The sequence below is a fragment of the Ceratosolen solmsi genome, unplaced genomic scaffold, assembly GCF_000503995.2.
Source record: "Ceratosolen solmsi marchali unplaced genomic scaffold, CerSol_1.0 scaffold93, whole genome shotgun sequence".
NCBI lineage: Eukaryota > Metazoa > Arthropoda > Insecta > Hymenoptera > Agaonidae > Ceratosolen > Ceratosolen solmsi.
Genome location: NW_011948453.1, coordinates 49,267 through 174,809, shown reverse-complemented (window position 1 = coordinate 174,809; position 125,543 = coordinate 49,267). Strand labels below are relative to the sequence as shown.

Sequence of the window (125,543 nt, the reverse complement as noted above, 5' to 3'; positions counted from 1 at the left end):
TGTCTTTACCTCTCCCACTTTGTTTACCGCGTAAAATGCTGCAATCCGTAACATTCCGCCCGCCATCATAAATTCATTGATGATTGATATCCGTATCTTCGATGGGAACTGGCAGGGGTGCAAGCATGCGAATTGGTCTTGAGATTATCGAGGAGGTGGTTTTTAGTGTTACTACTCTAGTCAGTTCATCCTTTCTCGGTTTTCCTAGAGATCCGACTTTGATCGTGTTGCTTGAGTGATGTCACTTGGAGGTTGAAAGGAATTGCTGTAGGTAATGTTTTCTCCATTGCTTCCAGAATCGTTGGACTCGTTGTTGGATGAATTGCCACCTTGATATCATTGATGCGTTAGGGTCACTTGTTGATGGGTCTGACAGCGTGTTGTGCCGAATGAGCTTGGGCTTCATCGAACTGAAATCGATCCGTACAGCGTTGGGAGGCCGAATGAGCTCCTTGTCAGTCGAGATGTCGTTACTCTTGAGGAGGGCAATTGTCCCATTTGTTGGCTAGCGAGTGTTTGTCCTTGTTTCGCTCAAGTAACGCATCGTAGAATTTATGATTTTACCGCTGATCTTCCTCCACTGAGTGTATGAAGTGTAATTTGAGTGCTTCCATGAAGTGTGCTGAAATTGTAAGTATCAGCTGGTGTAGTGAGATCGCTCCTGCTCATGAGGTAGCATGAAGGGGTGGTGTTTGAATTAAGTATGTTTGATGTATGAATAACTACACTTGTTGTAGTGTAAGATGCTTAATGGAACTTGTTGAGTAATCATTTATGTTTTAATTGTTTTTGGGGGGCAGTAAGGGACTACTCACCCAAAGGAGTAATTAATGATGAGTCTTCGTGCTCTTGACGGAATTATTGAATGTAATTGTAGTCGATTATTCAAGTATTGTTGTTTGGCCTTTACAATGTGCTTAATGACTTGCGACGCCTGAGTCGACTCTTACGGGGTTGAAGCGTTGGTTCGAGAGAGACCGTAAGTTTGCCCGCTCTGTTGGTGTGGGCCTGTACGGGGTCGAAGCGTTGGTTCGAGGGAGACCGTAAGTTTGCGCGCTCTGTTGATGTGCGTAATGTGACTAGCTTATTTATTAATACAGATATGTACCTTGTGAACTGCAGACAAGGTGTATAGGTTGCTGTGTAATTGATGTGCTTTTTGATTACTGTTCAATTGGCTTCACTGTAAATCACTACTAGATCTGCCGATTTCCCTTTAATAATGCACACGCATATTATTTACTAGGCTGCAGAAGTTATGGCTACGTGTCGTCTTCACGGTATATGCTAAAACACTGAGCGGCAATTATAGTTAAGTGAGTGCGAAGTAGGATTACAATGAGCCTCGTGAGTTGTGGTTGTTTAGGGAGAATGGCTGTGTGTTTTCTATTTTCTGATATTGTTGTACTCGTTAGTCGTCCACCAACTCTTGTGACCCCGTGTGTGTCTATGTAGGCGGTAAGTCGATGGAATGCGTGTAATGAGGTCAGGTCTGTTGTTTGCATCGCTCGTAATTCTTGGGCCAGGTGTACCTCTTGATTTAGCCATATCCACTGTGTTCTGGCCTGATTCATTCGTGGTGATTAATGAGATGCTTGGACGGGCTTCCTGGTCGCATTGGTCCTGGTCGATCAGTTGCGTTGGTCACGAGTCTGAAGTTAGTGTCCATGGAGGGCCAATCCACCATAGAGTAAGTTTTAAGTTATTGGGTGGTGAGTCCTCTGGATGCGCAGTCGGCTGTACTTGAGTTTCTGGGCACATGCCTCCATTAAGCTTCGGCTATGAGTTCTTGCATTTATGTGACTCTATTGCAACCAATTCTTTTCATCGTGCTGGGTGAGCATTGATCCAGGTTCGGGTTACTCGTGCGTCCGTCCATAGATGTGGCCCTTATCTTTAGGTTCAGTTTACGGATTGTTCTGGATTCGGTGGTGCCTTAATAGCAGTGATTGCTTCCTCGTTGGTGAAGTGTCATTTGCAACAGCGAATCCGCCCGCCATGCAAGGGTCCCTTGATTGTTTTGCTGTCTCCACTAATTGACTTGAATTGTGTGTTGATTGCAGACTCACCTTGCTACAGCAGTGGCTAGTAATGTCATTGGTTGCTGGTACTCGATTACACTGGTGTGGTGTATGGTGCTTCATGTAGTAATGAGTGGTGTGCCTTGTCGCATACGCAGCATCCTTTCTTGGCTAAGCATGGCTGTGGCAGATGATTGCCCAGGCAGTTCGGACATCGCTCCTTTTCTTTGATTACGTCCAGTCTCTGTGTGGGGCTGAGCTGCTTGTATTGCATCTCCAGATAGGGTGCCGTTCCTTGCAGTAGAAGCATTGTGATTTTACGTCGTCTGTCCTGCTAGTTGAACCTGGTGGTTCGTGCGTGGTGGATGATTGGCACAATCTTACGTGTTTTTTTTGGGTGTATGATGCTGGGCTTGGTTTATTGACGATTGAATTCCTTGTGTGCTTGCCATTGTAACATTTTCTAGTGCTTCCAGTCTTGTCATTACGAATTGATCGAATTTCTCAAATAGTGGATATGAATTATCTTCTAATGATTGTTCCCAGTCTGTTATTACTTGTTCGTCTAATTGTAATAATGCCACATGTAGCAGTAGTGCGTCCCATGCGTTTGTGACATTATCTTGCATTAGTGATCTTCGTAGACTGCGTATTTTGCTCATTAGGGTCGACATTTCGCGGCCTTCTTTCACTCTTGATAATGAGATAGTGATTGCTTGCGTAATAAGCGCCTTCAGAGCCAGTCGGGGTGAGTTGTATTTTTTCTGTAATAACTGTCAGGCTGGTTCCAACGACTTGTTTTGTAGAGACATACCTGATATTAATTCTGCAGGTGTCCTTGCAGAGAGTTCCGCAAATAGTGTAGTTTTTGAATTTCGCTTAGTTTGGTGCTTTTAAATATTAAAGATTGAAACAAGTCTCTCAAGGCGGGCCATGCAAGATAGTTTCCGTCGAACTTGGAGATAGGGATGTCTGGGAGATATGCAACTCCACGAGCCTCTGCTGGCAGTATCCCGTCATCTGCACTCGTTTACCGCGTAAAATGCTACAATCCGTAACAACTATATTTTTAATTATATGACATAGTTCTTTCAAATTCAAATTTTAAAATGTATTTACTAGTGTTATATATTCAATTATTCTCGATAAACAAAATTGATTATATTCAATTGCACCAGTGTATTGTAAAGGTAAATTATCTTAGCATTTTCCTTTTGATTCTTCCTGATTTTGGCTTAATATAATTTAAGATTTTTTATTATTAATACATATTAACGATACTTGCAGGTTATTTTTTTGTAAATTTTATGAAATTAAATAAATAAAAATTATGGCTATAAATACATTACTTAAATTGTGGAATGTAGAAGAATATTACAACCCATTTATTTTCAATACTGTTGTAGTTTATTAATATTCTTTAAGTAATTTAAATTTTCTTGCGTTCCATGATGCAAAAAGAACATTTTGTATTACCTCAATCTGCTCAGCTCTAAATTTATTTCTAGATTAAATACATGTTTCATTACGTTCATTAAATATATAATATTAAGCCTTTCAAGACTGTTTTTTAAAATCCATTTTAATTGCGGTTTATTAGAGATTTGATATTTATTTATTTATTTTTCATATATTACATGTACATGTTCTTCAAAATTGATATTACTATTTTTTAAAGAAGTATTTTGAAAATATTAAATTATATACAAAATATATCGAATTTTTAAGAAATATAAATTATTGGATAAATTATGTTCTTATGTGTTGGATCATATACATCCAACAAATATAGATTTACATTAAATAGAATTCTTAGATTAATAAAACTCTTTAGTAATTTGTATTACAAAAAAACATTACTGTATAGATAATCTATTAGTAAAAAAAATTATAATATAATAATAGAAAAAAGAAATTTTTTAATTTAATAAATTAAAGATCTGATAACTATTTGTTAGACTATCGTTTCTGCTTTCAAACAACAAACTTTCCGAATATCTAAATGCTGTTTGATAGATATTACATTACTTACGCCTGCTTTAATGAACATTTAACATCATCATATGGTAACTTCTTTTAAATAATGTTGAACACGTGATGTTATATTATTTAAAATTTATATTTTACTAGTAATATCAACTTACTAATTTGTAGAAAAATTTATTAATAAAATTTAAATCATTAAAACTTAAAGAAATATAAAATTAGTCAAGTATGAATCCATTCGGTTTTTTTAAAGGGTTAATCAATTGTTTTAAAAACATTCAGAATAAGTTTATTTAATATTTGAAAAGAAAATTGAATGTCATAAATTATACAGTATGTGTTTAGTCAGATACACAATTAGTTTTGCGTGATATAAAGATGCGCATGCGTTTCCGAACATGACTTTGACAGTTGGGTGCGTACGCTTGTATAGATTTGTTTATGGGAATATTTTTTAATTAATTTTTTTATTAAGAATACGTACTTATAGAATGTAAATTTTATTTTCAAAAAATAAAATAGATTTTTTTATTAATATTGTATACGTGCATATGATATTGTTAAAAAAAATCAATGCGTATGCATCATCCAATTCCTCGTCTACCTATGGAATAGAAATACGTTGTACACCGGTGGTGGCACGTCCGTTTTCATGTGTATGGCTGGCGTCTCATTCAAGCTACACATATAAGTTTTAGAGCCGCGATTAGCTATTTAAGTATAAGCTATAAATCGAGATTTAAAGAAAAGAATTTTTTAAATTCGAATTTAAAATACTATTTTTCGTGCGTGTAACGCTTACTCAATTGGAAAGCTTTGATAATCTTTCGATATTTTATGCTAATAGTTTAGTTAGCTAGTGTATTTCAATTGCGGTTGTGTACGCGCTGAGTACATTGCTCCGCCCGAAACAAAACGAATCACCACCATTATGAACTCTCTGATGAATTATGGAAGTGATGGCGAGAACAGTAACGATTCTAATGACGGGGTATGTAATTTCTTCTCGCTCTCTCTCTCTTCACATTATAAACAATTACCGATAAGAACATTGCTTATTATCGCGTATGTTCCTTTGAGACATAGATTTCAACCCAACAAGTACTTCATTTCTCTTTGTATTTGCTTCGCTAGCTCGGCCATGTTGATTTTGAGCTAAGTAAAAAACGTAATATATTTTTAGGTATATGAATATACAAAATTTTTGTACTTTAATTTTTAAGATATTATATATGATAAATGATTATATATGTAAAAATGTATTTTAGTGCTCAATCAATCTGATTTATTGATATTTTAAATATTTTCTAAAATTAATTATATTAATTTTAGAATCCATGCTTGAATGTTTATTTATTATTAGTTCCATAATTTTTTTTCTTAATAAGTAATTGATTTGTTAAGACTTTCTGTTTATATTTTATCTATATTTATTTATTCATTTAACTTATTTTAAATAATTATCATTATTTTAGTTGACAAATGCAGTTAATAAGTCCAGAGTAAGCGATGCAATTTATGATCCAGTACCAATGGACATGAGTGAGGTATAAATAGTATTTTATATTTATGTAATTTTTAATATTTTAAATAGTCGGGTAGGAGTTCTCATATATTACTCACGAATCTTGTTGACCACTAAAACAAAGTTGACTTTTGTTTATATTTTTTTTTCTCCTAAAAATTTTAGTTAAAGTTTAGTTTTCTCCTAAAAGTTTTAGTTATTATCTATGTTAATAATTGGTTTTATTGATTTTAAATTATTGGATTTAACATTTTAAGTTTAAATTTATAATTTATAATCATGTTAAAAAGAAAGTTTATTTTGTAAACCAAAATTAAGAAGTGAGGTTTTATTTACAATTTATAATAAATATAAATTAATGGGATTAGTACCATTTCGTGAGATAATATTAACACGTAGCTCTGTTCGTAATTCATGATACAATATCTACGCACCTCGGCAAGGTCAATGCTGCGCGAGGGTCTTTCAAGACTACCCCCAAGTTCTATTACGAAGATTTAGGTAAGTAGAAGATGCTGCCAGAAGGTAACTCTTACAAAAAAATTGAAATGATCATCACAGAAACATACATTAAGCAAGGATTCGGTGTTAAAAAATACATAACAATAAAATTTTATTTGGAAAGCAGGCATTCTTGGTATGGTTTATGAATTTTTTAACAATAAATAATGCGTCCACATTGTTTTGTAGTTTTTATAAATTGATATTTTCCTTTTACACTTCAAATATTTAATTTTGTTGTGTTAAAACTTAAGTTATATAATTAGAAAAAATCTAAAATTAACAATTTTTGATACCAAAGAACAATGTTTAAAAATTCTACTAACTAAAGAGCGAATGTATTTCCCTTGTTCTATATATACATTAAACTTTGAAAATTCTAGGGAACATTTGGTTTTGGAATGAATTTATTTAAGATAACCAACTATTTTTATCACTGTTTTGACAATAAAAAAATGTATGATTTCTGTAGGAAAGCAACAACAACAATTCTTCAGATAATTCAGACAGTGAAAGAAGTCCTCTTAGATCACTACTATCAGGTTCCCATCGAATGCTTTCTACAAGAAATACTTCTTCACTTCCAGACCAGAGGTATACTGGTTTGCTATTAAAAAATTTTATAAAATTTTTGTTTCATAGTGATTTATTCAATCTAAATATTCAATTTTTGTAATACACAGCCAATAATTGTTTCTTATTTTAATCATTTTTTGAAGCATTTAATAAATCAGTTTCTATTAATATCGCTAATAATTGTAATAAAAATAGTGTCTTTATTTTTAAAACAGATATTTTAATATTGAAATTTAATGTAAAAGTTTATATAAAATTTTGAAGTAACTTTACCCAGATAGAAATTCAATGTTTTAATTTTTACATTTAATATTTGTATTTACAAATCTATTTCTTAATTGGACAGAAATTTTATACATATGTTGTGTAAGATTTAAATAATATTTTAAATTGTATTGTTTCAAATTTAAGTGGAAAAACGTGAATTCTAAATTTTATTTGTAAATATATTTATAGCAAAATACTAATGCAAATTATTTTAATTCTTTTTGAGTATTGCATTGGTGAGTATCGTATTGTGGTGCTGTACTCAAAAAATATAAATTGTTTAATATTGATTAATTTTTTATTTCAATCTATTATAGGGTTATATATTCAATTATTGTAACTATAACTATCATACATCTTATTATTTATCAAATATAAAGGCATTATAATACTAGAAAAATTGTACTCTGTCTTAATGTATTAAATTAATTAATGATTAAATTCTTTTTTAATTAATTTCTATTTAATTAATAATTAGATAAATTATTTGTGGTAAAAAAGATCTATGTATTATTAAAAATATAAAATTTTTATCAAAGTATGAGTTGCTTAATGCTTAAAACCATTAAATATAATTAAATTTTAGTATAATCATTTTAATTATTTAAAATTACAATAATATTGTTGTAATAATTCAACAAATTTTAAAAGTGGATAAATATATTTTATATAAATTTTTTGTACACTTATATAAAGTTTTTCTTTACTTATAGAATATTTATTAAATTGTGAATTTATTAATATTTTAATAACTTCAAATTTGTTCAACTTCATTGAAATATTTTCAATTTATTTCAATAAGAAGTAACTATTCAATAATACAAACTCTTATTGTACTGTTAAATATATTAAAAATAGAAAAAATAATAACTAACAGTAAAATGGATAATTGTATAATATTAGTGATATTAGGTTTACTTTAAAGTAGTCTTTTCATCAATCGATATACTTGATTAAATATTCATATAATTTTATAAAATGTTCATTAATACTTTATACAAAATTTAAAGCCAGAAATTATCAAATCCTATATTCTTAATAATATTTTATAGATAATAGTATGAGGTTGTATTAAGGATTATGTAAGTTTTCTAGTTCTTTATTTTTATTATTAAATATGAACTTTAAAAAACAAATTTGTTTGTACATGCGGGTGTTTAAACGCCTTCATTAAAAACTATAAATAGTGTTTGCTTTGATTCTGTATAAAATCTAATAAGTTATATAAATGAAATATAGTTCACATTTAATTCCACTTTTAAAATTTAAGTATGCATTATAATGCATTCATCCTATTGCACGATTCGTAATTGAACTACATAATAATTCGAATCTGTGTGGTATACCCCTGCAGAACGTAATCGTTTTACAGGCGAATAGATCAAGAAGAGCGTTCTTCAAGTTCTCACGATGATCATAAAAACAATGATAAATCAGATGAGAGTAAAATAGATAAGCATGAAAAAATTAGTAGACATAGTTCAGATAAAAAAGGTGATGATAAAAGACGTGGAAATGATTATAAAGATAATAAGGAATCAAAAAGGTATAAAGACGATGATAAAAAATCTCGAGATGATAAAAAATCTCGGGACAATGACAGGCGCAAAGATAAATCTAACAAAGAAGATAAAAATGATGATAAAAGTGAAAGAGATCATCATCGTGATGACCGAAAGGAGAGGTGAGATAACTTTATTTTTATCAAACTTTTTTTTTAATGACAATTATTTTAATAAACATTGTGCATCGATATTTCTAATTTAAAAATAAATTTTATTTTTAGAGATAGAAAAGATGATAGAGAGAGGCGGAGAGACCGTGATAGAGATAGAGACAAAGATCGAGACAGAGTCAAGGATAAAAGTCGAGACAAAAGCAGAGATAGAGATAGGGATAGAGATCGACGACATTTGAAGGATGAAAAATCTCGAGACCGCCACAGAGATGACAGAAGATCTCGAGATAAAGAACGTGTTCGATCGAGATCTAGATCCAGATCCAGATCAAGAGATCGAGCATCATCCCACAGACTTTTCAATTATCGTGAGGGGAGAAATAAAACTAAATTGGCACAATTAGAAAAATTAGGTATAGAAATAAAAGCTTCGGAATGCGATACAATACATAATTCTCATGAACAAAATTATTATAATCCATTGGCAACAGCTACACAAGGAAAATATGCTGAACAAATTCAAAAAAGGAAACTGTTGTGGGCAAACAAGGTTAATTGAAAAGTTTGATAACTAAATGTTTTATAATACATGTTACAATGCATACTGTATAATATTACTATAAATATATTGACCATATTTATTTTAATTTTAGAAACAAGATGATAATAAAACTTCAACTGCAGCTGCATCTACAGCAAATACATGGGTTGGCACAACATTTACCCATGATCAAGACGGTAAAGTGACCGCTAAATTTAAAAGGTTAATGGGCATTAAAGAAGATATACCAGCAAATTTAACATCCGGGTCAAAGCCTGATATCCTTAAAAAACAAGAAGAAATGTTTAATAATATGGAGCAACAATATGAAGTTGCCAGAGCAACAACACATACACAAAGAGGTGTAGGTTTTGGTTATGCAAGTGGTAGTTTTTCATTTCCGCGATAAATTCAAATATTTTAAATTATATGAATTGTATAAACTTTTCAAATTTAATTGTACTTGATGCACTTCAAAAATATTTTTTAGACTAATTTTTGCATACTTTCTTGGAAAACTGTTATAAACTGTTCATTTTTAATTACAAACCATGTTATTAATAAATAAAATGTTGATGTTATGTAATCAATTACTGAAAAACAAATCTTTAAATGTATGTATTCTACTTACAAGTATATTATATTGTCATTTATGCACTTTCAAGAAAGTATTTAATAAAATTATATATGCATATATTGTTTATGCATAAATAACGTAATGTTTTGTTGATATTCAATTAAAAATAAGCTTTTTTAATTGTATAAATAAACCAGTGTAATGTAAAAAAATTTTCCAATAAATTGAATAAGAATATTTTTATTGTTTTGAATACACCAGTTAAATGAAAACAATTGAGAGCGAAAAATATAAATGATGTTATTCATAACAATTTCTTAACAAAATAGCTATTCAAATAAAGTTTATTGTTTCTTTTCAATTTTAATTAAAAAAAAATTAAAATTATAAAATGTTTATCCTTACACCAATAATTATAAACATTTGTCATGAATTATTAAATTTTATTTAAAACATACATTTTAAATAATCTGATTAATTTTTAATAATTGTTCATAAGAAAAATATGATTGAATTATTAAGTTTCTTTTAATGTAGATTAATAAAATTTATTTTCTTGTTCTGCATAATTATTTACTGATAGAATACATTTTTATAATCACTATAATTACTTTTATTTAATAAAGACAACTAAGGGAAGATTATTAAGAATGATAAATGATAAAATTATGTAAACATTCAGATATAAATTATAAATAAAATTTATAAAGACATTGAAAGAATATGTGAATTAATTATACAAATTAATAATTAAATGAAATTTATTATATGTATATTGAATTATATTAATTATAATTCACAGTTTTAAAAAATAAATACCTATAGTATTATAATATTATATTGCAAATATTTTCATTTTGAACACTGCTAAAAAAACGAGAGAATTAATAAAAAAAAATATGCTAAATCTATACATTGATGATATTAGATATATCTATATTATAAAATATATAAAACATACTATATTACAAAATATAACATTTTAATTATTTAAGATAAATTAAGATGACTCAAATTTTTATTAAAACATTTATTGTATCTATACCTTAATTTTCATTTCTTACTGAAATTATTACAAAATTATACAAAATTAAATAAAATCTAATATGAATTGCTATTTCTTTATATACAATTTTGTTATTTATATGTAATTTTTAAGCAGGTACATTAATAAACATTTTAATTTTTTTGTTTTATATTTTTATAGTGAATTATAGTTATAAAATTATCATTAAAATAAGAACATTATTTTAAATTTATTCAATTATTAAAAAAAGAAAACTAAATATAAAAACAATAATTAACTAAATCATAGTAATTAAATATGTTTATTAAAGTAGATAGTAAAGTAAATTGTAATATTTTTTTGTGTACTTTATTGTATAATATTTTTTATTTACTTGTAACGTAATATTCATTTAATATCTATAATTTGTAAATTATAAAATATAACTTATTCATATAATGATTTTTAATCTGAATGTAAAAAACGGTAAATAATATATTGATTTGTTTAATATACTAATATATAGTTTGTTTTTTTAGTTACATCATTTCACGTTTTCATAATACAATCTATTTTTTGTAATTTGACTTAACTTGTTTAGGTCTTTTTTCGTCATTTTGGAATTCTATTTACTACCATTTCCAGTGTGGTATTAATCCAAAATGAATGAGAATTATACTATTAAATCAGTTTTACTTTTAACCGTTTTACAAAAATCATAAATCGAATATATTGATACATGTTGGAAAGACTATTATGGATTTTCGAAAATATTAATGAATTTAAAAACAAAAATTTTATCAATTACGAATTTGAGCGGCTATACAATTCATTTTGATTGGTTGTATTTCTTGGTTTTACATTTGGATATTTAAATGAAAAGCGTTCTGTAATAAGGCATCCTCTTAAAATTTTGAATTTAACCGTTGTTAACTGTGTGAGTATCGTAGCATGCTCTCAATTTAAGTTGAAAAGTTAATCTTCCTGCTCTGGTCGATTTTTGTAGGAAAATTAGTAAATAATAAATCAAAAAAGATATTTTTCTCCGTATCTTAAGACATTATTTAATTAATAAATCATTTATAATATTCATAAATTATAATGGACAATTTCATCAGAATCGAAAAGATTGGAGAAGGTATTACTTAATTTTTATTATATTTACCGTTTCAACTTTTATAAAAATTTCTAACCATAAAATTTTTAGATTATTTATTTCAAAACCACATACTTTAAAATAACTTACGGCATTAACAAATGATAAATAATATTATTTTTAAAATGACTAGGTACATATGGAGTTGTATATAAGGGAAAACATAAAAAAACTGGTGAAATTGTTGCGATGAAAAAGATACGATTGGAAAGTGAGGATGAAGGAGTTCCATCAACAGCCATTAGAGAAGTATCATTACTGAAGGAATTGAAGCATCCAAATATTGTAAGTCTTATGGATGTATTAATGGAGGAATCAAAACTATACCTTATATTTGAATATCTCACAATGGATCTTAAAAAATATATGGATAATTTGGGAACTGAAAAACTTATGGATCCAGGGTTAGTTAAATCATATTTATATCAGGTAAAACATGTCTTTAGTTTACAAAATATACTAATTTTACTTAGTGCCTAAGCAATATAATTTCTGTTAATTTTATATTTAAAAATTTATAAAAAAATTGTTTTTAATAAAACAATTAATTGTTAATTATTTTTTAATAAACAAATAATTTAATTAATTCAAATTATATTAATATACAGAATATTAAATTTTTTTATAAAAATAATAGAATCTATAACACTTAAATTTATTTATTTATATTTTTAATCAAATTTGTCTTTTATAAAAAATAATAAATATTTATAATTTTAATATTAAACATATTACAATTTCAGTCTGATATTAATTTTCAAATATTACATTTACTGCATTTTAAATCTTATTTATTGATAGTAAATAATTATTGTTTTGGTTTGTCATATCGTAGATAATGTTAATGGATTATAAAAATATATATTGTAAAATGTATTATGTCTAACAAACAGTCTTATTTAAGTAATGAAATAAATATTTGAATTTTTTGGTAAGATTTTTCTATTAATATAAAGATATATATGGTTAAATAATATATTGTGTTGTAAATGAATTTGTAATATACGTTAAGATTTTTTGTGCTTGATCTATTAAATAGTTTTACTTTATATATATTTTTTAATTGTTATCCCTTATGTTTTATCAAATTTGTTTTTGTTACATATTTAATAATGTAAATATTTAAAAATTTTCATTCTATAAATTCTAAATATTTGCGAATACTTTTTATTAGGAATATTACATTTTCAGAAATAATTTTTGACCACCCAATATGGAAATATTAACATTTTTCATAAATCAATTTTGTGTTTTGGTTTGTCCTTTATAATTATCAGTAGAATTTCTTCTATAAAACAATAGAATAAATTATTTGTAGTATGTTTTAACATGTTATAGGAGCTTGGTCAAAAGTTGCTTCATTTATAAACAATTATTTAATATTATTACATTAGTTTAATATTATAACAATTAGTTATTATATTTGTATTTTATTTACTCATAATTGTTTTCTTCAAGTTGTGAAATATTCTATAATATTCTATAATTGTGAAGGAAATTATTTTTTACCTCAAATTCTCAATATGCAAAGACTGCTGCATATTCTCTATGCTTTTTTTTTTAATTTAAATGAATTTTTATGCAAATTAGTCTTATCAATTATATAAAAATAGTATTATAAAAGTGCACAGCATTTTTAATCTAATAATTATTTCTATTATAAATAATTATTAAAAAATTTTTTCATGTTACAAATCTTTTTAAAAATGCAATATTTTTCTAAATTTTCATTGGAAAATCATTCATTTGAATCTTTCGCTATTTATACTTGCATTTGAGTTTTCTATTTTTTATTTAAAACTAAATGTTAAATGAAAATTTTGACTCTTAATAGGATTAATTTATGTATTAGTAACTGTTCTCTTTAAAAATTTGTATTATATTATATTTATATTGAATACTAGTGTGTAATATTTATTTATTCTTTATGTTTCTATTAAAAATGTCTAATATTTTATTTATTTTATACTGTTTTATACAATATTTTTTTATATTTCTTTTTCAATATTTATATTCTCAATATTCATATAATAATATGAAACTAATAAATTATATACATGAATATAATCATTTGCCCCCCAATTCCTTAATTTTCTTTGCTGCTTCAATAAAATGAAAATTTTTAATTCCATTTAAACAGATAAAATTTTTTTTGCTTTTTTTACTTCACTTGAGCATTATGTTATTTGTAAGTAATTAAAAAATTTATTTGAAAATGGGTCAAGTCAGCAGTTTGTAAACCATGCAACATATACTCACACTATAGAACTTTAGTGCTCTATTAATATATTTTGTAATTATTTAATTTTAATTTATTTTATTTTTAATTGAGGTTGTATTATTGTTTCAATGCAAATTAAAATTCAATATTCTCCATATTAACATTTTTTATTTTGTGATTAACCATATAATATAAATAAAGGTTATGCAAATAATATAGTTTCTATAATGTTTTAAGATTGAGGTGCCTATGTTTATTTACAATTATGAATTTAGAGTAAATAAACTATTTAAATTTAAATTAACACATTTAAATATTTAAATGTATAACTACAATAATTTTTAGAAAATTTGTTTTACACAAGATTAAAAAATATTATTTATGTATAAGTCTATATTTTAGACAAAAAGTATAAAAATTTACTTTATATACAAAATAATATAAAAACTGAAGTAAAATTTAACAGAAAATTAGAATTTGGTAGAAATATTTTTTATTAGCTCTATAATCTAGAAACTATCTATTTTTATTTTAATAATAAATGAAATATATGAATTTATCTTTCAAAAATGTAGTTAAAATACTAATACTTTTATTGAATTATTAATTAAATGTCATTTTTTCAGATAACAAGAGCTATTTTATTTTGTCATCAACGTAGAGTACTTCATCGTGATTTAAAACCACAAAATCTTTTAATAGGTAAAAAGGGAGTTATAAAAGTAGCTGATTTTGGTTTAGGCAGAGCATTTGGCATACCAGTGCGTGTTTATACACACGAGGTTGTAACATTATGGTATAGAGCACCTGAAATTCTTTTAGGAGCAAATAGATATACTTGCAGCATTGATATGTGGAGCATTGGTTGTATTTTTGCAGAAATGGCAACAAGAAAGCCATTATTTCAAGGAGATAGTGAAATAGATCAATTATTTAGAATATTTCGGCAAGTTATAATTTTTTAATTACTACAAGTTTAATTACTAAATGTTTTGTTTCATTATTATTATTCTACATAAATAATTATCTATATAGATGTCAATTTTGTATAAATTATAATTGTAAATCTTCTATGTTATTTCAATTAAGTTTTTAGAGATTATCAAAATTTTGCTAATTTAAGTTTTTATAACATTAAATTTTCATTTAGAAATTTAAATATTTTACTTAAAATATGATTACACTTTTAATAAAATCTAAAGTAAATATCAAGATTTAATTAATATTATATTGATAAAAATATTGTAAAAGTATTGAATATATTTTTGTATAACTTTCAGTGTGCTGAAAACCCCAACGGAAGAAATTTGGCCAGGTGTTACACAGCTAGCTGATTATAAAGCAACTTTCCCCAATTGGATAACAAATAATTTGCAATTACAAGTAAAAAATTTGGATAAAAATGGCCTAGATTTATTAGATGCAATGCTAACATATGATCCAGCAGCAAGAATAACAGCCAGGGATGCATTGTTGCACTCTTATTTTGACGACTTAGATAAAAGGAAATTACCAACTGCATAAAACTTCATTAATTTTAGTTCCATGTACTATTGTTTTTTTTTTAGTTTTACCTTTAACATTTAATATCACCACGAGCAAAATATTAAATTTTAGTATATTTATAGTTTTATAATTTTATAGTTAATATATTCATTATTTTATTTTTAACAGCTTCATTTAGCAATATACTGAATAGTTTATATTATACTTTGTCAGTAGTCATGTTATTAATATAACATGATCATTTGGAATAATTAATTAATAACTTTAATTATTATGTACTCAGAAATATGAATTAAAAATATTATAAATATAGAAATGTCATAGTAATCAGTAAATAATATTTATAGCATTAAAAAATCTTTATAAAGATTTGTAATCATACTTAAGAAAACAAATAAGTGTAAAATATCATTTTAATGTAATCATTATAATTAAATTAATTAAATACACAAGTTTATAAATTATAAAAAATTGAATTTTTGGTATTGCTTGAATTGATCAGCAAAACATAAGTATATGCTTTTATATTTTTATTGTCCAATATTTTTCAATGTTTATTAATGAAGATCCAAAAATAAAGAGTATAAACCAGAATTTTATGACTTGTAAATTATCAAGAACAATACTCATCATTTTTATTAATGTTCAAAGTTCAAATATATTTTTATTTAGAAACAACATTTTCATAAGCATCCATTGAAATAAAAAAAACTGTTAATGAACTTTTAATGAAATTAATAAATTAATAAAAAAAATTTAATTGATTAACAAAAATTCAATTCTTCAATTGAACTTTAAATTTTTAAAATATATTCTTTATTCTTTAAATCCATTCAAATAAAGAAAATGATGTTTTTAACTCATAAACTACATTCTGGTATTTAATGGTAGTTATACTAAATATATTGATTTTATATATTATTATAATACATTAGCTGTTATAATTGAGAATTAAATTTTTTAAATAATTTGAAATTATAAATTCTATTAATATTTATTTAATACCAACTTTTTAAATGATAATAAATTTTTAGAATATTAACCTGGATATTTTAGTTTGCTGTTATTTTTCAAGAGATCATAACAGCAAAAATTATATTAATTTTATATACTAAATATTAAAAATTTGTATGAAAATAGATTCTACAAAATTTTTAATTTATATACATTATTTAATCAAGTATTCTTTAAATTGAAATAAAATAATATGTACAGTTTAAACTCAATATGCTTTTATATTTTTTTAAAGATAAACCTTAAATTTATTTTATATAATTTTAATTTACTTTTTAAAGATATTTTTGGTATAGGTTGTATTTGATATTGTTTTTTATAATATATGAAAAATCTTCGAGTTATTTGTATTAATAACCATAATATTACTTTTTAGATGAATAAAAGTATAATTATAATTGTGTGATAAGATTTAATTATATATATCATATAATTTTTATTACTTTGTATGATTAAGTATAGTTTTATATATTAACTTATATTTACTTTGATTGAAAAGCATTATTGTCATGATATTTATAATAAAAATTCAATATGGTGTTCAATGTATATAATATATACAGAGTAGTTTAAATACTAATTAAAGATATAAAATAGCAAAAAATTAATTTTTTTACCCAGTATTTTGTAAATATATTCTTATCAATTTATTCCCCCTTTATTTTTCATAGTAGTTAAAATGAATTCTAAATGTACAATAAATATTAAAAAACAAATATTATATGATTTATAAACTAAAAAAATATTTTTTATTTAATTATACAATTTCTCACGAAAACTGTTTATTTTGTTATATGCATATTTAATTATTAAATTTAAAATTAAATTTGTTTAAACCATTAATATACGAATTTCTCCAAAACACCTTTTTTTATTTAATGTTATAATATAAAGTTTATAATTAAAAATTTATATAAAATCAGTTTTTTGTATTATTAAATGCAATATGTAAATATAAATTAAATTCTTAAATTAATATAAGAAATTTACTATTTTTCAAACATTCTTTATATAAATCTTATATTATACAAAATTTATATAATTTTCATATAATATAAACATTATTAATTTATATATGAACAGGTTTTTAATTTGATTATATCACTGAATAATCTAAGTAAATTTTGAGAAATTAATAAATTAATTAAAATTAGTAATTTTATTCATTCAAAATTTAATTTAAAAATAAATTGATAAGCAAGATTTTTCTAGTGAAGTTAGTAATGCTTTATCAGAAATAACAAATACACTTTTATATTTCTGCAGAATGTCTGTGTATTTTTTGCTAAACATATGATTATCATAATCGAATTGAAAAATAGTTGATACTATTGGACAGCTGAGAGTCTAGATGTTCGGTTCGAAATTCATGTTTGAAAAGTTAGAATTATGGAAGTTTGGAACGAGTAAATTGATGTAGCCAGTAGGGGTAACCGTATAAAAAGTGAAACGTACCAAGAGAACTATTTAGAGTTCACACAAGTTCCGGAAGATAGTTGTGTACATCAGTGTATATTAGTATAAATATATTTCTTTTATTACACAGTAAGTTTTCTATTCTGTTGGCTTTAATAGCTATACACAAAATTTTCTTAATGAAGTGAAAAAAAAAATGTTTTAATCTTAATACTTTATACATAATGAATTTAAACGATCATTTTATATAAGTAAAATGATATTTTAGTTCTATTAATTTATTTTCATTAAGAAATTAGTATGAAAAAATAACTTATTAAATACATTAATTCACGTTTTCAATGAATCAGCTATATTCCTATAATAAATGTAACAAAATCGTAACATCGTTTCTCTATATAGAGATTAAATACATTTCAAAATTTTTAGAAAAGCATTGCACTTGTTCGTATATTCATTTTCATACTCACTCTTCCTTCCCCTTTATAGTTGCTCTTACTTTTCTATGTATGTCCAATCTTTATCATTTGATAATTTTATCAATTGAAAAACTTTGATAATGAAAATTTATATTTGTATTATATTCTTATAATGGCATTCGAATCTATAATATACAAACAATTTTGAAAAATATATTTCTATTATTTAATAGTATTTATTTAATTGACTCAATCATGGAATTGCTGTCAAGTTTCATTTATAAAAGATAATCTTATAACAAAATTTATAAGAACATTATCCAAATATTTCAGAATAAAAAAGAAAGAAAAATAAAACATTCCTAGTACAATTACGATATTTATGATAATTAAATTCAGGTGAATTCATTAAAAATAATATCATTTTATTATTATTATTCTTTATTATTATTATTATATATTTAATGAATAATATTATTCATTATAAATAATGCATATTAATCGTATATCATAGTATAGTGAAACTATATCTGTATTAATTGAAAAAAAAATTAATAATTAATTATAATTATATATATTTTAGTATATGTATGATAGGATTAAGCATATAAAAGTAATAAAGTTAATATATTCTAGTTATGTTGTTAAAAAAATGTTGATTTTTATTTTATAATGTACGTATTAATTTTATTTATAAAATGTTAATAACAAAAGTTACTATTTAAATATACGAAATAAAAAAATTTGCTTCTTATTGTTGATGCTTATAAATTATTGAATATATTTTACATATTTGATAAACCGCGAAAAATAAACGAAAAATAAAAATTAAAACAATAGAATTTTCGCTTGAATTTTTATTACTTAAATTTTCAAGGCAAATGTGATTGACATCTCTCAGCTGAATGCAAAAATGTCAATTATATATATTTTCACCTTCCTTTTTTTATTATTCATTAACCTTTATCTATACAGACCATTTTATTATATAAACTTTATATTCATTTTATATGAATTTTATATAATTTTTCTATAATTTTTACTTATATGTAATTATTACTTTGATTGATTTTGTTCTTATACAAGACAATAAAGAATGAAAATATTGAAGTCCATAAACGTAGAATATAATATTTAAAATAAAAAATTTAAAAAATGTATCTCAAACTACATTGTTTTAATAAATTGTTTTAATATATATGTATTATACCATTATGTTCTGCATAATATGTGTTCGTATAAAAATAAATAATCTTTATATAAAAACATATAATATATGTACAATTTTTAACATTTAAAATTTTACGACTCATTAGACTTTAATTATAAAAAATCTAATAGTATATATTCCATTATACACTGTTTCATTTTATCTTGAATATTCTTTTTGCTTATCGAAAATTATTATTATTAATACTTACGCAGAATTAAATATTATTGAAGTTAAAAATTATAATTAATTCCATAATTAAATATTTATCGTTATTCATGAACTTCAAAGTAATCCCTTTTAACTTGAAAAATATTTATTTTGTATAAAAATTATTGTTTTATATTTTTGTAATTTCACGTATTTTTTCATATTTAACATTCATAATCTTTTTTCAAAAATTAATATTTGTTTTTATTATTTAATGAAAATTATTAATTATCAAATAAATGAGAGTTTTAGATATTATTTATGCATCTGTACTTTTATTATATTTTTGTTTTCCTAAATGTTTACCTAAACCTAAATTATGAAATATATATATGAATAAATAGATAATAATAAATATATCTATAAATAGTTATCTATTGTTTTTTATTATTTTTTTTTAAATTTTTATATAAACTATTCTTCAAAAAAACAGTAACCCATATTAAAATTACTACATTTTGTGAGAAAATATTTTAATCTACGATTAATCTGTATAATCTATAATTTATTACAAATTTGATACGAAGACAGACTTTAAATTCGTAGACAATAAATTGCATTCAAATTTAAATGCATAAAATTGTTGTCATTTATTTAAATTCTAAAAAAATATTTTATATAATGGTACTGTTTTATGTGCTGAAGATAATAGGTTTTTTATACATTTTATATTAAAATTTTAACGAAAAATATTGAAAATTTCTTGATTTATCTAAAAAACAAAGCTTCAACAAAGCTTATAAATTATGAACGTTATAAAAGTATGTATACTGTCTATTTATTTCGACAAGGTTGATTTCGAATTAATCTATAACAGATTAATTCTGGTGAAGCCAATAATAGTATAGTCGTCGTCCGGATTTGCGTCATCAGTATCTTTAAAAGCATAACAAAGATGATGAATAATACACAAGCAAAAAGAATATTGGTTAATACAAAACTCGTATAGTAATTATGCAATTTATATTGTAAATTTAATAAAAATATTAAGAATTAGTTATTAAATTTATTATTATAACATTTTTAATTTTGTAATATTTAATGTGTAACTTATTGTGTAACATTTTAATCAATAATTTAGGATATAAGTATTTAAACATCATATATAATAAATAAAAGATTATTTAAATAATTTAAATAATGATGTTCTTACTTATTCGTAATCTCGTTCATATAATCTATTGTAACTATTATTATTTTTCTGAATGTTTATTGTATTAATATTAAATAAATAATTTTTAATATATACTTTATATGATGTTAACAAAGCATGATTAATAATATTAAAAAAAATTAATTGGAATTGATATATTTGGCATTTTGCTATATTTCTATATTGGCAGTAAACGATAATCGAGAATGAATAGTAAGAAAAGATTTATTTATTCATTTCGGGTTGCCGTAGTAAAATCACGTCAGTAAAACTCTGGTAGATTAACATTGCCATATTAAATGCTGAGATAAAATATAAAAGATTCATTTTTATATGGTAACTTTTGAATTTTAATCCATTTATTCAGGAAATATTTATGATAGATTTTATACGTAAAATAAATATAAGATCATCATGATGATAATGATTATATATTATAATAATTATATGTATAGTGTACGCGTGGATTTGTATGCATATGTCCCCTCTCTTTCTATTTCTATAATATTTTTTTTTAATTAGCAAAATTGTTAATAAACAGATTTTGTTATTAGATGAGGTCGCTGACATTGTATATCGTGTTAGCAGGATGTATTGCACTTGCAATGACTCATTCTTATCACCTTGGTACTTGTCCAATTGTCGAACCAATGTCCGGCTTTCAAATGAATAAGGTAATTTATGTAACGATCACATTTTATTACTAATTTATCACTTATTGGATTTATATATTAAATCCCCTCCCCATTCGCACATTTGAATATATTATGTATGCATTTTAATTAAAAAAATATATGCCAATAAAAATAATGTAAGACAGACTCAAATATTAAAATATACAATAATATAATTCAATTATATATGTTACGATATAGGAGTCTCAATTAAATATTATTATTTAATAAAGTAATAATCATTTAACACTTTGATAACTAGGTAATGTAAATGATGACTAGCAAAATAAAATCAAATAAAATAAATCAAACGATTTATAAATTAATTATCAAACTTCTATTATCTTAGTTTCTTGGAGAATGGTATGTGATCCAAAAAACTTCAACAGCTAGTAAATGTATTAGTTATAATTATACACGTGGGGAAGAGCCAGGCGAATATATTATCACGCAAGATTCTGATATACCAATTTTAGGTAAGATAACTTTAGTGTGCTCAACTATGCTCAAAAAGCAATAATTATACATTAATGCATAATGTATACGGTAGTGATAATATGTATGGGTGATAAAATTATCGTTTACCAATTATTTATAATTCTATCAGAATAAAATTTATTTTATATTTTAAGAATTATTGCCGTAAACGTTATTCACAACCAGGAGTTTAAAAAATTTTAAAAATGTATGTTAAAACAGCAAGCAAAAATCACAAAAATTGTATGAGTAGAAATAATATTAACGTATGCGGTATGAGTCTTAGCGACATTTCAAGGGAATTAAAAGTTATAGAATAAATTAGAGATAAGCAGACAAGATCGCATATCAAAATATATCTTCCACTAAATAAATCAACCCTATTTGTATAATAATATTACTTGAATTTTATTTTGCATTTTTCAGGTCTTACGTCGCTGAAACATGAATATCATTACACGGGTACGTTGACCGTCCCGTATCCTAGTGTGCCCGCCCATATGTCTGTTCGCTTTCCTCTTAGTAAGCTTAATACTTTTTTCAAAAATTCGTTAGACAATAAATTATTAAATTACGCAAAATTTTGTGTGAACACAAAATAATGTTGTTTATGAGATAAATATTTATAAACAAAAACAGTTTTTATTTGAATTATTTAATAAAAATATATAGTTCATACTCTTTTAATTTCTCATAACTGATTAATACAAATTTGCATATATGGTTTTAAATACTTTAATTTTTAATAGATTAATGTGTTGCTCTCAATGAAAATAAATTGAAGAAAATTATAATTAAAATATAAAATATTTGTTATATAAATTTAGTTTAAATGCACAATTAAAATTGTCTATTTTAGAATAATCGATCGATAGTTCAAACAGATCAAATTTCAAAATAAATAAAAAATGGTATGTAATTCAAATACAGATGTTTGATTATGTAGGGAAATTTTACTTTTTTTTAAAAATAAGAAATATAATTATCATATTTAAACACCGAAGAGTTATGAAAAGAGTTATATCATTTATGATATCGAAAATTATTAATAGTTTTCTTTATTGAACAAAGAAAATAGTTTATGTATAATTGTGAATTAAATTACAGGCGTAGCTGGGACCGCGTTACATGTAATCTTTGGTACAGATTATGATAATTATGCGGGTATCTTTACTTGCCAGAAGCTTGCCTTCGCCCATCGACAATCTGCGACAATTTTGTCACGTAAACGTGATCTCGATAAAGCTTATGTAGACAATATTCGCCAAACCCTCGCTAGTTTCGGTGTTGATCCTTTTGAGCTGAGTATAATCAGCCAAAGTAATTGCCCGCGCGGTAATAATAGTTTTGACTTTAATATCGATCCGCATACCTTTACAGTTGATAATTTTGGTCACGCAATGCGTAAAGCAGGAGAGAAGATCGGTGACGGCGTTGAATGGATCGGTGGTCAAAGTAGTAAAGTATATTATAAAATCACTAGCGGTGAAATCAAGAAGGCCGAGAAACCTGAACTACCTACGAACGTCACACCTCTTTTGAAGACTCCAAAGTTTGAGAACAACGAAATTGAGTCGATATTCTGAAAACGTTCATTTTGCTTTTCATTACTTTATTATAAATAATACTGCAATGTACTAAAAAGGTTTTCATAAAATTATTAGTTGATAAATAATCAATAAATATTTTTAGATAATTGATTATATAAAAAAATTAAATAGATAAAAATCAATTCTAATTTTATAAGATTTGCTACAAATTTACTTTTAAACTTCTAGAATATTTAATTGCTGTATATTCTCATATTTTTCTAATATTAATTTAATTAAATTTCACATTATTATAATTGTAACACAATTATTAATTATAAATATTTTAAATTCAACAGAATATCTTATTTGCACATGCATGGCGCGTGTGCACACATATACTTATTCCTTATCTATTCACAATTAATATTTTAAACAATTCCGTTTCAGTTATAAATTACAGTGTTATTTATTCATATGATTAAAAAAAAAAAAAAAAAAAATATATATATATATATATCATATATGTGCGTGTGTGCGTGCGTGCGTGTTTGTGTGTCTGTGCTTGTGTATGTAGTAAACATTTATCATTAAAGGCAAAAATTTTATAGAGATAAGTTTTATTACGAATTGCTTACGCTATATTTTAAAATATTAAATACTCGTTTGATATATTTGTAATATGAATTATAATAGTGTGACTTTCTGTGTAAGATACGTACATTTTTATACAGTTATAATATATAATAATATTAATATTAAAATATTAATAAAAATAATTAAATATAATAAATTTTTCTGTTTCAAATTAAAATATTTTGTCTACTTAATATTATTCTTATTATAAAAGTATGTATAAAAAAAATCCTTAATTGATACTACTTAATGTACACTCCTTGAAATTATACTTAAAATTATTATATAATATTAAAAGTAATTTTGAGGTAATTTATAAATTCTATAATATTCATTCTATAATAAATATTTTTAATCAATCATATACGTACGCATATTACAATGTTACAATATTTTAACAAATTTAAGTAATTATTGGAATTTATAAATATATCTATTTTGTTATCTGAAATCAAAAACTATTATATTTTTATATATTAGTCTGATCTCATCTTGTATTTCATTAAATAGACACTTGGTTTTTTTCCATATTTAGTTCTAATACTACTGAATTTACATTTACCGATATATAACCATTTCAATTTTGTTTGCTTCTCTGATAATACCATGTTAAATGAATTTAACAAATAAAGAGATTTCATTTGTTTCTATTACTGTTGTTTACATATGATATCTCATACGAATACCAAAAATTGCTTATATTACGGGATAATACATATATGTTTGCTTTTTTTGGAACGCGTTTTTTAATTCCATGTCACTTTTTTATGACTATATATTTTATAATAAAATTTCTTTTTGAAAGTGTCTAAACTAAAATTCATATAGTATCGTTTTTAATTATGTATTTGAATTTATAAATAAAATATACATAATAATTTTTTAGATTAATTAGATTTATATATTATTTACCTTGAAATACATTTTTTTTTCAAAGAAACACATGTTTACAAATAAAATTATTTATATAAAGTGTGAATTTATAATTATATGTATAAATAATAAAACACATGTATTGTATATATGTTACTTATATATATTAAAATTTTTGTATAATAATATAAAAAAGATGAATTTATGTATATGATAATATTTAAAAAATCCCTACAAATAAATATTTAAATCATTTTATTTAAAACCAATTTCTGATTACTATTTAATAAAATTAATAAATTCACTGGATATATACTGATATCATTGCTAAGGATTATATATATTGATCATAATGAATTGTTTAATTAGGACGTTTGTTTCGCATCGAATGAATCGGAAATATTCTTAACGTCAATAATGCTTTGCTTTCCATATGTCAATTATGACACTATATCGAGTTTGAAGTTAGTCATATTATAATATATATATATATATATATATATATATTATTTATATATATGACACATTTCTTGAATTGTTATTCATAGCCTTGAAACGACGTTTAAAATTTGAATTAGCTATTACTTATAAGTTTTATTTCATTTTAATTTAATAGTATTATGAAAATAATTATATAACAATATTAAAAAAAATTAAATATATCTATAATAAACTATAACACATTTAATTATTTATTTATGTTGTATGTAAAATTTATTTATGTTACTAAACGAAAGAAAAATCGTGTAAGTTATTTGATTGAACTATTTTTCAGGTTAGCTAAATTAATTTTAATTTTTAATATTTTAAATTTTAATATTTTCTTAATATGTCAAAATGCATTAATTATGATAAAGTAACTAATTTAAGAATAATTTGACTATCTTTTTATATTCGAAAAAACAACTTGAGATTTCAGTTATATAATAATAGGCTTTGACTTAAAAATGATTAAATTAATAATTAAATAATAAAAGTATTACATTGATTATATTTATTAAAGTTTCTCTCTCTCTCATACTTTTATATGTGTTTGTGTAAAATAGAAAGAAATCATTACTATACACAGAGACAGACAGAGAGAGAGAGAGAGGTAGAGAGAAGGAGAAATAGAAGATAAAAAATATCAATAAACTTTGTTCTGTCAGATGCATTATAATAGAAAAATAAGAAAATAGAAAATCAAAATAAAGTAAATTTTCTAAAAAATTATCGTAAAAACGACTTCTGAAATTTCTGAAATTTTGTAAAATTGAATGAAATTCTTCAAAATTACATCATATTTCACAATTTTTATATAAAACCGGAAAACTTAGCAATAGTTTTAGTAGTGGAGTATCCTATTAATTGCATTATCTATTCAATTATTTTGAAATCCTGTTGAATATAAAACTACATAATATCTATAAATTTGTAATGGATTTTGTATCTATGACTTTGTAATGGATAAATGACATTGTTTATTTGAACACATTATTATTAATTTATTCGTCTTATTACCAATTGATAATAGTTAATATTTTTTATTAAAACAATAGAAAATAATAATTAACTGACATAAAAATTGATAAATTTTGTTTAAAGAAAATTAAGAATAGTAATTTATTAAATAAAAGAATTTAAAGTATATATAATTATGATTCTATTAAAAATAAATTATTGTAATAAAAATAAAATTGAAATACTATTTACATAAAGCCATAGTTCTTATATTTTTTATATTGGCTCTTCAATATTAAAAATATTGAGTAAGACATCTTTTCAAATAACTTTAGTTATGTTTAAAAAATATTATGTACAACATATGGACTTTAAAAAATAATAAATATATACGATAAATAATAAATAAATATTTACTTCATGTTACTACGTATTGTAAATAATTTTAAGTGCAAGACAAAACTTCTACAATTTCTTTATAATAATTTATTTTAAAGGTAAATGATTTTGTATTTATTGTTAAGTAATTCTAGTTTAATTTTATATTGTATCTTATGTGCTATTGAAGTGAAATTCATTTTCATGAAATAACATAGATTCAAATATTTCAATTGTTATACATTTATTTTATATTTAAATTTTATTATAATTGTATTGAATAAAATTTTATAAAATGTTATATAAATAACTAAATTTTCATTGTTCTTTTGGAAAAATCACCTTAGGCACTATGTGAAATGTTAAAGTTACTCTTACCTTCAATTTGCTAATTATAAAATTTTCAAGATTTGTAAAGCTTTGTTATTCAATAAATGCTTTTAATACCACATTATTATTAACATTTTAAATAATTAAAAAGTTATTAATTATAGTGAAATAAATATGAAAAAAGTACTAATTATAATATTAAATGTGTTACAAAATTTTTCAAAGAGGTGAGAATTTTCCAGTTCTGAAAAATATATATTTTAAATTATATATTGTATGTATTATATCGGGATTAAATAAACTAATATACATGATATATTATATTTAAAATTATTCGAGATTTTCATTTGATATTAATTTTGTACTTTTATTCTGTAATTATTATAATATTATAATATAAGAATTATATATATATTTATATATAAATCTATTAAATTTTCTTTAAAAATTAATTTAATTTCAATTATAAATTATAAATTTGAATGTTAAAATCTATCTTATAGAAGAATTATAATAACATTTATATAAATTGATATTTTAAGTAAATGTTATAATTTTGGAGAATGCAAATTATTTATGACTTGCTTTATTTCACAAACTGAAAATCTAGGTATAAATACATAACATGTTCTGAAAATGTCATAAGATTCAAATTTTGAGCAAAGAGATTGTACTTCAAGTATACTTCAAAGAAAAGAAAATGTCAAAAGACTAATTTAAGCCGACTTCATGAACTTATATAAGATAAAACACATAGTATCGGGGAAAACATTAATGATATACCACTACTTCTGCAACATCAAGCAATAAAAATAGAATATTTTCAACTACTTAAAATAAAAACTAACCTTTATATAAGAATAGTATTCTTTATAAAATCTAAGCTACTTTTGTACCCTTAACGTCTTATAAATACTTTTTTTTATAAATGTCTACATTTTTTAAATTCCTATTATAAATAAATATAAACTAAAGTTACATACACTATTCTTCTTTCACGTAAAAATATTAGTTCAAAATAAAAATTTATTATAAAATAGATTTGTCGAAAAAACATCGATTTCACACAAGCAAATTCAAATATTACATCATAATTAAAACATTTAAAAAAATAAAGCATGTATAATGTAACTGAAAATAGACTTGAATCTTTTTTATAGAATTTACTATAATAAGTATTAGACTCCAATCAAATTTTATATTTTATTATATTAATAATATTTTAACATTTTAATAATATTTGCATGTTTTTAATATACAGCTGAAGATGACTTATGGGTACAAGATTATTCTAATAATAATAGAATAAATATATATATATATATATATATATATATATATATATATTTATTCTATTATTATTAGAATAATCTTTTAATCTCCTATATACTACTTTAATATTGAATGAAAATCTTACATCATAAATTTGTATTTGTCATTGAAAATAGTAATATTTGAAAAGTACTAATTAATTAATGATTTAGAATCATTTTGAAATAAAAGTTTCTTTTTCGTTAATTTGATGCACTAAAATACTAGATTGGGACCGTTGGATATCATAATTCCACAAAGAATTTAAGTTATTATAGTATTTGTTTTCTCTCATGTATTAAAAATTTATTTAACCAAAAGAATTGTATATTAAATACATCTAAAGTGGATAACATACTAAGGATCGTCTTGCATTGACAAATATGGATACTTAAAATTTTTAACGCATTTTTATTTCAAATATATTATAACTGCAACATGAATCAAAACTTAAATATATTTGAATTCATTTCAAATTTTGTATATAGTGTTTATCATAAATGAATTTTTTATACATGTATATACAAAGTTTATAATTTTTTAAGAATTTTTGAAATTCGTTTTCTTGGATTTTATCTCTAATAAAAAATAATATTTATCCTTTTCTTTTTTAAATAAATATTTTTGGTATTCACACATCTTTTTATTATCAATATCAAATAAGCAAATAATAAAATAACAATAAGTTACATTCTAAATGACCTAGCTGCTATTTTGAAAGAATTTGAAACTAAATTTGCTTTTATATATTCTTTTTTAAATGTACATAAATTTTAAAAAATCATTTTATTAGCCGAATTTAAAATTTAGTTTTATATATATTCATAAAGATTTTAATAAATTTATAAATATTAGATACACCATGCTTAATTAAATATTGGTCAACTAAGAAATTTAAATGCACAAACTCGGTGCTTACATCAGGAATTTGAAAAGTGATTCGTCAAGTGTACAAAGGCAACAATGATAATTGTACACATAGGTGATGCTGTAGTGACAACTGAACGTGGAGAATGAAAAGTTGCGATGCAAGCTCGTCAAGGCTCGGGCATAAATAGCATACATCGGCGGAAAACAACGTCACATGATAGCGATCCCCTTTAATAAAAGGTCCCGCGACGAGGTCTGATCGACGGATCAACTAACACAAACGTTCATAGTATCGTACGGATAAATCATTTCGTCAGCTAGTTTTAAGCGACCAGTCTGATAGTAAGCGACGAATCATCAAACCATTTACTCATTTCATCCTCGTGCTGTCCTTAGTTTTGCATGCAAAAACACACTTGTAAGCACTGTGATCCTTCTTTTTTTCTCACAAATCCAGGTTTTACTGATCAACCCTAGCCTTAATGCCAATCTTACATTGTGCCAAATGAGTTGATTACCTTACTGTCGTAGCTGTGTTTATTTCCTGCTGGCAATTCACTTATAAACGAAGATTTAATTCACGATCTAAGAAGTCTTTATTATTCACAGTGAGTATTAGAAATTACTGTATCTTTTACATCTGTATGTTATTTAATTTCATTTAATAATATTCCATTCAAAATTTCAGCCTTCCCATTTCTAATAAAAATTACCAAATAATAAAATATTTAATTTTGTGGGAATTATTCATGATTCAAATATTTCTTTAATTTATTTTTAATATAGTTTTATATTTACATTCACATTCAAATTTTAAGTGTATATGATAATTAAGGTAACATTCATTTACCTCATTGTATATGCTAAATATTCGTTTTTAATAAATGCATTAATGTACGTATTATTTTACCTGGTACGCTGAAAACTTATTTCTAAACATTAATATTATTTATCAAGATAAATTATAATTATTAACGTAATTGTACCACAATGATAGACCATTTTTTATACATATTAATAAATATGCTATATTATTTATTGTATTTACAGAAATGTATTATTGTATTTTATTATGATCTAACTAATTTGAACAAGTATCAATGCATTTTACGAATAATTTTTATTATAATAATATAATTATATATATAAATTGTAAGTAAATATATGAACAACAATTATATGTACATAAATAAGTTTTTTAAAGCTTATTAAAATAATGTTTTCTTATGTTTTTTAAAGAATACACTGTATAATTATATAACTTAAAAGAAAACACACATACACACATATATATTCTAAATTTTAAGAAAAGTACTTTGTTATGAAGAATTCATGAATTTAAAATTTATATTAATGCAAATATTTATTCAATTGAAGATAAATATTTAGGTTATTAATTATAAGACACGTTTTCTAATAAATGGAAAAATGAAAGTAATAATTCATTCGTTTATGTAAAAAATAATTATCACTTTAAATTAATAAAGAATTCACTAGTATGAAGAGTTGATGCAATAACGAACAATGGAATGTGTTGAATAAAGAATGTGACTAGAAAAATGCTTTTACACTACTGTTTTAATAAAACAATATGCATTTAACTCTTTAAATTTAATATATGCGTAAAATATATTTTATTAATTGTAATTTCTATTTATGTAATTGTTTACTATAAGATTATATTCAATTGCAGTTCTGATAATAAAGCACATAAAATATAATATAAATGTAGTATATAACTAATAATTTTAATATATCTGCATTCAGCTTTATTTCTAAAATTTTTATTATCTATAATAACATGTTATTAAAATACATTCATACTAGTATTTTATTCGTTAGTTGTGAAAAATAAATTTATAATAATATATAATATGAATTATAATATGAAAATAATTTTTTTATTAAAAAAATTTTGTATTTTATAATATTTATTCAGTTCAATGCTTTTTATATTTCAAGATTTTCATTATAAATAAATAAAGTTTTAATAAATATTTACCTATTTTTAAAATTAAAAACATCTTTAGTAATAGAATAATTAAATATATATTGAAAATTTGTATTTTACTACACTCCTGTAGCATGTCATTTAGAGGTTTATATTATACATACTTTAGTTTTGAATATTCAGTATTTCATGTATTAATTCTAATAGAATAACTTTTATTAATGTTTTGAACTATAAATTATTAATAAAAAATTTAATTATTTACTGTAATTATAAAATTATATAACACAAATGGTAAGTAATTTTCCTAATATATTTAAAAAATCATTTGCTTTTAAATGTTTTTGTTTCTTAATCTTTAAATAAAACAACGTTAACCATATGTGCATATTAATATAAATGAAATTGAAAAATAAAAATTTTATAATTTTTAATTTATCTAAATTTATCTGTTTCATATTAATTAATGTGCAATTAATTAATCGATGACTAATTTTTTATACATATTAAAAATTAAATATAATACTTCTCAAAGTACACTTACTAAAATTAATGAAAGCATTAGTTTTTTTAAAGAAAAAAACATTATATATTATAATCAATTTTTTATATTTAGTATGAATTAGAAATAATTAACAAAATAAAAATATGGATTTATATAAAAATTGTTTTATCACAGTATATTAGCACTATACTATTATTAAGATGCAACATATATATTGTATCATATTTCTTAAATTTTATAAACTTTCTCAAATATTATTCTCATAGATTTTAAATATTCTATATTCAAAAATATATTTAATCTAATTTTGACAGCATATATTATAAAAAAGTTTAGTCAATAAATTGTAAATTTTAAGTTAAATAAGAAATTGAATATAAATTTTGAGAATAATCTTAATGAAAAATATTTATCGTTACTATTTTTTTTTTCAATAGCTTCATTTAATATATCGACATGATTTGACATTATTTTAATTAAAAATTTATGGTCATTATCAAAGAAAATTTTATTTTTTCTATTTAAAATTTTTTGTAATATTTTGCATTGACTTTAATATTAAACTTTATTCAAGTGTATATTAAACTATAATCTTTACATACACCAACAGTGCAAAACTCTTTATAATCAAGATTCTAATAAGTAAATAATGAGATCTTGAGCCCAAATTTATTATACAAAGATAATCTAAAATTTATTGTTCTTGTTCAGATGCTCATATGTATTAAAATTCTTTTTAATTCAATAAATATTCAATTTATAAAATATTTTTAAGCAATTATATAGAGAATTAAAAAAAACAATAAATATCATAAATTTTAAAACAGTTTAAAACTATTTTTAAATTAAGATAGTGTTAGAATTGTAGTAAAAAATTGTTCTATATGGGCATTACGTGAATTTAGCAGAAGATTCAAAGATTAAGAATAAACTCAGTTAATTTTTCATAGTACCTTCACGAGAATATATACATTTACATATCCAAGGAACGTAATAAGACGAAAGGAAGGATGAGACGAAATGTGCAGTGTAATATTTAAATGCGACGCAACTTGCGAGCTTTCAGCGATTGCGCATTCTTGCTCCATGCGGACAATCAGACGTGTGTCTATTTTCATACTTAAATGCTTTTTCTCCGTTTTCATTCTAAAGTAAACCTTTGTGTTTTTTCGGCTAGTATTACTTAGCTTCATGTTATTCCAATACGTACTCTGGTTTATATTATCTTTCACGATGAATTATTTTATAGTTACCATAGGAATTTGCATTAAAATCTATGTATTATTTGCTTATTATTATTTCTCTTATTTGATGCTTAAAATGAGCTTTAAATATATTCTTTTTGATATATGTATATGGTACTTTACTGCACACGATAAAATTTATAAATTTAAATTTAAGTTGACTAAAATTGTAATTAGTAGTATATTATACATGAAAAACTAATAATATTTTTAATTTTTGTTACAAATCAAGTTATTTTTCAAATCAAAGTCAATTTTGCAGCGTAATCGTAATTGTTAATATACTGTAAATATTTGTATTCAATTTTCTTCAATGTTTTATACCTTTGAACCTATAAATTATCGTCTTATGAATTGATAGATTACTTATTTATTGAGAAAAATGTCCAATAATAATAAAATGTATAGTATTATTCCTACATTCAATTAGTATTATAAATACATACTACTCTTTTATATGTTGAAAATTGTTATTTCTCATCTTAAAAAGAATACATTCAATATTGCAATATATTTTAATTTTAAAAATGATTGTATTAATAAACGATATTTATATCAATAAATAATTTTTTTCAGAATTACTTAAAACAGTGTAAATATTATTTTTTCAATAATTATTATTATACATTTCACTAGTATAATAAATTAAAAAAAATTTTTTTTAATAAGCAAAGTTCATAAGCATAAAGTTTTTATATAACCTGATTAAGGTAAGAAAATAGATATATTTAAATATTTCATCATTTTAGTATTTTAATTTATTAAAATTTATAATTAATAAATAAAACCTTATGAACATTAATTCTACAATATTTTAAATATTAGATAATTCAGAAATTCTATAAAGAATTATGAGTAGTACTTTAAAATTTATAGAATTAAAAATTTCAATTTGTTAACAGATTAATTTATCTTACTCATACATAACTCTATTAATAACTTATTTTAAAATCTATTCTTCTTGCTTTTTATTGAATACTATAGGAGTTAGTAAGTGATAATAACTTGTAAGCATTCTTTATTGTACATTATATTTAATGTTATATTAGTCTAGACTTAATAATAAGATTTATCCCTCTAGATATTTCTAATATTAAAATCAAAGTAGACACTATATAATATAAAAAGTTTTCATATTAAAATTTAATACTTAAAAATACACTTAAGTTTCAACAATTATAATGCTCTTCAGTGATAAATTTTCCATAATATTTTATTTAAATTCATATTCTTTTTTAATTTTTATATAACTTTTGCAGTAATTTTTTAATGCGTGGTAGTAGGTTTTAATGAATTATAAGCTTTTATTAAAACTTAGATTTTTTTATTTAATTAATTAATAGCTGTTATCTAATATTTAATAATTATTGCAATATTGTGCAGTCTTTATTATGACAAATAATTATTAATCAATAAAATAAATAAAAATATGAATTATTTTTTTAGAACATGGATATCAAAAAATTATAAGAAATATAACAAATACTTCGTTAAATTCTTTATTCATCAATACTTAATTTAGATTGATGTTCTATAATTAAATATATTTTATAAAATTAAATTAATAATTGCTATTACTACTTTAGTTCTATTATATTAGTAATTTTAAAATCTGAATAATATTAAATTACAAATTAAATATTTGTCTTATAAAGTTCCAATTTATTAATTTTTAGTCTATTTATTAGATTTAGAATTAAAAATTTTATATTATTTATAAACTAAAATCTAACTATTTATATATATTTATTTATACTTGATTTGACTTACATGTAATATATAAATTCCATTTTTATCATTTTTTTATTACCTACACAATTTGTTGATATATTTTATATTTCTTTGTTGCATTTCTCTGTTATTTTCTCTGTTGTAAATGACGGTTTTTATTAGAGGTTGCGGTATTTATCAAATATAAATTTTTTTTTTCATTTATAAATCAAGTTCAAAATTTTTTAATTCAATAGATTGTCATACATTATTTTTATATTTCTTCTTTGGTTTTTCTCTTTTTTTTAAGATTAAAAGTTAAACATCTCTGCAAAATTGTGCATACTTTTTAATTTCGAACTTATTTTTATTATCGCTATTTAACAATGCTTTTCAAGTTTCTTTTCAATCTATAATCAGTTTTTTTTATTTATTTGTTACCAAATTTGAATTTTCTTTAACCAAACTTTTATATATATATATATATATATATATATATATATATAATAATACATTAAACTTCTACTTTTCTTTTTTTTTTCCATTAAATTTTCCTTTTTTTCTCTTTTCGAATTTCTTTTTTTTTTAATATATATTATATAATGAAATATTCATATAAATAATCATTCATATTATTTAATAATAAATACCTTTTTCTAATTTATTACTCATATTATCCAAAGTAGTGTTTAATAATTTACAATTTTTTTTTACTTGCAATTTAAAAATAACTTTTTAATATTCCGTGTGAATAATTAGTATAATATCCATAATATAAAATATAATTAATATAAAATAATATTCAAGATTTTAATCTTATTTTTTATTTAATAATTTTAATATGATATTATAAGAAAATTGATTCACAGTTTAAACTGATTGAAATTAATTTTATTCAATTTACATACTATATTATTTTTAGTAGATATAAATTTAATCTAATTTATATTTTCAAAATTTTTAAATTATAATATATAACTGTATTAATTAGACGGTATTATATATCTATGCATTATATTATAGATACAAATCTTAATGAATATTAAAAATATGAATATATAATTTATTATGAATTAATTTCATGTGTATAGCAAATCTTAATAACAAATTATGTTGAATATAATGTATTTTAGAATTCAGTAAGCTTTTTACTATACATAATGAATGCAATTAAAATTTATGTTCTGAATTCTGCACATCAATTAGATGGATAATAAAATAAGTTTATAAGAAAGAAAATTATGTAAAGGAATTCATTATTGTTAGTTATTTTTATATCGATAGGATTAGGTCATATAGGCGGATGTATGATAAAGATTCGTATTCCTTCCTAAGTTTGATATGTAAGATATTCCTAAATAATTGTTAAGAGGAAGAGAGTTGAAATTAAGGATAGATCATAATGAACGACCATTTATAAATTTTTACACATTGGGTATCATTTGCATACTCTTGATGAAGCGATGAAAATAATTTACAAAATCACAATGATTAAACAAAATAATTACGATATTGCGGTAAAGAAATAAGTACATTTAACAAATGTATTCTTACCGTTTAGCAACAGAGTTTTTTTATTGATTTAGGCAGAAACATCAAAGGAATTTAATTTCCAATTTTTAATTAAATTCATAATTTAATTTGTTTTTTCACATGTAAACTCATTATATTTTGAAAAAATAATACACGTAAGTATTAACATAGTATATATTAAAAGTTATGAATTTAAAGAAATACTCGCTTATATTATTATTGTATTACACTTATTTAATGAAAAATGAAAAATAATAGTTTTAATGCTAATAAAGTAAAACTTTATATTTAATTCATTGCTATTATTAAATATATATATATATATGTATATATATATATATAATACTATGATATAAATATTATATATATTATATACTATAATATAAGATAAATAATATAAAAAATAAAAAATTTTTCTGATAAAAATAAAAACATGTTCATTCGCATATCATTACATCTATTTGAAAACTGCTTTTTTTTATGTCTGCTACTAATAATTATTTAAGTAAGTTAACAGTAACAAATTAGTAATTCTCATAACATCCTTTATTAATATAATTGGTTCAGTTATATTAAATTATATTAAAATATTGAATAAACAATTAAGTTTTGTAAAGAGTTTATCATTTACATTATTGAAAAATTTATTATCTTTTATTTAATTACATTTGATTCATTTTTTTTATGTCTGGACTGTATTAATATTATTTCTTTTTTTTTATAAATATATAATTTATTATTTGTATTTAGTATATTATATTATTATCTAGCATTATGAAATTAAATATTTCTGATTATCACTATTTATATATAACTTAATATATTCATTGAAATTAAAAAAAAGTTATTCAAATATATTGGAAGTTTGTACACATTTTATATTAAAAACAGAAACAGTTTTTCGACATAAAACCTTTAAGAATTTTTTAAAGTATCTTTTAATTTTACAATATATTTTTGAACATAATATAATAATGTTTGTTTATTATCTGCTTTATACAAAAATTAAAATATATTTTATATAATAATAAATAAAAATTGAATGTAATTTTATCAACTATTTTCTTTATTAATATTCATAAATAGTACTTAAAATTATATACATTCATAATACTAGAATTTTACAAATACCATACAAAATGTGTATATTTAAAATATTAGGAATACTTATGATGTAATTTGCTTGTAGAAAATGATGGAAACAAGATGATGTAAAAACAAGATTCCTCTTGTATGATTTTCGTTTTTAAAAATAGATGATACATGAGCTTGATAATGAATTACTAAATGTAATAACAACAAACTAAAATAAGATACTTGATTATCTCACGTAAAAGTATGTGATACTTTTATTAACTATTTGATCAATCTCTATACTTGTTGTATTTTTCATTATTAATTTTAATTAATGTGTGTTTACAGTATTTGTTTTATATCTGACAAAATAATTTGTATTTATAAATAAATATTTTTAAATATTATATAACTTTTCAAATTTCGTTTTTACGTTTATTTGTTTTATTTTTATAATTCTTTATCTTTATTTTTATTTCGTGCTTTTACATTTTGTTCATTAAAAAAAATAAAATATAAATTACAAAGAAAAATAGATAGAGATATTTAATATACAAAAGTGTTGTACCATCTGTACTATTAAGATATATCTTAGATTATTTGTTTTCGTAATTTCATATTAATGTTTCTATAGATTATATCATAAGATTAATGCAATATAACTAACTATTCACGGTTAGATGCAGAATTGAGATATTGTTGACTATAAGAAACATGTATAATATTTGTAATATAAAAATCTTCTATTGCTTTTTATTTCATTGAAAAGAAATTTTGAGTTTTTATTTAATATAGTTTAACTCTTAGCCGAAAAATTCTTATTTAAAGTGGTAGAAAACCACTACAATAATTATTTAAAGCGATCATTATTTTAGATGAATAACATAAGAAAAATAAGGCAACTACGTTAATGACAATGTTCAATATAATTAAAAGTCATCGTATTGATATGCTTTGTTTAAGTAGTATGGCCATAGTATCTGTAAATTCAAAAACATTGATTTAGTAATAGAAATCTTAATAATATTGTTTATGTTCAGTAACTGTTTTATTCTTTGTATAAAATAAAGTATAATTGAAAGATTTTAAATAAATAATTGTTATTCGAAATATATTCTATATCTTGCATTATAATTATTATAACATCATTATGTATGTTATTGATATAATTGATTATATTATAGATTCAGTTTCATTATCATAAAATAGTACATGTATACAGTATAAAGATGTTATAATTGATTTATTTGTATGCTACAACAATTATTTTTTAATATTTAAATTATTATTTATATACAAGGGAAATTAGAATAATAACTTTATTAGCACTTAAATATTCATTTTATATTAAGAATATTAAAGTTTTAAAAGGATGTTTCTTCTAATAAAAAAAATTACTATTAAATATATTTCAATTAAGAAGTTCTAGACATTTGTAAGACATTTTCTTATTTAATATTTGAAATATCATTTTGCGTTATTTTATTAACTGAATATCTCTGTTTTCACTAGATATAAATATATCTATTATCCGACAGCTGCTGTTTTTATATATATAATTTTATTAAATATAAAAAGTATATTTAAAAATTTACCAAAACTGAATAATATGAAAAAGATTTAAAAATATTATAATTTTCATTATAATTATAATATAAATTGAAAATAAAGTATTATAAAATTCTGTTAAAAATCATTAAATCATTAAAAAAATTAAATAAAATATATCTTTCATTTTTAATTTGATGACGTATATAATATAATTAACAAATATTTACGATTATTTAAATGTAAGTACCAATTGTTAGTAAAATGAATATTTTAATTATCTAACAACTCTGATTTATTTGATTTAAAACATTAGATATTAATCAAATATTTAGCAATATTTTTTTATATAGAAGAAAACAATTTGATTAAATTCACTGAATACAATTTTGTTGAAAGTGTATATTATAAAGTAATTAGCAACTCTTTTATAATGAATATTCCTATAAAATAATAAACATAAGAAAAGAATATATTATTCAAAATTAACAAGAAATATATAAAGAATAAGATGAATTCAAAATATAATAAACTATAATACTAAAAATTTATTATTAAAATTTAAATTTATTTTTAATACATTATAATAAAACAAATTCTGAAAAAAATTACAACCAATTGGTATACATAAAAAATATGAAAAATTAAAAGTAATAGATACGTTTCGTATTTATTAATATAAACTAAATTTTCCCTTATGTTTCATAAAAGTGCTAATTCGGTAGAAAAATGATGGATAATAAATAAATTTCAATTATTTACATTAGCATTGAATAATTTCACTAATAGTAGTAAATATTATTAGGCATTTTTGAAAAGGCATTCAATTTAATTTTTAATAAAACAATCAATAGTTGACGCACATATTTGATTAATAAGGAGACTGTGTATATTTTTAAGTTGCACTATTTAATAATTTATTGAAATTACATTCTTTTATTATTGTTAATCTATTAGGTAAACAAATAATTTAAATAAAATCAATTATTGAATTAAAAAAAGGATTATATTTATTTATTTTATTCAATCTATTAAACATTCATAAATACAATAAATATTTATTACATATTTTTACTTTTTCTAAGCAATCTTTGAAAAAATATTCTTGCTAATTTTTATTTTTCTATTACATACTGAATCATCTGTTTAACATACTTTATTTTGTGTTCCTATAACATTTCTATCAATTTTTTTTTTTATTGTTAATAATATTTTTAGTTTTTATTGATACAAATGTTATACAATATAAATCAATTACTTAACACAATGAAATTTAAGGCTATTTTGTAAAATAAATACTTTTGAAATAATCATTCATCAAAATTTTCAACTATTTAAAAGAATATAATTGATGCATAAATTTCCGAATACAACTGCACCAACTCATTTGCTGTCACATGATGTTTAACCTCACCAATAAGAGTGAACGAGAAACAAAGAATTTGTAAACAGTTTTGGAATTATGTTCAATGAATTGTCTTAGTCACGTGGATTGTTTTCCGCAAGCAAAATTTATAATGCATTACAAGTGCGGGAAGAAAAAAAGAAGAGCATAAAAGATAGCCTACCGTTTACTGTCTTTGTAAACATCTTTTTCAACATATATGCGAGAGCTATTGGTAGTGTAGTAGCAACAGTAGCATAGTCTCGTATCCTGAAAAGAAAGTCGCAAAAATTAACAAGGAACAAAATATAGTGGGTGATGTTAAAAAAGAAACTCTGATCGTATTACAAAATTCTTGGCCACAGAAAGAATACTTGCATTTTGTTTCCTTAAATCTTTCTTAAAAACAACTTTAAGTTTGAAAGTTATGAAAAAGATTTATTGTATTGTAATTTTCTTTGAATAATTAAAAGTGTTTGCCTACGTAAAATAAATTATCTTATTACGGTGAGTATTGAGTTTATTTCAACCTCATAACTTAGTAAGTTTCAAATACATAAAATATAATATGTTAAATTTATAATTTTAAATACATAAAGAATGCTATTTAAAATTATTATTATTAGAACCGTATCGTTAACTTGAACATTAGTAGTTAAAGAATACTGCTGCGTCTATTATAGGAGCGAAAAGTAATTGAATATAAAAATAATGTAGCTAATGTCAAGCCTGTGCAGATAATAAATGATTATTAGGCATTTTATTATTAAATTAAATATAACATAATTGTAAGAATTACTTTTATATTTCGGTATAGTTTTATTATTATCTTTCAATATGGAAACACAAAAAGTTATCTTTTATTTCATATTTGGTAAATAAAAAATATTATTCTTTAAAAAACTTGGTTATATATTTTTATCCATGAAAAAAATATGTAATTATTACAACACAAATCTCAATAAATCAGGCATGCATTTCACTAAAAAGAGTTTTTAAATAAATAAAAGATTTTTAAATATTAAGACAAATTTTATTTAATATAATATAATAAGAAAACCAGATTTTTAAATTTAAATGTATGCTTAATGACTTTCCTTTTGCAATTTAAATGTTGATAAGTATTATTTTTTCTATAGGTATAAATTTTAAATAACATACATTTTTAAAATCTGAAAATTCCTATTATTATTATAAACAAAGTGGAACTGTAATTTTAAAGAATCATAAATCTAAATAGTTTATATCAAATTAGTATATAAAAATTGTCATTTTGTATTATTTTATTTGTAATTTTTAATATATAATAAATAAAAAAAAGTTACAATGTATATATAAGAATTTTTAAAGATTTTAATAATGTGCAGATATAAAATTATAGTAAAAAATAATGTACATATCCATGTGAAGTGGAAAATAGATGGGAAGGTTTATATATTTATCAATTTAGAATATGGAATGTATATATACGCATATTTTTTTGAAGATCTATCTACTAAAGAATTTACTAAATGAATGAATTTAATTAATCGATTGTAAATTATTATTAAAATATTCATAATATTACAGTTTTTACCTTGACCACAAAATAAAAATATATTTTAAAGAAAATAATGTAGTTATAAAATTAAGATTAAAATGAATAATGAATTAGTGTAATAACATATTATTGTATACTGAATAATTTATAAAACGCTTAAAATCAAGTCATAAATCGTATAAATTTTAAAATGAATGAAAAGGTAGCATATTTATTAGCAGTTATCAAATCGTATTAAAATATATTACAAAATCATAATCAGCCAAATATGCTAATAACATAGTAAAAAGTTTACTTATATATTTTTCTTCATTTTAAACATTCATCTTAAATGTACGTTAGTATTCATTATCAATTATATAACAGAAATTCTTACGAGATATGGTGTTTTTAATTTTAATTACGAAAATCAAAAAAATTTATATAAATATTTTGTATGTTTAAATTCAATAATGTCAGAATAATTGTTTAGTTTATTTTTGAAATCATATAAAATTGAAAATTTGTTGATACCAACATATTGAAAATATATCATTTGCATATTTTTAAGTTTTATTTTTTAAACTCAAATCTAAAGAGCATTATAAATATATATTTGAAGTATATGAAATATATTTTAAAAAGTTCTTATAATTTAGTAATATACCTTTTCAAAACTAAAATTTATTTAATTTAATCATTTAAATTAAATTTCTAAGGTTTATTTTCTGTTTTGCTTAAAATTTATAGATTTAATTAAATCTTAATTATTCATTGCTAATTTAAACAAAAAGAAAATTACATTTTTTCAATGAAATTTTACTATTTAATGTTATATTTCTCTAAAAACTGATTAATATATTAATCAAAAAGCGTCTGTCGATATAATTAAAATATGTATATACTTATTGTTCAAATGTACGGAAAAATCTTTTCGGAGTATCTTACTTTTGATACCGAAGTAAAGAACTGAATACAATGAATCGCATACAATAAATGTTAATATATTAATGATATATCGTATAAGTTATTTTTAATTATGAATGAATAAATTTATACTTGAAATATTTATTTAAACAGCATGTATGAATGTTTCGAATTGTTTAAATAATAAATATAATTTTTGTCTACAATTACATATAAAATATTTTCTAATTGACATTTTTCACTGAAGATTTTATAAATGTAAATCGATGATTCCATTGCAAATAAATTACAAAGGGTAAAAGAATAAGTAAAAAATATATTGCTGATAATTTTAATAATCTGTGCATTAAAATTATAAGTTATTATATTAAAAACTTGATACTGCACTAAAAAAAAAACTAACCTTATCCCGTGATTAAAATGTTTTGAAGGAGTATAAATGAAGACGAATCATCTTCTAAGTCAAAATGATGGTACAGCATCATTATGTGTCGTAGCGATGTAATTCTCATCAAGCACTCGTGTATAATTTAATTCAACTCGTGTGATGTCAAGCATTCAGTTTAAAAGGTGTACTTACAATCTTCCAATACGTAAAAACGCAAAAATTTCGAAAAGACTTCAATCGCCTTCACAATATACTTTCGAGATTTATTCAATCTAGTTCAGGGTATACATAGATTTTGGTTTAATGCAAGTGGAAAGTTAATAAAACAATTATTAGCATCCTGATATATTCTGGCGATCGGTGTAATATCTATTCGATTGAATTTTTATCTTATGATTGCATTACTTTATTATATTTATCGTTAGATATTATATTACCACAGTGTATCAGTATTTAACGTATTTATTTGGTCGAGATTTTTTATATTCTTTATATCTTTTTCAATACTTATTACTTTTTATCAATAAATTTTCTTTATTCCTACTATTTTTCTATTTTTATGTAATTCTGCAGTTTTTATAACCTAACTAAGACAATTATTATTATTATACACGGGCTAATAATTTTTTATTGAATTTTATTGAATTGATACACTATATATTATATATAATATAATTATTGTCTAAATAATTCTATACAATCATAGAAAGTGATCAAATTATTTTTAGCTATCGAATTTATATTTATTATACAATATTGCATAGTTGTGAACTATCATTACTTATGTCATTATAAAATTGACTATACTAGTGTTCATTGAACATGTAACAAGAGATAATGATTTAATAAGATAATTTAAATTAATATTACTTGAATGGGTAATACTTTTATTTCTATTTTAATCCATCGTAATACATTATTGTCATTATACTTTTTAATATTAATGTAGCAAATCATATTTTGAGTTCTTGAAAACATATTCAAATATTTATAATTAAAAATTAATAATAAATATGATTAATGTATAAGAAATATAAGATTATAAAAATATTTTTATAATATGTAAAATTTTATAAATGTTTCAGTACATTAATCATTTATATTATTCATTAATATATTATGTTTGATATAATTATTTTCATAATCGGTACATAATTTAAATACGAAAAATACATTATAAATGTATGATAGAAGTCATAATTTTTTATTTGTATTATAATTTTTAATATTATTTCAAAAATAAAAAAAATAATTACGCATAAATTGCCTATACTTTTGCTAACCTTTATCATTTTTTAATACAAAGTTGTTTTTTATGTACTAACCTATATTTGTATATTTGATTAGAATTATTAAATAGTGAAAGATTTTTAGATATTACAGTAAGGTAAATGGGTGAAATCTAAAAATGTTTAAACATAAAAATAAATTAGAATAAGTATAATTGAATTAGGATCGAATGTAAATAAAAATAAGTATACACCGAAGTATATTAATATGGTCAGTTTTAAAATTCAAATATAATTGAATATATAAATATATTGACATGATATATTATTTAAATATTACGGTTTGATTGTTATAAAATAACACAGACCTTCGGTATGTTCATGTAAAGTGTACTTAATTTTTTGTTATTTACAAAACTTCTTTGTTGTAACATAAGTTCATCAAATCGAAGATAATTAAATGGAATAAGCATTACGTAAAATTATTACATACCGAATTAATAGTGTTGCTCACCATGTTTCAAGATGCTGACGATTCTATTGATATCAGCGGTACTTTTACCCTCGGGCGTATCCCTCGTTAGCTCGAGCGTTCTCGTCGCAGACCTGGCGATGACTCGCATGGTAGAGCTGAATGCCGGCGCACCCTTCTGTGCACTTTATCACGATCGAGGAGTTATTCAGCGCATGGTCTTGGGCTCAGACCCAAAAAAAGTCCGCCAAATCTCCAATAATCTTGTTGCTGACCTTGAGGAAACGTGCAAGGCCTCCCGCAGCAAAGGAAAGGTAATTGCACATATTTTGGTCATTTGTATTAATCACATTATCCTATTTTACTTTTTCACTCTTTATCGTGAAATATTTTTTGAAACGATTGTAATACTTACAATCCATCACAATCAATTTTTCTATCAAAATAAAAATTTTCTAAGATTATTTATAATATTTATAATAAGTATAATAATAATTAATATAATTATATTATATAATTATATTATATAATTATATAATATATAATATAATTATATTATATATTAATATATTAATATATTATTAGATAATAATTATTATATAATATATAATATAATTATATTATATAATTATATAATAATAATAATAAGTATAATATTTGCAATATTATTACCATTATAATCTAAATTGTTCAATTATGCATGTTATACATTCTGTATATTTTTATATGTTAATAATCTTGATAATATATATGTATAGTATAATATGAATCTTTACTTAGATAATAATTTAGGTTAATAATTTAGGTATTCAAATTTAAATACTGATTTGAAATTTAATTTAGTAATAAATAAAATGTTAATACATAATTTATAAGAAATGCAATGTTATGTAAGCATTTAATTTTTAATTTATATAGAATAATGAAAGTATACATTTCGTTACTATTATTGAATTATTATTATTATTTATTATTATTTATTTATTAAACTAAACAAAAATATTTTTTCATATAAGGTATAAATTATTTTTAAGTTCAAAGCGAAAAATTGTTTTTTTATTTTCATTTAATATATTATTTTATTAGAATATATGCAATCGAGAACAAATAATTAAATATCTATATTATTTGAACTTAAAGCATCCTTAATAACATTAAATTTGTATAAAAAATATAAAGAATTAAAAATCATTATAAATATTATAGAATCAAGCACCAGGTGGCGGTATCATGTATCCAGGAACGAAGTGGTGTGGTCCAGGTAATCGAGCTAAATCTTACGATGACCTTGGTGACCACGCAGCGGAGGATGCCTGTTGTCGGGAGCACGATCACTGTCCGGAGACGATACCGGCTCACAAATGTCTCCATGGGATTTGCAACACCTCACCGTTTACGCGCTCGCATTGTGACTGTGATGCTAAATTTCGCAGATGTCTGCAGACTATTAATACCGAAGTAGCTAATACTTTAGGTGCCTTATTTTTCAATGTCATACAAGTAACCTGCTTCAAGGAGAGACGCCCCTGTTCTCAATGGCAGAGGTGGGTTCTTTTCGTTATTTATTTGACTTCATTGTCACACTAATTTGATGTCTTAATTTTAAAATCAAATTTGCATAGCCTAAAATTAAACTAAAATACATTGACTTCATACAGATTTATACTTATCATTATATTGAATCGAAGTTTAATCAATTTTAGATAAAAAAAATATAGTATACGTCGGTTATTATAAATTTTAGTTAATAATATTAATATCACGAAAAAAATAAGCATATAGCTAATGTTTCCTATGAATCTATGCATTGTAAGATTGTATGAGTGTATACTTAATAATTAGGATGCAACTTCATAATTATATTCTGTATAGAATATTACAGGTAAAATATTAAAATTCAATAATTAAGTAAATTTCTCAAATGTTATGTTCATACACAAAATTAAAAAATATTTGTTAAATATACCACAGATGTCTAGTAAATTAATTTTAGCTTATTATAAACATTACCGTCGCAAATTGAAAAAGTCTGTACGGATTAGTAAAAAAATGCTTAGCTATTAACTTTCATTATTAATTTTAATTTATCTTTATTAATCATTATTAATTCATAATTATAGTTAATTCAAATTTTTATACATAATATTATAAAATAATTTTTTAAATCAAAAACATAAGTTTTAAAGAAAATTAATAACGCATAGTTTTGAAATTAAAAATTTTATTTGAAATTAAAATCTGTATATCAAGTTATGATTTCATTTTTTAAGTGTTTAATGCATTGATACGATAAACAATATAGAAATATGTTTATAAATATTTTAGTGAACTGGAGTGGCGAAGAAATCCTAAATATATTTCTGAAAAAAAAAAGAAAATTATAGCTATGTTGAACAAACCAAAAACGATGATCAAATCATTTTTTCAAACTATTGATAGATGGTGTCAGCAGAAGATAGCAAATTTACGTAAGGAATGTCATGAGCAATATGAATTGGTTTTATAAATTATTACGAAAACATTTGTTGCATATGTTGGTGACGGAGCTGGGAAATTAATTTTTATACTTCTAATTAACAGCTATTTAGCTTTCATTTTTATATACACAGAAAAAATAAAATTTAAGTTATCTATATTGCTAGACTAGGATATTGTTTTGAAAAAAATATTACTTTTTCGAAACTGGCGACATAGACTTTTCTTAAATTGGAAATAATAGTAGAATTAGAAGAAATTTTTTACTTTCATATATGATTATATAATATAACTTACATAATTTATAAGCATTTGCTACACTAATACGTACATAATTATATATATATATACACACACCAAAGGGATTTCTAATTTTCTCAATAATTTAATTATTTATATTAATTAGTAAATTATAAAAAAAGTGAATAGTTTTTGTATTACAAATAAAATATGACAAAAAAATCTTATAAAGTTATACTTTCAATATAATTATGATTTCTACTTTACATAATTAAATATAAGTAGTGTTTATACATTTAATTGATATATTAACATATATACACATAATTGACTTTTGAAGAATATCATTAAAATTCTTATTCATTATTAGTAATTCTATTTTCACAATTCATATTAAAATATTTTTATTTATTTTTAGCAGCATTTAACAAATTATTAATATATTATTTTTAATCTAAATTGCTTAATCGCACTTTATTTTTGAAATCCAATGTAATAAAATGTTTTCAATTGTACCTTAATATAGTTAATGGTGTATTTTTCAATATTACTAATAGACTTTTTATTTTGGAATACACCTAAAGCACGCCTCATTATAAACCTATGCGACTTAATTATCTATGTTTCTAAAAAAATTTGTTCTTTTTTTCAAATTAAATAAAAATTAATTTTATCCATATTAAATTCTCTACATTAATTTTACATTGCATCAATATTATATTATTTTTATTATACATAAAACCTATTTAATTATTCTTAATAACAATATAGATTTGATTGTATGTATATATCATTTGAAATAAAATCAAACATTTTTATGATTAAACTTCAGATAGATTTGTTACTAACATTAGTAAGCTATTGATTTTTCAAAAAATATTATTACTGATTCTTCGGAAAATTGTCTCGTTTCGAAATATTTATGTAATTGGTTATGGACATCAGATTTTTCACATTAAGAAGGTGATGGCTGTCTTAAAAAAAAATAAAAGATGCTATAATTTATTTAAAATGTAATATAAATGAAATTATTTTCAGAAATGGATATGCTGAGGCTGAGTGGGCTCGATTATGTTCCCAGTACAAATTTCAACCGAGCGATAAATATGTGCCATTGATGCCACTCAATTTGTAACTGAGCTCGAAATTGAAGGCAGATTGTAAAAAGAAAATCATGACATTTTCTTTCGATAGTAACGAATTTTAGTTTTTATACTATGATAAAATTAAAATTTTAATAGTAATTATAGTTAATGTTTTTGATAATATAACGCAGTTTAAATTATAACATGACTTTATATGACATGACCTTAAAAAAAAATAATTATAGCATTGGATAGGTTTCAACATTCAATTACATTTAAACAATATTTTTGATATATAAAAACCTTTAATAGAGTTGCGATAGTTTTTTTTATGTTCATTTCACTAAAATACCTTAATTTTTGTATGACATTTTGTAACATTTGGTAACATTTATATTCATTTTAAAGATTACTTATTAAATACATAGATTTTAAAACTATATTTAAAAAAAATTTTGCACACATACATATAGTATCTGTTTGATCTATAGTTGAAAAATTTTAAGAACAAATCAAAATCAAACAGATGACAACTATACAACATTTAAATAAAAAATATATGCTGAAACATGATTGCTTCAGCCTAGCTGATTAATATTGTGTATATTTTAATGCTAATACCTTTTATGTAAGTATTGAAAAAGGAAAAAAAATAAGAAGCGAAAATTATACATACCTAAAAATGATTGTAAGATTGAGTAATTAATCATTTTTTATCTTTTAATATTTATATGAAACTATTATTAATTTTGTATTATAGCATAAGTTCAATTATTAAAAATATCAACAAAAATTTACTTCTAAATAACAATGTACAATTATTATTAATTAATAATTTATGTATATGTATTTTAAAAATGTCAAAATTTAAAAAATAAATAATTGGTCCAAAATATCGTACTTATTTACGATGATACAACATAATTTTGTTGGCTTTTTTTTATTATAATATAATTGTACAATATCAAATAAATTTATATGTATAATTTTTATGTTATTGAATTTAGGATGTTGATTAAATTTAGTAGTAGTAGTGTACAAAGCATATCAATTAGTATCATTGTTTCAACATGTATTTATTTTATTTAGAAAATATTTAATTTATGTATTAAATATCAAATGTATTATTTTATTTTATTCAACTCCTTTTTTTAAATTGTAAATTAATTAAATGTCCAAAATTCAACATATAACGAAATCTAATGCTTACATTTATTTTTACAATTTAGAAAATAAAACACAAACGCGTGTGTCTATATATATATATATGTATCTGTGTATATATATATATATATATATATTTTTTTTTTTATTTTTTTTTTTAATATTATATTAAATAAATTACTTCTATTATTATACATATAGGCACAAAAATTATAGTTTAAATTTTGTACGATAACTATAAAAAACTATTATCATGTGATAGTAACCAAATGCTTACAAATCTACATTTAATAAGTAAAAGTAAAAATATCATAAATTGTATAATAAAATTAATTATAAAATAATATATAATAAAAATATTTTTCCTTATTGATTTATTAGTTCATATTGTAGCATAATGTGTAGTCTTAATAATATTGTCGAAATGTTTTGTGATAACGACAATATTGTTAATACTTGTAAATTGTACATATTTTAATTAAATATAAAGAAGCCGATAATAGTTGTTAATCACATTAAAATAAACAACATTTTGCAATGCTATTACTATATATACTTGTAATAGTTTAAAAGCAATTGAATTTATAGTGATTCTTTTGAATATAAAAATTGTTCTTCATAGTATATGAAAAAATGAGTTTTCGCTGTTAATATAATTATAAAGCAATACAAATTATAAAAAGTTACTAGATACAACACGATTTCATTAGTCTTTTAATTATAAAGAAGTTTTATATATATATAAAATATATATATATATATTTATTCATTTATGCACATAAAATTAACTACATCTTTAAAATGTATAGACTTTTAATATTTTTTGGCATCTAAAAAATACTTTTTTCATTAGAAATACTTCATAAATCTGTAACAATAACTTTATATTGTATTTATACCATCAATTTAAATTTGAATATGTTAGTTTTGTCAATTTCTCCAATGTTTAATATTACTATAGATTATTCTGTAATCTGAGAAAGTTATTAATAAAAATGCAAGACAGAAACGGTATTTCATTTCATATTTTCAGTTATTATATATTCAATATGTTCTGACCCACTGGTTCCAAGATCGTAAAATACCATCACAGTTTTTATGATAATATATTAAAATTATTATGTATATATAACAATATATATTTTTAATATATTTTAAATAATCAAAAATTGTAAAGAAATAATCATGAAATATAACAACTATTTGAGATTAATTCACATTGCTACTTCCTAGTTAATTTCTAAAAAGAATTTCATTTACTTAACATTGCTTGATAATTCAATTTATTAATTTTTTTACATAAAATGCACATCATGATTTGCTTATATCACTTGATAAATAATTTTCAAATAGAGTTTCATTTGCTTAAAATTTTTTGAAAAGTACGTCTATTCAATTTTTTGTCATAATCCGATTAGTCCGTAAGCAACTCTATGTAATTCAGCAATATTTTTACCACTATAAAGATAATCTACATTTTGTGCTATAACGTAAGTTTTTTTAATTATTTTTTTTTTTAATTACATTAATTTTTTCAATTACATTCTTATTTTTATCCATAATATATTATTTATGAGGTTATATTCAAAGTATGAAAATCTGTACTCCTTATATATATTTATAAAATAAAATAATAAATTCTAAATAATGATAAAATGTATTTTTTAAATTTGTTACGAGCACATAATATAATTCGTACCTATTATTTATTCTAAACTTAATAGTTTAAAAAAAATGTTGGTAAGAAACTTGTTTACAGTTCTTATAGCAAATAACATCGTTTGATAGATAATTAAAATACCACTGTCTATATATACTTTACTTCCTGTTATAATAAAATTTTTTGAAAATAAATTATGTACTCCTCAGGTAATTCTAAATCATTATAGCTAGTTCGCTTTTAGTACAAATATACGGTTTGACAGATAATTGTTAAAGACTTCGACTCTAACCTAAACAGTATTATTATAAAATATGTTTTAAAATATTCTATAAGTTTTAATTAGTACTATAAACGTTTCTAATTCTTCAGAATAATTTAATTTTAGATTAGATACAATTTTAGATTTAATATTTCTATATTTTTAAATATAGTAAATATATTTTATATTTCCCACAATGATCTATATCATTATAACATTCACAAATTAATTGAAAAGAATTTTCGACTCCTATTTTGTCTCTATTATTGAATTTTGTATAATAATATAATGATGATATTACATTTCAAAATAAATTGTAATTATAATTATTTGCTTACATTTAATTGTATTCTACATTCATATTCAATCTGGAAGATAGTTTTTATTGAATGCTCTTTCTAATACTATCATTACATCTAGTAATACTATAAAAATGTAAAAATTTTTAAAATACATTAATTAGAATAAAAATAATACATTTATTATTTTAAAATAATAGCCTATAATAGCCTCTCTTCTTCACCCTTGAATTATTTTTTTTTCTTTAATTAATACAGTACCATTGACTTTTCGTGTCAAATAATATAATAGATTTCAGTACATTATATAGTTCTAGAATTATTTGTATAATATAAAAATTGCTTATTAGGAATTATTATTTATATGTGTACTCATTAGGTTTTAAATTTTTTTTTTGGTTTTAAAAGAAAAAACAGGTGTTTTTTATGGTTAGACAAAATTACGCAAATAAAATAGTATCTAACATAAAGAGTAAAATTAATGATATATAAATTATAAAGTTGTTTAATTTAATAAAGAAAACGAAATTTAGTCATTCTTTACTATTGTCATAATTTAATATTAAATAAATAATTAAATTATATATTTTATATCTATTTAATATATATTTTTAAATGTCTTTACATTTTGTATAGTATTGAGAGATTTGCACTATTCACTTACTATATAACCATTATAATCAAAATGTTCAAATGAATGAAAATTAAGCTCGTAGATTTACATTAATAATTTGTTTTTTCTCAAATAATAAACTGAATAAGAACAAATTATTTTGTTATTAAATATTATAAAATAAAAAATATGAAATAAATATGAAAAGCTTAGATAAATAAAAAACTGATATTTTTATGCTTTAGCAATGGACTTTATTTGATTAATTACAACACTTGAATAGGTTTTATACAATAATATGCCTTTTGCTTATAATAAATATAATTAAAATAATTATCAAAATGATTTTAATTGTTTATTATTATAATAAAATTATGAATGATTTATGAACACAATAAATTGGTAAATATTTAGAAATTAAAGTAAGAAATAGTTAGATGCACATTTATAAGTTAAATAGTAGTTAAAGTAAAAATACTAGATAATTAGTGCTAGTTCGTAAAATATGTGATGAAAGGTTGTTCAAAGTCTTAGAGTGATAATGTTTACCGTTAAAAATTGTTTTAAAATAGAACACTGATGTAAATAATTGTTTTGTGTATTATTTTGTTTGATAATTTTATTTCACGCCATCCAAATTTTTTAACTAGTATAGTTGTTACTATTTTCACTGGAATCTTGTATTTACCTTATTCAAGATGGTAAAATTTTTACTATTTTGTATCGTTCTTCATTAATTCTGAATGAGTACAAAAGTAAATAACATATCGATACGTAATTATTCCATAAAATATATATATTTATAATAATCATTATATATAATATCGACATCAAGCACATTATTTTTTATTTCTAATAAAAATAATATATTTTAGGTAAAAGAAATAAAAGATATAACTTTAAAAATATCATTTTAAGTCTATTTTTAATATATACATATTTTTTATTATTATAATCAGTATGTAAAGTATTACAAAGTATTTACATTTTGCTTAAATTTAGATAAAATATGTTACTATCAGAATTTAAAACTTATAATTTCATATTTATTAAAAGATTTACATACGAATATAATAAATTAAAAGTACAACAGTCTTTTTTATGTAATCAAATAAATAAATTAAGTGAAATAGAATAAAAATGTGTGTTTTAAAATAATTTATGTTACCTGTAGATTTTCTTAAAATTAAAGTAAAAGTTTATTATTTAATTTCATTATTATAATATAATTCACATTTTCAAATTGGAAAATATTAATTTTCATACTTGCATTAGTTATAATCATCGAACTCATTATATTATATCTTAGAATAAAAATTTATTTATTTCAGATAAACGGCAAAATAAATAAAACGTAAAATAAAATTATATAAATAACATAATAAATAGTTTTATATCGACAGTTTTGTGTGGCATGTTTCCTAATGGAAGATCGTATATACTTTTGCAGAAATAAAAAATTAGTAATCAAATAAAATATTTAACTATTCGTTATCATTCTTTTTTATGAATTATATATTTATCTTACATTTAATTAAATATGCGCTATATGGATTGAAATACAATATAATTATATAAATATATGGCTTTGTGAATGATATCACTTACATATAGTTTCGTTATTTAATATTATATTTGTCATTCTTAATTAAGAGTTACTTTTAACATAATCCTTATAAAAATCTTAATTAGTATGCACTATCGTCCATCGTTTATTTGTGGTCAAGTCTTTCTTGGCAATAAACTTCTTTATTGTATATATAGTTAGAAAACGTTATATTAATTCATATTTTGGCAATAATAAATTTTAGTGACTCTGAGTTTAATCTGATATGTCCAATTTGTTAAACGTATTTATTACTTTTTCCTACCAGTAGGAACGGAAAGTCAACAGAATTATAATTATAGAGTTAAGTTTCTAAATACTTCTATGAAAAGTAACAGTTAAAATATTTATTTGTATTTAGACTGTCTTCGGCACTTATATTAGAGAATTTGTCCATTTTTTAATTATTGAATTTTTTAAACTACAAATGTCAGGGAATTTTCATGAATATTAATTAATGACATTGATAAAAACTGATGAAAAACGCTTAGGAATTATGCCTTTAAGAGTTTTTCATATTATAACAATATTTTTTAATGCTATATAGCATTGTCAATCATATATTTTGAGAAAAATTCAAATATTATGATTATATTTGTACACTATATATATTAAATTGTAATTTTAAATATTAACAATAGGCGAGTTAAATTTCTTAGTAGAACAATGATTTTAATACTCATAAATTATAATATTAATTGTTAGTGATGTATAAGCGTCTAGAAAAGAGAGGTAGACACGGTATGTTACATGTATTAAAAGCTTTGCTTCTTCAGATATTAATGGTTTCACCAATGAGTTAAATATTTATAAGTATAATTATACATTTGTATATGGCATATTTTAGTTCTTTAAGAAAATTTTTACTTTAGGTAAATCATCCTTCACAATATGAAATTCTTTAATATTAAAAATACCAAATCTACTTTACATTAATGAACATGCTAATTTATTCACGGTAGATGTAGTAAAACTATATTTGCTATTGTTACAATTTATGAATTATTGTTCTGAATATATTTTTTGTGTATTATTAAGTAGAAATTACTGTAATAAAATACAAACACTTTATATGTAATGTTTCACTTTTATTTTTAATATTAATTTTTAAAAATATGAAATTATTAGACTATTAATAGCATCTAAAGTGATATGTAATAATTTAATTATAATAAATATAATTAGCTACATCTATATGTAGTACGTAATTTTATGAAAAGATATAATTTAAATATTTTTACTTCCTAAATTTTTCTAGTAAATATATATTACACAATATTTATTTATCGAATCTAAAAATGTTAATTGTAAGATATGCTAATTTCAGCTTACTCATTAGAATCTTTTTTCAAAGACATAGAATATTTTGAAATTTTACATTATTTATTTAAAGAATTTTTTTCGTTAATGAAAAAAGTTCTGGTTATTTATTATATGAAATCACACACATATATATATATATAAATTATGTAGTAAGACTTCCCGTTTTAATATTTGTTTTTCAATAGTGTTTCAATATACTACTATACTAATAATAATTATTTTCATTGTTAAACAACCGCATGTTCTAATTATATTTTAGTAAAAATTATTGATTGAAATGCAAATAATAAATCGATAAAAAATGTTTAAATATTCTTTATTTATATACGAGTTGATTTGTAATTTGTATTCTTAAATAAAACGTTGTTTTTTACGATAATAAAACGACATTAATATTCTTACGGCTTCAAAAATCTATTTGAAGTAGCATAAACATTTTTTAACAAAATATGATTGATAGTAACTTTATGTTACAGGAATTCGTACTACATATTACACTATAATATTTAAGTAAAATCTTAATTTTATTGAATGAAACTTGAAAAATCCGTTCTTGCTTTAATACGACAAATATTGTAATTAATAATGTCTGATTAATGATATAAAAAGAAGAAAATTTTTATGTAGTTATAAAAAAGACGTGAATCTAGTTATTTGCAGATGATATAGGCAGTATCCAAAAGACTAAATTCTAAAATTTTAGTGCTCCGAAGTAGCAGACAGTAACTGAGGATAGGGTAGGGAAAAACGTATTCGAAGAGCTGAGCTTTCGATCAAGATACAACGCATTTGTCATTATCCTTGCCCGATGTCGGACCAGCGGAAGGCGATCCTGGACCTGTAGCCGCTCGACGTCTGGCGCAGGCCACTGCATCATTTGGCACATATGCAAGTCTTACACCACCATAGGCACGCCGAGGAGGTAGTGAGTAAGCTTCCGCGTCGTCAGAACTGCTTGACGAACTACAGGTAGAGCAACAACTTTCTTCGTCATCAGCTCGCAGTCGAGCATTTATTTCACCTGTAAGTGTAATGATCAAGTTTTGGATTTTTTTTATTTTATAAAGAAAAAGAAAATAAAAAAAAATATTAAGGAACGCTGCACACAAATTGATATTTTGAGCGATCTCAAGACTTTTCCATTTAAATCCGATGAAACTTTATAAAGCAAATTGTGTAAAATAGTTCTACCCAAAATACTTATTTGTCTCATTACACATAAATATAAAAAATAGTTCGTATTATCTTTTACGAAAACATAATATGAAATTATAATAGCTTTTACATGGTTTCTGAAAAACGGTGTTTTTCATATATTTATTTTACATTTAGATTTTGTTATTTGTTTTAATAAATTATGAAGTGAAAAAATGAATTTATTTTAAAATCTTTCAGGTAAAAGCGTAATTTTAATAAAATTAAATCTACTGCAAAATTTGAAAGTATGCGATAAATTTAGTGACCAAAATAAATGAGAATCATATAGTATAAGCAACATGTAGTATCTGTATGTATTGGAGACATTAACAAAGTTTTAAGTTACCGGATGGTAAGAAGCTTTCTTTTACAATATTTTTAGGAAATTAAAATTTTCCATTTCTTTTTTCATTTTCATCTATAAGAACATTTATATTATTTAATTGTAAAAATGTTAAATCTAACTAATTAATTTTACTATATTTCTAATACTATATAATAATTAAAAATACTATATGTATAATAATCGCCGAATATTTGTTTAATTACTATTAAATTAATTTCATGGAGTCTTTGTATATAGCTTAGAAATTTATGTACGGAGTAGATATTTGTAATCAAGTAGTTACTTATCCATTTAGATTTAAAATTAATATTTTTCAAATATTAAATATTAGATTTGCATAAAGTATTGAAGCAACTTACCCCAAGATGAGCAACCAGGTACTTCTTCAAGCTGTAGACTTCTAGATCTAGGTACGGTGTGTCTTCTAGGATGACAGGAAGAAGTCGGTGATCGTCTATCATGATGCCGCGAGCTCGAAACTCCCGTGGATGTAGAAGGTTCGTGCAGTAAGTTTTCTTCTTGGAACCTGACGCGACGCGAGGGTCCCGGCGCTGGAGGTGGCGGTGAAGGTTTATCTTCAGGTGGCGTTGAGGGAGATACCGAGCTGGAGGAGCAGGTTGGAAGGGCCGCAGCTCCGTCTTCTGTTGCTGGTGATTCAGGGACGCAAGTTGAGGGCGAAGTAGTGGCTGTCGTTCCGTCGTTCGGACAAACCAGAATGTTTGGTAGTTCGGGCATGCTAGAAGCATGCGAAGGACTGGCAGAGTTTGGAATGCAGCGAAGTGGTTCACGATCACGCGCTTGCATTAACCTACGACATTTATATTAGACAAATTAGTACATCGATTTGTAGAAATACCTATTAATTGATCGATATATTAAAAACATTAGAAATTGTGGTACTTTTTGAAAATATTACAGTCTTCTTTATTCAATATTTAACAAATAGTTTAACTGTTAGTAATCTTTTTTTTAGTAGTATAAAGTTGTTTTAATAAGATATTTAACTGAAAAATTAACATTCTTATTATTATAAATTTTTATTGTTAAAAAAAGGTTTGTGTTCTATATTAATATAAAAATCAAATGATTAATTTTAATGTATACAATTTATATCAATTATAAAATTGTAATAATACAATGAATTTATATTACATTCATAATAATAATATTGATGAAATAAACAAATTTAATGCTATGATCATTGGTAATAAAACAATACTAACCAATTTAATTCTTAATATTAGTTGAACACAGACTTATTTATTTACTTTTGAATAATAGCATTGACTAAGTAATAATCATTTGAACAATTATAAAATTTAAAAAAATTATATTTATATTACTTTTTATCAGTAGAATTATCTGTGGAATTTGTGGAAGCTAATAAATATTAGGATTAATTTGAAAAATCAATAATATTTATATTATAAACGATAAACAATGAACTGATTCACTAATTAAATGCTCATTATATCATAACAATACCACCAAATTTTTGTTCTGGTACACAACTAAAGCATTGCAATGTATTTGAAAATTTAAAAGGAAAAATTAACGCGTGCAATGAAAATACTAATTAAATAATTTATAGCTATTCTTTAAAGTTAGTATCCGGTGTAATTTCAGAAAAAAATCCCATGCACGGTCAAGATGAATTTTTCCAAAATTCATAAATATCAATTGAGTTACTAACCTGCCGAGTTCTGTGGTCGATTCCTCGGCTTGCGAACCGCGCTCTTGTAATAGCCTTTCGAGGTTTCTTTCAAGAAGAACGCGGTCCAGACCTCCGGAGCGTGATCCTGCATCAGTTCCTGTACCGAATTCGCTAGCTGTTGTTGCTGAGAACGTTGGCGTACCCGCAAGCGATATTGACACCTGCTGTTGATGTTGTTGTTGCTGTTGCTGCTGCTGATGGTGTTTTCTGGACATTCGTGGTGAATTCCTTGGAGAACCAAAGTCATGATGGGGTGACGCGTGAGCGGGAGAGGACGAACACTCGATCGTGTTCTTTGATGTTCCATGCCTTTTAGACATCCTGTTTTAGGAATTTCGACGATTCATGTATTCATTTTTCTCAACTTTTTAACATTTTCTCTTATGATGAATATCAGCTTTATCAGTTAGTCTTATTCGTAAAGCATTCTTAGTAGATAATTTTGTTAGAGCCCACATACTTCTATGTATAGTGACTTTTATTATTAGCAAATACCAATAACTTGAAGGTAATAAAACTTCAATTTATATTGGTACAGCTATGTATGAAATATTAAATGTGATATGTAACTTAAGCTATCTTACGATATCTTATGCTTATTATTTTAATTTTTATGCAAAACTAAAAATAGTATTGGCATTATCAGCAATTACAAATATAACTAATAATTATTGTTACGAATATTTAATGGATTGTTATGTAAAATTTATACAAAATAAATTTATACGATTTGATAGTCTTATATATTTTAAAACCGTTTATTATTGCACCGTAATTATTATTAATAGAAAAATTATAATTTGTGAAATGTTTTTTATAAACAAAATAATTTTTGTTTAGAAAATTGATATTAAAAATCGTTTGATATGGGTTTTGTATAGGTTTAAATCAAACGCATAAATATTAAAAAATTGATAGCTTAATTTGCAGTCCGTTACACTTTAAAAGTATTCAATATTTTAAGTTGATATTAAACGATTTAAAATTACCTATAAATGAAATTAATTATAGATATATGAGTTTATGAATTTCTTTACAATTTCAATGAAATTCAATTTAAAAACACGCATTTTTTATTTTTTTTAAACTGATTACACTTTGAATATATATGGAATATTAGGAGTTAAGGTTTATCGATTTTCTTTTTAAAATGTGATCTGTTACCATGTATTAATATATTAATATTAATATCAACTCTTTGTATAGTTTATCATTTAAGGACTCTTAACAATAATAATCTATGGATTGAAAAAGTGAAGAGCTGTCATTCGTTTTAATATTTTCAGTTCAATTTCTATGAAAAGCCTTACCTATGGAAGGATGGTGGTGCGGGTGTTGGTCCAGTGGAAGAATCGCTAGGCGTTGTAGGCGGTTCACCCTTGCTGCAGGCGATGCTGCAGTAGATGGCACCGCGGCGAGGCAGAAAAGGTCGGCCCAGGAGGGAAGTGTGACAAGTCGCACAGCAGAAGCAACACTCATTAGCATGCCAATGCTGGCCTTCGTGAGACATCTGGCCCTGGTCCACGCCAATTGGTTCGCTACAACTGTCGCAGTATTCAGCAAACGATGCGTCAAAGCAATGCAAGCAGTACGGTCTGCCCTCTCGCATTACGTATCTTTGACCGCCCAACTGCAAATGTCCTGGTACTTAGTTAATGGTATGCTTAGAAGCAATTTTTTTTATATCTAATATTATTGAACTTTTGAACTAAATAAGAAGAGGTTTTATCAAAGTAGAGATATACCGGTGTGTTTTTTAAAATGTATATAATTATTTTTAAAAGACACGTTTAATCGATTTATGCTTATAAACTGATATTATTAATAAAAATATTAAATCATTATAATTTTTAAAAAAATTAATTTTTGTATTTTGCATGAATACAAAAGTAAAATTTACTATAATTCTGAAACTAAAAGAACAGACGATTCTGCGATTGTAATAAAGTGTATGAAATGATCGTTTTTTTAATGCATGCTTGCTGCCATACATCGTAATAGCCATACATTTTTAAATGACTGAATGAAATGATAATCTATAGATCTTAAAGAATTAAAAAGAAAAAGTAAAGTAAGAAAACGAGGGAGAGAGATGGAGAGACAGATGGAGAGAGAGAGAGAGAGAGAGAGAGAGAAGAAGAATAATGAAAATGAATAAAAAAAAATAACCGCAAATTAACCGTACACGATGGTGACATGCATAACACAGACAAATATCATTATGATTATTAGTAAAAACGCAATAGTAATCAACCATCCGTGTTCATAATTATCTTCTTTAATTAAAAAGCATCAGCGATGAACAATTAGTATAAAATAATAAGAAATTACGATGAAATTAAAAATATTGCATAAATATAAGGAATGTTAACTTTTTGTATATTTGTATTTCAGAAATTTTTAGAGTATAAAATTTCCTACGCTCAGTATATTAATAATGTATAATATATTTCATTATACGTGTAAGTCATTACGTAAAAATCATTATTAAGGTATTAATAAAAAAATAATATTTTACCTATTATTTTATTTTATTTTATTGACTTTACTTATGTTTTTGTAGCAAATATAAACTTTTTATACTTTTGTTGGTATCTATTTAAATCATTTGGTGAAATTTATGTTCAGTGTTACTATATAATATTTAGTAAATGGGCCTATAGTTAAATAACACTATTAATATCAAAGATCAATTCCTTATATATTACATTTTCTAAAGCTGTGACTTTACAAATTAAATAAAAAAAATATATCACGTATATTTTAAATAGATAAAATATAAAATACTAGTCTTGATCATACCAGAAAGTAATATTTAATTATTAATCTTAGAGCGTTAATGTCTAAAGCTTATTATAACATTCAAAGAAATTAATAAATAATGTTAATAAGTGTAATTAAAATGACAACTTATAGGTGACACTTATAGTTAATAAGTTTAAAGAAAATTATAATAATTTATGCATTACATTTAGTGTTCACATAATTATAAAATTGTATTTCTTAGACATTGAGTTCCATGGATTTAAGATTTGTCAAAATATACTTCCAATTACAAAATATAAATTTTGGTATCAGAATAAATTATTTAATATGACAAGCATTGTAAATATTATGTACTGTTATAAAATTTGTACTTTTCCTAACACATCTTAACTAATGTATAAAACTTTAAACAAGATTGTCGGAATAAGTTGAGCAAATGATTTATCATATAATTTATTGTATAAATCGAAATATATTATTTTAATAGAATATTACATATTTTATTATATAACCATATTTTACGTGCAATGTTTGAATAATGATGTATTATATATTTTTTAATTTTTTATCTATCAATATGCATATCTACATACATATTTTTTGAATGAACAATATACTAGTTTTTAAAGTAAAAGATAATTTATTGAGATATGCAGTTATTTAGCATAAGTATTCATCGTATTATTAATAAACATTTTTGAAAAATATAATGAAAAATTAGTTTGTAATTAAGGAAATAAAAAGCAAATATAATTTAATTGATCGTTGCCTGGAAACATGGTGTAGTTAAGTCAAATAACATTTAATATTTTCAATCATATTTTATTTTAACTGATTTTAATAAAAATTTCTCATATAATTAATATAATTAACGAAGCTTATATATAAATTTAATTTCAGATATAATTTAAAATAAGTATATTTTCGGCATCATTATAAATTTGATATAAAAAAATAAGTTTTATTTTTTATTTTTTTTTATCATATAAGCATCTTTTTGAACTTATCTGAATGAGAAACTGACCTGTCTGTCGCACTCCAGACAGGCGAAGTGACGCATGTGCCAGGCTCTGCCCTCGGCCTCGGTACATTCGTCCGCTAATATGATCTCGTCGCAAGCGCAACATCTCGGTTTGAGCGTTTCAGCATGATGGCGACCGCAGTAAAGCCGCCCGTCTCTCCAGAAGTAGATGAGGTCAACTAGCAGCTGCCGACAGATGCAACAAACAAAGCAGCCCGGGTGCCAGAGTGCTGCGGGTCCTGCGCGACTTGCTCCCACTGCAATCTCGCCTTGACCGATGGAGCTTCCGCATTCACGACAACCGCTTCCGTGAGCTCTATCCACCTGAACATATGAATAATACGAATATTATTTAAAATTCAGGGGATACTGCACTATGATTTATCCATTAATCTTCTACAAGCCATTGGTACTTTTATGTTTTAAATTAAACAAAAGCCCAAAATGATATACTATGTTGTGGTATACTAATGGTGTAGTATAATAATGTAGGTACACTATGTATAGAATTCTAGATTGTTTTAACGTTTTAGGAGCATGGCTAGGTTACATAACGATGTTTATGTGGTATTTACCATAAAGACAGTTAAAAATATTTGAATTCTCATTACATATGTGTATCTCATGTATTATACAATTTTAATTGCTGAATTCGTTAATTTATTTATTATGTATTATATTTTAACTATAAATTTTGCATTGATAACGTTATAATATTCAAGAATTTATAAATATTTTATAAATTTTTGACATTTTAATTAATACATTGCCTTACTTTTATTCTTACATATTAAATAAATAGCATTACCAATTTTATATTAATTTTTTTATTTAATAATTACAGCACAAACATTAATATATTATAGATAACTTGATTTTGGCACGTAAGTTATTAAATAATGTCAAAGATTTTTTAGTGCATATATGGAATATATAAAATATATTTGAATTATATATATATATATATATATATATATATATATATATATATATATATATATATATATATATATTATACAGTTATATATATGTATATATATGAAATTTATAAATTATATACGTTTTTTATAATTTTTTTGTAATTGCATAAAACAAAACATTTAGGTAGGCATAGGTAAAATAAAAATTTTTGTTAAAAGATCACTAAACTCTTGTTCCTGAAATATAATCCGCAATGTTTATTAAATCGATGGAATAATAAATTCTAATATTCTAGCTTACAAAAAAAAATATTGTTAGTATGACATTGAACTGAATGAAAAGAAAAGGTCAATTAAATATATTAATAAAGTGATTAATACTTATTATGAGCTATTTATGTTTTTTTCATTTTTGTTAAATATTTTAAAAATAAATATTTGTAATTATCTTATTAGAAAAATATAATTCTAATGCAAACAATAGTTTTACATATTTCATTGTAAGATTATAGAATATGTTATACTTATACTAAAAGAATAATAAATAAATCTACAATAATAAAGAATAAAATTTCTTTCTAATTTTTTAAATGAATTAATACATATTTTTATCGTAATAATTATGAGCCTTTTAAAATTCTTAAAATTTCAATTTTTCAAGTGAATTCAAGTGAATTATAGCAATAATGATGAATGATTCTATATTTTTTTTAAATATTAAATCGATTTTGTAATTATTACCGGTATTTATCGTGTTATTTAGCACATAATTGAAAACCAATAATTTAAATATATTTCTGCATGGAGTATAAAATGCAATTTTGAATTTACCAATGAGATTATAAAAAAAACTGAATATTATACATATAAAATTTCTTAATATGAAACTGGACCACCACGTTATTATTTAGCTTTTATTGTTATATACAGTAGGATCTTAAATATACAATAAATGAAAATTAAAAATAATTTAATATTTTTATTAGCTAAGGGTATAATGATGTTATTGAAAAATGTTTAAAAATAAGAATGAACTACAGTATCGAGGATCATTTGACTTTTGAAATCGCCTTTAAAGACGTCTCAAATTATAAAAATGCAAATGTTTTAGAAATGCGGATATGCCAATTGATTATAATGATACTCTGCTAGCGATGCACAATATTTATTTACCTCGCTTAGATAAATTTGCAACCAGCTTGCTTATTTCATGCAATGGCACATGATGTGCATTACATTAAAAAGTAATGGAAATTCTAAATCAACGTTTAATATTATAGAATACCTATGGCAAATCTGCGTTACGGCTTACCTGGCTGGCCTGTCCCCTGCCTAGGGCCTCTCGTTTTCTTTGCCCAGCGAACACACGTAGTTCACGTTTCTCTTCCTCGCTCAGCCCGCTACAGTAACGCGCCTCGTTGTCGTGGGGCGGTAGTTGTTGTAGCAGCTGCCTTACGCGTTCCCGTTCTCCGGCGCTACCCACATACGGGATTTTGTCCTCGGGCAGACCGCTGAAGTACAGGTGAACCTGTGAGTTTGTAAAGACAATCAAACTGTTAGCTATTTCTTTTTTCTCGTTATTCTTTTCCAATATAGCACCAATTTAACTCGCCTAAAGATTCGTTGTTTATGTCGTACTTCCACTGATCCTATCACTATTAATCGCATGAGCATACACTTGAAAAGGTCACTGCGTGTTATTTGAGAGCCGCCGTGTTTTCATAAAATTGCAAAGCATTTGTATTCACGTGCGCGCGCCCATTTCTTATGAAAATTTTTATTCTACTTATATGATAAATATGAAAACGAAAAGGTATCATATTTTAACAATGAAGGCGTAAAAGTGAAAACAGCAATACACTAAAAGATAGATAATGCAAGTGTTACTGACGCCATTTTTATTATTTAATTTTAGCCTTTTTTCACGGTTCTGTAGTTTGTATAATACGCAAAATTGGACGTTGTATTTTATATTTCTCTTAAAAGGTTGCCTCAAAAACATAGGTATTTCAAAAGATGACAATTAAACTACTGATATATAATAATAAATAATCCAACAGTATTTATAATACATTTAAATAGTATTGATGGATTTTCAAAATATTCTTTTTCAAGGCAAAGTGAATGAAATAAATTATTCAAAACTTACTTTCTATTAATACACTAAAATAATATAATAGAATGATGAACAATTTTTATAGTATTATAGTTATTAGTTCAATCAATCCGAAATTATAAATAAATATATCATATATTCTATTGACATTGAAGCAATACTTTTTCATATTCATTTACATATACAAGTATTAGTTATTCAACAACAATAAACTGTAATATAACTGCTTTTAGTAATTCATAAAATTGCTTATATATAATTTAACATACTAATAAGGAAACTTCTCTTATCTGAGCTAATCAATAAAATACTTCTTAAAAAATGTTTAAAAAATTTTTTAAAGTATCACAAAGGATATATATATTAGAATGAAAGTTTAAATAAAATTAATATTTTTAATAAATATTAAATATAAATGTATTATAATTTTTTAAATTTATAATACCTACTGACTTTTAAGATAAATAGGAACTCTATGGCACATGCATATTATAGAAAGATGAATTTTTTAAAACGCATTATATTCATAAATAAAAGTTATAAATAAGTTCAAAATGATTTGCTCTAATATTTTTCATCATTTTATTTCTATATTTTTATTCTATATTTTTATAATTATAGAATTTATGATTTTTCGTAATAAATCCATTACTAATATAATTTATACAGTAATGTCATATAAATATATATATATGTATATAAATATATTATATATTATATAATATTTATTATATAATATTTATAATATAATATATTTTATTATAATATATATTATAAATATATTATATAAATAAAATAATAATATAAATAATATATAACATATAAATATAAATTGTCAGAATATTTATTATTATTATATTTAATGAAAACAGTTTAATCCAGCAACTATTTTGTGTCGTAACTAAGAGCTTATTATATTGTGTTTAATTGAAATACTGAATGTAATATATTCGTATGTAACATTAATAAGTTTTAAATATAATTAGATAAAGTTTTTAATTGAAATTTATTAAAAAAAATAGTGAAATTGTTTTATATATTTTTTAATGGTGGTGATAATAATTTTCATAATAAGAAATTTTTTTATATTTATTAAATAACCTACATTATACAAATATATATATAAAACATATATTATATATTATAAATTATATAATAGTGAATTTTTTATTTTTTATATTACTGTTAAATTAAAACAGATTCATTAATCTTGTATATAATTTATAATGTGTAAAATTGAAAACATTTCTAAGTGGTATTCATGATCATCAACATTCAATATAGATACTGACACGAACATTATAAAAATTGTAATATTTATACACCAAGAGCAGTTCTTCTTTAAGAAAGTTACGAAATTCAATGTAAATATTATTTCGTAAGCTTTCTAATTGTTTCAAACGTATATATGTTCCCATTTAATCAAACAAGATAATTGATAGGGTAAGTTTCTCAGTGCATATGACATTAAAAATCTTAGTTTCAAAATTCATCCCATCACCTCCATTACAATGAATCACGTAATAGGCGATAACTTTACAGTCAATAAAGATTAACGAATCCTAACTGGGTATTTTATATTATTAAATTAGCGTCCGATAAGTAACGGTAAGTTAAGAGGATTGCGGTAATAAGTACCGTAGATAACAAATATTTTTTCCCTTATTGTAAAAACTTTTACTCTGAAAAAGCATGTATCATAAAAATATTCAATTTTTCACGAGCAATGATTATTATTATGGATATATATTTATAATAAAATAAAATGACAATAAAAATCAATACATATTTGAGATCAAGTATTTGTAGACAAATAATATGGTTTTGAGTTTAGATTGATATAATAGTTTGAGAGCACAAAAACAATATTTTATATAGCAATAAGTACATTGTATTATAATAATGATGAATTTTTTAAATGCTTATGTCTACAGTATTATTTGTAATATTTTTAAGTATGTATATTTTTCAAGCCAAATGTTTATAAACAAATATAATGAAATAAGTAAATGTTATTTGCTTTTACGTCTCGAAATTGAGTAAAGAATTAATTTCGAAAAATAACAGTAATTACAAAAAAAGAATTTAATAATTTGTTGAATAAAGGTCACGGAAATATTGAAAACACGAATAGAGATATAATTATATTCGAATATCGAATAGGCTTTCTGAAAATGATACTCGCTGATGTCATCCCTTGATATCCGAAATGATGATCAATTCGTATTCAAGGATGTGTATCCATCTACACGTAAACTAGTTTAAGCTCCTACAACAGGTTGTACAAGCAATGGTGAGAAAAGTCATTAGGCTTCATCCGGTTACTCAGTTTTTCTTTTCTATTTTCTTTATAAATAATTGACCCTCAATCTATAATAATAATTACAATTATTGAATTTTTCTGTGTATTTCCAATAATTCTTATTTTAAGTTTATTTATTTTCAATTAAAATTTTATATAAATAAACAAATATAAAATTCTTCAAAGCATTTTTTTAACTGTAAATAAAAAACATTAAAATTAAAAAATAAATTATTATGAAAATTTATATTGTTATATAAAATTGATAAATATCGCGCTCTATTACAATAAGCTGTTAAAATTTAAAATAAATTAGAAAAAAGCAGAGTGAGTTACTAAAGAAGTTAAATATATTGTAAAATAAAATATGTATGTAAGTATCTAAAGATCATTGCTTAACATAAAATAGGTTTGTACTTTATTAAAAATAATTTGACTATGTAGTTAATATATATTGAAAAGAATATATTTTATGATTTTTATATAATAATTTACACAAATTTCAAATAATTTTTAGATAAAATCAAGTAATTTCAATAATAAAATAATCTACAATTTTATTTTTATTGTTAGAATAAATATAAATATGTTGGAATAAATATTTAATCATAATAAATGAATTGAATTTAATAAATATTTGAATAATACTTCTTAAATTAGGTTAGTATAAAACAGTAACGTTAATAACCAACATTAAATATTACTAAACACATTTAGAACTGATTCTATTTACTATTTATTCCACTTGCAATGCCTTGAGGTTACACTTATTTCACACGTAGACTTCGAAGTAGATATCACAAGTTCCTATTCATTTTCAATTTTTTATTCTGTATTTCACATCAATTATCATTTAATTATAAATTAAAAAATAATTGGAGGCTTAACGATAAACAAAACTGCTTAGTGATTATATAAGAAAATTAATACGAAATTCAAAATACAATATTTTGTATATTGAATCATTTTAATATATTTGACTGAAATAATAAATTATAATATTCATAATTTATGTTTCTGAAAGTATTAAATGTTGACTTCAGTCATCTATCAAGTAAGCTTCGCATCAAATTCCTATGCCTCTTTATTGTTACATCTTAATTTTTTTATGTAAATTAAAATATCTAGTGGAAAGTCGTTATATAGAAAATTAATATTTTCTTTCCAAAGGTTTATATTTTCGGCGCTTACTTCAACATTTTTACTACGAATATTCCAATTTCTATATTAGCTTACTTCGTACCTGATCAGGCCGAAGGCCAGGCGGTACCCAGGTGTATTCTTCGAGGGCGCAGCCACTATCATCGTCGCTTTGAGAATGCCTTTGGTGATGGTGTTGTTGTACCAGGGCGTCCTGTACAACAGGTGGGATGCCTCCCACCGGTAGCGGCTGAACCGAACTTTCGAAACTGTCGCCGCGTTGTTGCTGCTGTTGTTGGCCAGCATTTAAAACACTACTCTGGCTGTTTTGGAAAGCCATTGCTATCGCCATTCGGCCGCCGACGCTTGTTTCCGAGGGGCTGCGCTGGTGCTCCTCTCGAGGACAACGGCAACTCTTGCAAACTTTGCTATGAACATCAATGGCCATGTATTAATTATCTATACATTCAATATCTTTTCATTATAACAATCAAACTTATTCTTGGATTACATTCTTTTCTTTCCGTTGTTCTAACGTTTCTTTTATGTTTCTGTACGAGATATATCTAAACGCAATAAAATATGTACGGTGTGAGTTGTATATAGAGGAATTAGATAATTGATTTTTTTTTTTACAATAAAGAATTAAATATATCAATTTCCTCTTATGCTTTTATTATTTGATAATTATTAAATATTACATAACTTACATATATCGTTATAGAACTTTAAAAAAAATTGAAATGCATTTTAATACAGAGATTGCATCTTGAATTTCATGAATTAAAGACCATGTAATGGAGTTTCATTAAACTAATAAAGTTAATCGGTAAGTTGTGATTATTTAATTTAATATTAAACAATTTAAAAAATTTCTTATTTAAACATTGATTAATAATTATTAATCCTACATCAATTACTTCATATTTAAAAATATGGAACTAAATACAATTTTATATAAATAAATATATAATTAATAACAATAATTATGATAATATATGGAATATAAATTTTAATATAAAATCAATTTAATATTTAAATTTTTTATTATATTTTTAAGATTTACTTATAATGTTGCAAAATTACATTTTTTATTTAATTTTGTTACTTATATATTAAAATTGTAGTTATAGAATCTATTTTTTAAAATTTAATAAAATACATTATTTTTTATATTAAATATTAAATTTATATTAAATTCAGTTTGCAACTTGTTGATGTGTAATTAATGTGAAAAAAATTTCGAAACACAAATAAAATTATTTTACAAAATATTAAAAAATGATTTAAAATGTCTCGATTTTACGTGTACACATTAGCTTTTAAAAATATTAACTGGATTTCAAATTAAGTTAATTTTTCAAAATATTTAGTATAATTATTCAAATATTTAGATTTTATCGAAATTTTTAATGTTACTAATAATATTTCTCTCAAAAAATAAAGAAACTACATAAATATCTACAAAAAATTTTACATAAATAAAATTTACAAATGAAACATCATTACTGAAAGTATGTATATTCATATAAATATATATATATATAAACATTTACAAACAATTAGAAAAAATTAATTTTCAAAACTACTAAAATTTCGAAAGTATATTTATATAATTATTATCAAGTATATATGTATAAATTTATAATATTAATTACGCGATTATGAAAAAACTAACAAGTTATAAATATGAAATTTAACGTAACATCAATGATATTAAATGATTAAAAATATATTTTTAATTAAAAATCTAAATATTATACAAATGTATTAACTATAAAAACATTCTGTTTTGATATACATATATATTATTATTAATGATAAATATTTTGAGCATTCAAATCATTTTAAAAAGAAATGTAATGATTTCAAGATAATTTTTTCAAGTTCTTATTGATGAGGTAAGAACTGCGCATAGACATTATCACATCTTTGTAAATTTCATAAATTTCAATAAATGTATTAAGTAAAATCCCAGCTGAACAATTTTAATATTTCTGATATCAAAAATATTATTAATAAATATAATATTAGTAAAAATAATATTAATAAAATAATAAAATAATATTAATAATTATAATAATTATAATATCACTAATGCAGAAAATATCAAAGTGAATTGGTGCTTTTAATAATTTATAGTTTAGTCAAAAGTAGAAATTTATTAGTAATTTTCACTGATGATATCTAATGTAAATCATTTTTAAATCATTAATATATTATTAAGGGAAAAATTAATGCCTTATACTGGAATTTCTATCATTCAGAACTTCAAAATATAAAAACATAGGTCCTAATGTTATAAAGCAGCGGCGGTTTCTTTTTCTCGCAAGAGTTGTCAAGAGCCGTTGCTGTGTCGCAGTTTACGGTTTTGTCAAATTTTAGTTAGCTATGGATATCATGATAACTTAAAAGATTGAACTGAAGTATTTGACTTGTAAATTATATATCAAAAGTGGAAAATATGAATATTAAGAATTCGGTAATTTGTGCAAGATTACAACAGATTTTTTTGTTTATCAACAAGCCACTACTAGAGTTTCTGTTATCACTCAACGTTGGCATTCAAATTCGAAGGGGTATACTCAAGTACATATGAAAATGGTGGAAAAGTGTAACAATAGATAACAAAAGATATTCTATAAAGTAATATCATTTGCCGAAGTGACCGAGTTTTATTTTTAGATGCAATTAGCTATTTTTAAAATTGTATAGCTTTTGTGTTGTACATAAACAAGGCTATGTTGTTTCATTACAAATATTAACGGTAACTTTTTAAAAAAATATTAATTTGATTTGATATTGTAATTGCATCGACTAACAAATTCTTTATTGTATTATTTGTTATTAGAATATTGACCAAGAATAATATAATACAAAATCAGGGTTTTTATTATAAAGTCAAATTATTATTATATTAAAAATATTAGAAATTATTTATCAATCAATACGATGATGATATAATCAATCGACAATGAATTTATAGTAATTACTCATTTTTTAATATTATAGTAATTCTTTTATTTTATAATATTAAAAACTTTAAAGTACGATATTCACATCTATGATATTGATTGATATGCAATATACTCTAAAAGATGTTTATTTATTTATACACTGTATCGTAGAGAGTAGTGTTAAGAGAAAAATTAATTCTCATTTAAAGTAATTGTCACTTATTCCCATTTCATACATCAAATATCGTCACGAAATTTCTGCTTAAGGAAGAGAAACTTGACTTTGTTTTTCAATATCATTTTTATCTATCCATCCATAAATCTTAATATAAGTATTATTTATTGGTAGTAACACTATTTTTAATAATAAATATACAATAATAATTGTATAAAGCAGATGTACGTGAATTACTTTATTTTTTATTAAATTCACGTACCTTAATTATTATTGTATGATCATTTGTTATTTATATATTGTTTATAGAAAAAATTTGTTCCTTATTCAAAATTTGAAATATTTTTACTTTTATGATTTTTGCAAGAATTAAAAATGTATATAAAATAATTTAATGTAAGTATGACTATATACTTGCATAATATGAAAATATATTTTATTTTATAACAGCTATTGAGTTTCAATTAACTTTTTGTATAAATTATTATTCAATTATCTAATTCTTATGAAAAAAGTAATATAATAAAGCTTATAAAAGAGATCGAATAAATTCATTGGAAATTTTCAAAATATAATGAAATCAAATAATAGTGTTGCAACTAATAATTTAGTTAATAGATATAATATTTCGAATAGTTAATCTAATAGATTTCGAAATATTTAAAAATATTTATACTAAGTAATTTTATACTATTCAAAGGTTTAAATATAATTCACAGTATTATTTTAACTCAATAAAATTAAATTTTAAAATTGTTTGAAGTTTTATTATCTATTGATATAAATGTATATTAATTAAAAAAAATTAAATTCATACCTCTTAAAACTATATATTAAATAAAAAATTATTAATAATAATCTAATATTTTTTAATAAAAATTTTCTAAGTTTTTTATTAGTATAATAAATTTTATGATCTGAAATATCATTTTGAATATTAAGAAGTAAAAAATTTTTTCAATGTCAGCTCCTTGAATAAATGCTCAATGTTGTCATATAATATAATAATTTTAGAAAGTGCATGCATTTTATTTGATGATATAATATAATATTTTTATATCAAAGATATAAAAAAAAATATTAATTTAAAGTAAAAATGTACAATAGTATATAAATAGTTTGTTTTTATTTTAGAAAATTAAATATCAATATAAAATAAATATGGCTTCTAGACGCAATTGCTACTCTTAGTATTCTGGTGACAAAGATTTTAAATCTGGATGTTGAAAATCAAAATAAAAATAACTAAAAGTGTTAATGAAAAAATAATGGCTTTATTTATTTTGGTGCTTATTAAAGATCAATCATAAAATAAATATTTAATAATAATAGTACAAAGGCATATAAATTTGTGGACATGAAATCTAAAACATATCTCACATTTCCCGAAACAGAAACCACTATAGAAGACAACAAAATATCGATACTCCCGCTAAAACATTATTTTATGCAATTGTATGCTATTTTATTCGAATATACACTGGTATTTATAGTCTAAAATCGTATTTTGATTGACGTACTTTTAGCGTTTGTTGACTAAATTTTATGTCAGAGCTGTTTCTGATAGCTACATAATGTTGAAAAGAAAAAATATATTCACTTTATATAAAAATAAAACACACCACTATTACAAATTGTTTTTTGTTTCATTAATTAATTATACAAGGTTTTCCGAACGGTGCTTATTTATGTGGATTCTATAAATCTTAGAAAACTATGTTCAGCTTGGATAATACACGAAACCAATTTACTTCTATTTTATAAATTCTCGATTTTGTACAAAATAAAAAGTCAGCTAAAATTGAAGAGAAACACGGATAAAGAACATTTTTGCTTGCGTTAGCCTTTATCACTGTTGATATTTTTTTACAGATCGCAAGGCCTCGTTATCACCGCTCAGATGAGTTTGGTCTCGTCGAGGATTTTTTAACCCGTGACGACTTAAGATTATACCTTCTTCTCTCTATCAATCCACCGTGTTTACTAGCTATCCCCGAATCTAGAGACTGGCACACTAGCTGTGTCTCTTCGTCATTTGTAGTCTTCTTCTTTTTCTTTTGGAACGACAGCCGCTCCAAATTGCTACATGGAATACGTTCACATGATTGGCATGGTAAAAAAGATTCGAGCAAATTAAGATTCTTCTGGCGATCTTTTCAAATAACATGGAATTCGTCGAGTCAAATAGCAAATGTTTTGCTACAGAATATTCGTGAATGAAACTCAAAAAACATACAGGTATATGGAAAAGATGTAAACAAATTACTAGAGCCATTTAGCTAAAATAATGAAAAGCCGATTTATTACTACAAGCTTCAAAATTTCATTAATTTATTTATATAAAGTTTCTATAAAGTCTATAACGTTTTTAAATTACTCATACTTTATATTAAACATAAATATATACTAATAAAATACAATAAACCGATATATTGTCAATGAGACTGTTTAATTGAGATGCAATTAAATTGTTCAATACGAATATGAATGCAAACTATTGAAAAATAATATAGAATTTTTAATATAAATTCTTATTACACTATTCTAAAAATATTAAAAATATCAAGTTTATTGTAATTATTATTTCAAAGAAAACACTTTTTAATTTGAAATATTGAATAAAAATTGTAAAATTATTGTTTATATAGTTTATATAATTTTTATATATTGTTTATTTCAAAATTACAATTATAACTGCACAATGATCGATTACATTTGTAACATTGTTAATTATAATAATACTATTTGTTCAAAATCGGTACTAATCGTAATAAATTAATTATTATTCGTTAAGATACAACTACAATATGTGAACTATATATATAATGTGAATGTAGAGATATTTTGATATATCTATAAGAAATTGTATATTATACATATGAAGTAAGAATTATGATAAAACAAAGTAATAAAAAAATAATGAATATTAATATTATATTTTTAACGTTTTAAGAAATTACTTTTAAAGTTTTACAAAATTAAATAACTAATATATTTAAAAAATTTAAATAATTTTTATTACAATAATCAAACGTGCGAGTAAAAAAATTTTGCTCAACCAATTATTTAATATAATAGTAGCAAGTATATTATGAGAGATTATTTAGGAAAAAATGAATCCCAAGTTTTGAGAATTATAAGGTCAAAATCAAAGAGAAAATGATATGAATTTTGAAAAACGGAGATAAAAAAATATTCACTCAATAAATGTAACAGTATTTTTACAGTAACCTGAAATATAATCCGATTATGCAAGAAATACTTTACACAGAACAAAAATTTATTCTTAAATAAAATAAAATACGCTGAGTCTCAGGAGTCTGATGTGAATAATATTTGCTTGAAGTTGCTATAAAGTAAAGGCAAAAATTTTAATATTATATAAGCAAACGGTTCTTTATTGGAAATCAGTGAAACTGTAGTGAGAAATGTAGGCTGATGGGGCTATTTTTGGTCTGTACAATCAGATTGAATTTCCGCATACATTTCTGGTGTGGTACGAACATTGAACATTCCATCACAAAGAAAAGAGCGATAGTGCCGCTTGAATGCCAAAGTACTAAGGGGCTTAAAGACCACGGCGACACGAATATTAGATTATGAATACAAAGAAATTGTGAACACTGAAAATATAGAAATCCGATAACGAGATCAGCCATAACGATCCAAATAATTTTCCGTCGAAGGCGAAAAAAAAACATAATAGGTTGAGATATTTCTTCATTTTAATAATTAAATTGATACAATTCTGACATTACTGCAATATTTGATCGAATTTTGATCTTTACAATTAGTTAAACCTTTGAGAACATTTGCACGGGAGATCCGATAGTACCTCTTTGTACATGGATCCTTATTCGCTAACAAGATTATCATTATTTATATCTGCTAAGACAAACTTTTTAATTGATCCAGTTTCGCTTATACAGTTTTTTGCCTTTTTATTTTATATATAAAACAATATTTTACTATCTTTAATCAATATATTGAATTCAATATATTATCCATTTTATTCCGAATTACAGAAACAAATTATTGATTTCACTGCGTTCTATGATATCAAGAGTTTTCGAATTTCATTATAAGTTAAATATCTTGTGTATCCAAGTATATTTTATTATTGCAATATCGAAAATATTTTTATTTGATATATAATTTTTCAAATTCTCTTCCATTTTTTTATTTTAATGATATTCATTACTTCTTCGAACTTGAGTTGGGGCAAGTTTTTAAAGCACCAGTATATAAATAAATACGTTAGCAAGTGAAATCATATTTTATTCGTAAATATAGTATAATATTTAACCGCATTATTATGGTAATATAGGTTTTTCAAGTAACATTATGAAACTTAAAAATTTTATTATAACAAATATTCATCAGGAAGAACTTTTCTTTATATTTTTTTATGTTAATATTTTATTCCACAATAATCAAATATTTCATTTCATTCTTTATTTTTTTCAAACGTATTTCAATTTTAATAAATGTCTAATTTTATGAATCTACTTTTAATGGTATATGATTATATTCCTTTTTAATATATATTCAATATATATTTAATATTATGGAAAACAAAGTTTTAAATAAAAGTTTTTTAAAGACTTCTTAAAGCGTATTAATTTTATCATTATAATTTGCAAGTATAAAAAACTAAAATAATTCTTTCTTAATGTAATTAATTATTTATTTTATTTATTTTTCTGTATAGTTAATTTATAATTCAGTTAATAAAATTAACTAAGGATTATTACTATAAATATTCATTGTTTTTTTACTAATATATAATTAAGAAAAGTTAAATGCATCTAAATTTTATACAAATTTTAATTTATATTTAATTATGAATCAATTTTTAAAAAATTCTATTTATAGCCATCAAATACTAGTCAGTATTTATTTGAATTTAATTAAAAATAGATTTAAAAAAAAAGTTTTTATTTATTTGAATAATTTTTTAAATAAATTTAAAAACAGTCAACACTGTATAATAAGAATATTGGCACAACTTAAAAATAATATTACTATCTCAGTCTAAGTATTTTAATTCAAATTATACTGTTATATGTGGATTGTGAATCTGCAGAATAAATGTAGTAAATTATTTTTAAGTTATTATTACAGCTGAATAATACTAACTATAATTTGAAGATATGTAATAAATGAATTTATAAAGCATTCTATGTGTTTGTATAGTCATTTGAACATTCACTTTCAATGTCGTTAAGAAAGTATTTTAGAAATATTTTTATTTTTTATTTTTTTTATTAATGTATCTTTCAATCAGTCTGTTAAGTAATTACAATAAAATACTTGAATATATTAATATTCTAATACATTTGAAGAAATTGCAGAAGCTTTTCTTTACTACATATAAATTGGTTTCATGAAAGTAATTGAGGTTTGAAAAAAAATTATAGAGTAATATAATTTATTAATATAATATATTCGGTATTATAACGTAAGTGAATTCTAGTCAATGAAAAAGTTATAATTTGATACTCTGTCCGCTTTGGTAATACTAATAAATATATGGAATAGCTTACTAAATAAAATTCTTCCAGTTGCACTACCTTATACGTACCTTACGCATTATTAATTGTAAAATATAACAATTACTAGAAACTGTGAATTAGTAAACCTTCTTAAGGTATTATTTTATCTAGTTCGATAGTCTTATATACGGCTAAAAAATTAATTTATAATAAATGTATTCATGTTACATGTCTGTAATATTAACATAAAATTTTGTATCTTTTAATTGAATGGATTATCTGTGGCATACAACAAAAGTTTAATAAATTTTATAGCCACTTAGGATGTAATATTTTTAATATATTAGTCCAACTATAAGAAAAAATCAATTATCTTTTATTAAATGCACAGTAGAAATTTATTGGCCTCGAGATAAATAAAATTATTGTTTTAATAAAAACTCGATAGTATTATTATAATTTTTAAAATAATATTTTGGACCAAAATTAGTAAAATTAAATAATTTGAGCCATAAATTATTATTTATTATTTAATTGATATTCAGAGTCATTAAAATTTAAAAAAGTTTCATGCTTGTAAATTATATGCTATCCAACTAGTAAATCCAAGGAAAATATTAAAATTATAAATTAATGATGGTTAAGGATACGAATAAAAGTATAATATGTTGTCATAATTTAATATTTCATTAACGTATTAGAAAATAGGAAAACGAAAATAAATGAAAATGTTAAACAAGCTCCAGGTAAATTGCTATAATGTTGGCAACTAAATCATCAATGGTCGTCCAGTCAATTTATAATAACAGTTACCTTTTTTAATATTGTTAGACTAGATTACTCAAGCGTTATTTCAAATTCTATGTTTGAATTTACACTAAAGAACATTAAATTTTATAACAAAATCAATTTGCCTTTATGATATTATACATATATTTAAATATGCATAAGTATACACATATGTGTAAATGTAAGTATACATAATATATAATTAAATTGAAAGAAATTAAGTTTATATATTTAAAATTATTAAAAAGTTTTATTTTTTTAAACAGTTTTAAATTATATTAATACATTAAATATTTGTATTTAAAGTCGACTATGAAATATACACAATGATAAAATTGTATAAAATCATAAATTTTTTGTTATTTAAAATTACAATAGATGTTTATAGCACTCTTTATTTTTAAATGTTACTCGATTAATTTACGTCGACGAACAGTCTTGTATTCAGTATCACCTATTTTTACATGCAAATTTCCAATTAATTAAAAAAATAACTAACTATTCGGCAATAAATAAATTACTTTTTTCGTATTTGGTATTTGGTAATTTGGCAAAAGCTTTTTGTGAAAGTTATTATGTATATATAATATAATATACATAACACATATAACTGCATATATATAATTATTTTTACATTAAAATACGATATTATCTATTTCCAAATCTGATATCAAATTATTAGTTTATTTATCCTAAAGTAGAGTAAACATAAGGATACTTAACATGTGAAAGGTGTATTAAAAATATGAGTGAATATTATTTAAAATTTAAAAAGTTTTAATTTTAACTATGCTAAAGAAATAAGTTATCTATTTTCATCGGCATTACTTATCAATTAGTTTTAGTAATTAAATATTCTAATGAATAGATTGGTTGTTCTCTAGTAAGTAGGCATATGAATTGATGGCGATGATATTAAAGACTTACTCAGCAGTAGCAGAAGTCGTGATAGTCTTGAGCTTCGTATCGAGACTGCGCTCGCCGACTGCGTGTCCTGTTTGATTTTGTAGTTGATATTGTTGTTGCTGTTGTCTTTGCTGCATAAGCTGTTGTTGCTGTGCTTGCTGCTGTTGCTGTTGTTGCTGTTGCTGCTGTTGCTGTTGGGATTCATGATGTTCCTGCTGCTGCTGCTGTTGTTCTTGGATAAGGCACTTGCGAGAGTTTCTATCGTTTCTGCTCAAGTATTCGACGCACTTTTCAGTTGGACTAGCTCTCGGTGTGGATAGAGCTGGGCATTCGGTCTCGGTGCGCGTAGCGAGGAAGGCATCTAGATAGTGCTCGTCAGTCATCGAAAGTTCATACCCAGGCGTTTTCCAGGTGCCATTCTCGGATTTGAGCGAAGGTTGTTCATCATTCGTGCAAGTAGGATTTGCCGTACTAGCGCTATATTTGCGCGAGTAGAGTTTGCGCAGATACGCCTCCTGATGGCCGCGCGAAGCCCAACAGCTCGGTTGCCACCAACGTTTCGAACCGAAGACGCCGACAGTGCGCCGTTTGCGCGCGAGACTCGACATTATCGTGCCCATTGCTTTGCCACTATTCTTCTTTTTCGACTCCAAGCAGCCGTTAGTAGTCTCTTTTGGCTTATTGGAGACTGACCCTACACTTCCACTTTCAAACGTCATTTCGAGACCCTTATCTTGTCTACGCAATTGTCTGCTCTTACACCCTTCAATTTTTTCACACGCCACTTTGCTCAGACCAATCAATTGCACACTTCATTTTTTAAAGCATAAAAATATTTACTTAATTTTATTTTCACTTGGCTGATTTTAAAGCTTTTTTTACTAGCACAATGTCACTGATCTGTTATAAAAATACTTTGGTCATTCGTGTTGTTCATTAAATTAGGGATTAATGATTATTATCATATTTATAATTAACTTTACCTTTTTTCTTTTTCTCTTTTTTATTTAAAAGTTAATCTGCGAATGAAATTAAAAATTCATTAATCCTGCTCAATTAGTATTTGAAATTCTTACATTTCCTAGTCGAACAATAAAGAACTATAAACAATGACCTCATAATTATGTTCTACGTAAGATTTGCTATGTATGTACGTTTTTTTATTTAAACTCTATTGATTCTCCATTAGTAATTAAACAGTAGTTTATTTGTATGGTTTAATTTCATAATTATAATTGATTTTTATTCAAAGTTTATTTTTTGCCTATTTAATTGATTAGATGTTTTAAATGATATTCTTTGAGGTGACAAAATTCATAAAATATCAATATAAGACTACTAAATTTTAATATAATTATAAATAATAATTATGTTAATAAATTCTATCAGTACTTTAATAATATATTTAGAATCTTGAAAAAATATATATTCAACTAAAAATAGATTAAAATTTTTTTATTACGTATTCTTGAAGTTTAATGTTATGAACGGATTGCATTAATTAAACTGTTTTAGTATAATATAATAAACATGATCGTAAGATTTTTTTTGTTAATATATCTTTTTGTCGAATATTTTATAATATACAGACATAAAAATTTAAATTAAGTAAAAGTTGCTTGATACTGAAAAGTTGAGTACATAATGTTCAGAATAGTGGAATTTAAAGAAATTCCTCAAATAACAACAATTGTAAGTTTTTTATCTGCAAAAAAAACTTATAAATACACGTTCATTTTTTAATTATGTACAATCACTTGAATTTTTACAATCGTTACATGATTACCGAGATCATAGTTCCTGTAAATCGTAGATAATTTCTTTCGTGCAGCCGTGTTTTCGACCAAGTTCTTAATGTACTGTTTTGTTCATCTCACAGATTCTTAATTCTAACCTGGCTTCTACTATTGCTTGTAAAGATTTTTAAACTTCCTGAATTCTACGACTATAGTATCAGCTTCTCTTTCTCTTTCTGTCGCTCTTTCGTTGCTTTTACTTTTCTTTTTTCATTTCTTTATCTCTTTCTCTTATTTCTCACTTCCTTACTTCTTTTATTCACAATAACCCTTGTATAGCATCCAAAACACTACCACTCCTTTTATTCTATTAAAATTAAATTCAAATTTTATTTATTGTTTTGTATGTATATATATATATATATATATATCTGCATTTACTATTATTTTCAATATCATTTTTATTGCTGTCTTTCATGTATTAGCATATGAAACAAAGAAATTTTTTCCATTATCATGGCGTGAATTATGATAATAAAGAGTTCCGATTATTAGAAAACCAATTTCAAATCGAAGTTATTCGTAGTTTCTTGGGTTATTCGATTAAGGTGGACATTTTCAAAGTTAAAAATATACTATTTCATATAACTTTGAAATTGTACATTTTAGAAATGTGATTTATGATCTAGTATTAATCTTGAATTAAATACAATGTTAAAGATGAATTATATTACTTATTGTTGTTTTCTATAGTTAGCGTAATTACTTATAGATTTATCTAGTTATTATCAAATTAAAGAATTTGTCTATTATATTACTCATCTATTTTTCTTATACTAAAAAGATAATTTATTGTTATTTCATATATGTAAAGCTTATAAAGCGTATATATCTTATATAGCATTTATGAATCTTTATAAAGTATTTTTATACAAAAGGTTACTAGAATAAAATAGAGCTTAAATTCATAAATTTACTTCGAACACTTACTACCTAAATGTGAAAGAATTCAAAGTTTTTTTTAAATCCAAAAACAATCGCTCGTCTTAATCAAATAGTGTGACAAAACATTATTTAGGCGTTTAATTCTTTACCGATGGTAATTGGAAATGGAAGATGCTCCAACAACACTCTTACTACTAGTAGTTAGTATTTATTTTCTTAGTATATTTTTGCTCTTCTTTATTCAAGTTTGTTTAGCTTTTTTGTATAACTCTGCTGAAACTTTATTAGCACCTTTTATACCAATAAACGAGTTTTAATAGGTTAATTAGTAATATTATAAATGTCAGTTATCGCACTACATCCTTTATCCCAATGACTTTTGAAAATGGAAGTAATTTTATTAATGAGATTAACAATATATTAAAATTTATTCGTAAAATATGACTGATTAATATGTCATATTTTATAGATTGACAACGAAATATGAACTGTTTCAAACAAGGCTTTTATGCTTTATCGAAGAATAAATCCTTTTACCTGTACATATTTATAATAAACTATACTAATTAATTCTGTATAGTTTAGTTATTAGTTGTAGAGTATCACAAATATTAGATTTGACTTTGAATATTAGGTATTCCAAGTACAATTACTATGCTTGGTGCCACCATAATATAATTATATTTTATGATAATAATACCACATTTCACATAGTATACAGACAAAGAAAATAATAAAATTCTGATAAAATAAATTGATCTGATCAATTTATCTAATTACATATAAACTATATATTACATTTAAATAATTGTAAAAAATTTAAACAAATAAATTAAATAAATTGAAATTTATTATATTTTAGATAGATAACTAAAGAATTGATTTATTCACGAAAATTTTAACTTTTCTCAAAGCAATCATGAAATGTTGAGAAATCGTCAGACGCCACGGATTCTCCGTTCGACTCGATCATGCGATCTATATGTAAGTCGAAGTAGCCATACGTGATGGTGGGCAGCGGGGGGCGGGCAAAACGAGAAGTGAGAGGATGAACGGTCAGAAAGACCGCGCGAGCAGTCGACGGGAGAGAAATAGAGAAAGAAGATGGACAGGGAGGAGCCGATCTGAATATATAACCGGTAGTAGAGTGCGGAGATTAACGTTTTAATACGGCCGGCAGAAAGGACTTGAAGATGGCCACTTGCGCATACCACAAGATAACGTTTCGTTCTACTCTACGTTCGGTGTCTCCCGAATAGTGATCGCGAAGCTGTTATTAAGTAGAATCATTTATTCCTTGTCACCGTTCTACGCACAAAAGATTGACATACCATATAGATATAAAGATAAATAATAAAGAAAGCAATCAATACATCAAAAAAATTAAAGAGAGAAAGAGAGAGAAAGAGAGAGAGAAAGAAAAAGAGGAGTAACGAAATGAGATGAAATGAGACAAAATAAAAGGGTATTATAAAGCGAGATAATATTAAAAGGTAAAATATTGAAACCCTTCTAATGTTATTCGATATTCGAATTACTATTTTATAAAGCACAACTTTATTAATTATTATAATATAAAGTCAATTTGCATACATCAATGACAATCATATATAGATACTGTATAGATGCTTGTATACATGCTCTTCAATTAAAATATCAAATTATTACAATAGTGAAACTGAATTGATTTTATTATGCAATAAATGAAAAAAAATGTTTACTATTGTAGCTCCATAATAATTATTGGAATTTTTCAATTTTCCCATTTTGGAATAAATGCAGTAAATTTTATAAATATCTCATTTTTATTCAACTTTTGAATATTGAGACTGTCTTTTTCTTTTTTGAAACAGTTTCTTTGATGATAGTTAAAAAGGACCGTTGCTCTATTATAACATTTTCTACTGATCATGTATTCTATAATGTTCCACGAGGCACGACCTTGTATCCTTTACTCAAGAGTTAGACTCTATCATTACGAAGCGATTATCTTCAAGTCGGTATGCAATTTGCTTTAACACAAAACACGCATATACGCACATAGCAGACATCTCATGAAAATTAAGAAACCAACAGACGAATACGAGGAAATACATAAAAGTCGGCTTTTAATAGCTTTCAAAGAAATTATCATGCTTATACTTTTACTCAACTTGCTGAATTTTTTAATTTAATATTATTTTCATATTGTTACAGTTAAAAAAAATACTTTAATTCAGATCATGAGTTGGTGTAAAACAACTGAAATTGAATATTTCAATATCAATGATGACATTATAAAGTTAATCTATTTAATTTTAAATGAATTATAAATATTTGTATTTATATCATTTGTGACACACGTACTTTTATCATGTTTCGTTGTTCATAAGTTGAATTATTGTAACTAATGTATTTGAATAAAAATATACTGTGTATCAATTTTTGTTATATAACTTTTTATGTGTCATTTGTAAAGCTAAGAAATTGGTTTTTTTTTTAATTATATTCTATCAATTAATTATGTATTATTATATATGCATTATGATTATTATTCATAAAAAGATTTTTTTATAGTTTAAAACTACTTTAATAATAATAATATAATTAATTTTATATTATACATTGAAAAACATATAAATTTATTCTATCAAGCTATCAACGATTATTAATATTTTATTGATAAAAAAATGTTCGTCAAATAAGTATACTCTCACAATTGTATTTAATCATCAGATTCTTTAAAATTATTTGTAGTCACTTAAATTTATACTAACATAAAATACTTATAGTAAATATTCTAAAGTTTGCTATCTTTTTTTAGATATTTTTCATATCTTATTTAATTCTGTGAAAAATTAAAAATTTTGATCATCGAGTTGATTCTGTCATAAATAAATAAATATCAATGTAGCTGATGAAATATGAGTATATTACAATTTTTTTTTAATAATATATTTTATTAATAAGTTAACCAAGTTTCGTTAGCTATCATTAATTACAAAACTTATCACCAATTGTATTCTTATTTAAATCACGAAGAATCATATTGGAATGTTATTTATGCAAATTAAAAATGGAATACTTTTGATTAGAAAATTTGATATCACTTTGCTTATATTTATGGCAATTGACTTTCAACTAGAAGCTAATAAGATATCTGTATAAGATTATCCGTTAAAAGCCATCATGTGTTTGAGATATGACCAAATTGATCGAGTATTAAGGAATGTTATACACCTGTGCCTTTAAGTTTTGGTAGTCGCACGATGTTTTTATGTAAAAGCATCTATATATATTCTTGATTTCTTACAAGCTATTTCAATATTTTTTCTATACTATTCAATGATTTTATTTTTTATAGCTCTAACATATCTGTTTTAAGTAAATTGCTATCAACCAGATTTATATTTTATTATAATTCAAAAAGATTATTTTAAAAATGTAAGCATGAATTTTTTAAATTGAATCTACAATTTTTAACATAGTTTTAAAAATAATTCTTAAGAGTTAATGGCTTATAATAATTAAATATTTCAAAGTTGATTTATTATTCGAAATTATATGTAAGATAAAAATAATTTTATTTATTTATTGCTTATCTAAAGAAGCAATTGTGCTTACTCAATTATTAAAATTAAAGGTTAAGAACAAAATTACTACTTCGTAAAATCACAATTAATCAAAATGATTCATTTGAAAATTTTATTGAAGCAGAATATATGAAAAAATTTTAAAAAAAGAAGATAGACAATCAAAAGATACGTATTCTCTTATTTATATACTATTAATATTGTATATATATAACAGTAGATTACAGCAAGATACCATTCTATGCTTATAACATTCGTCCTTCTGTATTCGTTTCATTTCTTTTTTTCACTTTCATTCTTTCAGTTGTCCTGCTTTAAAAATACTTTTGTAACGAAATACGCGTAAGTCTGGTAGTTAAATTTCTTAAGATATATAATATTGATGAAAATATTTTCGATAGGACTGTCACACATCTACAAGATTAATTTCTGCATTTTTACTTTCTTGTTGTTTTTTTATTTTTATTTGTGTTCAACTATAGATAAAGAAATACCATAACTTAAATCGCTGCGTTCTTATATGCTAAATGATAATCATGAGAACTTCTATTTAACATCCGAAAGTGATAAAAATATAACTGAATTTTATAGCGAATTTAATCTTTCAAGAATTAAAATTTTCGAATAGTAAAATAATGTAACAAGTAATAATAATGAGGATATTTAAGATTGAAAATATCTTTTATCTATAAATTTATTTATCTATTATATTTATTTATTATAAAAATCATTATTACAGAGATTTAATTTTCATCTGAATGAACAAAATATATGAAGTAATAAATAAGTTTCGTGGGCCAATTGATATTATATTTTCTTAGTAGAATAGATTACTATGGTCATATTCTAAAATAAATATTAAGAAATAATGTTTTTTATTATAATAGAACGTTATTATATTGTTAAAAATTTTATAAAATAACAAAAATTTAAATATCAGTCAATATATTATGGTATTTGAATAGTTTCTGATACTTTGTGTTTTAACTTGTATCAGGCAAGTTCGATTATAATTTGTTATGTTGGATTTTTATTGAAACTTATTATTTATTAATTTAATAATTTAATAATAATAAACCTATTATTGAAAGTTATTATTCATTGATGATTGAATAATTTTTGTAGTTATTCTGAACATGTTTTTAAACGAGAAACGGTGACTTTCTATTTTTTTTATATATTAATTGGTTTTAAAGCTATTAAGTTTCATTAGAAAAACTTTAGTAAATGTGACAAATACATTTATAATATCATCTTCAAAATGTATTTAATGTTTGTTGAAAATAAAAATGAATATCTTTAATCCTTGCTTGATTTACTAAGAAATGAGTCTTGCGCATCGTAGTCGTGGCTTTGTGAAAGGTTTATTTTTCTCTTTCTTGCACATTGGGTAAACATTATACTTGTTTAATTTCGATTTCGTCTTTACCTGCACGCAAAATTTTATAATAGAAAAATAAAAAGAAGGAAAAACCGCACAAATATGTAAGACATGTAATTAATTTCACTTCAGTTCCAGCAACTTCTCGTCTTCTTCTTTTGTAACGTTTGTTCGCAAGATTCTTGCACTTTACACGCCAATCGCCCATCCGTGAAGCTTATCCTCTGCTTGCCACTGCCGTTGGTTTTTTTCGTACGCCATTTTCGTTGAAGCTACCCGCAATGGATGCATCTATATTCTGCAAGGTGCCTTCTATATATATATATATATATATATATATATATATATATACATTGAAACACAACAGGGATACGTGGGAAAGACATATTATAAACAATGATAGGTACATTCTATCCGACTGACTAATGCTTGAATTTTGTTTCCAAAATCATATTCACATAAAATTAAATAATAATTTCCTTAATATTCTTATCTTCTTCCATCAGTAGCTTCCTATACAAGGTAAAACTGAAGTTACACCATATCATACTTAATATTCTATTTGTTTAATTTAAATTGAGAGAAAGGCAAAAGAAATTTTACTTATTTTAATAAATGCTTTTTAATTTTTTTGCAATGTAAATTATGTATGAGTTTATATATATATATATCTATATATATACATTAGTTTTCAGATCAGTAGAAAAGTATATCTCAGTACTGATTAAAAAAGAGAAGGAGAAAGGCAAAACGTGGAACAGTTGTCAAGAAGCACGGGATTTATATCCGCATCCAAAGATTTATGCGTACATCAAAGCGGCGCAGATGCTTCACCTGGCGTGCTATTTAAATCCATTGTGTTTTAGTCTAATGATAGACGATAAATCAGTCGATCGATTGATTCTTTTAGAGCCACGATCGCCAATCATATTCAATCTCATCTGCATATATAATCTTGGGAACAACTTGCTTAAATTCTTCTGCATTTTTAATTCATTAAAATAGATATTCGAAGTTAAATAAAAGTAAAATTAGAGCACATATGCGACTGATCTCCGAATGAATAACATTAGGTGTGTGTTACGTGCGTTTTTCTTCTGCCTCTTTCTTCTATGAATCACTGTAAATATTACTCTCGATTTACGAATATACGGAGTCCGTTTAACCAATGTTAGTCGCTCGAAACCTTCATTTGGCTGAAATAAAATTATTTCTAATTTTTCAAGACTTCAAAGCTTGAAGTAATTTATTTTTCTAAATATTTTAAGGCATGATAATATACTATTTAAGGGAAACTACGTCTTAATATATTTTGACCATCTTCCAAAAGATAATATAATTGCTTTATAACTTTTTTATTTGTATTTCACTCAACCCAATTATGATAATAAGCATAGCTTTTTTACGAAATTTCATTATTCACAATAAAATATATGATATATACGCACGTAATTACGCATTTTTTGTTTCATAAAGTAAACTTGTCACTAGGAAATGAAATATATTGAATATTGATTGAGCCATATTTTTATAAAACTTACTTTTGAAAAAATATTGGTATTAATATGCTTAGATTATCAAAAGAATTTCGCTGAAAAAGGGTCGATTTCTAGTGAGATTTAATAAGTACATATTTGGTAATGATAAGAAAAAGGTACTCGGAACAAATTGTCCTCTTGACGGATTAAAAATGCTTCGATGCACTCTCACTATAAAATGAAAGAACAATGTGCTATCCAAAAAGATCACACACATACACACACGTGCACACACATACAACAAAACCATTAATTTTCTCAACGATAATGACGATTCAAACTAAAAAAAATTTTTAATTATTTTTCTCTGTCCCTCCTTACTTCTCTCTTCCTTCGCTGCTATAAATCTTGATCGCGCAGGTGAATTGGAAAGAGAAGGAGAGATAAAGAACTCGCATTCACTAGTTACAAACTTATACCGTTCCGAGGCTAACCGAGCTAAAGTCGGTACTGAAGGCAGCAGTAGTCACGAGTCTCGTAGAAACGAGAAAAGGCTGAATCCCCGCCGTTGCCTCTGTCTCAATTGAGAGAAAAAGACAGAGAGAGATAGATCGAGGGAGAGAGAATATAGCGATAAAGAGGGAGTTAGCAGGTCTACAGGGAAATGGGTGGGGAGTGTAAGGGGCCTTAAGGTCCAACCAGTGAACGTTCAGCGAACGATCAGAGGCCAATACTTATACGCATACGCACTCTTTGAGGATGCGCGCTAAATGTTACTTTAAGTGTCTTACCTGCCGCGATGCTCAAATTATTGTGAATACATTCGAAACTTCTCTGTGAGATGGTCTTTTTTTAGGCAACCTTCTTCTTCATATTCTTTTCTTGATTTCGCGAACTTTCTCTGATGACAAATCAATAAAAATCTAAGGTTTGTTATGTTTATTATACGTCATACTTTATTAACAGACGTTCTTTATTATAATCTTGATCGTAATAATTTAAAGCATATTCGTAAAAAGATAAATTGCAGCGTACAGTTTCAAGCATTATATCTATATAAATTCATTTGTTTCTCTTAATATCATAATATTATATGATATTATTTATTATATTATTATGCACATAATATTAAAGTCATTAAACTGAAAATATAAATGAGATATATTTTTAATAATTTGTTGATTTAAATTTGGAACTTAAAGAATTCAAATCAAACTTATCCAATTTAAAAGATCTGGATATACTCGTTTTTACTTTAATCGATGATATATGGAATTTCTAAGCGTATATCGACTTCCAGATATAGAATCCTTGTAGATTTTTATTCTTTAAGTACATCTCTTATTTTCAAAAGTGTTTTCGGTGATTGAAGAGGAAGGATAAATGCAAGAAAAATAAGAGCTAAAGAAGCTGTACCGGGAAAACGTAGCCTTTGGCGGCGGAAAAGACTCATTGGCTTATAGTTATGGATTCTTAATATTTAATATCAGTACCGAGTTATAATTCCCTAGCGAAATATTAAATTCCAGTTGCTCGTGCATACATTGCACAAATATTTGCTTGCTAACAGTTGAAAAACATTTTCGGGTGAAAATGTTATAGTATTACACCACTGTAAAAATATTCTTTGGCTTTAGAAGCGTTATGCATACAGGACTTTAATTCTTTAATTAAACAAAAAAAAAAAGGGAATGTTCTTATTGCTTTAATATTCAAGATGAAAACGCAACAGAAATTAATTCCAAACCACTACTACTTGAGCTATATTATAATAATTTGACTAGCACCCCTTGAACTTATCCTGTTCATGAATTATTTTTTGGAATTTAAGAGAACCGTCTCAAACATGTACTTTTTTTCTAACTTAATGATTTATTATTCAGCATTTTATATATTATATTTTTCTATCAATTTTATATATATAAGATTATTTATGTCACAATAATAAAAATAGAATTAAAACATGTACCAATTTATTATTTCTTCATTATTTTTCTATAAAACTTACACTATATAGTAATGCTGAAAAGACTTTTAATATATAAATGATTTCTTGTTCAATAACTTTCTAAAAGCCTTCTTTTCAAATATTGAATTATGTTTTAAACAAATATAATAAGCTCATATTCCATTTATTATATTTATGAAGTGGTTATATTAATCATAGAAATTTCTAAATTGAACTAAATAAAAATGAAAGTAATGTATTATCAGTTATAAATTATTTTTAGTTTATTCCAACTAACTATGCATTATAGATTGAAATATTTAATAGAAGATAATATGCATGGGTACCTGCGCATTAACTTATATATAAGCTTTATATAATTCTAAATAGATAATATTGATCATAAATTTGTAAAAGTGATATATATATAATATCATTTAGTATTCTAAAAAATTTTTATTGGAAATTATTGAAAATTGAATTTGAAAATATTAGGTTAGTTACATAAAAATATCATAAATTCTTTTTAAAATAAAAAATTAATTATTAAGTTTTTTCATAAATTTTCTATACAATAATAGAATTCATATTTAAAATTGTGAATTTTTATTTAATTATTGGTAATAAATTTATATTATTACCTTTTTATTATTATCGTCTATCAAATATTTTATACTTATTTAATTAATATATTATTAATATATTAATATATTATCTTATTTAGACACTTGTTCATGTTCATTTTATATGATATAACACAATATTTATTGTATTAAATATGGAAAATTATACCACATAGTTTACATTATTTCTACACTTTATATTAAATTTTCGAAATTTTTGGCTACTATTTAATTTATGAAATGAATGTATATAATTTTCAAACATTTAATTAGAAAAATATTAGTTGTAATATTTTCATTGTAAACTTTAGCTCATACATTTTTCTTTACATGTCTATGGGAGGGTGTTCTTATTATGAGAAATTATAATTTTAGTTAAATAAAAATGTGTTAAATTAGTTGTCGTACCAATTTATTATAGTATTTACAGGTATTAATACATCTTTCAATATATACCAAAGTTTAGGATATTTATAAAAATAAAATTGATACATAATAAGATTCTACTTTTGTATAATTGGTATGAATTGGTACTTTTGCGTGTATATATGAAAATGCAACAATGGGACATAACGTTTTGGTTATTAAAAAAAAAAAACAAAGTTCACATAAAAGTAAATCTTACGAAAATCGATAGCTATTTTGGCAAATTGGAATTATATTAAAACAGCATTCTCTTTTTATAAGGAGATTAATGCAAAATAAAAAACAGGAACAAAAAAATTGAATTTCGTTGTTGTTGCAAGTAAATACATGGGCAGAATCTTCAATCAGATACAGAATTTAATTCAATACAGAATAAATTAAAGAAAGAGATTGAGAAGGAGTGCAGCGGAAGCAATTCTGGAAAAAAAAAGTTTAAAGAACAATATTATGATTAAGGTCATAGTATTAGATAAAATAAAATAAAAACTTTTATAATTTTTGAGTGTATTATTCTATTATAGTTTTATAAATCAAGTTAAAATTTAATTTTATTATTACATCGTTGTCCATTAGTTAGTTGTATAAGGTAAAATAGTTATACGATTCTAAGATATTGCACATTAAAAATGGAAGAAAGAATTCATACGCTCTGTGATTTGACTCTTCATATAAATCGAATATAGATGACAAATCGTGGACTTCTTGTTTTTCCTTAAAGCATCAGCAAGAATTACGTAATGCTTCGGAATTTCTGGCGGACACAAAAGCTGTGTTCTTTTTTTTTTGTTTTCTTACTACTCACTCTTTCTCATGTTTTTGAATTAGAAAACAGGTGGTATGCGGTTGATGGCGTTGTTTATCTGCGAAGCTGACTCTTCTTAACTACAGTCAGGATCAAATTGTTGAAACGCTGCGTCTTATCGCGTCATTAAACGGTAATGAAGCTTCTCTTCTCGCTTTGTGCACGGTCTTTCTAAATATTATATTAATGTATGTACAGTAATCATAGCCACGACGGTCACTTTGATGCAGACGAAAGCATAAAGTTGAATTGAGTTTTGCTCTTTGTTTTTTCTGAAACACGAAAAGAAATAAACTTCCCTGACAATGATAAATATCCACTCAGATAAAAGGTATCCACGAATTCTGAATTACATGTACATATTTCATTATGTGCAGAAGAGTAAGCAAATTTCGTACATTACATTAATAAAGTTACTTTTTAGTGCCGTGATTCAATCTATTGATTTCCTATTTCGCATTTCAATAATAATTATATGATTTTAAAATTAAATTCTTTTAAGTACAAATTATTTATATACACTAATAACTTTAAATATTATTTTACGAAGATAAATTTTTTCTAAAACTATAGAATTTAATAATAATTTAACTATAATAAGCATAAAGTAAGCACAGTGGATTTGTAATGAGTAGCATGTTTTCAAGTGAATCATACAAGCAGTATTTAATATTTACTTTAACTGAAACGTTTTAAATTACACTAACTTATATCGAATTAAACTTTAAATATAGTGATAAAGATAATTTATTGTTTGAGAAGGAAAGTATCCTTTCTATAATTCAGTTCAAATTTTTTAAGTACAAAATTTGTTTGTTAATTAATAATATAATAATGTGAAACATTAAATACCATGAAATATATTTTCATTTAAAAAGTATTTTATATCATTTTGATTAATCATAAATCGATAAATAATTAAAAATATTAAGATGTCTAAAAAATATAAATTAATATTAATATTGAGCTAAGTATTAAACATTTTTAAAATAAATTAATTTTGGATTATATCATTTCATATTTACTATATAATACGCAAATATTCATATTTTCATAACAATAAAATTTTTTTAAAAACAAGTATCTCATAAATACTGCTAGATCTATAGAGATAATATTGAATTATATGTGTATTACTGTACTTATAATTTTGAATTACATCATTTTTTTATTTAATTGAAAAAATTATTTTTCATATCAATACAGCTTATCATAAAAACTTTGAACTTTGTATAAAATATTTTATTGAAAATACAGTAAGACTATCTGAAATAATGTTGTTTTAGTCAAAAAAATTTTGAATACAACTTTATAAAATAATAGCATTGACTTGTTAATGTATAATTTTTTGTATTTTAATACATTATTCTCTTTTATATATATTATAAATTATATTAACAAATACTTCAAGTTAACTAATTTCGACTTTTTGGCATAATTTATCAGAAGCCTAAGCAAATCCTTACTATTAAATAAGAATTCTAAATTTATCATACAATAATAGAATAATAACAAATTCACAAATGCTCTATACGTATCTATCAATTCTATAAAAAATGAATAAATTAAATATATAAAAAAAAGAATTGATTTATAAAAAATTTGCCTTCCAAAACAATGAAAATAGAAACGTTCTTTAATATTAAATTAATCATCAACATATATAAAATATAACATTTATATATATTAAAATTTCTATAATATTTACGAAAAGTTGGAATTTTATTTATCATTGTATTTAATAACTAACTTATAATTTAAAAAACATGAATAATGTGAAGTTTAAATACGGAAATTATTGCAATTATCTTATGCATATTTCATTAATATAATATTATATTTATTATAAATTTGTCGATGTTACGTACATTTGTCAAAATAGGTAAATCATTAATGTATAAATTTTTGAAATGCCTTACTGTCACTATAGTATTTATTATCATTATAAGAAATAGGCTTAGTAGTAATAAGAAAAAAATAATATAAATACGCATTTTTATTGTAATAATATTCCAAAAGATTTGAAATAAAAATAAGACACCTTAATTCGTTATGAGATTTTCCTTTTGTCAATATAGATAATTTTATATTATAATAAAATATTTTATTAAAATTAAATAATTTATTATTCTATTAATATAAAAATATTTTCATCCTTGCGTTTTTTGTTCACCTTTTGAACTTATTAAACAGAATTATTAGATAACAACGAAGTGATATTAATTAAACATACATCAATTTTTAATTTCAAAAATTAATTGAACTACAACAAAATATGTGCACTATGTTCTTTATTGTACATATTCTGAATTTTACCTATTTTATATTATGTTTTTATATTATGGTTATATTATGGTAATGAAAAATTCAAAAAAAAAATAGTTTATGCATCTATAAAATGTAACATAATTGAATATATATATATTATAATTATATTACAATTATATACATTTATATAATTTTAGAAAAACATATTTTTGAAAATGTGACTTATAAAAAACCAATAGATTACTGAAAGTAGTATCCAAAAATAACAAATCTGTTTAAGAGTAAGTGATAGTAGTTTAGAATGGTCGTTCTCATTATGTAGAAATCAAAACGATTACAGCCTTATGAGCACCTTGTATTACAAAAAATTAGCATCTAAACATAAAAAGCTGGAGGAATGTAGTTATACTGCAATATAATGATTGCAAGGCACTAAGCAGTGGGGCGGCAGACGCGTGCCCTCTAGTAGGAAGATGACCACCATGTTCGCATTAAAAGCATTACATCGTCGCAGTCTTTCCATTTATACCCTTCTTCCGTCTTACATTCGACTGCTTTTCCCGTAATGCGGTTGTGAACTCTCGATGTCTGCTCATTTTGTTTCATCCCCGACACGTCTTAGCCCCTTCATCCTCTTAGCCTGACATTCTTCACGACAAGACATTATTAATTTATTATGATTTTCTAGCTGTGTAATAGAATTCTATAATAAAGTTGATAAAAGAGGGAAAAGGAATAGTTATATTTCCTGCATATATAATAACATATTGTTCATAAATTTTCAATCTAATTAAAAAATTTCTTAATATACAAATATATTTCAAATAAGCATACTCAGATAATAAAAAATCGAACTAAATAAACAAAATAATTAAAATTAATTATGTACAAGAGATATTAAAGTACATGCAGTAAGATTGGGTAGTAAGATTGATAAAATATTAATATGAATTTCGTTGAAGAAGTTAAACGTATAGAATTTAATACAAGGATAAAGAAAAATAAATCAAAGTTTTATGAAAATGATCTTTCATTAGATGACTAATAGAAATTAAACTGCGATATTTTATATTCAAATGGCCATCAAATATGATTCGGCGATCCATTTTCTGGTATTCTGAAAATTTTATGTTCTACAAGAAATAAATATTGTAGATCTTATCATATTGCGCTGAACTATGGAAATCGAGATCGTTTATTTTAATACCATTATTGCCCACTTGATTCATTTACTTCATTTTCAGTTAAAATTCATAATTTATTTGCACTTTTTCTCGTATATAACTTTCAATTAATATTCTAAATATTATATGTAAACAATCAACGTAAATAATCAATACCATTAATTTGCTTCTATATATATTTTTATTATTTACTCTCTCGTTCAGTTTAAGTATATATTAAGATGCTTTTATAAATATTTCCAAAGATTGAGTGGTTTTTATCTATTACAAAGTTAAATTATTTTAAATTATAAGATCCAAGTAAACGATTAGAGAAAATATCGGAATAACCAAATAAAGAAAATGGGGCTTTAAATTTAATAAGAATAAACTCATTACTAACAGACATTATAAAAGGATATTTGAGGATAGATATTTAGGCATATCGGTCGCTTTGAGTAGATGGAATTTGCCGCGAGGTAGTACTACCATTTGAAGTTGAATCTTTCTCTCTCGGTCTAGTATCGTGATTTGCAACCACAGTCAGGTAGTATCATTACTCCTTTGTGAAGCCTCGAAACTCAGTCAGTTTGCCCGATAATAACCTTTCTTTAACAGGAAGATAGAAGCTCGTAGAAAAATAAGATGAGAGATGCGGAGAGCCCAAGGAAGTAACCTTGCGTTTATATGTACTATATATGTATACAATGGCATGATTTTGCTAAGGAAATTATGCAGATTGTAGGCTTGCATCTGATGGAGTCTTGATGGAATTCGAGCTACGTTATTCCTACTTGTGTAAAGTGGTAACTCTAGCTTGTCGACAGACAAGTAGATGCTATTTTAATATTTATACATATATATTTATTTATGTATTATATATATATATATATATATGCATATCATACAGGATTGAATGCATGTAAAACATACATACACATACATTGGTATATTAACTTCGGTACAATTGCATATAAGTTATTTATGCGCTTTGGAATTCGGGCTATCTATTAAATATATATATATATATACTATACGGCCTAGAAAATTTAATGATAAGAAAAAAAGGTTTGGAGATATAGAAGTGACGTGTGCAAATAATGTCTTGTATTGTGCATTTCATTAGTAAATAGGTTAAATAAAATTATCTTTATATTTTATCAAAATAGAAAATTATTCTCTATTGTTACCTATATTTAAATAATTTCAATATAAATCAATAGAAATATTATATTTTATTAATATAAGTAGAAGATTTTATAGTATATTTATAATTAAAAAGGAAATATAAGGTTAATAGAATTAACACAGAAATAAAACTAATAATGAAAGAATTAAAAGCTAGTGCAACATTATAAAAATCAAAAGATTAATTGAAAAATCTTTTTTAGTTTTTTCATTAAATTTATTATGAGAAACCTAATTGCACAAATTTTTGACATTTAATAATTTTCAAAATGACAAGAAAAACGAATTTTATGATTACATTTACATTTGGTAAATTTTTCTTTATTTAAATATATAAATAAAATAAATAAAATAAGTATAGACGAAAATTAATAATTTAAAAGTTACACAAATACTTTTATGTGTTTAATTTTAACATTTTTAATTGTTGATTTATTTACTATAATATTTTATATTATAGCATAATCATACCTTTTAATAATATTTATTACTGATAATGCCAGTCTTAATATTTAAGAAAATGATAACAAGAAACAAATTATCTTCTTTTTTTCCTATAATGTTACAAAATACAGCTAGAAACTAAAGTTTTTATTTTAAATAGTTTATAAGCTCAAACCTATTGGTGCAATAAGTTTTTTAAAAACTAAAATAATAGAAACAGTTAAATTTATTTGATTTCATTCTTAATTTCAATTTATTCATATTAATTAAGATGAATTTGTAAATATAAAATATTTTTCTATTAATAATTTGTGTAGTAAAATGATTTTATATACAGTTAAATTAACAGGAGTGTGTAATATTCAATTTTAATTCAGAAATAAAAAAAGTTAATAGTTTTCATATTTAAGTTATTAAAAACATACTTGTTAGTAATTATACAGAAAACAAAAAATTTTAATTTAATTTCTATTAAAATAACATAATTTCATAAAATTACCATATATATTTAATATCGTGACCAAATATATATTTAAAATTTTTTCTTAATATATTTGTAAAAGACGAATACACTGCGCGTAATGAATATAATTGACTTCTCTATAGTATGAGAATATTATTTAGGAATTTATATATTGTTTTATTACAGAAATTATGTAATATATTTTTATCACTTACAAATTTATTGGAAATTACAATAAAATAAACAATTATTTCATAATGCAAGATATAGAAACTAATATTTTAATTAGGTCATTAAAATTGTATGTTCTGTTTAAAAATATATTATTTTATCTATTGTTGGTATAAAACATATAGTTTTTATGTATTTAGAATATTAATTATTAGTTAGTTTAAATACATATATTGCATTAAAAGTGTATTATTATTTATTATTATTATTATTATTACATATTTCTTTTATAAAAGTAAAATGCCGTTTCAACTATTTAACAAAATAAGAACAAATGACCCATAGGTGAATTACAATTTTATAAAAATAAGTAACAGCGACTAATTATTGCAATGAAATGATAGTGTAAAAAATATAATGCTTCAATGGAAAATAGTATTTCTTAACAGGGCATAATAGACATAACATAGTCATAACGTAAGTATAGTTTTTACAGAGCAGTCGATAATAACGTTTACTATGGGTAAGGAGATAGACCTGTGGTATAGCGCTTCACTGCCGATGGATTTATTAGATATATAGCGTAATAAAGCCATGATACATGACCTTTGTAAGGGAAAATCGATACTGAAATAAATAAACGTAATGCCGAAGAAACTATTACTGCGCTTTGTATTCAAGCATATGCTTCGTTCGTCTGCACACATTCCTTCGTAACTTAGTTCACAAATTAAAGAACCCGATATGTGTCCAGTTAAACATCACATGCTACTTCTTTTATTCTAAGTAGAAAAATTAGAGCCGAATAGACGATACTTTTAACTTAAAATTGTGCTTAAAGAAAGAAGTAAGCAGTGAAGAGCGAGGAAGCAAGTAAGTGAAAAAGAGTGGCACGAGGAGGGGAACCAACAAGTTTGCCCACATTCCTTAACCGCTTGGTTTCGAGCCATATATATGAAAGAATGTATGTGTTTTGTATATATATATATATATATATATATATATATATACCTAGATATATACATATACATAGACAAATAGTAAAAACTAAATTACCAACATACAAACATTTCAAACACACTATCTGCCAGATGCCCTATTTATGTAATACATCATTCATTTCTACTAAGTAGGTACATTTTTTCAACTGTGCTTTTTAATCTCGAATAGTCATTAGTTTGGAAAATTTAATCAACACATTTATATTCCTAATGTATAATTGAAATTAAAGATTCTAAATTTATTTTTGTAGTACAATTACATTGAAATAAATAAAAGATGCTTATTTTAATTTTATTAGTATTTACTTACCATAAATGTGTTAGCTATATATATTAGATATTAGATTTTATTTTCTAGAGATATATTCGTAATACTTTAGCTACTTCGATTCATATATATATATATATATTTACTGTAACAAAATACTTAATAATTAATAATTTTGGTTTGCCCACCACATAAATATACAGTTCAGTGTTTAGCTTTCTATCGTTTAAATGAAACATTGATTCAAATAATTGAAAACTTCAAACTTTTTAAAGTATACAAATTTATTCAAGCAAATACTTGAATGTTAAAAGCAACTTTTGTTGATATAGATATATAAATATATATGTATAAATTTCGTAATAATTGAATAATATACACAAATTTCTATGACTGTGTATAAATAAATATATAAATAAATAAATAATTTAATATTAACGAATTAAATCTTTACTTACGATAATAAAAGATTGTAATATATACAATTTATAAAGTAAAAGTATATTATAGAACATATTTTATTTTCATAATACGAAATAATATTTATTTTTTTAAACTGTATTTTTTTTGTATTACTACTTATTTTTTTCAAAAATTATTTTAAAATAAAAATGTATTCAATAATATATCATTATTTTAATTTTTTTTTAATTTAAAGTATGACTATATCAGTTGCATTATAGTAAATTGAAATCAATTCATAATATACTTAAAATTAATCTAGTTTTTATAAATATTAATATTACTAATAATTATTAACCAATTATTTTCATTCTATAAATATGAAAGTTAAAATATTAATTAATTTCTATAAAGATAAAGTTACTGGACTGTAATTTCTCTAAAATAATTTTGATATTGTATTAAAATGAAACTTTACATATTTAAAAACATAAACCTTACAATTATAAATAAAAATAAGTCATTTTTAAATTATTAATCCTAATGCACTTAAAGGAAGTAAATTATTTTAATAATAGTGTAAAAATTACATATAATTAATAGATCACAAATTATATTTACAAATAATAAATATTCATGTAAATAGAAAAGTCGTAGTTAATATTATTTATAATGTGGAATTGTCTCTAATGTATATAATATTATTTCCACTATATGAGGTTTATTAATCGACTAATCATATTGTAATTGATTAGTTTCAACATACATAATATAAATGATGAGGCAGGGCTTATAGTATATTGTTTTATGGATATTGTTTAACTAAAATTTTCTGTACTTAGAATATTGTTTAAGTCGTGTTCGAATATTTTTATCTATGTTTGGCATTCAATTTTATATATTTGTTGTAAAATATATTATATTGTATATTTACACTATTGCATTGATTATTAATCAAAAAGAATGATCATTTTAAAATTAAATACGTTTTAAGAATATATTTTAATTTGATATTCATACATATGGAGTTTGGAATATTATACATGATTTAATTAAATATGTATTAATGCTATTCTTATAGGACCACCAATACGACTAGACATATAAAGGTATAGTATACCTATTGAAATCTATTTAAGCAGAAATTCTATGGCAATACATGTATATATTTGTTACAATATATTCGTTAAACTTTATGAAACATTCTATTTAGGATGTATTATTTTATTAGTTATTTTATATTAGTTTACATAAGATGTATAAATGTATGTACTAGAGTAAAATATTGTTATTACGTTTACAATTTTCATTTTCAGCATAATAAAAACTTATCCGAAGCTATTATAAATTTTACCTCATATTAAATGCACCGAAATATAAAGTAATTAATTACACAAAATATATTGTCAAAAAAGTAGCAGTAATTTATATATTTTAAAGATTTTAAAGATTATCGAAATAATTTTTCCTATATACGGCTTTAATTTTTCACTATATTAACATCTATGTAATAATAAATTTACTTATTAACGATTGTTAAAAAAAATAAATTACACAAATGCTTCGTTTATTTATGGTATCCAATTTAATAAAATAATTTTTTAATATAGCTACACAATTTGAAGTTGAAAGAGTTTTTAATATTATTTTTATAATGCATCAATGAAAAGAATTTGCACATTTATTAACATAGAAAACAACTTAAAATGTTCTTAAATAATGATTTCGAAAGTATTTAAAAACAATGAAGATTAAATATACGCTTAATTTGATATTTATAGATTTATCCTCATTAAATAAGTATATTAAATGCCACATTATAGAATTAAAGAGGTCAGACTAATTATATACAGGTAGCGGGCTTTCTTAAAAAATAAAATTCTTAAAAATCACGTGATAAAATAATAGAAAAACTTTATAAAAATTTTTTTCTATTAAAGTTTCGGAAAAATAACAGTTGTCCGTATATAATGTATACAGCACTTGAACACGAACAAGTTCTACAAAAGATAGGCGTATTTCCATATACCCTTTTCAAACAGTGGAAGAAACATTTTGCAATTATATTAATTTCTTCCAATGCTATAAAAATTATGTTATATCAATTTAAAATTCTTAATGAGAATTGCATTTATTGCTACATTTCAAAGAGTAAATATTTGTAAAAATAATAGATAATATAGTGTGTACTGACGTAAAAGATAATATAAGTGCCGTTATTCCCTTATAAATTTATAGAGGAGAAAGATAATAAAATAAGTAAAAAATATAATATCTGCTACGGTATATTATTTATGAAAGTATTAAAAATAGTATTTTTGAAGCTGTAAAAATATAACTTTTTTATAATAAATAACTGTTCAAAGTATTTTAATATCCTATATATTTTTAATTTCGTTTTATTTTCGTTAGCTATTGCGACCTCTATAAACTCAAAAGATGTTTTAATAAAAGTTATTTTGTAATCCGGGTACAAAGGAAATCGTAGTATTCGATTGGATTAAGTGCTTTTCCCAGAAGCTAAACTAACGTTACAATGATAAATAATTGGTGAGTATTGATAAATAAATTCTTAAAAATTTGACAAAACTGTTTTTTTTTACAATAGTTCAAAATTTTTATTTAACTTTCATACGTAGAACAATTATTAAAATATGTAGTTATCAATCTTTTCAATCTTTTTAATATAGAATATAGCGTAATTTCAAAGACTTTCTATTTGGAAATTCATTTTTTATTTTAATATATTCATAAATGAATAGGAAAAATTGGAATATACTTATCACATAACGACATTTAAATTTAAATGAAAATGAGTTTTATATTTACTCTATTTACAAATTTTCGAATCTTCAGAAATGTTATTTCAGTTTATGTAAAAACTTGATCTACTTATTATCTACTATTTGTGTTACTCTTAAACAAAATTTGCATTATCTCCAATATCTTTTATTTTATATTAAATATAAAAGATTTTGAATTCATAAAAATATTATCATAGATTTTTAGCACTAAATATGTCATATTTATTTTTGTAAAATATTAATATAAAAAATCAAATAATACCATCATATATTAAAAATATCATATTTTAATTACTTACATGTACTATCTATTATTATTAAAGTAATTAATAAACAAAATACAATTCATATATTTATTATTACTAATGGTTGCTTAATTTAAATGTAAATTTACAGTTAATATTTATCATCTTATTGTTATATTGTTGTAAATTTTCCAAATAATTATCATAAATTTTAATCTGAAAAAATACCCTTGATAGATTCAATAATCATAAATATTCATTATTAGAGAGTGTACCAAAAAAGATTGTGTTTGAATTATACATATAAATTTGTGTGGAAGACTTATTGTATTACAATTATTATTTAACAATATATGTCTAATTTATCCTTTTTTTTATGTATAAACAACTATTTGTACACATTTTACTCAATGAATTAATCACACTGCGTATCAAAATATGATTACTTTAAATTGGAATATTGATTATTGAATGTAACAAATAAAAATAAAAAAGGAAAGATAGAAATATATGATCTAACCTAAATATTTATTAAAGCACTCATTGAAGAAATAAGTTCAAATTTAGCTAAATTCCGTCTCATTTACTATAAAATATTAATCGTTAATAATAATATAATTATATATAAGAAAAATCAAATAATAAAATACCAATATAAATTTTAAAAAAATTATCAAATTATAATTCATTAAATAATGAAGCATTTTTTATAAGTAATTTAAATAATGTTGAACCAAGTATATTAAATTTAAGCCAAATTATATCACAAACTTAAGTACACAAAATCATTAGAACATAATTATAAATTGAAATGTAGTAGGGAGAAAATGATAGTAATTGCATTATAAAATTTAATTAATAATTTGATACTTGTTTGTCTAAACTTGACGATAAAATGACATAGACTATTATATATATATATATATATTATACATAAATATATATAGATGATAAATATAGATGACAAATATATATAAATGACATAAAGAATTATAGAAGGAGAAAGACAGAATCTTCGTCAATGGTAGATGGACCGCTAAAAAAGAAGTGGAAAAAAAGTGTTTCGATTTGCGAGATGTTTCATAAATGTTACGTATGCATTGTACAAAAATGTATGTATAGATATTCAAAAGTGCATTCGGACACTCACTGCATCCATCCGACATACGACGACAGAAACTTTGATGACCACAGGAATCTGTTGCTCTGAATCTGCGTATGAAAGAAGTCATACATGCGTGAGCAACCGCAAAAGACTATTTTTGTGTTTAGACATTTCTTCTGGCTCTTTTTTCTGATTATAGTTTTGTAAATTTTATGTTCAGTCACGATACCGAAACACTTTAATCTAATTCTTTCTTTGTATTTCATAATATTTTGTCTTTTTCAGAATTTGAATACTTAATTAATATTAAGTATTGTGCAATTGACTAATAGACTATCTTTTACAAAAATATAAAAATGAATGAAATACATATGATATCATAAAAAAACTTTGGTTTTTCTTGTAGGTAAAAACAAAAAATCCGAAAGTTTTATTTATTGCATACGAACATAAATTTGTAGATGTAAATGTTTGTTAATTCAATACTCTTTTCATTGTATTTATAATAAATTAGTCAATTGCATTCAAAGTGTATATTTATATAAAATTTTATATGATAAACTTTTACAAAAAAAGCATATGTTTTATATTAACAACTATTGAAATAATTCATTTGTAATTGGACTTATTTTTATAACCTATAATATCCTTATTAATTTGAACAAATATAATTCAAATTATTGCTCAAATTTGATTTACCTAAAAAAATTTATTCCTTTTCTGATATGTAAAATACTATTTAATTATTTAAATTATGTTTATCCACTAACTATTATATATAAATGAATGCATTATATTATTATATCTAAATTATTAATGGGATATTAAAACATTATTACAAATTTTAATAATTTTAATAATTTTAATAGATACTACTGTTATTACTATAAATTTTGATTTTGTAGAATATGTATGTATAAATAAATATCTAAAGATATATAAAATAAATTGAATATTAATAGCTTAATATTGAATTTAATATAGAATATATATAAATAAATATATATAATAAATAAAATATAATACTTAATATAAGTAATTTAAAGCCTTTATAACTAATTAATTTATTTTATAATACTTAATAATAATAATGAAAATACATATTCTGGAGCAGTTTAAAAATACAAATTAAAAAGATATTTTACAAATTTGTAAAATAGAACATTTGTATGTATTTAATTATTTGATTTTTTAATTAAATTGCAGAACATAATTATATTAATAAAATTAAATAATTTTAAATTTAATAATGTTCTGTGATTGATTAAGATATGAAAGGAATTTTTATAAAGACTCACATAAAATTACTACTGAAAAGAACTGTCTTTATGAAAAATTAGTTTATCTGTGAAGTCCAATAGGAATAATATAAAATATATTCATCAATTTTTATGAAATAAGTGTAAATTTTCTTAAATCAGCCGATTGCAGGACTATATTCTAATGGCCTATTTTTAATATACAATGTAGCCATAGTTTTATAAAGAACTATGATTTATATTATAAAAAAAATGTTATAACATGAATTAATTGAACATCAATAAACAAATAAAAATAATTCCTTTTTCCGTTTATGTTTTCCGTATTAATTGCGTACACCAGCATACAAATGAACTATTTACATTTTATTTAAATATTTTTTCGATAAAGTACCACTACGAAGTAGCAATTATTAACTTCAGGGTAAAATTGTTGTAACATTAATCATCACTCAGATGTGATAATTAGGAAGTCAAATTTACAATAAATAGAAGAAATAATTTTATTTACTGTAATTTTATAAAAAATACTTTTTGAAAAAATTAAGGTATTCTATATAAAATATAGAATTATTATGTATATTTATATAATATAAATCTAAAATATAAAATATAGATATAAATTATAAAATATAGATATAAAATATAAAATGTAGATATAGAATATAAAGTAATATGCTTGAGTTTCGAATATTTTTGATTAGGATCAACCAGGCTCAAAGTTTTCTTATAATTATCTTGAATGCATTAATAATTAGAAGAAGTAATAAAATAGCACTAACATTTCATAAAGGCAGTGGAAAAAAGATTGATATATATATATATATATATATATGTGCACGTATGTGAGTGAAATCACGTTACTGTTCGTCAAAGAGATAAGAAAATAAATTTAACTCTATGTAGGTAAAGCAAATGTGGCGTGAAGGTTTAATGCTTTCCCCGATGAATTAACCTTGACGCATGACGAAGAAGTTTACCGACATGATCCTTCGTGGTCAAAGTAATCGCAGGTTTCAAATTTTCCACAGCCTTGCCCTAGGAACACCTTCCCTAAGCTGAGAGATCGACTTGCTTCTCAGTTTCACTTTTTTCAATCTATCGTTCTTGAGCTATCCTGAGTCTCTAATAAAACCTATCCTTTCTTTTTCATTATATTTATAAATTAATGACCACGTTTAAGTCTTTTAGTACGTTTATTCTTGAAACATTTTTCCTTTTAATATTTTTATCTTTCTCTTCATTAAAACATCTCTTGAATTTTCTATCATACTACGCGTAATACTATATTGTTCACGTTATCAGTTTTAATTGACAATTTCTTCATAATAAATACTTTTCTACGTTGCTTTTTATAAATTTTAATAAGTTTAGAAAGAATTTTTAAGAATATTTTTAATATTCATTCATTTTTTATAGTAATGATTTTGAATATAGATTTTTACTTATTAAACTTTAATAGGTAGAATAAATAAGTGTTAACTTATTGCATGGGCTAGTATATTGAAAGGCATATAAAATGAACGCTCTAATCAACAAAAAGAGCTCTGTACCTATAATTTATTCCTTTTGCTAAACTGAAAGGTTTCTATTCGTTTTACAGTAATTTTTTTAAATTCTTAAAATCGATAATATCCATATTAAATTTTTCTATTAATCATTTAAAAATCATAGACATATTTTTATAATTACAATCTTTTATAATAATCAAACTGAACTATACTAAGAGGAATAAAATCTTATTTATGTTGCAATATAATAATATTTTTAAAATAAGTAAATGATTTGAAAATAAATGCAATTTTACATTAAAAGTCTACAAAATGAAATTCCTTATATTGTATAACATAAAAAATGTCAGATTTTATTTTTATTTAACAGTTTTGAAAATAGTTATTTACAAATTTCTATTAGTTATGTTAAATTGTATTATTATTGTAAGGATAATAATAAATTATATAGAGATGTATTCTATACACATGTCATTTTCAAAATTTCAATTTAATCATTAAATGAATATATAATATTTGACAATTATTATTATAATTATACATGAAATCAAAATTAAATTGACAAAGTCAATTAAACTCTTTGGTAATTGAATTTTTTTCGTAGTAATATCAAGTGGAGAACTGCAAGAATTAATTCATTTATTTATTAAAATTCTGTGTATAATAATTAAGTTTAATATCATACAGTCATTATTTAAAAGAAACTCGTTACGTAGTCAAAATGTTAATGCTAAGTAACAATTAATCTTCATAGTTTAAGTGCACATTATAAAATAGAAAAGTAAATTTTAGTTTTTAAAAAATTTTAGTCTCTTCTCATGAAGTGCAACATGCAATAAGAAAACCCAAACATACATATAAGATAAATGAGCAGTTGATATTATAGTAAAATTATGTTGATAAACAACAAGATTGTTAAGTACAACAATTGCTAATAAAAAAGTTTCATTCTGGGTTGTTTATTTTTTTAAACCCTTCTTGCTTCTAGAAATTGAGCGAGTTTTCAACTAATTTCAACTTAGATGCTTGACTTTTTTATATAAGTTTCATATGAAAAATATTTGAATAATCAGGAAAGCGCAGAAAAGTGTAAGGGTTATTTAAAATTGGTCGTATCATCATTTACAAATCTGCTTTTGAAATCCGGGAGCCAAATTCCAATTCGTAAGATGAAAGAATATTAACTATGTATCATTCATGCAAGCACGTTTGAGCCGATCGAAGGCAGCCTCGTTCACAGATTGAATAAACTTCGAATAAAAGCATAAAACAAAGCAATCAACGATTCGACAAGCCTCGTTTACGTGCATTTACGATCATACGAACGCGCCTTGCTAAATGATGATTCGAAATACGAAAATGTTGGTACATATCCCGTGTCGGTTATTAATCACGCTTTAATACCTCTCGCATTTTCTGGTGAGCCTCGCTGTGTCAATGTCAGGCGCAGGCGCCCCTGGGCTTCGGGGCTAACTGTGTGACACTCGCGGGGGAGGGGAGGCAATGGTGGACACGCGCATGTACGCAACTGGAGTGCGTGAATTATGGCGCCTTCATCGCAGTCGTGTGCAGCTGGGGAAATGCACATACTGTGTGCCCTTTCGCTTGGGGAGAATGAGGGTCCGTCGAGGGATTGCCCGCAAAACGCAGCATTTCGCGCCTTCGCGAATTCACCACCACGACTAATTTACCCGTTTCATTTATGATGATATTTTGAAAAATTCAGTATAGTGCTGTCTGAGTAAGATCCGATGTTCCATGGATTTTATATAAGAGTGTTATTCCATGAGATCTGTATTTTACTCGTTCGATGATAAAAGGTAAAAAACACTTTTTGGGTAGATTTTGTTAATATTCTCAATGCAAACATCAGAGATTCAAAACATTTCGTATATTCATTTATACTTCAACACTTGCTGTTATCATCGGTTATTGATCAATTTTCCCGTTACTTTTATTTATATTTTATTCTATTTCAGTTGAAAACTTAACAACTAAAATATAAAATAGATCTACCGATTTTAATCTAAAAAATTTAATTTGGCAAAATTTATATTTAATAACATTCATTTAAATATCATTATGTATTTATTATAAGAAATGATATATTTTTCACTTTTTCCTTATTTAAAATATTCTAAATCTACTCTACAGTTTTAAATTTTGTAAGACAATAAAATTTAATCTTAACATATCTTTTTATTTTAGATCTACTTTTTTCTTCTAATTTCACTATAAAATAATATAATTTTAAAAAAATATAATTTTAATGTTTTAATTAAAAAATTTGCATTGGGTTTAATAAATTTAAATAACATCTATGATATGTAGAAATTATATATTATATAAAATATGATAAAAAAAATCTAAATATAAAAATTATGACAATATTATATTAATTAATCAATTATATATGATTCTGATCTATTATATGATAAACTAAATGATATGTAGTAAAATTAAAAAAAAATTAGTACCTGAAATTTAAAAATATCTTAATTGATGTTATTTCGTTTAAGTAATAAGAAAAATATATTATAGTTAAATTATAAATGATCTATTATATTTTATTTCTAAACTTCAAATACTTTATAATAATATTGATATCGATAAAATATTGCAGTAATAAAATGATATATTATATTATTTTATTAATATCTGAATTTTAAAACAGCATATAATCTTATATTTACAAGAATTTATAAATTTTTTTTTTCATTTTCTTTGGAGAGTGATTCAATAAATATGGAAAATTTTATTCAGATTATATTAATATAAAAACGTACTATTTATTTTTATTGCTTCTATTTCGGCTTGTTTAGATATAATTTTCTAATACATATTAATTTAAGTTATATATTGTGGATACTCAATTTCACAGTTTTTTATTATCAGCTCTGATTTTTTCACAATATAAAAAATATTAGACTTATTTTTTTGCCAATAAATATTATAAATCAGTTTTTAATAAGTTTCTTATTTTTATTTATCATACTCGATATTCCTAATTTATAAAATATTACATTACATTCAATTTTGTAATCAAATTATCCTTTAATCTAAATATGAAAAATATTATTTTAATCAATATTATTAAAACAATAATAAATTTGTATTATATTACTGTTATAAATATAATATGTTTAATAAAACTTTTTATACAGTAATTTTTAATTAATCATATTCTATTAATTATAATAATTTGTATTTAATATCATATTGAATATTTTATATCTAAATAATTGACATGAAATATTTATTTCTAGATTGAATAGAATTGATCTTAAAAAAACTGTTATTATTATTGTTTGACATATAATTCATACTAGAGAGATTTTTTAATTTTTAAGTAATTTACTGAACTTTGTAGTAAATAAATATATATGTAGGTATAATGGTTTTGATGACATCTAATGCTCTAAAACAATTTTTTTTTTTTGCCATCTAAATGTATAAGAAAATAGATTGCAATTTATTTGCTGCAATATTTGAAAAATATGCATAATAATATCTCAAAATCGTAAGATAAAATAACATGAAAAAACATGTAGGCATAAAAATAGGAGAGAAAAGAATAGTAGTGGTAGAAGTGCGATGAGACTCGTATAAAATGGGATGCAGAAGGGCGCAAAAGCGAAGTTAGGGTGGTAAAGTAAGGGAATGTTGCGACATCTGCTGCCTTCTTCAAGCAATGGTACGCGAAAATTATTAATCCTGTCAGAAGTAGTAAATCGAGTTTCTCTGAGGGTGGAGGAACAGTACGCCGCTGTCGTCTTCTTTGATTTAGCGTTCTTATACTTTAAGGAAACTCCTATGTTTGTTCCTCTTTGTAAATGTTCGCGGATTTACGGTTGCGAGCTTTGAAAAAGTCCGTCTCCAGATATTTCATCTTATTGTTTTCCCAGGCGCCTGTTTTTAAAACCAAGAACAATATTACGAAATCGATTAGAGCTATTCGTTTCGAAAAAAAATCAGTTCAAATGATTTACGCATTCATTGATTTATCTACTACTAATACTAATGATTTATTGACAAGTATTATGAACTTTCCACATTCAAAAATGATCATTTTATTTTTACTTACCTTAAATATGGATCATTTTTTAATTTTCATTTGTATATATCATTTCATGATGCTACTTTCCGCTCATTATAAATAGAATAGAAAATTATATAAATGTAACTAATCGTTAACTTTTTATTTACTGTTTCCTATTAAAGATATCAATGATTTCCTAATTTATTAATTATAATTATTTTAAATTTAGTTTAATAAAAATTGTTTGCTAATTTTGCAATTCAATGTATTAATTAAATTGAAAATAAAAAAGTTGTATTAAAATGTTAATGAAAAAGCCTAATCAAAAATATGAAGATGCATATGAAAATATCGCATATGAAAATATCGCATATGAAAATATCGCATATGAAAATATCAAAATATTACAAAATATACTTATGAATAATTATTAAGTATTCCTAAATTCCAAAATCTGAATCCATTATAATTTAAATTAATAACTTACAGTTGATATCATAAGGTATACGATTTCAAAAAACAATGTATTTTAACTGCTATTATTCATTACAATTTTAAAACTAATAATAAATAATTAGATTTTCTTTAAGCAAAATATTATGCATTTATTGATATTAACATAAAAAAATTTACTCTTTTGTTTATATAATAATAAAACGCTCTATTTTATGTATTTAATAATTATTACTTTATTTCAATTTAATATTTTATTAGATGAATACTTTTCAACTCAAATTTAGTAATATTATTGATTTAAGAAGCTATTATATTATATTGATTTAAAAACAAAATTCAATACAAAAACGTTAATATTATATTTTTATATAATAAATATAACAATTATAAAATTAACAATTATCTTGAAGATGTCATAATTGACAAAAAATCATTTTATCTAAATTTGAAATAATATTAAGATTTAATTAATGCTAATTATATTTTTCTACTTTTTTTTATTTTCAAATTAAAAATAATAAATACAATAATAAATAATAATAATTAGACGGTTATACCCCTGATATACAGAAACTCTACTAGATTTATTAAAAATATCAATAATGTATTTTCAATGCACAATTCACGACATATTTATTTCATTTAAAATAATTCAATCTCGTACTATTACATATTATTTCAATATTTTAAAAGATCAAAGATTTTTGTAATAACTACAGCAATCTTTTAGAGCCGCGTGAAGTTTTGTAATAGAAAAAATACTTGTATAGTATTTATTAATCAATATGAAAAATGAAGGTAGTGTCAGAGAATCTGTCTGTCAGAGAACTTCCTTCTGAGATTAACTTTTACAACTATTTTAACAGAGTTATTTAAAATATACAACATATTCATAAAAATTACTACTTTCATTACTTATTAAAATTCCATATACTTTAAGAAAATATCAAATATACTAATTTTTATTACTTTTATTTCTGTTTCACTAATAACGATGTTGGTTATTTTTAATATATTATACAATAATAAGACTTTGTAATAAAAATATTTTAGTATTAGAATTATGAGTACTTGCTCACGTAATTGCCATTATAAAGTTTAAAAAGTAAGTAATTGTTAATAAATGACTCATTTGCATGACTTCATTTCCAACTGTAATGGAATTTATAAACGCTAATGAAGAAACCCTCCAATTCTACCCCTTTTTTGTTAAGTCATTTAATTAGAGTGATTATTTTTAACACAATTTAAATTAGATTTTTTTGTATATATTTAATGGTTTTTGTTTAAGATTTAATGTTTTCACTATCTTTTTCTGTTTTAACTATAATTTATTAATTTTATAGTCAAGGTCTTAAAAAATTTTTTTAAAAGAAAAAACTTTTCGTAACAATAAAACAAGTATGTAAGACGATTATTATATTGCTTGAGATGTTTTGGAATTGATGACAAATTGAGATTAAATAAATGATAAATGATTCAAGAATATTTTTAGGTATACTTAAACCTAATTTCTATTAGAAAATGTTTAAACAAAATGATAAATATAACAAAAAATAAAAAAATAAAATAAATATAATTATAAACATGTTGTGTGTAAATTGATGTTTACGCATACAATTGTGTACTACGGATTTTGGTTGGTCACTTACAAAAAATCTATCACAAATTGAAAATTATTCATTAATGATTTCTATAAATAAAATCAAAGTTCATCAATTAGCATTTATTAAAATAATTAATAACTTTTGAAAATTTTCTTTTGGTATTACAAAATCAAACAGCATATTTTTCCCAATAAAATCTAAATATAAAAATATAAAATCAAGTATTCAAATAGTAACATTTAAAATTAGTGAGATACATAAGTAATATAAATAACATGTATCATATTAAATGAGAAAATGAAAGTTCAATTGTGATAGCAATACAAAATTTTTAGGGGTTTAGGGAAGAAGGCAGCGTCACATATGAAATGTAAAGAAAGTAGAGTTTTAAGTAGAATTAAAATTGAGTTTCAGAGCCTAGTTATTCGCAGGTAAAGCATGTTATTAATTATACCTCCCCCTCCCCCAATTCTGTTTCTAAGAAAGAAATAATCAGCCACCAATGTAGGATAGCCATAATAGAGAAGCCATAAATGAAATTTAGCTTCTGGGCGATTCTTGTCACTTTCTTGACCCGCGGTGGTCGCGTGCCTTTTCCTCGGCTTTTTCACAATCAAATGGTGGCAGCGCGCTTGCGTAACTCATTTCATCTCAACTCTGTATTTTCTTTCTCTTACTTTCCGATGTATATTCTTCTGGGATTACCGATTATTACCTCTTATACAAATTCAACCAATTGATTTATTGAACTTCATTACACTCTGCTGGCCGCTAATCAGTTGAAGAGACGTGTTTTTTTTCTTATATGCGGCTGATCGTTCGAATAGTTGACTGAAAACTAATTCTGTATGCTCTGCTTCTTTAGTCAATTAGTGATAGTCAATCGAATCACTTTTACTCTAATGATAAGCAGCCAAATCTATCTTTTATTTTGTCTCTAGCTTTATCAATTTCCTATGCACTTCTAAAACCCATAAATTTCAAATTCGAATTTAATATTCTGAAATTGTCTTTATTTTCCATAGAGTAAGTTGAAAATCTCTTTTCGGCATAATTTAATCTAACTTCAACTTTAAAGAGCCATTTATTCATAACTAAAAAATATTTTTGTTACTTTATCAAACTTAAAATATTAAACGTGAAATTTATTTACAATAGTTTAATTGCAATATTGGAATTTCGATGATCATAAACAAAAAAATATGTACCATTCCAAATAATTATTAAATATTATTATATGAATTTGTAAATTTGAATTTTAGATATAAAATTCTACACTAGCGATAAAAGGTTTATATATTTTTTAATGAAATATTCGAAATAGGACGAGTTACTATTACAGCATATATGGAATTATAGATAGATATAATTCATAATGAATACTTGAATATATAGAATAAATAAAATTATATAAATACCATCAATTAAATTTAATTCAATATATGACTATATACATCTAAAAAACAATCAATAATCAAATATTTTCCAAAGATTATTTTGAAGAATTATGATGGTATTTAATAGCATTCGTTTTAAATCACGACCAATAGTAAAATATATCAGTAATTATAATTTATGCAAGTGCCTATTGGATAGAAACAGGTAATTTGCAAGTTTTTGTATAGGATTATATTCTAACAATGATCCAAGCAATATTGGCAGGGGATTACTACGGTAATGTTGATGCGTACTAGAGATTAAGAATTCGCGAAGCTCCGAGATTTCTACATATTGACTTATAACATGTATTTATGAAATAAACATAATAATGTATACAATAATAGAAATGATAGTTTTCTCTATATAAGCATTTTGATTTATTTTATATTCTTCTACTCGATATAGATTTTTTAATAAATCAGACATCAAATAGTACCAAAATTATTTCTGTGCACTTAATCCAAAGATCATTTGACAAATTTTTCATCTAAAATATAAAATAAACTTTCAACGATTAAAGTCTTGAATTTACTTAAATTAAAACCTGAACTTTGTTAAGATGGAGATAAAAAGAATTTGAATGTAATAGATTTTTCATATAATTTGGAATATGAAATTTTATTGTTATTCACGAATCGAAAGTTGCGGAAAACGGTTTTTCATTAAAGAAGAACTTCATATGCTGGTTATCAGAACATATTCGCCATATGTGCAAAAAATTAGAATGAAACTAATCAAAAACGGGTTTATCAATAGTAGCTAAATATCCACTAAATAATTTTTAGTGACTTGCATTCTCCATGAACACATTGATTCTTTGTACGCATTCCAATGAATACAAGTGTTCGGATCTGGTTAAATGAGGAAATCGTTAGTTTTATATCCCGCATATATTCGCGTACAATTCTCTTCCCTTATTCAAACGAAGGGTTTGCTTTTAAATGAACTCTCTCTCTCTCTCTCTCTCTCTCTCTCACGCAATCTCCTCAAGCTGCGCATGCAAACGCAGCACCTCCGTAATTAATATCTTTCGACGCGTTAATCCGACCTAGGCGTCCGGTTCAATTTGCCCCAGCCATCGTGGCTACCGAATTATTCGCGGCTCGTGGAAGTAGGATGTAGGCTGGATTAACTACTATCCAGGGACAAATGTACTCATCTATGTAGATGTAGATCGCTCTTAAGCACTGGCAATTTTGCAAATTTCCATTCAACCGTGACCCAAGCAATGTATGCTTAAATAAATTTTGATTACTTGTGTCTGCGTCCTTTCTAAGCTTTTATCATTACGCTTATTCTTTTCGAGATGACAGTTGCATGCCATCACGTAATTTCCTAATTCGTTATTGCACGTGCACGTCAAGTTTCTTCACTCACATGCAATTTCTTTATTATGTCTTTAGTCACAAAAAAGTGCTTATTATTTTTCATAATTGATGGTACTTTAATAAATATGATACTATGTCATATATCATGTTTATTAAATAGTTTTGCGATCGCGTCAGTAACCTAGAACACTGTTTTTTTTTTTTTATGTAAACCTCCAAGGAAGATATAATTAACCCTATTTAGATTTCTACAATTGCCAATAATAATATTAAAATACTTCATATAAAATATTAATTAATATATAATTAGAAACATCTTATAATTGTCAATGTTACACTAGGATTTAAAATATTGAGTTCATAATAATCACTTATCTTCAATAAATAAAGAAAGCAGTAAATTATTATATTAAGTGTTCGTATACTTTACTTTTCCAAATTACTATAAATGAAAAGTATTATATAAAAATAGAATAAAATTAATTACTAAAAGCCTTTCTGATTCTCAATCTGTTAAATATTCAAAAAAAAAGATTTTTTATATCTGAAGAAAAAATTTAAATCAACATTATTAAAATTATTTCAAACAAAAAGTAATTTTTTCGAATTCTTACTAATTCATTTTTTATGTTTTAGTATGAAATCAAATTAAAAGTATTTCAGTACTGATACATAAAAATATCCCATTTAGTATAATGTAAACTATTATTTAAATAATATGTTTATAACTATTAACTCATTAAAAATAACTTAATTTATAAATATTGTAATATTTAAAACTGTTTTAATACATGCATTTTATTATAAAATTACAATCATGGTAAAATAATTATTATATTATAAATAATTAAAATTAATAATATTAATAATTATCATATTAATTTTTCCTTGATTATATTTTAATATCTATTCTATTTTTCTTATTTATATTAACTACAAATATAGATCTGAAAAATAGAAAATAATATATGTAAAGTAATTTGTGTAAGTAATAGGGATGCTCATAAATACCTCTAGCATTTTTGAAAAGTATTATATGTTTAATTAAAATAGTTTTACTAATTAATAAATTTCATAGCTGATAACTTAGATTATAACACATATGTTAATACCTTTAAAGTTTTGTATATATATTATAAAATAAAAGCAATAACATTTCTATTTAACATTTCTTAATTAAATTTTGTTTATATTACGTTTATCGTTTAATTATTATTTTATAAGCAATTAAATGTGTAGAATTCATTTTTTAATAGTTGGCAATAAAATCTTTATGATATAAACCTTATTCTCTTTAATAAAAATTCCCATTCACGAAAAGATATAACGCCTTTACTTTACGACCAAGTACCATCACTCATTTCAAAACACTTCAGATCCTCGTTAAATTATTCCATCCATCTTTGTTGGTTGTGCAAACATTTTCATAAAGTATTTTTCGAATGAATCACCGCTGTATATTTTGTTCTTAGCCTACAAAAATTGGTAATGGGTAAAGGGGTTATAGGCATTTATTGAATTATATGAATTATTATAAAACAGCTTTAAATTAGTAAGTACCTTTTTATAGTCTTAAAACATTCAAATTTTCATTTATTACTAATAAAGTATTCTGAGTAAAGTAATTTATTTAACTTAAATCGTCAAATTTATAATTAGAGATTTATAAAATACAAGCGAAATTTCGCATAAAAAATTTATGTTTTTCAACGTAAATTTGGACACTAAAGAATTCAAAAACTTATTTGTTTATTATAGTTGGGAATTAAGGCTAGAAAATGTAAATACTAGTAAATAAAAATTAAATATTGTGGAAATTTTTAAATAAATATTAAAATATATTTAGTAGCATGAATTCTAAGAAAAAATATGCAAAAGAGTGGATATGCATAGAAAAGTTGTTATATTGACATTGCGCAAGCTACGGGCATCATAATCTCTTTAAATTCGAAGTTGGCTACTTAATGGAAGTTTATATAAACTTGAAAAAATCAGAGAAAAGAGAGTTTATGCTAGCGATGATCTCGCGTACACTAGAAAAGCGGAAATTTCAAGAGAATAAATGCGCAGGTACGAGGGGGGAGAGCCTTGCAATAGACGCCAGCGAAAGAGAAAATGGCCATACTGACTTGGAGAACGAATCATTCTCCTGAGGGAACGAACGTTTCTATCGCACGTTGTCAGCGTTTAAAGCGGGACACACGGAATATTGCTTAAACGAAAATGTAACCGAGTCCTGCGTTTCTCATGACAATCCTTGCCATTGCTCCGAATCTTTCATACCACACCATCCATCCCACTTCCTCTTAGGACGACGCCCGATAAAACGTTATGAATACATAAAAGCACTTTCTCCCACCCACGCTCATTCCCTTACTCTTTCTCACTCTCTCTCACTCTGTCTCTCTTTCCTCCACTTTCTCTGTTCTTCTCGCTCAACCTATCTCTCTCTCTTTCGCCCTCTCATTCTCCTTTACTGCATCCCTATCATTCATCCTGTCGATTGCCCTCTTCCTTACCATACATCTCATCTCTTTCGTCCTACCCTCTCGCGGTATTCTACGCTCTCTCTCTCTCTCTCTCTCTCTCTCTCTCTCTCTCTCTCACTGTTCCATTCTCCCCCTTTTCCGTTTTCTTTTTTACATTCCCTCTTACACTTTCTCCATCTTATACAAAGTGCTGTAGGCATTCTTATGTAGGGACATGTCCATCAATGTAAAAGGAAGAAAAAAGTTTATAGTTGAGACGTATAAACAAGAATGACAGATCGATAATTTTATGACCAGTTTGTGCGAAAAAACAAATTATTAATACCTACTAATTCATAGTACCTGTTAGAAGTGCGTTTTATACTATTTTGCTAGTTTTAAGTTTAATCCTTGTTTCAAATAAAAAGTAAAGTATAAAACTAAAAAAAGTCCTCCAATATATGAACTAAAAAATATCTCATTCTTTTATTAACACATCTTTCCTGTTTAATTTATATTCAAATATTCCATTTATCTGATATATTTTTTTACATTTTCTAATAATGTTATATTATATTACTTGCAAATTATTAATACAATTATACACTTTAAATATAATTTTTGTTAATATCGAATCTTTTATATTAATTTTTTATATTGAAAATCCTTTAAAATATAATTAATGATTTGATATTAATCAATATTGCACTTACTAAACAGAATATGATTTTTCATTATATCAAAATAAATAGTTATTTTTATTTTAACATACTTTTTCATTTTCATTTTTCATTAGCAAAAAATTCTATTAAATATTTATTAAATTAGAATTCTTTGACAAAAACAATTAATATTTAAAAAATTAATATCTGCAAATATTTTTTTTTAAATTAATCAGTATCTATTAAAAGTGAATTTTCTTCTGGTATACAGTCAATATTGTATGGTAACCGGTAAATGGCTTTATTTAAGATAGTTTATTTCAAATAATTTGAAATATGTAAATTTATTCTAATGATTATAATCTATTAATTTAAACAAAATATTGTAGTTTACTAACTTATAACAATAATATAATTGTTTAAACTATTTTTAAAATAATGAATAATATATAATAAATAATGTATTTTGATATTCATTATAACGTCATTCACTCATTTTAGTGGAACGAAATTTGATTGATTTCAAGCTGACACGTTTGTATGTGATTTATGAAATATAAAAGTATTTAATTTTATCCGGATTAATATTGGCTTATAATTAATTTGTATATTAATTTATAAAATACTTAATAAAGTCATATGTTGTATGATTGGCACCTGTTGTATGAAAACCATTTTTATCTTTGCGTAATACGGGTTGCAGTTTTGCAGGCACACCATATACCATGCGTCTACAGTGTGGTAATTTTATTCCATCACCATAATAGCGCTCAAAAGTATGAACTTACTTGGTCCAAATTATTAACAGATTAGCCAAATAGGTTGAAGCATATATCAAAATGAAATGAGAAACGGTATTAAAACTAATAGCAAACAAGTTCTACGTATACATAATGTACCGACATAAATTAATTAGTTTACTTTCACTTATTTCATATCTTATACATACTATTATTTTTTAAATATATAAGTTTATTTAATTAACTGAAATAAAAATTACAGTAAATAAATTTCTTTTTATAATACCACATATTTAGAATGAAAAAATTTCATCTAAAAGAACATACCATGTATTACTATAATATTTATTTAAATTTATTTCTATGTCAGCAGAACATAAAATATATAATTGAGAATAAAGTATAAGAATGTTTGTTATAACGACAATATATAATATTTATAATTTTATACTTGAAAAATTTTAGTGTCCGCAAATTAATAAAAATTTACGACTACTATACTAATAATATAATAATAATAAGATAAAGTTGTAGCTATCTTCTAAAAAAAACATTGATAATATTAGAAATAATATTTGACTAAATTATTTAATAAAACTTACGTCTTACACAATGCTTTATATATTACATTTAAATGTTCAAGAAAATACTAACAATATTACAAGATGTACCAATCTGAGTTAGTCATCATAAACTGAATATTACGATATGAAAAAATGCATTAATTGTTCACTCATATTCAAAAGTTTATTCAGTATTTTAATGTATCTGCTATTTGAAGCACTGATAAATTATAAAAAAGTGTATAAATATTTTTGAAAACTATTCTACTTACTGCAATTGAAGTTATTAAAAATTGAATTTCACTTTAAATAAATTGTTCACAACGTTATCAAAAGAAATAAAAAGTAAATATAAAAATAAAAGCGTTAGACATAATTATACTTCAATAATATAAAGAATAATAGCAATATTATATAATTTATATATTCCTGTACAATTATTTACAATGGTATAGGCTATATTTTTAAAAGTCCTTCAGTTAGTATTGTCATTTATGAAATGTGTGAAAATGTGTGGAACAAAGTGTCAAAAATTTTTCTATTGATCAACTTTTAAAACTTTGATAGAAAAAATTGTCATAATAAAATTGTACGTACATTTTTAAACTTAAGCTAATATATTCGAGTAATACTCAACTCAATCGTAAAAAAGGAAATCCGCGATAAAATTCTTGACAAAATCTCCAGTCAATCTAGCCAGGCGAAAAAAGTCGAGTCACTCCAATGAGGCTTCCCTTCTTTCATCCGCCACTCATTTCCGAATTAAAAATAGTCGCCTCATGCTCGATCAAAAGGTAATTTACCGCTTAACTAAAACGAAATCTGACAGCCCTATAAAACGCACGGGTTCTTTTACCAAACTATCTTCTCAATGGATATGGAAAAAGTTTTGATCGTGCCGTCGAAAGAAAGTTATAACTCTGTTGAAAATTTCTAACCTCTATACATGCAATGTAGCCTAAAAAGTACATGAAAATTCTTTTTATTTACATATATAAACTAGAAATACAATGAGAGGAGACTGGACAACGTAAAATAGAAACACAAACTTTTAGTGACTTCGCGTTATCATTGCATTCTAGAAAATCAATAGTGAATGCGTCTTGCACCCGAAACATTCTTTTTCTCGTAAGACTAATAATAAACTAAGCTTTATCGATTCTATCTACTAGCTACTCGAAAAATACAATAATACTATTTATTAACCAGAAGAAAACCTGATATGTTATTTCCCTGCATTGAGCTACCTTACCTTATCATTTATTAATGAAAAAAATTTAACTTATATATTTTGTAAATGCAAAGATAGAAGAATTAAATTAATTTTCCAAAATAATTTAAAAAAATATTTCTTCAGTATATAAGTCAGCATATAATTATATCTGTAAATAAATCGATCAATTATTTTAATGAAGGTTATTTCAATATTTTTAATTGGAATATCCATTGTATTAAGACTACTTGAACTCTATATTTTCTTTCACTAATACTCAATTGCATTTGATCAATTAATAATGAGAAGCCGTCGTTAGTCGACATATATATTTAAAAAATTAAAAGGCAATACTAGTAGGTATTTATTTATAATTATCGCAATGAAATATTTATTTTTATAAGTTTATGAAGATAAAATACGTTTCACATTTTAGTTCTAATAAACTAAAGTTAAAACGATCGCAGATTCATCCTTTGGAGCGAGGAAATAGTTTATGATTTTATCAAAAAATGTGGCGAGCGAGGAACTTATGGAAAATTGAAGCAAATTTATCCAAATTTTCTTACAACCAATAATGATAAATCCTTATAATAAAGGTTTCATTTTTCCAAAATCTTAATACACCAAATTTGAAGATATGGATTTTTTAAATATAACTGATACAAATTGTAATTGTACTTTTTTTTTAAAGAAAAAGAAAAATTATACATCAAGTTTAACACATAATGTAATCAACGTATTTGAAGAAGTTCGATGTAATTTCTTGGCATGATTACGTTGCCGTTTCGCATAACCATTTGGCTTCTCAAGCTGATATACACTTCAAGAGCAAGAAGACGTTAAGCAAATGAGCAATATTAACGAAGTCGCAGCCTTATCTGTTACCCTCCAGCTTACCGCGCAATCTCCCTTAAAATACATATATAAATGCCAATAGCCCCTGTGTACTTTTAAATTCGAGCGGGGCACCCTCTGATTTAAAGCGCACAAACCCCCTCCAGGCATACGTACATTATATAACAGCCGTGTGATAAGGTGAATGCTTGAACGAACTATTCGCCCTATTACGGGGTGAATTTGATACCACTCGATTAGAGCTACCTGTTTCAACAAATGTAGAACTTTTACGAATTTATAACTTATTCCTTGAATACTGAATTTTTGTAAATGATACTAAAAATATTATTAACTTACTATCGAAGCTTTACTTGACATATGAATACTAGAACTTACCTAAAACAAAAATAAAATAAAATGTTAAATTAATTTTAATACATAAATATTTATATTTATCTTTATTAATAAATTGAGAATAATATTATTTTTCTTTGCCTTCTTTTGTAATATACTTAATGTAAGATTTGATTCTCTTATAAGTCTAGTTTCAGAATATTGCATATTTATGTTATATAATAGTATAATTTATTTTCGATCTATTTTGTAAATAAAATATATACTTATAATATGCACTATATATGTGTGTGTGTGTGTGTGTGTGTGTGTGTGTGCGCGCGCGCGCGTGTGTGTAACTGCGTGTGTGATTCATAGAAATGTATAAATAAATCATCCAGAAACATTTATTAGAAATAGCTGAAAGGTGATTATCAATTTTTTCTATTTAATATTTACAATAATTAACTTGCTTCATCAGAAAATATTGGTATCGACCAAAATCGGTTATATTTAATGTATATTGCATATTATGAAGAAATATTGAAACTATTAAAAATAGTTTAATCTAAGACTAATCTAATTTAATCTAAGTTTAATCTAAATAATAATTTAATAAAAATATATTTAATCTAAACAATATATTATTTTATAAACAATATTTATATTAATAATGCAGCATATTTACATGCAATTACATGTAATATTATAGTTCAATTAAAACTATACTTATAGATATGGAGCTATTAGTAAGCTAAATTCTAAGGATAGAAAACCAATAAAAATAGAAAAAATTTTCGATTATAAAATAAGTAGAAAATACTTATAATTTTGTAAAAGCCCGTGTAATAAAATAATTTAATTTGTAAATTCAAATAAAGGAGCTATGAAATATTGTTATATAAAGTATTATCTAATATGTTTAATGCTAAAAATCAAATTGTGTGATTTTAACCAAAACCTACACTAATGTACATTATAATAGAAAGTAATACTACGATTCATTTATTAAGTTTCAGACTTGAAAAAACTCAATATTATAAATAAAGACAAATCAAATAAACACAAAAATGATTATAGAATATATAAATAATATATAAATAATATAATAATTTGTTTATAATTTTATAAATTAATTTAAAATATTAAAAACACTAAAATGTGAAAATACTTAATAAACTTTTCAAACTTGATAAATGCATATATTTTCACAAAAATATGATGAATATAAAAGACTAACATACTTTTAATCATTAATAAGTTTGAAATTAAAATCATTGTAAAAGTTCTGTACAAAATTTTTTTTTTCATTTAATCAAATTCATAATTCGAACAATACTTTAATGCTTGAGTGCAACTTTCAATCAAAACACAGTAATGGCTAATTGTTTACTGGAAATAAACTTCACTATATAATTCAAATATATAACCACTTGATTATAATTAAAATCTCTTATTGTGAAAAAAATTCAGAAAAGTAACTACTCAAATAAAAATAAATAATTAAGATGTTTATCATATTATAATAAAATTCTCTTGGAAACATTAGATGTGAAATCTTTTTTATAATAATATTTCATGTAATAATATTTTCTTTTTATACAATCTCTAGAATATTAATTTATTATAATTTATTTATTTCGATGAAATACCTATATTATTTTATATACCTATATATATATAACTAAATTAATGTATAAAATTTCTTTTTTATTATTGCCATTGTTATTTATATTTTTATATCAAAGAATTTTGTATATGAAACTTATTTAATCTATCGCTACATAAATTTATAATTGCACAATATAAAATCAACATTAACATAATATTTTTATGAACATTAATCAATATCAACAAAATAATAAGTATTATTTATATACATATATATATATATATATACTTAATTTAGCTATATTATTTTATATTCATATAGTATTTTCATTTTTATTTTAATACCTTAAATTTAGTGATAAAAACTTTTTAGAAAATTTAAATGAAATATAACAAAATAACGTAAATAGGCGCAGTTAAAATATCCACACTTTAATTTCCATATTTCTAAATAGGCATATTTTAATATAGGCGAAAATTTATTTAGGGCTTAAAATTATTTGGATTAAAATTATTGATAATAAACAACTCCAGTATTTCCGTATGAGATTTATTATAAAGATTGCTATAGAAATCAAAACTTTTTAAAAAATTATACCATATATTATTTTTTATTATTCATTAAAAAAAAAAAACCTTTTTTTCTGAATAATAGAACGAAGAAAAACTGAAATGGCTAATATAAGTCATCAAAGATTGGCGTCTACAATGAGAAAACAGAGGGGGAAAAGGCTTTCTACATATTAAGTGCTATTGAGTAAAGGATAGTGGTATGAAGAGAGAATATGCGGAGTTTTTCCAAATTTAATGCCCTCTTTCCTGATCACTTTTTAATTAACATAAAGTAATAAAATAATAATATAATTTTACTATAGACTTTTTATTTAACAATAGCTTTGTTAAAATGAGTGAATTTATGTGCAAACATTATTACTTAAGCATAATATATGCAAATTATATATAGTATTTAACATTAATGTTAAATTAAAATCAATTTTCAGAGATCTTATAAACTAAATTTTAGTGAAAACTTTCTAATAATTGTATGTCATATAATAAATAAAACCAATCGTTGATTCACGTAATTGAGTAATAAAGTTTACGAGTAAAATCTTCTAATTTTAGACACCTTAAATTATTTACGTGTTCCATCTACAATGTAAATATTAATTAGCATATTTCAGACACTGAGATTTATTCTTTTCATATAATTTACATAATGTATAAATAAAAATAATGTATATAGTAATCTCTAAAAACTACATTTATTTGGCCAATTTCTGGCTTTTAATGTAGAAAAATTACCATACGCAGAAACATGCATTTCCAGATATTTGTATTTAACATAATAACAAACGAACATAAAATAAAAATAGGATTAAAGCAAGGTAGAAGAAGTACATGATTAGTTACTAAGTATCCCCAAATTAATTAGCCTCTTTGCTTTCCCTATTTCGAAGTATGTATGGTCCCGATTGTACAAT

The 125,543-nt window shown here is 23.3% G+C and overlaps 5 protein-coding genes across 7 annotated transcripts; 4 read left to right on the top strand and 1 right to left on the bottom strand.

Moving 5' to 3' along the window:
* The first annotated feature begins 4,587 nt into the window (after positions 1 to 4,587).
* On the top strand, positions 4,588 to 9,673 carry LOC105366678 (serine/threonine-protein kinase fray2). 3 transcript variants are annotated; one of them, XM_011505196.1, is made up of 6 exons: positions 4,588 to 4,998; positions 5,483 to 5,554; positions 6,506 to 6,627; positions 8,249 to 8,560; positions 8,663 to 9,104; positions 9,208 to 9,673. In XM_011505196.1, exons 1-6 carry the CDS (start codon positions 4,939 to 4,941, stop codon positions 9,502 to 9,504), a joined length of 1,305 nt encoding a protein of 434 aa, XP_011503498.1. In that variant the 5' UTR covers positions 4,588 to 4,938; the 3' UTR covers positions 9,505 to 9,673. The 3 variants fall into 3 exon arrangements, with proteins under 3 accessions (XP_011503498.1, XP_011503500.1, XP_011503499.1); XM_011505198.1 differs by lacking the exon at positions 4,588 to 4,998 and adding an exon at positions 5,065 to 5,175 and having other exon boundaries at positions 9,208 to 9,672; XM_011505197.1 differs by lacking the exon at positions 4,588 to 4,998 and adding an exon at positions 5,065 to 5,190 and having other exon boundaries at positions 9,208 to 9,672.
* Positions 9,674 to 11,587: 1,914 nt separating this feature from the next.
* Cdk1 (Cyclin-dependent kinase 1) lies at positions 11,588 to 15,648 on the top strand. The gene is made up of 4 exons (XM_011505195.1): positions 11,588 to 11,816; positions 11,968 to 12,263; positions 14,682 to 15,001; positions 15,336 to 15,648. Exons 1-4 carry the CDS (start codon positions 11,780 to 11,782, stop codon positions 15,577 to 15,579), a joined length of 897 nt encoding a protein of 298 aa, XP_011503497.1. The 5' UTR covers positions 11,588 to 11,779; the 3' UTR covers positions 15,580 to 15,648.
* Positions 15,649 to 18,014: 2,366 nt separating this feature from the next.
* On the top strand, positions 18,015 to 23,787 carry LOC105366676 (apolipoprotein D). The gene is made up of 5 exons (XM_011505194.1): positions 18,015 to 18,120; positions 21,538 to 21,657; positions 22,007 to 22,133; positions 22,561 to 22,656; positions 23,242 to 23,787. Exons 2-5 carry the CDS (start codon positions 21,538 to 21,540, stop codon positions 23,718 to 23,720), a joined length of 822 nt encoding a protein of 273 aa, XP_011503496.1. The 5' UTR covers positions 18,015 to 18,120; the 3' UTR covers positions 23,721 to 23,787.
* A 5,873-nt stretch (positions 23,788 to 29,660) lies between these two features.
* On the top strand, positions 29,661 to 48,893 carry LOC105366675 (acidic phospholipase A2 PA4). Its single transcript, XM_011505193.1, has 4 exons — positions 29,661 to 30,109; positions 45,039 to 45,299; positions 46,192 to 46,529; positions 48,739 to 48,893. Exons 2-4 carry the CDS (start codon positions 45,039 to 45,041, stop codon positions 48,833 to 48,835), a joined length of 696 nt encoding a protein of 231 aa, XP_011503495.1. The 5' UTR covers positions 29,661 to 30,109; the 3' UTR covers positions 48,836 to 48,893.
* Positions 48,894 to 56,357: 7,464 nt separating this feature from the next.
* LOC105366674 (protein prickle) lies at positions 56,358 to 79,694 on the bottom strand. Its single transcript, XM_011505192.1, has 8 exons — positions 79,578 to 79,694; positions 69,338 to 69,662; positions 64,989 to 65,204; positions 62,760 to 63,080; positions 60,280 to 60,599; positions 58,949 to 59,290; positions 57,615 to 58,063; positions 56,358 to 56,733 (listed from the first exon to the last, which is right to left on the bottom strand). The coding sequence occupies exons 1-8, from the start codon at positions 79,691 to 79,693 to the stop codon at positions 56,486 to 56,488; spliced, it is 2,337 nt and encodes a 778-aa protein (XP_011503494.1). The 5' UTR covers position 79,694; the 3' UTR covers positions 56,358 to 56,485.
* Between the last annotated feature and the right edge of the window lie 45,849 nt (positions 79,695 to 125,543).

What these genes read in the sequence shown, in the direction of transcription:
- LOC105366678 (XM_011505196.1), top strand. Translation starts at nt 4,939, where the DNA reads ATGAACTCTCTGATGAATTATGGAAGTGATGGCGAGAACAGTAACGAT. An exon ending in TCTTCACTTCCAGACCAGAG is followed by an intron (nt 6,628 to 8,248) that starts GTATACTGGTTT and finishes ATCGTTTTACAG; the next exon opens with GCGAATAGATCAAGAAGAGC. An exon ending in CGTGATGACCGAAAGGAGAG is followed by an intron (nt 8,561 to 8,662) that starts GTGAGATAACTT and finishes TTTTATTTTTAG; the next exon opens with AGATAGAAAAGATGATAGAG.
- Cdk1 (XM_011505195.1), top strand. Translation starts at nt 11,780, where the DNA reads ATGGACAATTTCATCAGAATCGAAAAGATTGGAGAAG. An exon ending in TTAAATCATATTTATATCAG is followed by an intron (nt 12,264 to 14,681) that starts GTAAAACATGTC and finishes TCATTTTTTCAG; the next exon opens with ATAACAAGAGCTATTTTATT. An exon ending in CAATTATTTAGAATATTTCG is followed by an intron (nt 15,002 to 15,335) that starts GCAAGTTATAAT and finishes TATAACTTTCAG; the next exon opens with TGTGCTGAAAACCCCAACGG.
- LOC105366676 (XM_011505194.1), top strand. Translation starts at nt 21,538, where the DNA reads ATGAGGTCGCTGACATTGTATATCGTGTTAGCAGGATGTATTGCACTT. An exon ending in TTCTGATATACCAATTTTAG is followed by an intron (nt 22,134 to 22,560) that starts GTAAGATAACTT and finishes TGCATTTTTCAG; the next exon opens with GTCTTACGTCGCTGAAACAT. An exon ending in GTCTGTTCGCTTTCCTCTTA is followed by an intron (nt 22,657 to 23,241) that starts GTAAGCTTAATA and finishes ATTAAATTACAG; the next exon opens with GCGTAGCTGGGACCGCGTTA.
- LOC105366675 (XM_011505193.1), top strand. Translation starts at nt 45,039, where the DNA reads ATGCTGACGATTCTATTGATATCAGCGGTACTTTTACCCTCGGGCGTA. An exon ending in CCTCCCGCAGCAAAGGAAAG is followed by an intron (nt 45,300 to 46,191) that starts GTAATTGCACAT and finishes TAAATATTATAG; the next exon opens with AATCAAGCACCAGGTGGCGG. An exon ending in CCCTGTTCTCAATGGCAGAG is followed by an intron (nt 46,530 to 48,738) that starts GTGGGTTCTTTT and finishes AATTATTTTCAG; the next exon opens with AAATGGATATGCTGAGGCTG.
- LOC105366674 (XM_011505192.1), bottom strand. Translation starts at nt 79,693, where the DNA reads ATGCAGCAAAGACAACAGCAACAACAATATCAACTACAAAATCAAACA. An exon ending in GTCTGGAGTGCGACAGACAG is followed by an intron (nt 60,600 to 62,759) that starts GTCAGTTTCTCA and finishes GGACATTTGCAG; the next exon opens with TTGGGCGGTCAAAGATACGT. An exon ending in GCACCACCATCCTTCCATAG is followed by an intron (nt 59,291 to 60,279) that starts GTAAGGCTTTTC and finishes TTCCTAAAACAG; the next exon opens with GATGTCTAAAAGGCATGGAA.